Source organism: Eretmochelys imbricata, chromosome 27 (assembly GCF_965152235.1).
Source record: "Eretmochelys imbricata isolate rEreImb1 chromosome 27, rEreImb1.hap1, whole genome shotgun sequence".
Classification (NCBI taxonomy): Eukaryota; Metazoa; Chordata; order Testudines; family Cheloniidae; genus Eretmochelys; species Eretmochelys imbricata.
Genome location: NC_135598.1, coordinates 1,675,457 through 1,814,570, shown reverse-complemented (window position 1 = coordinate 1,814,570; position 139,114 = coordinate 1,675,457). Strand labels below are relative to the sequence as shown.

General features: G+C 58.1%; 2 protein-coding genes across 2 annotated transcripts; both read left to right on the top strand.

The window, feature by feature from the left end:
* The first annotated feature begins 22,580 nt into the window (after positions 1–22,580).
* On the top strand, positions 22,581–40,489 carry LOC144257825 (myosin light chain kinase, smooth muscle-like). The gene is made up of 11 exons (XM_077805995.1): positions 22,581–22,596; positions 25,112–25,208; positions 26,301–26,504; positions 27,207–27,424; positions 28,821–28,944; positions 29,023–29,175; positions 33,275–33,395; positions 33,709–33,774; positions 38,166–38,181; positions 39,576–39,716; positions 40,230–40,489. The coding sequence occupies exons 1-11, from the start codon at positions 22,581–22,583 to the stop codon at positions 40,487–40,489; spliced, it is 1,416 nt and encodes a 471-aa protein (XP_077662121.1).
* A 25,827-nt stretch (positions 40,490–66,316) lies between these two features.
* FMNL1 (formin like 1) lies at positions 66,317–135,402 on the top strand. Its single transcript, XM_077806455.1, has 26 exons — positions 66,317–66,530; positions 88,124–88,207; positions 92,943–93,056; positions 94,663–94,736; positions 99,119–99,202; positions 101,003–101,143; positions 104,389–104,497; positions 106,629–106,705; positions 107,188–107,281; positions 112,902–112,976; positions 114,257–114,367; positions 114,796–114,945; positions 115,492–115,593; positions 116,036–116,264; positions 116,797–117,099; positions 117,916–118,040; positions 118,506–118,708; positions 121,070–121,304; positions 122,140–122,208; positions 122,654–122,734; positions 128,372–128,501; positions 129,740–129,903; positions 130,504–130,605; positions 130,974–131,063; positions 131,467–131,590; positions 133,290–135,402. Exons 1-26 carry the CDS (start codon positions 66,378–66,380, stop codon positions 133,391–133,393), a joined length of 3,327 nt encoding a protein of 1,108 aa, XP_077662581.1. The 5' UTR covers positions 66,317–66,377; the 3' UTR covers positions 133,394–135,402.
* Positions 135,403–139,114: the final 3,712 nt, after the last annotated feature.

Sequence of the window (139,114 nt, the reverse complement as noted above, 5' to 3'; positions counted from 1 at the left end):
TTTCTCTTTGAGTGATTCGGAGAGAGTGGATCCTCGTCCCACCCTCCACAACACAGTACAGGGCCCTGGGTTTGGAAAGAAACAGTCACCTCTTCTCCCCAAGGCTATGCTCCCATGCTACAGCCACACAGGTCCAGCTCTGCAGCCTCTGTAGCACCCTCAGGCAGCTGCTTCCTACAGCAGTGACAGGGAGCTTCCCATGGATGTGGGTCGGGAATCTACCTCACCAAGTGACAGCACCAGGTCAACAGAAGAATTCTTCCATTGACCCAGCCACATCCATGCTGGGGGTTAGCTTGGCTTAACTACACCAGCTGCAGCTAGGTCAACCTAACTTTTGAGTATAGACCAGACCCAAGTCTGGCCCTTGGACCATTTCTTCTTTTCCCACCTCTGCCCCTGTGGTCCCCAGGGTCTTCATTCAGGTGAATCTCTTTGGAACAGGGTAACTGGGACCCCATCCTCCCAGTTCCACTTTTCCTTCAAGGGTCAGTGCACCCCAGTGCAGCCATCTGTGAGTGCCCAACCCTGGGAGAGGGTTTCTGAGAGCAGAGGGGACAGTGGCGAAACAGTGGCTGGAAGCTGAAATAAGGCACAATTCTGAAGTGAGGGTAGCCACTGGGGAGACTTACCTGTGATGTGGCAGATTCTCCATCCCTTGTTGTCTTCAGAGCTAGACTGGATCTTTTCTTAATACTTACGTTCCAGCCCATCCAGAAATTCTGGGCCTGACGCAGGAATCCCTATGCAGGGGGTCGGACTAGAGGACCATAATGATCTTTATTGCTCTTAAAATCTATGAATGTGATAATAATATAATGTAACGTTATAATAATAGTGGAGAGTAGTGTGTCACCACTGTCATTGAGGAGGCTGGAATCAGAACTGCTCGGCTGTGGTCCCAGGCTGTACTGCTGTCAGCTGAGGAAGAGTCCCTTTCAGATCTAGCAGTGGGGGCCTCAGGCCTGTGAAGCTGGAGGAGCTGTCTCCAGGACATTCTGAGTGGCAGTGGAGGCTGTGAGGTTCCCCGTCACCAGGGATTTATTACAATAACTAAGTATCCCCAGAGGGCTAGTGTGCTCCCATGGAAGATTTGGAGCTGCCTGTATTGCCCCCTGGAAGTACCTGGGGAACCAAGTTCTACAAGTAGCCGCCTGGGCTCTTTTGCTGTGATCATCCAACATCTCAGGACTTCCGGGCCTGAGAATGACCTGAAATGTCTGGAGGGCGCTGAGTCACACTGTCATAACCAAGTGATGGAGCCCTCATGCCATGGGGATGCCATGGGGATGCCATGGCTTTGTCCCCATGGGAAAGGTGTAAAAGGAGTGTGGACCACAAACTTCTCCATGCAAGAGTCCTATGGCTGGGAAAATTGCTTCCCCAGTTGTAACTTATAGGCAAAGTGGTCCAGTGGTTAGAGCAGTGGCTGGGAGTCAGGACTGCTGGGTTCTGGTCCCAAAACTCAGATGTGAGTATAGTCTAGGGATTCGAGCAGGGAACTGGAAGCCTGGACTCTTGGGTGAGCAGTGTGGGATTCATTGCTTCCTGCTGTGCAGTCAGGGTGCCTGGCTTCTGTTCCCAGCCCGCCTTGACTCATAGTGTAACTGTGGCAGGTCACGTCCCCTGTTTGTGCCTCAGTTTTCCCATCTGTTAAATGAGGGGGGTAATGGCACCTGTTTTACAGTGGGGCTGGGGAGTGTAAATAAGTGTGTAGAGCACTTTGAGATCCTCTGATGAAAGTCCTACAGAAATGCAGAGTTTTATTATCATGGGAGAGCAAGACTAAAACCCTGGAGCTGCCCTCTGTGCCCAGGGCAGAGCTAGCTTTGCATTTCCACGGGGCTCTCTGGAACCAGCGTATCCAAATGCCCTTTGAGATCAGTTTTAGCATCAGGACAACAGTGACATCTGGTGGCCAATTCAATCCATCACAAGTGTGCATCCCTATTCCTCCTCTGGATAGAGAGCAGGGCCGTGGTCAGCCACTGGACTTGAAATTGGCCCTGACCTCGGTAGCTGCAGGCTCCCCATCTCTCCCCCCGGGACTGCGTCAGACAGTAACAGCTTCAAGACCATTTGTCTTTCCCTGGAAAAGGACAGTGGAGAATGGGGCTGGGCTATTTTCAGGGAACTTACATTTAATACCCAGCATTTATACAGCACCTTGTCTCCTTTACATTCTGCTTCACCATCGCCGAAATGGAGCCACTGCTAGGTGAGGGGGTGCACCAAATGTTTAACAGCCACACAACAATGCTGCACAGGAGTGGCTTACCAAGCACTGAAATGCACCCCCTCTGGGGTGGAGCACAGCAGCTGTTTAAGAGCACACAGCCATGCCACAAAAGAGTGGCAGGTAGGAAGCTGAAGAGTTCTATGCACACCTGGACCTGCAAAGGGAATTTAGGGGGCAGAATGGAATGATGAGGGTGCCCTGTGAAAAGTGCCCTGGGATCTGTAATGAGTGGGACTGCTGCGGGAGCTCAGTGTCACAATGCTGGGGCACTGGTTCAATAAGAGTTCAAAGGAAAGACCCCCGCCTGCTACACAACACTTCCTGAGCCCCGAAGTGTTCCTTGGAAGTCGCCCATCCAAATGCGGGCCTACCCCGAGCTGACCCCCACACTGGCTGGCTCCAGGTCTTTGTCCTCCACTAGGACCTGGTCTAAGAGGATAGAAATCAGTCGGTACTCTCTGCAGCTCGAGCAGTAGAGCAGAGTGTCCTGTGTCTAGTGCAGGCAACCTGGGGGCAGTCGGTCCTTGCTGCTGGAGCACGTGGGGTCCACAATTAGAACAGCAAGGCAATAAAGCAGCAGAGACGAACTGCCTTACAACTGAATCCTTGATGAGTTTGCTTGAGATGGCAGCTCTGCTCTGCCTGGAGGCCTGTGGAGCAAAGTCCTTTCTGAGCTGATGGACAGTTAAATGTGTCTGCTGTTAAATGAATCCAGTTCTAGTAACACTTACGTTCCAGCAGCTGGGGCAGATTCCAGCTTTCAGCTGGCAGGTGATTCCTGGAGCCTGCCTCTGCAACATTGCACTGTCCTGACGCCAGCTTCTTCTGTGATTGTTCATTATTCTTGTTTCCACTGCATTACGGACACTCCTCTTGGTTTTACTTATTTATCTGTCTTTGTGTAACCCATTGGTGGGTCCCCAGGTCCCCTCTGTGCCCAACCCACAGAAGATGTGAATCTGTTGCAGTCTGAGCTGGGGAACATTAGCTCTGGAGGTCCCTGGTCCAATCCCCAGTACGGCTGCCAGGATAGCAGCTGTCACTGCAGTCCCTGCTTTGTGTGTCACACACTAGCAGCTTGGTGGGGCTGGCCCGAATTCCACACTGTGCTAACTAGACTGCAGCAGGTGGAGCATAACATGAATCTGATGTGTCCATTCCAGGCCGTGCGGAGCAGGCTGCAGGGAAAAAGCCAAAGAGCAGCCTTAGTTCTGTGGTGGGCTCTGCTCTTGCCAGGGATTTAATGCTGACGTTGGTTGAGTAGGCCATTATTGCAACAAGCAGCCTTTAAAGCAGCCCCCTTGGCCAGCCCAGTTCACAAGGGAGGGCTGCGTTGTCCTTGGGCCAGGTGCTGGAACAGGCCTTCTAAGCCGTGCATTCCCACCTCACCGCTTCTCCATGCAAGACTTTGCTACGGTGCGTCCTCCAGCCCTGACTCGCCCATGGCACACTGAGCTCATCCCCAGGCTGGGCAAACGCAAGGCCATACCACCATGGGCATAGCCCCACACGGGTTTCACCTCTGCCTACCAGGACTGAGATGACAGGGCTTCCACCACGCCCCCTGGGAGTCTCGCTGCTAGCGATGGTGCTCCCCGCTGCCCCGGGGTCAGGGATGGCAGAAGAACATGCCTTGGCACAAGCGAAGCCGCCTCATCGCCAAGATCTGCACCTGTCTGCTGTAGCTTTGAAAGAGCCTCCAGGAACAGAGCAGGGGCTGGGGGGTGCAGTGAGTGGGCAGAGGGGTGCAGGGCAAGGCCATGTCTGTGGCTGACTCTGCCAGAAGCTAGGCTGGGGGCCTGGGCAGTGCCCTGGCAGCTCCCCGCACACTCCCATAGATCAGCTAACACCGCTCTCCACGCTGGGCTAGCTCTGCTGACCGATGTACAGGGGGCCAGGCTCAGTCCAGACATCTGGTGCCTGGGGAAAGGGCACAAGAGTCCATGCCCCAGACCATCCTTCTCCAGCGTGTTCCCCAGGGCCTTGCCCAATCACTCTGAGTCATGGGGCTCTCACCCCCTTGGGGACTGGTAGAGCACAGTGCCAGGAGACGCTCCCCTGAGATTTCTGCCAATATCCCTGGGCCTTGTCTCATCCTGCTGCAGGGTGCAATGAGAGCCCCCAAGAGGGTGCAGTTTTGCAGTGTGATTCGCCCCTCTTTGTCCATTTTTGCCCCACAGCATTGCCATCCAGCAGGGAGCTGCACCAGCTCCTATCTCAAGGTGCAGTGTAGAGCACTTACCCATTGTCCAATCCGGCCCCACATTGCATCGATTTACTTCTGTGCAGCTGGGACAGTGCTGCATGGGCTGTGTGTGTGCACGGGGTGTGGCAGGGCTGATGCACCCTTCCCCATCCCAGCTATCACCCTGGAGAAGGGGGCAGAGGCTTCGCCCTTGTGGGGCATATGGTTGCCAGGGGAGCTGAGCACCTGGGCTGCGAGCCCTGTACACTGGATGGCCTGCACTCCGGAGCTGCATCGGGAGCCCTTGCCCCAAGTGGTAACCCAAAAATTGAGTGCTCTTCCCTGCCACCTGGCATGGCTGGGATGGGGACCAGCTCCTTGGGGGACAAAGCCTGTGTGGGGTGGCCCCTAGCCAGATACCGGCTCCCACCCAGTAGGTCTGGAGGAGTTTTTGGGATGCGAGGCAGTCACATGGGGAAGTTCACTTGAAGCTGGTCGCCTTGGGGTTGCAGCTGTCACCGCATCCTTTGCTGTAGCCTCTCCATACAGATGTGCCCGTTCCCTGCCCGTCTGCACCATCCACCCCTGGGGCGGGCTCTCACTCGTCCCCTCAGGAACTTGGAGAGGGAACCAGGAACTAGCTCAGGGGTGGGCAAACTTTTTGGCCCGAGGGCCACATCTGGGAATAGAAATTGTATGGCGGGCTGTGAATGCTCACAAATTGGGGTTGGGGTGCAGGAGGGGGTGAGGGCTCTGGTTGGGGGTGCAGGCTCCAGGGCAGGGATTTAAATGAGGAGTTCAGGGTGCAGGAGGGGGCTCCAGGCTGGGGTGGGGGTGTGGAGTGCGGGTGAGGACTCTGGCTGCAGGGTGCGGGCTCTGGAGTGGGGCTGGGGATGAGGAGTTTGAGGTGTAGGAGGGTGCTCTGGGCTGGGACCGAGAGATTCGGAGGGCTGGAGGGGGATCAGGGCTGGGGCAGGGGTGCAAGCTCCAGCTGGGGGTGCGGGCTCTCGGGTGGGGCTGGGGATGAGAGATTTGGGGTGCAGGACGGTGCTCTGGGCTGGGATCAAGGGGATTGGAGGGCGGTAGGGGGATCAGGGCTGGGGCAGGGGGTTGGGCTGTTGGGAGAGCTCCTGGAAGCAGTGACATGTCCCTCCTCCGGCTCCTAAGCAGAGGTATGGCCAGGCAGCTCTGCACACTGCCCTGTCCTCAGGCACCGCCCCTGCAGGTCCCTTTGGAGTGCCGGAGGGGGGGAGCCTGTAGGAGCTGGAGCGGGGCCATGCTCTGGCTTCCGGGAGCCGCATGGTGCGGTCCCCTGATCCTGCGCCCCAGCTGGAGCGCCGGAGCAGGGCAAGCCCTGGACCCCACTTCCCAGTGGGAGCTCGCTGGGTGGCTTAAAATGGCTCATGGGCCGGATTCAGCCCGTGGGCCATGGTTTGCCCACCCCTGAACTAGCTCCTCAGGCTCAAGCCAAACCATCCCAGGCTGTGACCAAGCTAATGAGCCTTTGGCTTGGTTGGGAGGCCAGGAAACTCCAGGGCACTCTGGGCAGTAGGTGGTGCTGCCATGCTCTGTGTCAGGACCGCACGGTGTGTGGGGCACCCTGAGCTCAGCAGCGGGATGAACGGCTGCCCCTTGGGTGCTGCAGCCAGTTTGCATTTCCTGCCAAAAGACATGGGGGTTGCAGACAAAATTGGTGCCAGGCAGGGGGACCCTTATGTGTGGTGTGAGTCCCTGTGATCTGTCTGTCTGTGGCATTCCTGAGTGCCATCACCTTGGGATCCCAGGGTCCAGTTCAGCAAGGCACTTCAGCCTCTCAAGGGACTTAGGCACATGCTAAGTGCTTTGCTGCTCCAGGGCCTCAGCGCTGCTCCGGGGCATAGAGCTACTGCCGTCAGCAGAGAGCAGAGCGCTGCCAGGCAGCAATCACAAGCACGGGGAGTTCACACTGGCATTCTTCTCTCACCAGTGTTACACCCCTGATGACTCTGGGGACTTACATCGGTGCAAAGGGAGAGGCAAATCAGGCTCTGTGTGTATGGGACCTGGGTCCTTATTACTTACAGCCGTCCCAAGCAAGGCTCAGGGCCCCGTTGTGCTAGGCGCTATTACACGCTAGACACGTGTAATAAACGAGCTAGTCCCTGCCCCAGCGAGCTTGCAGGTTTAGCATACGACACGAGATGAGAGCTAGAGAGAACACACAGAAAATGGCAGGAGTGAAACAATGAGATTTAATAAAACCCTTGTTCTGCCTTTAATCCAGAGCTAACCTGGGCGTGCCAGAGTCACCAAGGAGCTCGGTGCAGGGGAATGTGGGGTGCTGAGCACGTGGGAGTCTGGCCCCTGGTTTCCAGGTGACTACATATTTCTCTGTGGTCACACTTTGTCACATGGTTCCATTTAAAACAGTGTTGAAAGGGTAATACATGATCCAGAGCTGTCATAAGCCCATTGCAGAACACGAGTTGCATGGGGTAGAGGTGTAACCCGCTTGTTAATGTGTTACAGGGTCCCATTCAGACAGTGCTGAGCTGCAGGGGAAGAGGGGCTGATACAGCCTTAGCTATGTGCTTGAACTCGTGTTGTCCTAATTCAGGTCCCTGGTTTAATTCCTGGCTGCCCTGCCGCCGGGGAGGGGGGTGCTGCTCTCCCATGTGCATGTTGCTAGAAGGGGCATTAGAGCTGGTGATAAGCCCTGGTTCTAAACATCCCAGAGACCAGCTGGATTCTCTAACTGTTGATTAAAACATCCATGGATCATGTATTGACTCTTTAGAGATGGAACCGTAATAGAAAGTGTGACCTTATTTATCCTGTAAACACCCTGCCATCACACCAGCCGCTGGGGACGTCGCCAGAGACTTTATACATGCAAAGCCTGTTCTACAATAAACAACCTCAGTGGGACCCTGCCCCTCAGCTGGAAGGGCCCTGGGGTGCAGGGCAGCAGGAGAGCTTTGCTCACCCCCCAGAGAGGCCTCCTCACAGGTCCCCCGCTAGGAAGCTGGGGCACTGAGGCCTGTGGCCCGGGGGCGAGAGGCTGGGGAGGGATTCTCACTGCTCTGCAGGACCCAGGTGGCTGCTGGAGCTGGGCACAACATGAGGGGGTTTTCCATGGAAAAATGTCAACACTTTTTTTAAGAAAATCATTTTCACTGACATGTTCCACAGGAAATGTTGGTTAATTGGTGAAAAAAATCCCCAGTCCGACTATTTCACTGTGAGAGGCTGCTGCAGTGCCTCCTGGGAGCTGTAGTTCGGGTGCCTCGCGGCGGAGCTCCCTGGTCAGACTCCGTCTCCTGGGAGGAAGGCCGTGCTGTGGCACGAAATGTTCAGTGAAATTCACAGCAGAGGGGGGGAGGAAACAACGATCTCAGGGTTGGAGAGCGAGTCCACCCCTCGCCCCCTCACCCTGCAGCATTGCCTCCTGTCCCGTGGGGCTGGGTCCGGTTCCTGCCCGGGGCGGACGGGCTGCATCTGAGCAGTGCTGCGTGTGTTGCCTGCCATGCCATGATTTCACGGGCTTCAGGCAAATTCATGGTTTCTGTAACCGTCATGAGAAAACCGTAGCCTTTACCCATGATGCTGTGGGGTGGGGGGCCGAAAGCCAGTGGGGACCTGGCCCGTAAGGGAGAATGAGGCTCCCAAGCCACAGCTCCCCCTGGCTCACAAGCAAAATCAGCCCCATGCCGAAACCTTCTGGGGCTTTGACACTTGTTTTTTCAACCGAAAAATCTAAATCCCCAGGGAGCAGAGCCGCTCCGTGAAAGAATTTATTTAATTGAAACCCTCCGCCTCCGTCTTCCATGGAACAACAGTTCTGAGCTGCCTTCCTCGGCGCCCCCTCCCGCCCCAGTGCAGCCACTGGGGGGAGATGGAGCGGGGGGCATTGGCTCTGGTGGCTGGGGGGTAGGGTCTGCTGGGCGTGGGGATGCCAGAGAAGTATTAGGGTCCTGGGAGAGCCAACACACTTGTTGCCAGTGCGGCCCAGGGGTAGGGCATGGGGCTGGGAGCCAGGAGAGCTGGAGTCTCCTCCCGCTGTGTGACCATGACCCAGCTCTTCCCGAGACGGATGCTCCTCCCGCCTGTTGCCTGCTCACACTGCACTCCTCGGGTGGGGCCTGTCTCCGCAGCGCCAGCCCCATGGACCGCTCTGGTCACGACCCTCACCTGGCTCACGTGACCTGGATGTGCGGGTTTGGCCAGCCCTGCTCACTGCTGGGCACTGGCAAAGCCTCCCTCTCAGTGATGACAGCAGGGCACTGGATCAAAGCGAAAGCATTTGCCAAGAATGTTTTCATTAATCAAGAACGAAAGTCGGAGGTTCGAAGATGATCAGATACCGTCCGCCCTCCCTGCGCAGAGCGTGGGGTGGGAGTCCGGGTGGGTGGAGGGGGAGGAGAGGCAAGACGGGCCCCGGCCTTTCAGCCCCAACGCAGAGAGGGAGGCAGGGTAGCCCCTCTCCGTCCTGGGCATCCCGTGGACTGGGGGATTGGGGGGGCATGGGCAACCTCAGACGTCCTTCCCTCCTTGGCGGTCCCCCTTCCACCCTGCCCGGGGCCCCCTTGTGGGTGTCCACGGGCCGCCTCAGACACAGGGTGGGTTCTGGGAACTGCTGCTCAGAGCCCATGCTGGGGTGTCCAAAGATGCCATTGAAAACCCTTCCCCAGGGCTGACCCCCCTCTGTGGGCTTGGGCATCTCTGGCTCCCTTTGATCTGGCTGCAGCACCCCACCTTGCTCCCTTCGAGTGGCTTCTCTGTCCCACGCAAGGGGCAGGGGCAGGGCAGTGTCTTTGTTTGCTTGGAGGCGCATGGCAAAGCCTGGCCAATCTGCCCCAGACTCACTCGCTCTCTCCCAGGCAGAGCCATGGCAGCTGTGGTGCGGTTCTGCTGCCCAGGCCCCAGCGTGCCTGCCAGGGAGTTGGCCAGGCGCTGCCTGAGGTTGCTGGTTTGAAGCCCTTAGGGGACCAGCTCTAAAAATGGGGGGACTTGGGCTGAGAACGCCCAGGCGGTCCCAGGTAAAGACAGACCTGTCATCGCCTGTGTGCTGGGAGCCGCTGGTCCCCACTGGTTTTTCACGCCTGGCTTGACAAAGCCCTGGCTGGGATGATTTAGTTGGTGTTGGTCCTGCTTTGAGCAGGGGGTTGGACTAGATACCTCCTGAGGTCCCTGCCCACCCTGATATTCTATGGTTCTAATAAGAAAAGGAGTACTTGTGGCACCTTAGAGACTAACCAATTCATTTGAGCATAAGCTTTCGTGAGCTACAGCTCACTTCATCGGATGCATACTGTGGAAAGTGTAGAAGATCTTATTATATACACACAAAAAGCATGAAAAAATACCTCCTCCCACACCACTCTCCTGCTGGTAATAGCTTATCTAAAGTGACCACTCTCCTTACAATGTGTATGATAATCAAGGTGGGCCATTTCCAGCACAAATCCAGGGTTTAACAAGAACGTCGGGGGGGGGGCGGGTGGGGGAGGAAAAAACAAGGGGAAATAGGTTACCTTGCATAAAGAAAAGGAGTACTTGTGGCACCTTAGAGACTAACCAATTTATTTGAGCATGAGCTTTCGTGAGCTACAGCTCACTTCATCGGATGCATAGCTCACGAAAGCTTATGCTCAAATAAATTGGTTAGTCTCTAAGGTGCCACAAGTACTCCTTTTCTTTTTGCGAATACAGACTAACACGGCTGTTACTCTGAAACCTGTGGTTCTAATGAAGCTGCCCCCACCCGCCCGTGGACAGGCACTGTCCCAAGGGCCCAGAGTGAGCAGGAGAGCGGAGACAGGAATAGAACCCAGGCGCCCTGGCCCTTGGCCTAACCACTATGTGCGGCTCCCTCCTGCGCCGGAAGGTGCTGAGCTGGAATAACTACAATGCCCCTGCCCCAGACACCCATCACCACTGCCCTTTGGGCATTAGTGCACTTTAAACCCTAAGTGCTCCCTGTCACGGAGTGTGGGGGAGTCCAGGCCCTGCACCCCTCTTCCTGGGATTCACTGAGACTCTCAGCCAGCCAGTAAAACAGAAGGTTTATTGGACAACAGGAACACAGTCCAAAACAGAGCTTGTGTGTACACCCAGGACCCCTCAGTCAAGTCTTTCTGGGGGAGCAGGGAGCTTAGACCCCAGCCCTGGGGTTCCCTGTGTTCCTCCACCCAGCCCCAAACTGAATTAAACTCCCCCAGCAGGCTCCCTCCTGCAGCCTGTCTTCACATTCCTGGGCAGAGGTGTTACCTCCCCCTCCCCCTCCTGGCTCAGGTGACAGGCTCTCAGGTCTCCCACCCCCAGGGCACATTCCCAGGTCAACACTCCCCTCTCCCTGCTGTGTCACATTGTCACACTCCCAACCCCTGAACTGGTCCCTCAGCACTTGGAATGAGCTGCAGGCTGGTTTCCTCTTGCCACCCCTGCAGGGGAAAAGCTTCCCGCCCCGGGAGGCTGGGCCCACGTGGGAGGCTGGGCAGCAGCGGCTGCAGAAACAGGGGTCCAGAACTGCTCCCCGACTACAGAGCTGTGAGGGAAGCCTTGGCCATAAATACAGAGACACCCAGTGGTTAGCCCTCATAATAGGTCCAACTCCCTATTCCCCCCACTGCTGGCTTAACCTGCCAGGGCCTGCTCTGGCCACATTCCAGCTGCCGGTTCAACGCCCGCATTTCCTGCCCTGGAGAGCTCCCTGAACCCTGGGAGCTGGGATAAAGCTGAGGGGGTGGAGGAGGCTGGGGCGCACCCTGAGCTGCCAGGCTGAAATGGGCTCCTCCCTTCCCGCCCTGGGGGGTCCCTAGAGAGACCCTCCGTGCGGGCTGGGCAGCAGCAGGATGGAGCTAGGGAGGAGACAGAGTGGCCTGCACCAGACCTCTCTCCTCGGGGGGCTGGCAGGTGAATCCCTGAAGACCTGGTCCCTTTCACATTGATGCTGATGAGGGCAGCAGGCTGGACATGACAGATCCTAAGACCATCTGTGCACTAAGGGAATGGAGTGACCCCCAGGTTACACCACACCACTTTAACCTGGACAGCTCTCTGCCTCATCTCCCCTGCCCCCTTTCTCTCCAACCACTTGCCTTGTGCCATCCCTGGTTAGCAAGAGCTGCTGTGTCCTCCAGATGGGACTTCTGGAGCCCCCAGATGGCAGCTCCTGGGGATTTAGCTCACTGCATGGGGAGAGAATACATGAGTAATCCGCCCCCTGCAATGAGCCAGAGCGAGAAAGAACAGCTTCCAGAGGAGCCAGCTGTGATGGGGGACTCAGTGGGGTCAGGACACAGAGGGAGGCTGCCCATAGGAGTGACTGTGGTGCAGGGGGTCAGACTGGATGATTGCACTGGTCTGTTCTGGCCCGTCTATATGCAGGAGCTGCAGAGAAGCTGGCTCTCGAACCAGCTGTGGGGAGACTGGGGCTATGTGAGCAGAGGGCTGAGGGGATCCTGGCACAAAGAGGTGGAGGCAAGCGAGGTGGGTGATATGGGGGGTGGCAGCCAGCCTGGCGGGGCGCTCTCTGTGACACTCTTATGGGTATGCACAGCCAGTGGGAGCCAGCCACAGGACAAAGCAAAGCAGCAGCGTTCTGCACCCAGGGCCAGGCAGCTAGCACTGGAGGCAGCCGGGGCGGGGAGGCTGCAAGAGGAGCGAGCAAAGCGAGGGGCGGTGCCCCAAGGGGGGATCTCTGGGTGTCTTTGCTGCAATGGGCTCCCACTGCCCTGCCGCTCCCTAGCTGGGTCTGGCTGTGAGCGTCTGCCTGAGGGGCCAGCGCGAAGGGCACAATCTGCTGCTGTGTTAGGTGGGCTGAGCACTGGGCCCCTCCCCCCATGTCCCCAGGCTGCCTCAGCTCCTGCTGCAGACAGGGGCGCAAGGGGGGGCAGGGAGCCCAGGTCCCTTGGTGGCCCCCCTGACTGGATGATGGATGGATGGCCAGGCCAAATTCCAGTGAGTGGGGTCACAACCTGGTACATGGGGTCACATCACCACTCAAATTTGGGCAGCCAGGCAGGTAACCTGGGTCCCCTCCTTAGCAAAATTCTGGTTGCGTCCAGGAGGCTGCAATAAGCCCTAACACCCGCTCCGGGGCAGGGGGGAGGGGAAAGGATCTGCTTCTGCTGCACCCCTGCCCTGCCCCAACCAGCCCTACCCAGGGAGCCCCTGGGGGCTCAGCTCTGCATCCTCCGGGCTCTTACTCCAGCGCTCCACTGGCACCCCAGGGCACAGCAATATTCGCCTCTAATTTCTTATTTCACAGAGTTCTTACACAACCGTCCCAGGCTCGTTGGCGGCCATGGGGCTGTAAGTGGCCCCCACGCAGTACGCGTGGCTCTGTGAATCCATCAGGCAGAAGCCAACTACCCAGAGCAGGCGATGTGCCCGAGGGTGGGGAGGGAAGGGCAGCAGGAGCCTTGCCCGCCGCAGAGACCCACCAGGGCATTGGCGCTGGTGGCCTGAAGCCGTGGGAGGCTGGGCCCCAAGGGGACCCACCAGCTGGCGTGTTCTGGTGTCCCACTAGCGCCCTGCTGCTAGTTCCCAAGTTAAACGCTGCAGTGGAGACAAAGGCCAAAGCACCAGCCCCCAAATCCCCGTCCAGGTGTCAAAGCTCCCACCTGTCTCCTCCCCAACTGCCAGCAGCTTCCCCCCTCGGCTGTGTGTGTTCACTACGCGGTGCACAGGGAGCACAAGGCTCCGAGGGCAGCCTGCAGGGAACGGGGTGTGCAGTGGGGTTGACGGAAGGGGAGGCTGTGCCGAGCTTCAGTCATTCTCCTCTGGGATTCAGCAACACGCTCCATTTTGTCACTCACTGATCTGAAGCTGCTGCAGAGTCCTGGAGCACCATTGGGGAGGAGGGGGGCGGGGTGGGGAGTTCCACAGGAGTTAGGCCAGGCACGTGGGGCAAGGGGCCTGTGGGGAAGGAAGTAACCCGCTGAGCCCTGATTCTCTCCTGCCCCTCTGTGTAAACAGCACCGGGAGCGTCAGGAATCCGTGCTGCTGTGGGCTTTCAGTCTGCTCCAGCCAGCCCTGCTCCCGGCACGGTGCTTCCTGTCCACTGGAGGGTGGCTGGCCCTGTGGCTAAGGCCCCGCAGTGCCAGACACCCAGGTCGTCACTGCCCTGCCCAGGTGTGGTCCCCAAGGCCAGGGAAAACCGTCCCCGTTCTGGGTCAGGCGTGTTCTGCTCTAGTGGGAATGACGGTGCATGGGCAATGCAGAACCTGCCCCATTGTCTCTGATCCCCACCTGTAACACGGGGAGAACAACACCCCCTCTCTCCCACCCTGCAGCGGCCCTGTCTGATCAGACGGGGAGCTCCTTGGGGCAGGTCCTGTCTCTTGCTCTGTCTGGGCACACCCGGGGTCTCAGGTGAGCTCTCTCTGGTGTTCAGTGATCACTCGGGGGGATTCACAATCCCCCAGTCAGCTGCCCCAAACCCTGGAGGCACCTAGTTTTCTGCCATTAAAGTCTCCAAGTACTTTGGTTCCGGTGAGTGGTCACGCGCTCAGCCCCTACGTCCCGACACGGCCACGCAGCCCTGACTGACGCTCAGGCCCCCGGGGCCTTCCCTGCCCTGCTGCCTTGACTTTGTGACCTGAGCCAATAGGTGTGTTCAGAGTATGTCTAAACCCATCCCAAATAGCCAGAGGAGGCAATGCCCTTAACCCAGTGGTTAGGGCATTTGCCTCAGATACAGAAGACCTGGGTTCAATCCCCCCTCGGGCTGATGTGGAGACGGGCTTTGAACTTGTCTCCCATCTTGCAGGCATGTGCCCACACCACTGGACTTCTGGGTACCCTGGGGCAGGTCCCTGTTAGGGGGCTTATTCCTTCACCCACTTACTTCCCTGGTCCTTCTTGCATGAACAGAGAGCAACAATACCCGAAGTCCAAAGGTGCAAACAATTTGATGTTTATTGGGGTGAACTTCCAGCAAGCATGATTCCAGTTTCCTTCCTTAGTGTCCCCCTTCCCAGCTCTGACACCACAGAGCCTTACACCTGTGTCCCTGTTCCCATTCCTGCCCTTAGCCAAACATGATTCCAATTTCCCCAGCCCCATTCCCTGTTCCCATTTCCCCCTTTAGCAAAACATGATTCAATTTCCCCATTCCCTGTTCCCATTTCCCCCCCCACACACCCACCCACTCACTTACTTCCTGATTGACTGCAGACTATATAGTAAAACTTGAGTTCTGCTTAGCTATACCTTAACCAATCATTTTCCTGAAATTTAACTAACCAATCCTAACATATTGTAACATGATTATGTAACCAATTATATCCCAACACCTTAATTAGTTTACACCCAGCAAAATTAATTATACAGCAGACAGGAACAATCACAGAACCAGACAGAGATTATACAGACCAACAATAGCAAAGTGGGAACTATAATGACAAAACAACACAGAAGTGAGGATTTCACATCCCAGCTATTGATAAGTGAGTTCTTGCCAGACAGGATGCTCTCAAACTAAGTTTCCTTTTACATTTTCTAGGTACTTCCCTTTCTCTGGAGGCAATAGGCATTATCAGGACAGGAGTGTATCCTAACAGCCCAATAGCACCTTATTTCAATGTGATTAGGTTGGAATGTGAGGAGGTGACCGGTCGCTTCCCAGCTTATGGCTGCCTCTGTTGCTTAGCCAAAGGCCTGAGCCTAAGCACAGGGCCTCAGACTGTCACAGAAGAGAAGGCCCTTACACCGGCAGACAGTGATTTTGATTCTTTCTTTTAGACCTCTACAACTAGCCAAGTGATAAGAATAGATCTAAATTCTTAAAGTACAGGCCTTTACCGACAGGCCTGAATATCTATATCCTAACAGTCCCCCTAGACTTCTGGTACGCTGGGGCTGCCCCCTTGCCCAAGCTGTTCCTCCAGGTATCAATAATTAAATATTCCTGCGAGCAAAGGGATGGACCTTGGGTCTCCAGCCTCCTAGGTGAGGGCCTAACCACTAGGCTAGTGTCACTTCAGTTAGCTCTCTGGCCCAATGACTAATTATTCATACCCCGTGGGACAGCCCTAGCAGGGGAGAGCCCTGTCCCACAATCCCCCAGAGCCCACGGGGCAGGACGCTCGCTCGGGGGTGGGGGGAGACACAAGTGCCAATCCCTTCTCCACAGCAGGTAGAGGGGGGAATATTGACCTGGTTGCTTGGAAAGGGGCTGAGGTGCAGGTGCCCAAGGCAGGAGAAGGTTCATGGCTGGGAATCGCAAGTGGAGACTGGTGCCTCCCTTGGACCCAGGCTGAGGGGGAGGGGGCAGGGTCTAACCATTTCCCATGGGCCAGGCTTCTGCCACTCCCCTTCCAAGGTGCCCGTCTCTCCCCAGGCATTGCACAGGGGGCTGTGGGTCCCACTAGGTGCCCAAGTCCCACTTATGAATCCCACCCTCCCTGCTGCAGGAGCTGTAGTCTGTGAGCAGTCCCAGCTGAGCGCACAGAACAACATGCTCTTCTGCAGCCCCTGCCCAGGAACCTCAGCCCTTAAAGTCACAGTCCCCCGGCCACAGCCAGGCAGCCTCCGGGACCAGCCATGATACACACAGTAGTGATAATCTCAGGCACAATGTGCCCCCAGGAAAGTCACATTTGCTGGGCCTGTGGACAGCTGCTGTGATTTCAATCCGTCACTTAGGAGGTGGCTCCTTGGACCAGGCCAGGAGAGAGGAAAGGTTCGTATCCCATTATTCATGTCCCAGGCCAGCCTGCTGGCCAGGGGAATACGCACCTCTCCTGCAGCCCTGCCCAGCAGGGGAGGTCTGTGGGAATTAGAGGCACTGAGGCCCCAGCTCTGGCGGGTGCATAGCAGAGCTTTGTTGTGAAGAGGGGGAAGCTGAGGCTCAGGGATGGGGTGTGACTCTCCCAAGGTCACACAGTTAATCAGTGACACAGCCGGATAGCAGCACTCAGCTGCCCTGATTTCCAGGCCTGGGCTTTATCCGCTAGCCCCTGCTCCCTCCCCTGGGTGTGGCTGCTGGGATGCCAGCTGCACAAAGGGGAGGGAGGCTGCTTGGCCAGGTCGCTGGGGGCTAATTAAGCCATCGTTCGCGTGCGGCTTGGTAGTGGCACAGCAGGGACAGGCGCTGTTTTCCCTGCCTGGAGCCAGCAGCCTCCCCAGCACGCAGACTCAGCAGCAGGTCGGTGGCATTTGACAGCAGGGAGGGGCGAGAACGCGTTGGGCCCCCCATTCGGGGTCTCGTAGTGTGGGGGGGAGGCACAGAGAGCTCCTGGCACCCCCCAGGCTCACAGAGCAAGTCAGCGGCACAGCTGAGAGGAACCTCAGCCCTGCGCCTGCCCATTGCCTTAGCTGCTAGGCCCTGTTGTCTCCTTGCTGCCTTTCCGTTGGGGAGCAAGCCGTGTTCCCCAAGCGTGCCAGGGCTGGACGGGGCTGGGTGCCTTCTCTCTGCTCTGGGGCCCGGGCTCTGGGTGAGGCACCTGCTCCAGCGGCGAGAAGGAATCCCAGCCCAAGTTCTCAGCGGGCACCTCAGCCGGCAAGGAGCCTTATCAGGAGCTGCTCCCATTCCTGGGCGCTGCCCTTTGTTGTGGGTACAAAGAGCCCTGCTCTTCTTGCACCCCGCTGCCAGGGTGAGCATGGGCCTGAGGGGTGGCAGGCAGAGCTAATGCTGCCCGCAGGACCTGTGTGGACCAGGCACCCCGGGGCCTGCTGCTCTGGGCACGCCTGGGCGAGCTGTAATTGAGCGAGCAGAGGTAACAATAGCGGTGAAGGGGGGTGGCACAGACCCCCGCTTAGGTGAGCCAACAGAGTACGTACCCAGGCTACCTGGCAGGCTTGGACTGGGGTGGATAGCCTGTGCCCCCCATAGTCACCGTGCTCCTTACCGCACTATGTAGATTAAAGCCAGCGTCAGTGCGCCCACCCACACTCCAGTCGCACGACCGTACCCTCTGTTCCCTGCCCTCTCCCTGACCAGTGCAAAGTGTCCCCATGCTGCTCTGACTGGTTGCACAGGGCAGGGGTCAGAGGAGGTTTGGGCCCCTTGTCTTTGAATCCGCTAGTCCAAGACTCGCTCCTCACCCGGTTCTGACAGCCGCTGAGGAGAGCCAGCTGCTCCCTAATACAGAAGCCAAAGGAGAGCCCTTCCTTCTCAGCGCTCAGATGAACTGCTGGGCACCCAGTCTGCTTCTGGATCAGATGCCCCGGGTAACGAAGGGCCTGCTCACTCCCTTGACCGCCTGGGAGGTTTGTGCTCTATCCTGGAGTTCAGTCCTGCAAGCCAGTGGGAGGGCTGCCCAAAGAGGGTCAGGCCCCCGTTTGCTCCCTCTTGCACAGAGTGCTTCATCCACAGATCCCAAAGTGCTTTACAGGGGGGAAGTCAGTATCCTTGCCGCAGTGGTCCCCAAACTGTGGGGTGCACCTTCCTAGGGAGGTGGGGGGCACAGTAGGGTTGCCAGGTGTCTGGTTTTCGACCTGGTCGAAAAGGGACCCTGGTGGCTCCAGACAGCACAGCTTAGAAGTCCAGTTGGTGTGGTGCAGGCGGGCTCCCTGCCCTGCTCCACGTGGCTCCTGGGAAGCGGACAGCATGTCTCTCCAGCTCGGGGGCAGCCCCAAGGGCTCTGCATGCTGCCCCCGCCCTGCGTGCTGGCTCCACAGTGCCCATTGGCCAGGAACCGCAGCCAATGGGAGCTGCGGGGGCAGGGGCAGCGCACAGAGCCTCCGCCTAGGAGCCAGAGGGAGGTCAGCACTGCCCAGAGCCCGCACCTCCCACACTCCAGCCCCCTCCCACAGCCCTGAGCCCCCTCCCACACCCAAAGTCCCTCCTGGAGCCTGCACCTCCTGCCCTATTCCTGAGCCCCTCCAGCACCCCAAACCCCTCATCCCTGGCCCCACCCCGGAGCCCACACCCCCAGCCCAGAGTCCCTTCCCCCTCCTGCACCCCAACTCCCTTTTCCAGCCTGGAGCCCCCTTGCACACTCTGAACCTCTTGGCCCCACCCCCTATCCCGGAGTCCCTTCCTGCACCCCAAACCCATCATCCCCAGCCAGCTTTTGGAGAAGCTCCCCACTCTTCCTGAGTGCAGGGACCTTGCTGTAGCGGAGGGAGCTTGAGTGGGGCTAACAGACACCACCGTGGCTTGCTCCAGGTGATCGCCTGAGACTGCTGGCCCCCACGTGGGGGGAGGGCGGGGCAGGTGCAACTACATTGGGAGAACCCCACCCGTTGCTGCCTCCTGGGTGAGAGAGGAGACAGGTGAGCTGCGTTCTGATTTCCCCAGTACCAGCAGCTACTCTGCTCTGCTCTGGCATGTGTGGGGCAGGGCCCCATGGAGTGCGGGGGGATCAGAGCTGGGAGTCTGGAGCCAGGCACAGAGTTTGGAGCCAGATTGGACAGGTCCAGCAGTTGGTGGTGGTTGGATCCAGACAGAATGGCCACAGCGTGGGATCTGCACTGTGGAGTCCCTGCTGGGCGTGACCAGCCGCTCTCCTGCAAAGTGCCCTGCTCCCCCGTGCACCCCGAGCCAAGGCAGCCCGGCTCTCGTCCCCTCCGGTGGGGAGAAACAAAGAGGGTCATGAGCCCGCAGAGCTCCCTTCGATCAAGCAGCACAGAGGGTCACGGTCCTGGGCTTAGTCCCCATCGACGACCCAGCCGGGGTACTGCTGGGGGGGTTGGTGCTTAGGCCTCAGGGGCACAATTGAGGTATTTCCTTTAACAAGGACGACTGGGCTGCCATGGTAACCCCCATCGCTGGTATCTCACCTCGGCCTCTTCCTACCAAACTCTTGGCTCTAGTGGGACAGTGCAGTGTCCAGAGCACGGCACGTGGGGTCTTTACACCAGCTGCTCGCTGTGCATGTTCTTCAGTGTGTTATGGGCCGGAGTCTATCCCCCGGAGCAGCAGCAATGAAGGGCTGCCTCCGTGCTGAGGGGAGGGTGGACTGGGATGGAGTGGGGCCCTGATGGGAAATCTGCGAGGAGCCGCTCCCTGCCTTGCACCCTGGCCTGGGGGTGGATCTCGCAAGCTTCCGAGGCCCCGGGCACGTGACAGGAATGCACCCCACTCTCTGGCCCCGTGGGGGCGTGTGAACCAGTTCACTCACCGCTTGGCAGCCCCGCATTGGCCGATTTGGCATAACAGCTCTCGTGGCTCGTCTAGCGCCCCCTGCCGACGGGCTCCGGCACTGTGGCAGTATCTCTCCCAGTAACTTGGCTCTTGGGCTGGGCGTCACCCTCTTAAGTCCACCCACTCCTGGGTCACGGCTCTACAAACTAGAAGTTCCTAAATGCCTTGAACACAAAGAAAATCCTTCCATGTTCTCTGGGCCCCTCCCTCAGCCTGCAGCACCCCCACTGGGCCCAATAATCTCTGCACTGGACTTGTACCCCCACTTCCCTGGAGCCAGCAAGGGAACCCAGCCCCACCTTCTGCGCTGGGTTCTGGGCCAGAGCCCGGTCTGCTCCTTGGCCTGGGTTGTACTTTGTCCTGGGCCATTTCCAACCTTGAGGCTTCTTGGGCTGCCTCCCTACAGCCTAAGCTCCCACCTTCCCCTCGCGGTCTCTCTCTCTCTTCCCTGCTTAGTCGGGCTCTCTCCCAGCCTCCCTGCTTGGAGGGATTTCCACACTAACCCTGCTTGGGGCTTTTCCCAGCCAGACTTTGTCACCACTTAAGCCTGGCCCTCCCACTTTACTGCAGCCACCTTCTGCCCTTTATAGGGCAGTGCCTGATTCCCCCTGGGTGGGGCTCAGCCCCAGGCTCTCTGCCCTCAGGGCAAGCCAGGCTCTTACAGGGCTCTTGACTGTCCAGGAGGCCCCCCTGGGATGCGAGTCAGCAGCCAATGGATCTCAGCAGATGAACCAGCTCTCGAGCTGAGAGGAGCCCAGTTGCTGTCCGTGCCCGTTCTGCCAGGAAGGGGGCCCAGTGCCAGTTGAATCAGTGCCAGTGGCTGATGTGGATGCCCTGGCACTGAGCGCCTCCCCCCTCCCCCTTGTTCTTCTCCGTTTCTGACTGATCACCAGTGACTCCAGCTCCCCGCTGGACACCACGGAGACAGGCAGCACCGGGACATGCATGCAGCCAGCTCTGGCTGCCAAATGCTGTTTGGACAGGACGGGGAGCGAGCACCATCACATCGGCCTCGCTGTCGTGGGCAGGTGCCAGGCTTATGGCGGCTCTTCCTGAGCTCCACCTGTCCTGGGCTGGCCTGGAGAAGAGACCTTCTCATTGATTGTGAGGCTGCTGCATTGGTCTGGGGAGTGGATTAATGTTGGCCCCTAGAAAGGGGATGGCCCTTGCTGGCTTCTCTGTGGTGCAGGGAGGCCTGGAAGGAGTCTAGCTTTTGCTAGAGGTTTTGCTATTCTGCTGCTTCTTTTCTTTTCTTTTTAAATACCTGAGCAATATGGCGCTGGCAGAGGACTCTTTGGAGGCTCTGAGGTGGGCCTGGAAGTTCCCTTCGTCCTTAGTTGGAAGGGCCGGTGATTCTGAACAAGGAGTGTTTGTCATGCAGTGTCTCTGTTCAGTCCAGGGTTTTCAGTGTCTAGCAGTGAGTGTTGTGCAGGTTTCCTCTGAGGATGAGTGATCGCTTTGTGAAAAGTGCCCACCCACAGGTGACAGGGTGTTTTCGTTTTTTATTGTTTTCCTGTGTGAGTTCATTCCAGAGCGTCGTGCTTGTCTGGTTTCACCCACGCAGTTGTCATTGGGGCATTTAGTGCACTGGATGAGGTACGTCACATGTGTGATAGGCATGTGTAGGACCCGTGGATTATGAAAGGGGTGTGTGGGGAGGGGAGGGGGCTGATCATTGTAGCTGTGGAGATATGGCTGCAGGTTTGGCCTCCCTTGTTCTGGCCGGGTCTGGCGGTGCTTGAGTTGGTGTGTCCTGGTCTGTGGGGAGTTTGCTTCTGATGATGAGCTCAAAGAGGTTGGGGAGAAATAGGTGTTCTTAAAATTGCTTCTTATCTCAAAACAGGTGTCACATCTTTGGTATCTGAAATGTCATGGTCCTGCCAGTTCTCCAGTTGCCCATAGGATCTTCCGGGGCAGACAAGACCTGAATTTCTAATGGGCGAGGGGAAGAGAGAGTTTAAACGAATTTCCCAGCCGTCTTTGTACCTTGTAAAGGAGCAGAGACGGGCGCAGGGCCCTGCTGGCGCCATGCAGCGAGCGGAGCAAGTGCTAACCAAATGGCAGGCTGCTCGCACAGTCGGGGGCACTGTGCTCCTGCGGCTGGCTGTCCTGTTCTGCCCGGACAGGCAGGGAGTGGCTCCTCGCAGATTTCCCATAAGGGTCCCGCTCACACACCTTACCCTGGAAAGGGCCGAGGCTGGGTTTCAGGTGACACCCTGGTTACAGCAGGTAGCCCCACAGGGCACTCTGGGCAACTGGACCCAGCTGGCAGGGGCCCTGGAGCCTGAAGTGCCTGCCTAGGGGCCGAGGGAGGTGGTCAGGCTGTTCTCAGGGAGTTCTGCTCCCCAGAAAGCTGATTCTCTGCAGCCCGGCACTTGGTGCCATCACTCCCCTGTGCAGTGTGGGTGTGAGGCGCTGCCGGATCAGAGTGGGTCACTTTGCAGGGGATGGCTCAAGGTGCTGGGTGGCAGGGAGCCGGGCTGTGTGTGTCCCTCTCGCAGGGGTCCCCTCTCAGAAGGGACAGTGGTATGACAGCCAGCCCCCCTAGTGTATGTATTTCACGTCGTGGCTCCTTGCCACCTGCCAGGCTGCAGAGGGTGGACGAGAGAGCCCCACATACCTGGGACCCTGGCCTCCTGGGTGGGGATGAGTGGGAGGTACCAGAGCCTGGATCCCTCCATGTTCTGCTTGGGCCCAGTCTTCCTGTCCCGTTCCAGTAACATCCTCCTTCCTTCCCCTGTGGGTTTCAGGCAGTCCAAGCCACCAGCCGGGAAGCCCTCTGCATCCCCACTTATGCTCAAATAAATTGGTTAGTCTCTAAGGTGCCACAAGTACTCCTTTTCTTTTTACTGTCTGTCCAGTTGCTCAGCCTGCCCTGGGCCAGCCCGTGTTACGACAGGGAGCGCGGTCCAGACTACCTGGTGGAAGCCCAGTGGGTCAGGACGTAGGAGTGGCACACGCTGAGCAGGACTTGCCCCCTAGCAGGGGCAGAGCTGTCTGGAGTCCCGAGGGGAGAACCAGTGCCAGGTCTGAGCCGCGAGCACCTACGGGCTCAGCGCCCCCAGCCAGGAGTGGTTAGGATGTCCCAAGGAGAAGGTAAGGTGCTGAATGAGCGGGCTGACACCTTTCAGTCCCTCCCACCCTGTCCCTGCCACTGCCTGGGGCAGCCACCACGACTGCCATTGGGGAAATGAACTTACAAACCCTTCAAGCAGCTATGACGCCTTTGACAAGGGGAGGTCGTTAGCTATTTGCCCAATGGGCAGGCCAAGCCAGACCCAGATCGGGGGGGCTCTGCCCAGCCAGGGGCACCTGAGCCCAGCGTTTAGAGTTTATTTTGCAAAGTGTAACAGGAGTGGAACTAAATCAACTCTGGTTTGAACGTAACAAATCTGCGGGTGATGAGAATGGCAGAGCTGTCGCGATGGAGCACGCCATGGCCATGCTGAGCCAGTGGGAACCAAACATCTCGGGCCCTACTGAACTAACAGAGAATTGCCCCAAATTGTGGGGGGTGCGGGGCCTGTGACTACCAGTGAGCAGTGCTGGCTCCCTGCCCTCCCTCTCCCATGGCGCCGATAAGGTTTCTTGTCTCCCTGCCCCCAACTCCTCCTGTCCCTGGATCTCCCCTGTCTCCATGGTCACCCTCATCCTCTCACTCCACTCCAGCTCCGTCCCACCCTGTTTCTCACGTTGCCGCAGTGCCTAGGGACCCGGTTTGTGCTAGGAGCTGTACGGACCGCACAGACATGGTCCCAGCCTCCATGTGCTCGTGACCCAGGATTTAGACCCTGCCCAACACAAACCCAACCTAGTCTCTGTTGGGTTCATTTGGATGGAATAATTGGTCCCAGAGAGTCAAAAGTGTTAACATGACCACGTCCACTGCACAACACCAAATAGTTAAACATGGGTTGGGCTTTGGTTTGAGTACAGAGACCTTGGCCTGCTTAGTCCCATGGCAAACACACCAAACACTTCCTGCCCAGGTCTAGATGTGGTAGGTTGCGGGAAGGGGGAGAGAGAGAGGAACAAAACCTAAAGCATTTGAGGTTGAAATCGAATGGTTCTGCAAAACCAATTTAATCCAAACTCCACCAAGTTCCTCTGTCCCAGATCCAGAAGGATCTGAGCTCCTCCCCAGCTTTAAACCGTCCTTTGGAGGAGCCCCTTCAGTGTGCCGGTCACCCAAGGGGTCCCGCTCTTCCCTAAGGCCACACCTCCAAGGCTGAGCCTCTGCCCAGCAAGTGAGACAGCCTCCTGGTCACAGATGTTTACACTCTTCAGGGACCAAAGCCCCTCAGCAAGTATTTGCAGTGAGGCCTGGCAGCCTTTTCAGAACAGAGCAGGGTTTGTCAGTCAGCTGGACGCAGCATTGGGAAGTCCTGGGGTCAGCACAGAGCAGCAAAGGATAAGATGAGTCCGGGTGCTGCACGCAGCCAAGCTGCCTGGGAACCCCTCTGGGTCTCTCTCTGTCAGTCCCAGCTGAGACCTGCCACGTTTCTCCCAAGAGCCCACCTGTATTAGAATCATAGAATATCAGGGTTGGAAGGGACCTCAGGAGGTATCTAGTCCAACCCCCTGCTCAAAGCAGGACCAAACCCCAATTTTGCCCCAGATCCCAAATGGCCCCCTCAAGGATTGAACTTGCAGCCCTGGGTTTAGCAGGCCAATGCTCAAACCACTGAGCTATCTCTCCCCCCCCCAGGGATTCCAGCCACCCAACACCTTTCGGTCCATTGTCCAGCTCCTGCACGCCCTTGTTGAGTTCCCGTGCTCCACCTGCCGGAGATTCCCCGGGATAAGTGTCAGTTTCTCAGTTGTGGGGCTTCCATGATCTTTGTGGACCCTCCACTGATATGGGTCCATTTCAGCCAGGCCATTAACGACCCATTCATCCCACCCAGGCAGTCACCTGACACCCCGCCCCCATGTTTCCTGCTGTGCCCAAGGGCAGCTTTTTACCCTTTCACTGCCACTGGGTAGCAAAGTACAGAGGGAAACTGAGGCACACCTAGGAATCATAAAAATATAACAGAACATTTCCACTTCGTCACACCCTGCTCCAGAAAGAGGATATTGGACAGAGCCTCTTATGCTTCCAGACAGCCCTGGGAAGGAAAGGCCTAGTTCTGCTACTGAATTGCGAGTGGATCTCTGTGATTGGTGGTTACTTTGTCTTGTCAAAAGCAGGAAGGCAAAGGGGGAGAAGAGAAAAGTTGGGAGAAATACAGAAGTTTTCGGAGTCCAAAGCAGCAGGTCAGCCTGAGACAGATGCTCTGGGCTAGCATGGCAGCTGTTGCTCTGGTCCCTGGCTCCCTTCCCCAGTCTGAGACAATATCTGCAGGTCCCTTTTCCTGCATTAGTCCTGCTCAAGCAGGACAAAGCTGGATGGGCCGTCTCCTCCCATCCTGCTGGTGCTGCCAGGCGCAGCTGGTCTCGGGACCAGGAGAAAAGCTGAGAGAGAGCGAGGACAAGAGAGGATAGCGGAGGACAGAAAGAGACACACACAGGAGTCTTCTGTCTGCCCTTCCCTCGTATCAGGCTGGGATCCTTGCTAATGTGTCACTCAGCTGCTCGTCACCACTCAGCCCTGTCTCTCTCCCTGCAGGTGGGAGAACCAAGGAGGCTTTTGAATACCACACCATTACAATAAACACCATGGAGAAGGCTTCAGACCTCTATACCCAGCTCGAGAAACTTGGGGCGTAAGTCGATGGTGGAACAACCGGACTCTGCAGTGCTGGGACAGTCTTGTCCCCAGAGATGCCCTGTGGCTCTGGCTTGCGCAGCAGAAATGTCTCGGGGAGGGCAGGGAAGGGGGCCCTCCCTGTTCTGGTTCTGTGTGTGTTTATGGCAGAGTGTAATGGAGAGGCTGCAGGGCTGGGCAACAGGAGACCTGGGTTCTCTTCCCGGTCCTGTCCTTGACCTGCTGGGTGACCGCAGGCAAGTCGCTTCCCTTCTCTGCCTCGCTGTTTTCCCTTCCACCCCTTGGCCATTCACATTACAAACTCTCTGGGCAGAGGCAGTTCTCACTGTGTCTGTGGCATGCGGCACAACCAGACCTCTGAGTATTAATGCAGCTAATCTGTAAAGCCATGCAGGTGCTCAGAGGCCACGGTGATGGGCCGAGCTGGCTGGGGGACAGGAAGCTGTCGATGTAAATGACCAGGGTTTTCTGGCTGTATGAACGGATGGGATAGCTGAAGCTCCTGGCCTCGGGCCCCGTTTTCCTGTATCTCCTTGCTTTGTCGTGATTGGCCACAGGGCCGTCCTTAGGCATATGCAGCATACAACCGGGGCCACTGCTGGGCACAGGACTGGAGCTGGGCTGGAGGCAGAGCTGGGTGACACTTCCTCCCTGCCCCCCATTGGGGCTGGCCCGGGCCCCGCTGCACCCCCTGAATATTACTCCACTCGCCCCTGGGGGGGGGCGCATCCCACAGTTTGGGGACCACTGCCATAGCACCTAGGAGATCCAGTCCTGGCCCAGGCCCCTGGCGTGCCAGGCGCTGTACAGACACTGAACGAAAAGACAGTCCTTGCCCCAAAGAGCTGACAATCGACGTTCATTGTCGCTGTCTGCCAGCTTTACTAGCTATGGTCTGTTCTGTCCAGTTCTCTCTGGAGATCCCCAGCTGTCTAGTTCAAATCCGGGTGCTGCTGGGATACACCTAGGAGCTGGCCTGGAGCTCCCCATTCCCACTGCAAGCTGCTGCCCCAGCAGGCCAGGCACGGAAGTGCAAGCCGCCTTGCTGGGCGGGAAGCAGGAGACAGTCCCTCCTTCTCGTCTCTCCCAGTGGGAAGTTCGGGATGGTTTACAAGCTGCAGGAGAAGGCCACTGGGAAGATCCGGGCAGGGAAATACTTCCGGACGCGGACGCCCAAGGAGCGGGAGGCAGCCTGCGGGGAGGTGGAGCTGATGAACCTGCTGCATCACCCCAGGCTGGTGCAGTGCCTTGCGGCCTTCCAGAGCCGGGCGGAGCTGGTGATGGTGATGGAATAGTGAGTGGGGCGTGCTGGGCAGGTACAGGGCGGTGGGAGCGGGGGTCTCGCTCGCTGCCAGGGACACGGCGTGGGGGTGGGGGGCGAAGGGGACTGCTCTGTGCACAGGTGTTCAGGCTGCACCTCGAAGGGGATAGCAGACAGCCCACCTCCGCAGGCTCCGTCCCTGCTGCCCTGGGCTCCATGTGTTCTGGTGCGTGTGCCCGTGGGGGCTTGCAGACGGTCAATCGAAGTTGAATGGGAGGCTGAGCCCTGAAGTGGGCAGCGTCTGCTGAGCCCCCCACCCCGCTTTCTGGCATTAGGAGTTCAGGCGGCTGCAGCGTGGGTGGTGCGAATCTAGCCTCTACAGAACCCCTGCCCTGGCCTCTTCCCACTGGAGACTTTACCATCAAGAAGGGACTGCAAACTATGGGATTTCCAGATGGGCCAGTGCCCAGGGCTCCAGCCTCCATCCCCTACCGGGAAGAGAGGGTTCAGGGTGGGGGAGGGCTGTTTGCACAGGTTTCCAGATTTGACTTGGTTGGGTGTCTTTGCTCCCTGCTCCTTGTGTCCAAGCGGCTTCTCCGTGTACTTGTTAGTTGAGTTTAGTGCCTGAGCCAAGTCCCTGGGCAGTGGGGTCTGGGCCGGCACTGCCTTGGGCACAAGATAAAGCCGTCCCTCGGAGTGAATTCCTAGGACAGACTCCCCCTCTGCTCCCGGCAGCGTCGCGGGCGGGGAGCTCTTTGAGAGGATTGTGGATGACGACTTCGAGCACACGGAGCCCACCAGCATTCAGTACATGAGGCAGATCCTGGAGGGGATCCAGTACGTCCATCGCCAGAGCATCGTCCACCTGGACCTCAAACCCGAGAACATCGTCTGTGTCGGCACAAGCAGCCACTGGGTCAAAATCATCGACTTTGGCCTGGCACGGAGACTGGGTGAGCCAGAGGGGCCCGGCTGGGGAGCCCTGTCCTGGGATCTCCCTGTCCCGGAGTGAACGCCGCCTCCACAGGGGGAGAGGCCCCGATTCAGCAAAGTGCTGCTGCACGTGCTTAACCTGAAGTATGTTCCTGAGTCCGTCCCTCTTCAGCAGAGCTTGTGTTTCACACCTTGCTGAATCCGGGCCAGCAAGTGGGGACTTCCCCATGTGTCTGGAATAGGGGTGGGCAGAGGGGTCCCAGGAAATAACCAGCCTGACCCTTTGCCCAAAACTGCAACCAAACTTTCCACACTGGGGAGTCCCCTCAACACTCCTGGGGCCTGGCTCTTGGGGGCGCTGAGCAGCTGAAGTCAGTCGGAGCTGCCAGTGCCCGGCGTCCCGGCAGATTGCCCCCCCAGCTATGGCGAGGGCTCGCCCAATCCGCCGGTCTCTTCAGGGTGCATTGAGCCTCGGCTTGCTTCTGTGGCTGTGTCTTTGCAATGCACCTCCCTGGCTCTGGCTGGAAGCTGAAACCCCCAGAAAGGCTGGTGTTGGGGCGTTTGGAGCTACAGGGACTTTCCTGCAATATTTCCTGCCCGCTTTTGTAGAGCTAAGACACTGGGCAGGGCAGTGGGCTGGTGCTCAGGGGACCAGGGTCTATTCCCAACTCTACTGCTGGCATGTCACAGCCCCTCTGTGCTTTGTCTCCCTGTCTGTAACGTGAGGGTAGTGACGTGGCCCTTGCAGGGGAGTTGGGGGGCTTTGTTTCTGACTGACTGCAGAGCACTGGAGACCCACAGAAGCAAGGTGCTGTCAACCTGCCAAGTAGATTCCCCATCTTTATTGCAAATTCAGCTCCAGCTCCATTTCAGTTACATGCCACCTGGGATGCAAATATCTGGGTTCTGCCCATGCACCTTGGCACTGGAGAGCACAAAACCAGCTCCCCAGCTCCTGCTGGGCTGAGACAAGGGACAGTCCCTGCTAGTCTGCAGTCCCTTCTTCCCCAGCACACCAGCTCCCCGGGCACGGTCAGTCAATGCACCTGACTTTGGTGTCAGGCTGGCCCTTCAGAGCTGTATGAGCTGGAGTAGACCAGCTCTCTATCCCAGGTGACCCTGGGCGAGTCTCCCTGTGCCTCTGTTTCCCCTTCTGCCCTTTGTGGATTCAGGCTGTCACTCTTTGGGCAGGGCCTGTCTCCTACTGTGCAGCACCTTGCACAATGGGCTCTAGTATCAGTTCTGGGCTCTTGGTGCTGCTACCCTGCGTGTGGGGGTAATCGCTGCGGCAGCACATTGCAATGGGGGATCCCGGAGACATGGACACGGGAGGCTGTGCTGATCCCTTGCTGTGGCTGGGGGAAGCATGGTCTGCAGGGATGGGGATGCTGGACTGCTCTTATCTTGCCCCTTCAGATCCAAAGAGCCCCGTGAAGGTGATGCACGGCACCCCGGAGTTCATGGCCCCAGAAGTGATCGCCTTTGAGCCAGTGGGATTCACCACGGACATGTGGAGCATCGGTGTGATCTGCTACATCCTGTACGTTGCTGCCCGTTAACAGCCTTTGGGGCAGAGGTCCCGGCTGAGCGAGTAACAGCCTCTTCTCTTGCTCCCCAGGCTGAGTGGGGACTCCCCCTTCCAGGGGAACAGTGACATGGAGACGCTGCACAACATCACGGCTGCCCAGTGGGAGTTTGATGAGGAGACCTTCTCGGAGATCTCCCAGGAGGCCAAGGACTTCATCAGCGAGCTACTGCAGAAAGACAGCCGGTAGAGCAGCTGATGTTGCGGGGAGGGAGAAGCGGTACTACCCAGAGTGTTCGGGAAGGGGGGGGCAGAAAGAGCACTCCAAGGGGGTGGGGTGGAGCGGCACCAGGTGCAGAGCTGTGGCTGCGGACTGTGAGGTTGGCCCTTCCCAACACACATACCCCCTCCTCCAGCCCTGAGTAGGTGGTTGGGAGGGACACCTTCCATGGGGAGACAGGCCTCCCTGGGGGTGGGGATTGGAGCCCAGGTAGTGAGTCAGGGGGTTTGCCAATGCCTGGGAGAATGGGTGACGCTGGATAAAAACATAAGAACAGCTATACTGGGTCAGACCAATGGTCCATCTAGCCCAGTACCCTGTCTTCTGACAGTGGCCCCAGCGGGAATGAACAGAACAGGGAATCATCAAGTAATCCATCCCCTGTCGCCCATTCTCAGCTCCTGACAAGCAGAGGCTAGGGACACCATCCCTGCCCAGCCTGGCTAATAGCCACTGATGGACCTATCCTCCATGAATTTGTCTAGTTCTTTTTTGAATCCTGTTATAGTCTTGGCCTTCACAACATCTGCTGGCAAAGAATTCCACAGGTTGTGCGAATGTGTGCCTGATAACAGCATTGGCAACCTCGAGACATCAAAGACCATGAGTCAGATCCTTAAAAATCCTGAGACTGGCCCCACCAATCATGATTTAAAAAACATAATCAAGCCATGAGTTTTAGTCTGTCTTGACTTTAACTCCCCTCTACCCGTGCGTGTGTGCGGACTCAGATGGAGATGTGCTGTATTCTGGAGGGTTCAGATATGCTCAAGGAGAATTAGAATGGAGCTGATACAAAATGGTTAAGTCTTTGTTTTATTTGGGTTAGTCCTAAGTGACGAGACTTATTTCAATATCATTGTAATGCTGCTGTTAATGGCTACAAATGACAAGCTGGGTAACTGACTAGGAGGATATGAGGGAGAAAAGACCACCTACTAACTCTCTAAGGCAAGAGAGAAATCAAAGGGGAATGTGAACAAGTTTTCTCCTGTTAAAGTGAGCGGGATACATTGCAAATGAATGGTGAATCAATCGCTGAAGTCCGGAATGACTGTTTTGAAAGAGTGATGAATGAGGAGAACTGAAGGAACTAAGAACATGTGAGCCAAACCGGGGCGTGATAGACTGCAAGCAGGAGGAAGAGATTGTAGAGGCACTTGAGAAAATGAGGGTGGATGCGCTGAAGTCATGGGGAAGGGAAGGCAGAACATATTTTACAAGTCTGTTCAATTATATTCTTAAGAAAGACAAAATGCCAGATGAATGGCATAAAATCTTTGCGGTGCCCAGTTTTAAACATAGAGGAGATATTATACTGTGTGCAATTATTGCCCAATGAAGCTGATGTCATATGCTATGAAAATATGGGAGAAGAATATTGAAAAGCATCTCTGTGGAAGAGTTGAAATTTGGAAAGGTCAGTGTGGATTTACACTGGGAAGGAGTACACTGATGCTCTGTATGGTCTACGAATCCTTATGGAGAAGTTCAGAGAAAAGAGATGGTCTTTGTGGACTTGGGGAAGGTGTACAGTCATGTACCGAGAGAATTAGTTTGGTTGAGTTAGTGTCAGAGCAGTGTGCTGGAAGGATGTGTTTGTCTTGTCCAGGCTACATGCAATGGCATGACTACCACAGCCAAAACCAAATGGGACTACTGTAGAGAATTTCTAGAAAATGCTGGCCTGCACCAGGGCTCAGCGCTGAGCCCTGTTTTGTTTGCCATTGTCTTGGATGTGATAAGTGAGACTATATGAAGGGAGCCTTGGAATTTGCTATTTGCTGATGACTTAGTGATATGTGCAGAAGATTGGGAGGCCCTGCAAACCAACTTTGAATAGTGGGAACACAGTTTTGAGCAGGCTGGACTTAGAGTGAACTTGGTGAGACTTAGGCTTTGATAACTGAGAGACGCACACTCCCCAGAAAGGATGTTGCAAACACCCGAGAAACTACAAAGTGCTCTCTATCCGTATCACAGTCTCCTAGTATTTTTCAATCAAGGTTTATGTGAGTGGCCCAGAGCTCTCCATGCAAGAATATCTTTACAACCCCAACCACCTCTGAGTTTTCTGTATGTCAGTGCAGTGACTATATTTATAACCCCCCAAATATTAGTTTTTAAAATAATCAGTTCAGTCAGAATCAAAGTATTTCAAAAATAACTTTAAACCCTTCTTCTCTTTGTATACTTTTGGTAACACCTACATTCTGTGATGAGGCAAGGCCTGATGGCTATAGTAAAGTAGTGGGAGATAGATATATTAGCCACAGGCTAAACAAATCCCTGTTACCAGGTTAAGCAAATGGCAGCTGTTCCAGGTCAATTAAGACACTTGGGGCCAATTAAGATCTTTCCAAAAGGCAGGGAGGACAGCTAGGTTGATTGGGACACCCGAAGCCAATCAGGGGCTGGCTGAAACTAGTTAAAAGCCTCCCAGTTAGTCAGGTGGGTGCACGTGTCAGGAGCTGTAGCAGGAAGTCGTGCTGCTGGAGAGACTGAGCAAACACAAACCATATCAGGCACAAGGAAGGAGACCAGGGTGAAGTGGATCTTGAGGAAGTGGGGGCTGCTGTGGGGAAGTGGCCCAGGGAATTATACGCATCCTGTTTCTAAAAAATCAGATACTGATACTATTAGGGTCCTGGAGTAGGGGGCGGGCCCAGGCTCCCCCCTTTGCCCCTGATTAATCACTGAGACTGGGAGACAACAGAGACTGTGCAAGGGAGGATAGCTTCTCCTCATCTCCTTTGCTGGCTTATGATGAAAATGGCTCAGTAAGCTGTGACCCTGGCCTCTAGAGAGAAGGGCTATGTGGAGGGTCACAGTGAAATCCGCCAGGAAACGCAGGACCCACGGAGACAAGGACAGAGCTTTGTCACAATACCTATATGCATTATCTAGCAATTGCCATAAATTTTTTAGCTTTTAATAAAATCTCATAATTGTCCCAATAGCTAAATATAATTCACTTCAATTTTTAATTATTCTTTCCTCCCCCCATCCCCCAGCATCACCTCTGCTGCTCCTCCTGTTCTTCACCCCCTTTCCAGGACCTGGGGGGCAGCTCCAGGAGCTCCTCACCCTGCTCTATCACTGTGACAACGAAGCAGCAGGGAGGGGGGAGTGTTGACCTGGGAATGTGCCCTGGGGGTGGGAGTCCTGAGAGCCTGTCACCTGAGCCAGGAGGGGGAGGGGGAGGTAACACCTCTGCCTAGGAATGTGAAGACAGGCTGCAGAAGGGAGCCTGCTGGGGGGCGGGGGGGTGTTAGTTTGCAGTTTGGGGCTGGGTGGAGGAACGCAGGGAACCCCAGGGCTGGGGTCTAAGCTCCCTGCTCCCCCAGAAGGACTTGACTGAGGGGTCCTGGGTGTGCCCACAAGCTCTGTTTTGGACTGTGTTCCTGTTGTCCAATAAACCTTCTGTTTTACCGGCTGGCTGAGAGTCTCAGTGAATCCCAGGAACAGGGGGGCAGGGCCTGGACTCCCCCACTCTCCGTGACACCCACTATCCAGGCAGGTGCTGGGGGCAAGAGAGAGCAGCAGGGCACCATCCTGTCCCCATTGCTCCCAGTGGTGCGGGGGCTTACTGAGCTGCTGGGCTCTTTGCTCCCCTCCCCACCCTCCTTGTGGGGCAGCGAGTGGAGGGGACAAACTCTGCTGGCTTCTGGTACGGCTGAGCTTTGTGAGAGGCTAGAGTTTCTCCTGGCATCTCCAAATGGGCTCTGCAATGGCCATGTACCGTGGTCACTGCAGAACATCAAGAGTTGGCAACACTGGGATAAATGGAAATCCCAGAAGGCACATAGGGCCCCGTGCCCATGGAGCCTCTGTGGAGGGCAGCATGCCTGTGGGAGAAGGAGCCAAAGAGGCATTGCCACCCCCTTGCTCTTTGGCCCCCGCAGCTCACACCAAGACCAGAGCATCCTGCTTCCCAGGATTGTAGCCCAGGCAATGGGGCCTGTGAGGGCTGAGCTGCCACTGACTTGACCTCCTGCCAGGCCACAGAGCCTGGAGCCCAATGCGGAGATCACTGCCCATCTTCCTCAATGCTGTCGCCCCCAGTTGCCGGCTGCCCAGCGACCAGGCCCTCGCGCACCCCTGGCTGCGGAAGACTGAGCAGAGCGACAGGAAGGTTCTGTCCAAGGAGAGGATGAGGCGATTCCTGGCCCGCCAGAAGTGGCAGGTGCGCCTGGTGCCAGTTTTGATGCCGTCTCTGCTGGCGTTGGGGCTGCACTCTGCCTGCTGGACAGGGTGTGGCCCGCGCTCTGCGGGGGGCCGTGCAATGCCTGGTTGGGAAAGGGGCTTCAGGAGAGAGCTCCCCTCTGCCGTGGAGCCAGGGATGCCCATGCCGCTGTCCCCTGGGGGCAGAGAGGTCTCCTGCCCTTCGGCACTGGCCAGCCTGTGCTCGGGACCTGAGGGGGTAGGGGAGTGGTCGCTCGTTCCCAGCCAGCTGGGATTTTTCCTCTAGGAACCTTCACCGCTTCTTTCCTCTCTAGAAAACAGGCAACGCCGTGCTGGCCCTGCGGAGAATGTCCCGGCTGGCCCACAAGCTGGATGACCCGGTGACCACCCCCAGTGCCCAGGAGAAGGGAGGTAATGGCCCAGCCTGTCAGAATGTGTTAATCACCCCCCCACACACACACACACCCAACTGGAATAGGCTCCTTGTCTGCGCCCCGGGGCCCTTTGACTCAGTTAGCCCTGCCCTCCCTGTGACATCTACCAGCTCACCCAACCACGGCTCCCACCTCCACGCGACCAGCAGCCTCGCCTGCCCACCCACCATCTCCTCCAGCCCCCAGGCTGTCCCCCCGCACCCACCATGCCAGCCTCTGCCTCAGAGCCCACCCGCTGCGATCCCCCGATTTCCCCACCCAGCTGACTCCCGCTCCACTCCTGGCTTCGTTGTTCCCACATTCACCCTTGTGAAATGGCAGCTCGGTGCTGAGAGACAGAAGAGGCTTAGTTCCCCCATGGTTCTCTGGCCACAGGCAGGCCGACCAGTCTGGGTTTAATTTAATTGTGGGAAAGCTCTGGATGATGTGTCCTCTCAACGCCCGCTGTGTTAACAATCCCGTTGTGCCTGGGGAACATCACCATCCTGGTGGAGCCTCATCATGGAGAGAGGTCGTCTCTGGAGCAGTCCAAGCCCATCTACTGCAGGCTTGGAGGATCAGGCTGTTGACAATGAGTCCTGGAGTGATGGGCTTTGTTAAACATATGCCACTTAACTGGTGAGCTGGTGTCTGCAGAACCAGCTGGAGGTCTTGCATGGCTGCATTTCCTCCTGGTACATAGAGAACCACAGTAATCCAACCTCAGTGCATGGACATCCCTCAGTCTGTTGCTAGCTAGAGCTGGGAGAAGGCATTTTAGCAGCATTTGGGCTATCTGTCACTTGTTAGATATCTAGTTTGTTGAGCAGCATGGAAGAACTCTAGGACGGAGGTCCATCTTGGCAAGCTAAGGCAGATGCCCTCAAGGGAAGGAGATGTTGTGGGGCTGGCTAGTTGTTCAAAATGATTTTTCCTTGACCCATTGGCTTCACTGCCATCTTGCCTGAGTTTTCATGGATTCATAGGTTTTTTTGTTTTAAGACCAGAAGGGACCCCTGTGATCATCTAGTCAGCCCCCCTGCATGACACAGCATAGGACTTCCTTGAATTGATTCCCGCTTAGAGTCCACTAGTTGCCATTGCAGATCTTTCAGAAAAGGTATCGAATCTTAATTAAAAACTTGCAGTGATGGAGAATCCATCACAGCCCTCGGTACGGTTGTTTCAGGGGTTAATTACCTTCACTGTTAGCAATGCGTGCCTTATTTCTGCTGTGCGTGTGTCCAGCTTCATCTTCCAGCCATTGGATCTTGTTAGCACTTTGTCTGCTAGGTTGAAGAGCCCTCTCCGATTAGAAATCTCCTCCTCAGGTAGGTACCTGCATGCTCTCATCAAGTCACCCCTTAATCTTCTCTTTGATAAGGTAAATAAGAACTTAAGAACGGCCACACTGGGTCAGACCCGTGGTCCATCTAGCCTGGTATCTGGTCTCTGATAGTGATCAGTGCCAGATGCTTTAGAGGGAATGAACAGAATAGGGAAATTCACTGAGTGATCCATCCCCTGTCCTCGAGTCCCAGCATCTGGCAGTCAGAGGCCTAGGGACACCCGGAGCATGGGGTTGCATCCCTGACTGTCTTGGCTAATAGCCATTGATGGACCTGTCCTCCATGAACTTATCTTGTTCTTTTTTGAACCCAGTTATACTTTTAGCCTTCACAAAATCCCCTGCCAATGAGTTCCCCAGGTTGACTGACTGTCCGTTGTGTGAAGAAATATTTCCTTATGTTTGTTTTTAAACCTGCTGCCTGTTAACTTCATTGGTGACCCCTGGTTCTTGTGTTCTGTGAAGGGGTAAATAACACTTCCCCATTAATTTCTCCACAACAGTCATGATTTTATAGACCTCTATTATATTCCGCCCCGCTTAGTCGTCTCTTTTCCAAGCTGAAAAATCCTAGTCTTATTAATCTCTCCTCATATGGAAGCTATTTATGGCCCCTAATCATTTTGGTGGCCCTCTCTGTTTTTTACCAATTCTAATATCTCTTTTGAGATGGGAGGACCATGAATGTATATTGTGGCATTATGATATTTTCTGTCTTCTCAGCTGTCCCTTTCCTAATGGTTCTTAACATCCTGTTCGCTTGTTTGACTGCCGCTGCACATTGAGCAGATGTTTTCAGAGAGCTCTCCATAAAGACTCCAAGATCTCTTTGAGTGGTAACAGCTAATTTAGCCCCCATCATTTTATATGTAGAGTTGGGATTATGTTTTCCAATGTGCATTACTTTGCATTTATCAACATTAAATTTCATCTCCCATTTTCTTGCCCAGTCACCCAGTTTAGTGAGATCCTTTTGTAACGCTTCGCAATCTGCTTTGGACTTAACTTTTTTGAGCAGTCTAGGATCATCTGCAAATGTTGCCACCTCACCCCCTTTTCCAGATCATTTATGACTAGGTTGAACAGCACTGGTCCCAGTACAGATCCCTAAGGGACCTAAGATCCCTCTAAGCTGCGTGGCCATGCGGCCACACAACAGGCTATCAAGGGCCACACAGGTGCGCAGCCACAGGGCCTGGGCTGGAAACACACCTCTCCCCCAGCCCCGGGCTGCTGCAGCAAGAGAGAGCTGGGGGGCAGTCCTCTCTCCCCACTGCAGCCCCAGGGCAGCCTGCACCCCAAACCCCTCATCCCTGGCCCCAGCGTGGAGCCCTCACTCCCAGCCAGAGCCCTCTGCCCCAGCCCTGAGCCCCCTCTCACACTCCAAACCCCTTGGCCCCACCCCCGCCACCCATCACCTCCATATTGGTGCACATAACAAAATTCATTCCGCACAAGGATGTAAAAAATAAGAGGGAACACTGCAGGGGACCCCGCTATTTATCTGTCTCCACTGTGAAATCTATTCCTGCCCTTTGTTTTCTATCTTTTAACCATTACTGATCCATGAGAAGATCTTCCTTCTTATCCCATGACTGCTTAAGTCTTCAGTGAGAGACTTTGTCAAAGGCTTTCTGAAAGTCCAAGTATACTATATCCACTGGATCACCCTGGTCCACGTGCTTGTTGACCCCCTCAAAGAATTCTAAGAGACTGGTGAGGCATGATTGCCTCTTCCCCAACATATCGTGTTCATCACCTGTCTGATAATTCTGTTCTTTAGTATAGTTTCAGCCAATTTTCCTGGTACTGAAGTCAGGCTTACCATCCTGTAACTACCAGGATCACCTCTGGAGCCTTTGTTAAAAATTGGCATCACATTAGCTATCCTCTAGTCATCTGGTACAGAGGCTGAGTTAAGCAATAGGACACATACAACAGTTACTAGTGCTGCAGTTTCACATCTGAGTTCCTTCAGAACCCTTGGGTGACACCATCTGGGCCTGGTGACTTATTACTGTCTAATTTATCTGTTTGTTCCAAAATTTCCTCTGTTTACACCTCAGTCTGAGACAGTTCCTTAGATTTTTCACCTAAAAAGAATGGCTTGGGTGTGCGAATCTCCCTCATGTCCTAGATGGGGCTCCTCCAGTCTCTCACTGTAAGGCAGGTGTTCTAATCCTTTATTCATTTTCATGGTTCTTCTCTGAACCCGCTCCAATTTACCAACATCCTTCTGGAACTGGGGACACCAGAGCAGGACACACCTGTGGCATCACACCAGTGCCAAATACAAAGGTAATATAACCTTGTTCATGTTTCCCAGGATGGCATTTGCCCTTTTGGCCATAGCGTCGCACTGGGAGCCCATGTTCAGCTGATTATTCACTATGACCTCTGAGTCTTTTCAGAGTCCCTCCTTCCCAGGATACAGTCCCCTGTCCTGTAAGTGTGGCCTGTAGCTATATGAAATGCATGTTGTTGATCTCGCTCTCAGTGACCTGTCCTCTTCCTTATTTACCATTCCTCCAATCTTTGTGTGACTTGCAAACTTTATCGGTGAGGATTTTATCTTCTAGGACATTGATACAAATATTAAATAGTGTATGGCCAAGAACTAATCCCTGTGGGACCCCAGGAGAAATATACCCGCTTGGTGACTATGCCCTGTTCAATTGCATTTAGTACAACCGCTGCTGGAAGATGTTAGGGTTAGATGTTTGACTAATTGGTCAAATAGTCTCAAAAATGGTAAAATATTTTAAAGCGCTAATTATTAGAACAGTAACAAAATAAAGTAAGAATTTGTGGCCTCCAATCGGTGAGACTTAGGGCTGGTCTCCACTGCTGCTTAAGTCGATGTAACTTACGTCACTCAGGGGTGTGAAAACGACACCCCCCTGAGCAACGTAAGTTACATCGACTTAAAGCGGTGGCCACATGTTGGCGGGAGACGCTCTCCTGCCCACATAGCGTCCGCCTCTCCCGGAGGTGGAGCAGCCGACGGGAGAGCGCGTCTTCACTAGGTTCACGACAGTGGCACAGGTGCGCCAGGGTAGTGCGGTCATGCAGACTTGCCCTCAGATACTTGGACCTGATTACGAAAACCAAGATTTTTAACTCAGAAAAATGTGAAACAATGAAATGAAGCTTTAAAAAGGAAAATAATTACCAGCTGTAGTTACAAAAGAGGAATGAAATTAAACAGAAATAAAACACCCAGAGCAACTAGAATCATAGAATATCAGGGTTGGAAGGGACCTCAGGAGGTCATCTAGTCCAACCCCCTGCTATAACAGACTCTTCAAGCTACTTAATGGCTGTGCATCTGTTCTCTTTATGTTGGGGGAGGAGGGTTAGTGACTGTGACCCCTCTTCTCCCTCCCCCATTCCCTTGGGAGTTGAGTTCTACGTGTTTGTCTAGTCAGGGTAGACTGTAGACTCTTCGAGGCAGGGACCATGTCTTTTTCCATATTTAATGTGCTTTGTAAACCACCATGTACACTGATGGCCTGGTATACAAATAAAGATAGGCCTAGGGTGTCTGCTCTAGAAGATTCCAGCCAGTCAAGATGCTCAACTTTCAATTAGTTCGGCTTTTTCCCAAAAAGGGGCAATAGCATGTATTGAAGTGTGTGGTCAAGACATTTTAAGTAGACTTGCCAACAGAGAGCACCATGATGCAATGAAAAAAGATAGGCCATTACCTACATCAGGGCATTCTTGCTGTAATATTTGGCCATGGTCAAATAATAGGCAGTCAATTGACATTATTTGACTGATCAATTGACTGGCTTGTCGAGCTGATACGGTGTCCAGTTCTGGTGTCAACAATTCAAGAAGGATATTGATAAAACATGCCTTGTAGTGATAGACTTAAGGAGCTCAACCTGTTTTAACAAAGAGTTACGGGGTGACTTGATCGCAGCCTATAAGTACCTGCATGGGAACAAATATTTGGTAACGGGCTCTTCAGTCGAGCAGACAAAGCTATGACAAGAGCCAATGGCTGGAAGTTGAAACTGGCCAAATTCAGGCTGGAAATAAGATGTACATTATTAACAGTGAGGGTAATTAACCATTGGAACAACTTGCCCATGGTCGTGGCGGATTCTCCATCGCTGGAGATTTTTAAACAAGACTGGATGTTTTGTTGATTTGCTCTAGTTCAAACGGGGATTAATTCAGCTAGTGTGATCTCCTGTATAACACAGGCCACCATAAGATTGCGCTGATCACCATGATCCCTTCTGCCCATTAGACCTATCAGTTTGTCAGTCCGTGAACTCTTTGATCCGTTCATTTTGGATCGTTCTAGTTTTATAATCAATAGACTCAGATTTTTGCGGCCATCTGCTCTGCATATGAATCTTCGCCTATTAACATGTCGCTTCCCCCCACCACCGTCCCCCGTCCCCAGAGCTGGGCCACAGCCAGGAAGAGGATCAGATCTACACCTTCCTGCCACAGCAGATGGAGCAGGGGCCCAGCTTCTTGGAGCCGCTGAAGGACCAAGTAGCAACGGAAGGCAGCAGTACCTGCCTCCAGTGTCACGTTGAAGGTAACTTCCTATGAAAGCCTGCAAGGCTATTCCCACCCCCTCAATGACTGAAGTCCTTGGAATGACCTTGGAGCATGTCCCCTGGCAGGGTGCTCACCCTCAGGGACAGGCTCTGCAGGGCCTAAATCACTCTTGTGCAACAGGGGGAGCCTTGTGCACGAATGGGGGCTGCACAGCTGTGTGCTTTGAACTCTCACAAGCTAAGCAGCATTGCTGCTTGGATGAGACTTTCTTGGGATACCTTGGTACTCTAGGAAAGGGGGCATTGATGCACTAGGTGGTTATCTTGTACTGGACTAACACCTGGTATGGTGTTAGGCGCCATGCTGCTGAATGTGTGTGTCCCTGGTAGAGGACACAGCAGTACGGCACTGGGTGCAGGGTGGTTAGGGACCTGAGAGGCTGTGATGTGACACCCAACTTGGGAGACCCAGTAGGGTCAAATAAATGTCCCAAAATTCTGGGTAGCCTGGTGGACCTTTGACCCATCACTGTGGCCTTCTTCCCTGGCAGGTTTTCCCCACCCGGAGGTGACGTGGCTCTGGAACAATGCCCCTATCCAGGAATCTCCCCGGCTCCGCATAGAGGAGGAGGAGAATGGAAGCTGCTCCCTTGCCATTGCGAGGCTCTCGGTGGAGGACACGGGGCACTACGTGTGCAGGGCCCCCAGTGCCCTAGGGGAGACAGAATGCAGTGCCAGGCTGACTGTACAGAGAGGCAGCAACACGCAGACGCCAAATGCAGAGGAGGGCCCTGGAACTGACCAGCCGTGAGTGCAGCAGGCCATGGGCTCTCTGCCCGGCATTGGCGGCATGGCTTACAGGAGGTGCTCTGCTTCCAGTCTGGCTCTTTCCCTCATCCCTTGTTCCTTTTAACTGCATTGCTGGGCTCCGGGAGTGAACCTTGCTGCGCTCTGCTTCCCACTGGGCCAGGACATGGCAGGCAGCCACAGAGTGGACAAGAAGGGCCCAATCCTGCAGTCCCCAAACAGGCAAATCCCCAGTCAATCCATTTCAGTGTGCAGGGAGTCTGGCCTGTGAGGACGGCAGGATCGAGCCTGAAGTGCCTAGACCAGCCTCTCTGCTTCCACTTCCTCTCTACCAGGCTGGGAACTCCCAGCTGCAGCGTGGACACCCCCAGGGCTGAGCTGCCTCTGGAGGACACCCCGTCCCCGCCCTCAGCCCCACACGGTGCCCTGGGGAGCAGGAGCGGGGGAGGCAGCAGGTGGGGGGCTGGTGCTGCCTGCCTAAGGAGGGCTCTGTCTCCTTTGGCAGTCTGAGTCCCAGGGTGGGCTCCAGGCCCCTGCCGCCCACACCCGGAGCCCAGGACCCCCACAGCTCCAGCAGGCGGGGGTTGGGGGGGTGATGCTGGCTGGGCTCTGGGATGCTGCTGGTGCAACAGCTCACAGGCCTCTGCCAGGGCAACTCCCTGCTGTGAGCGTCTCAGGCAGGAGTGAGGGGCGACGGGAGAGAAGAATCACTCCGTCCCCCGCTCTCCCTGCAGCGCATTGCTCTTGGCCCCAGCAGGCGGGGGGGGCTGCGGGATCATTGTCCCCTCTCACAGCGCGCAGCTCTGGCTGGGGGTCTCAGCAGTAGGCATCCCCCTCCCTCAGCCTCCTGTGCTGAGAGGCAGATGGTGCCCTTAAGGAATGTTTGCCCCCCACTGCTCTCTTACTGCCATCTCTGGGGGGGAGGGGGCGTTTCTCCCTCTCGCTGTCTGTCCTACAAGGGTGTCCTTCCCTTTGAAGAGTAGAGCACCCCCTCCTGGCCCTTTCTCAGCCTCCTCACACCCTTTGGGGTGGGCCTCAGGGGATGCGTCTTCCCCCAGTTCTGTCTCGGAGTGGGGGGGAAGGGGCAAATATTCTCTCCCTGGCTGGATCTCTCAGGCTGAGCTGCTGATTAAAAGACAGTGTCCGTCCCCCCCCGTATCTCCCCCCATCACAGTGACGGGCCAGATCCTCGGCCAGCTCTGTGGAAATCAGGGCCCGTTGGTTCCATGCCCCTTTGCCTCATTTCCCCTTCAGCTCTGAGTCAGTCCCCTGCCCTCTGCCCCTCTCTGATGCTTGTCTCAGGAGGCAACAGCCTGGGTCAGTGCTCAGTGCAGAAAACGCGACCGCTACCCTGCTGCAGCTAAGGCGGGGACACGCTCCGTGTGTCACATGCTTGTAGGAGCTGGCAGTGCCGCTGGAATCAGCAATTATTGGCCCCATCAGATGACAAACCCTCGTCACCCTGGCCCACATCGTGTGATACGGCCAACACGTCAAGTCCAGCTTGTTCCAGCACCCCGCCTGTCACACCATTCATAGCGGGGGGAAGGGGAGTGCTCGCCCTCTGCCCAGGAAATCATAACCAGCCAGCAAGGCCTGCCCCAGCAATAAAGACAGAAACAGAGCAAGAACAATACGTCTGGGCCAGGGCTCCTTTCAAACAGCCCTTGCAACCAGCAGCCTGCCTGTGTCTGAAGCAGGGAGCTACAGGCTGTTCTATGGGATTCATGAACCACACACGCCCTGCCACTGACCCGCACTGCAGCCCCCCCCCCCTGGATTTCCAGTTCAGTTTAATGAAGAGAAGATTTGGGGGTAACTTGATCCCAGTCTATAAGTACCTGCGTGGGGAACAGATATTTAATAATGGGCTCTTTAGTCTAGGAGAAAAAGTGTAACACGATCCAGTGGCTAGAAGCTGAAGCTTGAGAAATTCAAACGGGAAATAAGATGTAAATATTTAACAGAGTCATAGACCACTGGAGCAGTTTCCCAAGCATTGTGGTGGATTTGCCATCCCTGACAATTTTTAAAATCCAGCCTGGATGTTTTTTCTAGCAGATCTGCTCCGGGGTTATTTCGAGGCAGGGCTCCAGCCTCTGTTATACAGGGGGTCAGACTGGATGGTCACAGTGGTTCCTTCTGGCCTTGGGATCTATTAACTTTACACCCCAAGGGCTCCATGGGCTGTTCACATGGCCCATTAGTTTTGGTTTTTCTCAGGAATGTCTCAGTGTTTATTACCATTAAAAAAAAAGGGTGAAAATTGATGCAAAAATTAGCGCCACAGTTTGCTGGCTACATTTCAGGGTTGACCTTGGGGGATGGGAGAACAGAAAAAACAGAGTAACAAATCGAAAAAAGTACAAGAGCTTCTGCCCCGGCTCCCTGCCCCAGCTAGAGAGGGGCAGCTGTGACCCAGGCTCCTTAGCAGATGCTCCCCTGGTCTTTGCAAACAACTCACTCATCTCCAATTTGCCACGCTCACTACAACACATACAGCTTGCAGGGTATTTATCCGTCTCAACGGAAGATGGGCGGGATCAGCAAGGCAAGCAGCTACCCCTTGGCTGTCAGAAAGCGCAGGGAAAAATGAGAAAGGCCAAAAGCCAAGAAGAGCTGGGCCTTGCAAAGGGAATTAAAGCCAACAGTAAAATGTTCTTTTGCCATGTAAATAAAAAGAACTCAAGGAAAGAAAACGTGGGGCTGCTAAACAGTGAGATTAAAGATAATCTAGGCCTGGCCCAACACCTCAACACATACTTTGCCTCTGTTTTTAATAAGGGTAATGAGGAGCTGAGGATTAGCAGCAGGGTTGGTAATGGAAACGAGGACATGGCAGTAGAAATTACCACATGGGAGGTGGAAGTCAAACTCAAACAGCTTAATGGGACTAAATTTGGGTGACCCAGATAATCTCCACCCAAAAATATTAACTAACAGACCTGGCACATGGAATTGCAAGCCCAATAGCAAGGAGGGATAGCTCAGTGGTTTGACCATTGGTTTACTAAACCCAGGGTTGTGAGCTCAATTCTTGAGGGGGCCATTTAGGGATCTGGGGCAAAAATTGGGGATTGGTTCTGCTTTGAGCAGGGGGTTGGACTAGATACCTCCTGAGGGCCCTTCCAACTCTGAGATTGTATGATTTTTAATGAATCTGTAAACTTGGGGGTTGTACCCTATGACTGGAGAATTGCTAATATAGTTCCTATTTTTAAGAAAGGGAAAGGAAAAAAGTGATCCAGGAGATTACAGGCTTGTTAGTTTGACCTGAATTGTATGCAAGGTCTTGGAACAAATTTTGAAAGAGAAAATTGTTAAGGCCATAGAGGTAAACGGTAATTGGGATAAAATAAAAGAGGGTTTTCAAAAGGTAGATCTTGATAGACCAACCGGCTCTCCTTCTTTGAGACAATAATCAATTTTTTAGACAAAGGAAACGCAGTAGAACTAATCTACCTTCATTTCAGGAAGGCGTTTGATACAGTTCCACATGGGAAATTAATTAAATTGGAGACGAAGGGGATTAATATGAGAACTGAAAGGTGGATAAGGAACTGATTAAAGGGGAGACTACAGTGGATCCTACTGAAAGGTGAACAGTCAGGCTGGAGGGAGGTTACTAGTGGAGTTACTCAGGAATCAGTCTTGGGACCAACCTTATTTAACATTTTTATTAATGACCTTGGCACAAAAAGTGGGAGTGCATTTTGTTTTGTATCATAACCATTTGTTTCCACCACACCTCCTTGTTTCTAGTTAACTCTCCATTCTTTCTTAAATAAATACACCACCTTTCGTTTTCTTAGACGTGCTGTGTGTGACGTAGGAGTGGCGGGGGGCGGGGGGGGAGTTTAAGGTAAAGCTGGTCAACTGGGGCCCACTGCTCCTTTGGGAGCTGAGCAGCTGGGATTTCTGAGAGTAGCCAGTGTCAGGGATATTACAGGGCAACGATTCAAAGGGACTGGTGTGCGTTTCTTCATGACAGGGCTGGCCTAGCCCAGAGGAGGGGGCTTGGATGGCTGATGGGCTGGTGGTGTTAGGGTGCTAACACCCAGGCAAAGCTCCCTCCCACTGGAGGAGCAAGCGGCTCAGTAACCTGGAGGGCCCAGCTCATTGAGCCACCGTCTCTCCTCCTGGAGTGGGCTCAGAAGTGGAAGAGATGGAGAAAGCGAGGGCGCCATCTCCTCATGCTGCCTCCTCTGGGCCGACTCCGGAAGGAGACCTGGCAGCTCAGTTTCCTGGGGGCTGCCACCTCTCCTTCCAGAGCGAGGAGCTGGGTCTTGGGGGAGGGTCCACCTGTGGTCTGCTCAGGTTCCTGAGCCACCATCTCCCCTTCCAGGGAGATCCCCCTGGCGTCCAGACCCAGCTCCCACCTCTGGAATGAGAGATGGCAGCTTGGTAACCAGATCTGCCTGGGTTCCTGAGCCACCAGCTCTCCTTCTGGAGCAGGGAGCCGGGTCTGGGGAGCTCCACACACCTTATTTGAGACCTTGACTATTGATGTACACATACATGCATGTCTTCCACTACCCGGCCTTACTTTAGCGGACCACTTCACAGTTACACAGAGCAGTGTTTTCCCCAGGAACTGAAATTAGGGGAGGTGTTGGAATATTCAGGGGGGGATGAGGGCCAATGACGGATGAGACTGCGAGGATGAAGGTGGGATGTATGGCACCATAGTAAAAACTGAAAAATGTTTCACAATCATTTTATTAGATTTAACTCATGTTTTAAAATCATCACAAAAATTAAAGTTGGCTACTCAAGCCTAGTACGAAGCACGACAACTACATCCTTCTTGGTTTCTTATAATTTTGCACAACTCTTTGGTGTCTTCTTGTGTGTCTGTCACTTCCAGTCCTTCATGATATGCTCATGATCAGACAGAAGGTGACTTCTTTCAGCACACAAAATCCTATTCAATGAGGTAGAAGAATGCTCAAATGTAGCTGTTGTGACTGGGAGTAGCAAGAGAGGTATACCTACTTCTTTCATCCCAGGAAACATAGCACAAAAATTATGTCGAACCACGAGCGATGATAAAGAAGCTGAAGTTAAATCTTCATTCGTTCATCATCTGATATTCCACTCTGTATTCAAAATTCTCTATTCTGTCCTGAGCCCATGACAGCCCCATTGCTGGGAGTGAGTGCCTCACTCCACTCAACTGTCAGTGTTTTATAAGACAGGCATCTGTACAAGCTACATGGAGGCTGAGTAGAATCCAGAATCGCTGTTGTAGATTTGTAAGAATCAAGTCTGTGTACTTTTTCAGCTGGCTTAACAACCACTTCTTACCCTCTTCACTTAAGGACCTTCATTAGTCAACTTCTAGACTGAAGTCTTTGCTTCTTCCAGTCCATTTTCAATGGATCTCTCTGATTGATTCAAATGCAGCTTCTATTGCTGGACAAAGATCTACCACTGTTGTAACAGATGCCTGGATGACATTGTTTAATGACCCAAGTGGTTTCAACAGTAGACTTACAAGAGAGAGAAGGGCGATAGTCTTCTCTGAACTTAGTAACAAACGTAATCCACCAGGCTCACTACTTAGATCCGTCCCATCTTGGTGGATACTTTCCAAAGCCAGTAATAACGGTTGCAGTAATTTTAAGACAACAGCCAAGAATCGCTCATGAGAAAGGTAGCAGGTTTTCCCAGGTTGGACTAATTTGAACTTCAATACCAGTGTATCTTCTATTTGTTTCCAAGTCGTTCAGTCCTTTTGGACTCTTGCTGAAAAAAAAAAAGAGTAAAAAAAGCCATTCAATGTGTGGCTTTTTAAATGTCTTTTGAAGATTCTGCAGCTTGTACTGGTGCTAGCTGGAGTAGATGGCTTCTGCAGTGTGTATAGGAGAGATTAGGGTTACACTGTTCTCTGAGCAAAGCTTGTACTCCACTATGTCTTCCAGAGAAGTTTATAGCTCCATCAAATGCACAAGCAGCCATCTGTTTGGGGTCCATTTGACAAGCATTTAACTCTTCTAAGATGTCACAGATGCAGCTGATGTGTCTTCTATAACCGGAACATCTAGAATGCATCTACTGGCCTACCACAGACATCAAGATAGCATACGCAATGACTTAATACTTGATGCCTGTTTGCATTGCATTGGTGCTTCATCAGCCACATATGCACATATTTTGAATATGGTGAGAGAGTTCTTCACTTTTCCAACTGTGGAGTCTTTCACTCTTGCAGCACATGCTTCTAGAGAGTCAGCTGAGTTTTTTCAGAAAGATAGCGAGCATTTGCCAGTCTTGTTCAAAACCAGTGTCCAACTTCCACTTAACATTGGCCTCCAGTTTGCAGTGTGTGGTATCTCTTGCTTAAATAGAAAGTATAATGCAACAGCCATGTTGGTTCACATAAACTGAGTTGTGTCTCCAGCTTTCTTAACAGCCTCATTATGTTCTTCTAAAATTGGCTTTGACAGTGACTAGCTTATAAGGCTTTCTGCATGTTGATGCAGTCCAGAGGCATGGTGTTTTGCAGCCTTTTCATATAGGTTGCCAGTATTGGCTTAGTTGATCAGCGTAGCTTGAATTGGCTTAGCTTGAATACTGCGTGCAGTTCTGGTCACCCCATCTCAAAAAAAGATATATTGGAATTGGAAATGGTACAGAGAAGGGCAACAAAAATTATTAGCGGTATGGAACAGATTCCATAGGAGGAGAGATTAAAAAGACTGGGACTTTTCAGCTGGGAAAAGAGACGAGTAAGGGGGGATATGATAGAGGCTTATAAAATCGTGACTGGTGTGGAGAAAATGAATAAGGAAGTGTTATTTACCCCTTCACTTAACACAAGAACCAGGGGTCACCCAATGAAATTAATAGGCAGCAAGTTTAAAACAAACAAAAGGAAGTATTTCTTCACACAACACACAGTCACCCATGGAACTTTTTGCCAGGGAAGTTGTGAAGGCCAAAATTATAACAGGGTTCAAAAAAAAGAACTAGATAACTTCACGGAGCATAGGTCCATCAATGGCTATTAGCCAGGATGGCCCAGGATGCAACACAATGCTCTGAGTGTCCCTAGCTTCTGTTTGCCAGAAGCTGGGAATGGGTGACAGGAGATGGATCAATTGATGATTCTCTGTTCTGTTCATTCCCTCTGAAGCATCTGGAATAGTCACTGTCGGAAGACAGGATACTGGGATAGACGGACCATTGATAAGACCCAATATGGCCGTTCTCACATAAAAATATTTATAATCATAAAAAAGTTTAGTACAAAAACTCCAAGATAATGACCTCTTGAGATAGCGATGATGTGAGACAACGACCTTGGCAAATAATACATTTTTAAAATCTTGGCCTACTAGGAAACATATATTTATATAAATTTCCCAGTCACAAATCTAGCATTCTGTAGCAAAGCCACTAAAACATGGTCCAATGCTCTGGCCGAGGTTTGTTATGCCACCGTTCACTCTACCACTCCATCCCCCATGGCCCTGCACTGTCACTTTCTCCTGCCACTGTGACCTCTGCGAGTTGGTCTCTCATGGTTCCACCAGCTCTCAGTGAGTTCAGCTCTCAGTTGGGCAAGCTCGCTGCTACTGCAGGCTGGGCTGTCTCTTCCACAGAAACACTGTCCTGCAGCAGGTCTGAGCACTTAGACCTGATTCTCAGTGATTTCAGCTCGAGTGGCCACTTAAACCAAAAGACTCTCTATGGAGCCTAATCCGCTCTCTCTCTAAACAGGAGAGAGGGGCAGGTCAACTAGTGCCTGTGACTCTTAAGCAGAGCCCACCCCACCAAGCAAACCACCTGTCCCCATCCTCTCTCTCTTCACTCGGATCTGGCATCCAAACCTCTTGCTTAGCAAGTGCAGTTCAGTTGCGGGTGACCAGGGCTTAATCTGTAAGGAAAGAGGTGCCGGGGCTCAGGCAAGTTTGTTACTTTCATAACTGACGTGACAAGCCCAGAGGTCCCAGGGCTCTGAACGGCCAAGCCTAGAGGTGACGGGGTTCAGCCCTGGCAAGCCCTGGCACAAATTAAGCATGGAGGGAGACCCCCTCATTCAGTCAGGCTAAGCCCAGGTCTGCTGCCCTTTACTCCTGCAATCAGGAGAACAACAGTTCATGACCCCCACATTGAATGCTACAGGGATTTGTAACCCAACACCAGCCAAAACTGATCACTTGGGCAGCAGAGCTCTGTCTGCTGATCCCTAGGCAGAGTAGGTGTGTTCATGTAAATACGGTCTGGTCCTGAAGCCTTTCCACCCTTCACTGGCTCATCACTGGCTGTCACGGGAGAGCTGATTCAGACCTTGCTTACACATCATAATTTGAAATTATTAGGTAGGCCAATATAGCCAAAACAAGTGTGCCGACATTGTCATAAATAACAGCTGTGTGAGGAAGCCAGTCTTTGTTCACACTTTTCAAACCCATTCTGCTTTCTCAGGTAGAAGTATTTTCTCATACACTGTATCCGCTTTCAAAGTGTGGATTAATGTTTCAATTTCAATTCAAATTTCCAACCAACAACTAAATTGGCAACACTGCATGTAACTGCAGGGGGGAATTCAGGGGAGGGGTTAATTTATTAATGTTAATGTTAATTAATGTTAATTTATTAACATACACACCGCCACCTAATGGAATGCATTGGATTTCCTCAGCAATCAGTATTTTCATGTATTTCAGGGGGACACAATTTGGGTGAAAATTGCCCCCCCCGCCCGCCCTGGAATAATAGCTTTTGTAAAACCTGGGAAATTTACAATTAAAAAAAAATCACCAAAACCTGAAGCCGAAGAGCCCTGCCTATTCCTTACTTCCAAACTTTCCACACACAAACACAGGCAGGAGAATTACGTGTCCAGGGCAATCCCCTCCCTTTGTCCGCAGGACAGAAGCTGTCCTCTCAAACAGAGCAGGCCTAGGCACTTTGAACACCAATTCAGCTGTGCCAAAGTGCAAGCTGTTCGGATCTGAGGTCCTGCTCTGGGGCCCATCCCGCCCGTCTGCCATGGTGAAGATGGGAAGGAGCAAAGGAAAATGATTCAAAGCCATTCTCTCAGCGAAGCAGGTCTACCCCCTCCACCCTCGGTGTCTTTATTAGAAGGGAAAAGGAGTCCTTGTGGCACCTTAGAGACTAACCAATTTATTTGAGCATGAGCTTTCGTGAGCTACAGCTCACTTCATCAGATGCATACCGTGGAAACTGCAGCAGACTTTATATATACACAGAGAATATGAAACAATACCTCCTCCCACCCCACTGGACAGTGGGGTGGGAGGAGGTATTGTTTCATATTCTCTGTGTATATATAAAGTCTGCTGCAGTTTCCACAGTATGCATCTGATGAAGTGAGCTGTAGCTCACGAAAGCTCATGCTCAAGTAACTTTAGATAAGCTATTACCAGCAGGACAGTGGGGTGGGAGGAGGTATTGTTTCATATTCTCTGTGTATATATAAAGTCTGCTGCAGTTTCCACAGTATGCATCTGATGAAGTGAGCTGTAGCTCACGAAAGCTCATGCTCAAGTAACTTTAGATAAGCTATTACCAGCAGGACAGTGGGGTGGGAGGAGGTATTGTTTCATATTCTCTGTGTATATATAAAGTCTGCTGCAGTTTCCACAGTATGCATCTGATGAAGTGAGCTGTAGCTCACGAAAGCTCATGCTCAAATAAATTGGTTAGTCTCTAAGGTGCCACAAGGACTCCTTTTCTTTTTGCGAATACAGACTAACACGGCTGTTACTCTGAAACCTTTTATTAGAAGGGAGAAGAGCAAGACAAGCACATTCGAGGAAGAGGAAGTTAGCAGACTTGTCCCAGGTCACTAACCCCTCTCATCCTCCCCTCCCTGCAAGCTGGGGAAGAAAATACTCAGCCACTCTTCAGCTCAACGGAAACTCCCCTTGCTTCCTTGGGACGCTTCTCGGTTTAGTGGACAATTTTGGCAATGATCAGATTTAGGATGAAGCCTCTGGCCAAACCAGGCAGCCTGCATGCCAGGAGCCAGAACAGGCAGCCACGGCCCCACCACTTTTTACCTGCCATGAAGGCAGTACAAGGGCAGGGGTGATGTAGGGTCACAGTTTGATTGCTGGTAGCCTCTTTCCCACCTTTTAAGAAGCTTTTGCTGCTCCTGCCAGTCTTGAACCATAGGCCACAGGGTGCTTAAGTACCAGTCAGCTCCAGCCTGCCACCCAGTGACCTGCTAACAGCCGCTGAGCAGAAGCTAAACCGTGAGGGAGCACTCCACTCCTGGAGCCTGACTGGCAGGATGCTGGGGGGCCCGACTGGTTCACAGCGTCTCTATAAACCCAGCACAGGACCAGGAAGACGTCCTTGCAGCTGGGATTGACCCTGCTCCTGCTCTGATCTCTGGGTAGCCTGACCTGGCTGCCTCCTGGTGTCTGACTTGTGGTTCCAATCTCCAGTTTGCTCCTGCCTCTGACGCCCTGGTATCCCAAGCCCCCCGCCTGCTTTGAGATCTGCTCCAATGTGACCCACACATACTCCCGCTGTCTTTGTACTGAACAGGGGCTACCTACAGCCCCCCCCCCTGCACACCACAGCTGCTACATTGGACACCTCCTGCTACCCCTTTGCCCTCCTGCACACAATGGCCACTAACATTGTACTGCCGCTTGCCCTCCGTTAACCCCTCAGACCTCCCGCTTCTCCCACCGCACTGCTGACAAGCCCCATGGCAAGAAAATCCCTGTGCCCCCCTGCTGACCTGCCCCACACAGCGCAGCTCTGGACAGGGGCAAGCTGGCTCTCCTGAGGCTCAGGCTCCCCTCTTTCCTATGATCACACGCACAGGGTCAGGGAGAGGGGCACCCCCCCACCTGGGCATGGCCCTGCCACATTGTCTCATTTCACAATCGCCGTTCTGCCAAACTGCTCCTCCACCGCTCAGCACAGCAACACCCAACCCCATGAGTGCCACGAGCGGAGGCTTCCCAAAAGCTATTGGCAGCTCCAGGGGGCAGAGCTGAGGGTTTGTAGGCGTTTACCTTCACTCGAGTTCCTGGTTTGGATGTTTGAGTTTTGCCGCACTTGATGGTCTGGGGAGGGCACACACCAGGCACCCTTAACACTGCGTTAATGAATGTGTACTTGGAGCTGGTGTGTTGTCACTCCGCCGGATGCCCCCCCTTCAGAGCCACGCACGCTGCTGTGCCCAAAGCAAGGAGGGCCCAGGCTTGTTCCCAGAGTTTCCCTGCCCACACTCTGCTAAGGGGCACGACTGCCTCTGGAAAGGCTCTGCCACCGCTGTTCACCTCTTGCAGGCAGCCCAGACCCGCTGAGCAGACCAGCCCCTTGTATTACAACCAGAGCCGGCTGGAGCTGTCTTCGGGGCTTGCTTAGATGTACCCGATTCCCAGGCCCAGCAGGGGGCAGCAAGACCTCACCACAGTGTCCGCTCGCCAGGGCTCTGGCCTGCACTGTCCCAGCGCCAGGGCACCCTGGCTCTGCCCGGCGTGTGCAGGGTGGGAAGGAAGGGGGCGTGGAAGGAGCTTGGGGGCAGAGGGCTGCAGCGTGGGAGGTGTGGCTTTTCTCTCCCACCGCAGGGCAAACAGTGCCAGGCGCTGAGCTCATTCACACGGCTGTCAGTACAGAGTCACTCAATGGAGAGACTGCAGATTAACACCCGGGTAAGCGAGATCAGAATCTAGGGGGACCAGCTGCCCCGATTTTATAGGGACAGTCCCGATATTTGGAGCTTTTTCTTATATAGAGGCCTATTACCCCCCACCCCGTCCCAATTTTTCACACTTGCTATCTGGTCACCCTATCAGAATCTGACCCTGCTTGTCCAAGCACTTTACACGGGCACGGCCAGGCTGGGTCTGAACAGGGGTCCTGAGTCCTCCCTCTGCGAGCTGCCAGCACCAGCTGCTTCAGAGGAAGGGGCAAGAACCCCACCTCCAGCAGTTATGGGAGCTTCCTGACCCTGCTCCCTAGTGGTCAGCTTGAGCCCTGGAGCAGGAGGGTTTCTGTCCCTTCCAAAGCTTTATATTGCAGGGTGGCCAAAGTTACTGACCCTCCCAGCTGCATACAACAGTCTTCAGAAGTTTGAGAGCCGGGCGCATTTGCTGGGGCTTGGGGCTTCAGCCCTGTGGGGCACGGCTGCCGGGGCTCAGGGCTTCAGCCCTTGTCCTGCTGAAGCCCTAAGCCCCAGCAGATGCCTCCCGCAGGGCTGAAGCCCCGAGCTCCCACCATCCCGGTACGGTAGGTGGAAAATGGGGACGGGGGGACTCCGCAAGCTGCACTTTACCTGTAAAAGAGCCACCTGTGACTTGCAAGCCGCAGTTTGGCCACCCCGGTTATATTGGCTTCACTAAGCCTCTGAGCGGCTGCAATGTGCCCCACTCGATGTAAACTAGGCCTGGCACTTGGCCTCCTGGTGCATTGCCCTCAGTCTGGCAAAGTGCGAGCCCAAAAGAAGTCCACCTCTGTACTCCTGACTCAGCAGAGCAAATCCTGCCTTTATCGTGGAGAAAGCAGCGTCCTCCTCCACTGAAAATAACACAGGGCACTTAGCGATTCCCTCACCCAAATCTGGGGCCTGCCTCACCATTGCCCTGCACTCTGTGCCACCCTCTGCAACAGTGCAAGCGCGTCCCAGGCTGAGCGGGTAGCATGAGACACCCACGTTGCACTGGTGAGAATGCTACCGGAACCAGGCTCGTGGTGTTTTGGTGCCAGAGAGAATGGGGCTCTCTCCGGACACCCCAAAGTCCTCACTAGAGCCCCTTGCAGGTCCTGAATTCTCCTTGGTCCCATGCACAAGAGTTTCCTGTATCACTGCATCAGCCAATAGCTGAATCCTAGATCTCCTACTCCAGGGGTGCCTCGGGGAATGGTGCCCTAGAAAGACTTGTGATTGGGGATGGAACGACAGCAATGTAGGGCAGAGAGGGGAGGGGAGTGCAACGAGGGCTTTACAAATTACCCTTGATTAATGATGGGCCTGAATCCTGAAAGGCAAGAGGACAGCTCCTGCGAACGCTGGGGTGGGGCCATACACCACGCCGAGCTAGAGTTTAAACACACCGGACTTGTGCCCTTTCCGGCTTTTTGATGATGGATAAAAAGAGGCTGAAAGGGGGTTGTTTGTTTGTTAAAGGGGGTTTTGAGTTACGATGATGATGATTAACGAGTATCTATCTCCTGGTGCCTGGCTCCAATTGTGGCCCCAGATGCCCTGGGGCCAAACGCTGCACAAACATAGAACCAAAAGATGGTCCCTTCCCTAAGGAGCTTACAGTCATGCTGATTCTCTTACTGTAGCAATAACAAGTCTTAGCTCCCCCGGGTGACAAACTGGCCCCCAGAAACGCTAGGCCAGAGGCCTAAGCCTTCTGCTTGAGTTCCGGGTTGAACCGGCTCCTGGGGCCTCAAGCTGGGCAGCCAAAAACCAAGACTCCCAAAATCAACGGCTGCTTTTGACTTGCCAGCCCTGGCCCCTAGGGGCTGATTGTCCAGAGTCCTTCCATGTTCATGACACTGGTACCCTGCTCTTGTGGTGCCTCAGCTCCTCCAGGGGGCGCCAGTGCTGCAGCCGCATCACTGACAGTAATTGCTTCAGCGTCCTCAGTAACAAGCTGGGAGTAAAATTGCAGAGTGCCAGGCTCAAAGGCCGCATGGGACCGGAACTGCAGCTGCCTGGAGGGCGCAGTGTGGGCTCGTGGGCAGTGCACAAGGCCGGGAGCGGGACTGCAGAGACCTGGGGTCTAGTCCTGGCCCTGGCCTGCTGTGTGACCGGGAGTCAGTCACCAGCCCTCCCTGTGTCTCAGCTTCCCCCTCCAAGTCACGGGGCTCGTGGCACGGACCACCGGCCGTCCTGGAGAGCGACTGGGGAAACAGGCGCCTCTTGCCGAGCCGGAGACCCTCAGGGCAGGCAGGAGGAGTCAGACCAGGGGTCTCAAACACGCAGCCGCGGGGTTATTTTCTGCGGCCGGCCAGCTCCCCGCGGCCCCCCAGCATTTACCTCGAGCGGCTCCGGCCAGCCCCGTGCGCACCGGGGGCAGGGCAGGGGGCTCGGGGCAGGGTGTGGCAGGGAGTTGGGGTGCAGGAGGGTTCGGGGGGCGAGCTCCGGCCTGGTGCGCACCGGGGGCAGGGCAGGCTCCCTGCCTGCCTGCCCTGCCCCCGCGCTGCTCCGGGAAGCGGCCGGGACCTGGGGGGGGAACCAGGGATCTGTGTGTTGCGCCGGCCGCTCCTCCAGGCACCGCCCCCGAAGCTCCCATTGGCCGCGGTTCCCCATTCCCAGCCAATGGGAGCTGCGGGGAGCAGTGCCTGGAGGCGTGGCCAGGGCAACACACAGATCCCTGCCCCCCCCCAGGTCCCGGCCGCTTCCCGGAGCGACGCGGGGGCAGGGCAGGCAGGCGGGGAGTCTGCCCTGCCCCCGGTGCGCACCAGGCCGGAGCTCGCCCCCCGAACCCTCCTGCACCCCAACTCCCTGCCACACCCTGCCCCGAGCCCCCTGCCGCACCCTGCACCCCAACCCCTGCCACACCCTGCCCCCCTGCCCTGAGCCCCCATTGCACCCCGCACCCCGACCTCCTGCCGCACCCCGCACCCCTCCTGCACCCCAACCCCCTGCCACACCCTGCCCTGAGCCCCCTATTGCACCCCGCACCCTGACCCCCTGCCCTGAGCCCCCTGCCACACCCCTCCTGCACCCCAACTCCCTGCAGCACCCCACTCCCCTCCTGCACCTCAACCCCCTGCCCTGAGCCCCCTGCCGCACCCTGCACCCCTCCTGCACCCCCTGGGGGCAAGGAGGGGGCAGAGTTGGGGTGGGGATTTCGGGGAAGGGCTGGGAGGAGGTGGGGTGGGGCGGGGCCTCATGGAAGGGGTGGAGTGGGTGCGGGGCCAGGGCAGGGGCAGGGGGTCAGTGATGTGTCCCTTGGGCCAATGTACTAGTCCTCATGTGGCCCTCGTGGTCATTTGAGTTTGAGACCCCTGAGTTGGGGTGCTGTGCCTGCCAGCCTGGAGGGGCTTTTCCATCAGCACCCCAGGACCCTGCAACCATTCAGCAGTGGAGGAAGGGATGTGTAGTTACAACCAGTGGCCCTCTAATTTTTCCCACCCGTGTGTGGAATGAATTTTGTTACGTCCACCAAGGTGGAGGTGATGTGTGATGCCCCACCTTCGTATCGGTGCACATAACAAAATTCATGTGGGGGGGATGGGAACAAGAGGTTCGGTGTGCGGGAGGGGGCTCAGGCCTGGGGCAGAGGGTTGGGGTGCAGGGTGGGTGGGCTCTGGGGTGGGGCGGGGGATGACGGGTTTGGGGTGCGGGAGGGGGCTCAGGCCTGAGGCAGAAGGTTGGGGTGCAGGGTGGGTGGGCTCTGGGGTGGGGCGGGGGATGACGGGTTTGGGGTGCGGGAGGGGGCTCAGGCCTGGGGCAGAGGGTTGGGGTGCAGGGTGGGTGGGCTCTGGGGTGGGGCGGGGGATGACGGGTTTGGGGTGCGGGAGGGGGCTCAGGCCTGGGGCAGAGGGTTGGGGTGCAGGGTGGGTGGGCTCTGGGGTGGGGCGGGGGATGACGGGTTTGGGGTGCGGGAGGGGGCTCAGGCCTGGGGCAGAGGGTTGGGGTGCAGGGTGGGTGGGCTCTGGGGTGGGGCCGGGGATGAGGGGTTCGGGGGGCAGGCTGCCCCAGGACTGCAGTGGGAAGAGAGGACTCCTCTCAGCCCTCTCTTGCGGCAGCAGCTTGGGGCCGGTGAGAGGCGCCTGTCCCCAGTGGCAGCTCCAGCAGGCCTGGGCCGGCCGAGGAAGGGGCTTCTCTCCCCAGAAGCTCTGGCGGGGCTGGGCTGGGGCAGGGGTGCAGCTTACAGGGAATGTAGGTTGCAAGCCCCTGTTTGTGCTCTTCTTCGGGGTCGTGACCCCTGCTCGAGGCCGGGTGGACGCACTTTTGCCGCCGGCCGCTATAATAACTTTCCGACGGGGGTCGTGGAACTGTTGCAAACATCCATTCGCCCTCCCTGGGGCACGGGGAGCAACCGTCAGCCTGCACTTACAAATGGAGATACGGCTGCGCACCCAGGTGAAATGACTTGCTCAGTCCCACAGCACAATGGTGGGGAAGCCAGGAATAGAACCCAGGAGTCCTGCCTCCCAGGCCCCTGCTCGACCCACTAGCAGACAGACGCTCCCCTCCCTCCCTGCAGCTGAGCTCTCCCTTTCCCTGCTCCCCTCCGGCAGAGGTTCTGGGTGCTCCCAGCCGCCAGGCTGCACAGCACTGCCTGGAAATGACGGTCAGGTGAAGGAGGCTAATAGCCTGTAAATGTCGGTGGGGGGATGAAATAAAATATTCCCTGCTCCTTCACTTGGGATCGCGGCCAGGTTCAGAACCCATCTCTGGCCGCACGGCAGGGTAGACGGGCCGCATGCGGGGCAGCTGCGTGAGATGGAAAGATGGATTGGTCCATGAGCCCAGAGAGGATGCAAGAAATGGCCTTGCTGGCTTCTCGCCCTCTGGGCTCGGCTGGAGAGAGCTTCCCTTAGCTCACACATCCCCTGGCCTCTGCTCGGCAGCCTGTGGCGTTCGAACCCGAAGCTGCCCTAGCTGGTGCCCCCCGGGAGACTGTACAGCCCAGCAGACCACGCCGCCTCTGGGGCCAAGCAGCTAGCCTGGATGGAGTGCTGTGCATTTAACACACCCCAGCCCAGCCCCGCTCCGTCAGCCAGAACAGACCTAGCTGGACCTTCAACTTCAAAGCACAGGCCTCTAGCACTGGAGTGAAAGGAATTGCTCCATTAGCTCGCTCCTGCGCTAGGGTGCTGGGCATGAGCCCGGGCTACAGGAGACCCTGCTGTGCTGGGTGACCTTGGGCAAGTCACTTCCCTTCCCACTCTTTGTCTTGTCTGTTTGGACTGTAAGCTTTTTGAGGCAGGGCCTGTCTCTCTGTATCGCACCGGGCACAATGGGAACCCGATCTCGACTGGTGCCTCCAACAACTACGTCTGTAATTATACGGCAGCTGGGAGCGACCCATAATAAGTCGAATAACATTTTCCATAAGAGATTCCTGCAGTCTTCGCCTGCGACACTCTCATGCCTCTGCTGTTTGCAGCAAACCTTTGAAATCAAGGAGGGAGAAAGCCCTGGGGTCTGCAAAGTGTCTTTTCTTTCTCCCCTGAAATTCTGCTCTGGGCTTGCAGAGATGCTGACTTTGGAAATCATCACCCCCCTTCCAGCACTTGCATTTTCAGCACAATGTTGGCAGCAGCCCAAATGACAAGTGAACATGAACATTCAAAGAGGCTGGACCCTCCTGCCCCAGCCGCACTACACTGGAGCAGCCAGCCTCTCCCGGGGGTGGGGAAGATAGCCAAGCAGGGGGGACCTTGCTGACTGGACCCAGCACACGGCTTCAGTGTCCCATTCCCCTCTGGGGGCACCACACGGGGCAGGAGCTCCCCCAAGGTGAGGGAGGGAAGGAGAGAGAAAAGAGATGCTAGGTTACCCCCAGAGCTAGCCAATGGCCCTAGCAACCCATCCCCAGGGTAACAGCTGTTTCCTGTTGGTAGCTTGAGCAGTGCTGAAGGTTCGGGTTCAAACCCTGCTGCTGTATGATGGGCGGGAGGGAGTTACATATATCCCCATTTGTTTTTACATTTGTCTTTTTTAAAAGAAAACCTACTGGATTAAATACAAAAATGTTTAATAAAAGAATGTTCTTTAAATGGCAAAGGCAAGCACTCAAATGTCAGGAAATGCCAGGACTGACTTAGGGTGCCCCTTACCCTAGCCCTTAGGTACCTCTCTGGCTCCCTCCCACATTCATCCTTTCTGCACCCCTGGGAGATGGTACTTCCCAAGCAGCACCACCTTACGGGTGGGGGACAGAGAGACAAGGACTTGCCCAAGTTTCCCCGGGCAGAGCAGGGACTGGAACGCCCATCTCCTAGCCCCAGGCTAGCACCAGAACCACTGGACCAGCCGCCCTGACGTTGACCCTGTGTTGCAGTCCTGTTTTGCACAGGATCCTCCCTCGTTCAGGGCACTGGAGTGACGGCGCTCAGGGGAGGAGTGAATGAGACTCTTTTTACAGTTCAGGGCAATGCACCCCGATTCCCCCTCATGGCAGCCACTGTAAAATCCCAGCTCCCCAGCCACCAGCTCTCTCGGGCAAAGACCCGTATCTCTCCCTCCCGACTGGGGTATTTCCAGACTGCCCAGCTCCCTGCCTACATGGCTGGGCTGCCCAAGATGGTTGGTTTTACTTTTCTCCTCAGAGGCAGTAAATGGTGGAGTTGCCCCAGTAAATGGTGGAGTTACCACCCAGCCCTTTCTAAGCAAGCCCATTTATTCTTAAGGTAAGAGCATTACAGAGAAAACAGATTAAAAACAATAAAAGAACCTGCACACATGCTAATAAGCTCACCAGGAGCACCCCACCCATAAGCTCTGGCAGGAGTCAGTCCTTTAGACCCCACCAAGGGGGTTTTCTGGGGTTACAAGTTCATAACAGCCCCAGCTCAGAACCAGCACCCATCAGTCTTGTGGGGCCTCATAGGCCAAAATCCTTCCAGCCTGTCCAAGGAAGGATTGGGGGCCCCTAAGACAGAAGGTCCTGTCCGTTTGCTGGGTCAGGAAGAAGGATGTTTATCCAAAAGTCCTTTCTTTGTCTGCTGGTCTCTGGCAGGGCCAGCGTGAGACTCACTGGAGTCCAGGGGTGGAAACTAGGGAGTGGGCCCCCAACCTGCTGAAGCCCGAGTTGCCTGGTGTCACCGTTCACGCCCTGAATGTGTGGAAATCTCTGCTTTAGTGTGATTTATTTCCTCTTTTAGAGATGAAATGACTGTCGCACTTGCATTACATTTATCCCAGTGACTCTGTAGATACGATGTAACTTAGCTTCACAGGGCCCCCTGTGGCATGGTGGCCCCGTCAGTTGCCCTGCTTGTGAGCCCCTAACGCCAGCCCTGGTCTCTGGAGAATCCAGTCTGACCCAGGAGACGGGAGAGTCGCTCCAGGGTACGGCACCTCTCCTGAGTGACTGTGCCTCCCCACCCCCGACTCAGTTCCTAGGGGGCTGTGGTCCCCCTCCCCCATGGAATGACCCACAATCCCCGGCCCACAACGATACAGACACGTCATTCAATAAGGTTTGTCCAGGCAAGTGCCACGCTGGTCCCAGCTCTTCGCGGGATCCCTGCCTCACGAGCCGGAGGAGTGGAAGGAGGGTGGAGACAAGGCAGGGCCTGCAGGCAGGGGCAGGACAGGGCGCCGGTGAAGGCAGGAGACGCCAGGCAGGCCACAGGGTCAGTGGCTGGACACTGCCTGCGCCTGCTTCATTTTCATCTACAGAGACACTGTCTGCGAGCCAGCGCCCCAGGAGCCTGGCTGCCCAAAGCGGACACGTCTCTGGGCCAGAAACCTGCCTCACTGAGCCGTCCCTCTCTTTCCCCCTTTTCCTGGAGCCATCCAGGGGCGACGGAAAGTTGGCCCGTGGGATGTGAAAGTGAAAAGGAGCGAGGATCCCAGGGCACCCTAGGCCGGGAGCTGACAATCCAGGGGCCTAGGCTGCAATTCACAGTGACCAAGGGAAGCACCTGGAAGTAGCCCCTTGCATTAGCTCCCCCTGCCCAGAGCCAGTCACCAGCCCAGCCCAGAGCAGAGCGCCAGGCCCAGGGGAGCCCTAATCCAGCACAAGCAACGGGGGGCTGCTGGGGGGGAGCAGGAGATTGGTCTCAGCTCAGGGCACAAGGGGCTGCGGGGGGGCGTGAGGTTGGTCTCAGCTCAGGGCACAAGGGGCTGCGGGGGGGCGTGAGGTTGGTCTCAGCTCAGGGCACAAGGGGCTGCGGGGGGGCATGAGGTTGGTCTCAGCTCAGGGCACGAGGGGCTGTCGGGGGGGGCGTGAGGTTGGTCTCAGCTCAGGGCACAAGGGGCTGCAGGGGGGCGTGAGGTTGGTCTCAGCTCAGGGCACAAGGGGCTGTGGGGGGGCGGGAGGTTGGTCTCAGCTCAGGGCACGAGGGGCTGTCGGGGGGGGGCGTGAGGTTGGTCTCAGCTCAGGGCACAAGGGGCTGTCGGGGGGGGGGCGTGATGTTGGTCTCAGCTCAGGGCACGAGGGGCTGCGGGGGGGGGTGAGGTTGGTCTCAGCTCAGGGCACAAGGGGCTGCGGGGGGGGTGAGGTTGGTCTCAGCTCAGGGCACAAGGGGCTGCGGGGGGGGGCGGGAGGTTGGTCTCAGCTCAGGGCACAAGGGGCTGCGGGGGGGCGTGAGGTTGGTCTCAGCTCAGGGCACAAGGGGCTGTCGGGGGGGGGTGAGGTTGGTCTCAGCTCAGGGCACGAGGGGCTGCGGGGGGGGGTGAGGTTGGTCTCAGCTCAGGGCACAAGGGGCTGCGGGGGGGGGTGAGGTTGGTCTCAGCTCAGGGCACGAGGGGCTGCGGGGGGGGCGGGAGGTTGGTCTCAGCTCAGGGCACAAGGGGCTGTCGGGGGGGGGCGTGATGTTGGTCTCAGCTCAGGGCACGAGGGGCTGCGGGGGGGGGTGAGGTTGGTCTCAGTTCAGGGCACAAGGGGCTGCGGGGGGGCGGGAGGTTGGTCTCAGCTCAGGGCACAAGGGGCTGCGGGGGGGCGTGATGTTGGTCTCAGCTCAGGGCACGAGGGGCTGCGGGGGGGGTGAGGTTGGTCTCAGCTCAGGGCACAAGGGGCTGCGGGGGGGCGGGAGGTTGGTCTCAGCTCAGGGCACGAGGGGCTGCGGGGGGGCGTGAGGTTGGTCTCAGCTCAGGGCATGAGGGGCTGCGGCGGGGGCGGGAGGTTGGTCTCAGCTCAGGGGACGAGGGGCTGCGGGGGGGGCGGGAGGTTGGTCTCAGCTCAGGGCACGAGGGGCTGTCGGGGGGGGCGTGAGGTTGGTCTCAGCTCAGGGCACGAGGGGCTGCGGGGGGGGGCGGAAGGTTGGTCTCAGCTCAGGGCACGAGGGGCTGCGGGGGGGGGCGGGAAGTTGGTCTCAGCTCAGGGCACGAGGGGCTGTCGGGGGGGGCGTGAGGTTGGTCTCAGCTCAGGGCACGAGGGGCTGCGGGGGGGGGCGTGAGGTTGGTCTCAGCTCAGGGCACAAGGGGCTGTCGGGGGGGGCGTGAGGTTGGTCTCAGCTCAGGGCACGAGGGGCTGTCGGGGGGGGCGGGAGGTTGGTCTCAGCTCAGGGCACGAGGGGCTGCGGGGGGGGGGCGAGGTTGGTCTCAGCTCAGGGCACGAGGGGCTGCGGGGGGGGGCGGGAGGTTGGTCTCAGCTCAGGGCACAAGGGGCTGTCAGGGGAGGGGGGCATGAGGTTGGTCTCAGCTCAGGGCACGAGGGGCTGCGGGGGGGCGTGAGGTTGGTCTCAGCTCAGGGCACGAGGGGCTGCGGGGGGGGGCGAGGTTGGTTTCAGCTCAGGGCACGAGGGGCTGCGGGGGGGCGGGAGGTTGGTCTCAGCTCAGGGCACGAGGGGCTGCGGGGGGGGGCGGGAGGTTGGTCTCAGCTCAGGGGACGAGGGGCTGCGTGGGGGGGGCGAGGTTGGTCTCAGCTCAGGGCACGAGGGGCTGCGGGGGGGGGCGGGAGGTTGGTCTCAGCTCAGGGGACGAGGGGCTGCGTGGGGGGGGGCGTGAGGTTGGTCTCAGCTCAGGGCACGAGGGGCTGCGGGGGGGGGCGGGAGGTTGGTCTCAGCTCAGGGGACGAGGGGCTGCGTGGGGGGGGGCGAGGTTGGTCTCAGCTCAGGGCACGAGGGGCTGCGGGGGGGGGCGGGAGGTTGGTCTCAGCTCAGGGCACGAGGGGCTGCGGGGGGGGGCGGGAGGTTGGTCTCAGCTCAGGGCACGAGGGGCTGCGGGGGGGGGCGGGAGGTTGGTCTCAGCTCAGGGCACGAGGGGCTGCGGGGGGGGGGCGGGAGGTTGGTCTCAGCTCAGGGCACGAGGGGCTGCGGGGGCGGGCGGGAGGTTGGTCTCAGCTCAGGGCAAAGGGGCTGCGGGGGGGGGCGGGAGGTTGGTCTCAGCTCAGGGCACGAGGGGCTGCGGGGGGGGCGGGAGGTTGGTCTCAGCTCAGGGCACGAGGGGCTGCGGGGGGGTGAGGTTGGTCTCAGCTCAGGGCACGAGGGGCTGCGGGGGGGGGCGGGAGGTTGGTCTCAGCTCAGGGCACGAGGGGCTGCGGGGGGGGGCGGGAGGTTGGTCTCAGCTCAGGGCACGAGGGGCTGCGGGGGGGGGCGGGAGGTTGGTCTGAGCTCAGGGCACGAGGGGCTGTCGGGGGGGGCGGGAGGTTGGTCTCAGCTCAGGGCACGAGGGGCTGCGGGGCGGGGCGGGAGGTTGGTCTCAGCTCAGGGCACGAGGGGCTGTCGGGGGGGGCGGGAGGTTGGTCTCAGCTCAGGGCACGAGGGGCTGCGGGGGGGCGGGAGGTAGGTCTCAGCTCAGGGCACGAGGGGCTGCGGGGGGGGGCGGGAGGTTGGTCTCAGCTCAGGGCAAAGGGGCTGCGGGGGGGGGGGCGGGAGGTTGGTCTCAGCTCAGGGCACGAGGGGCTGCGGGGGGGGCGGGAGGTTGGTCTCAGCTCAGGGCACGAGGGGCTGCGGGGGGGGGCGGGAGGTTGGTCTCAGCTCAGGGCAAAGGGGCTGCGGGGGGGGCGGGAGGTTGGTCTCAGCTCAGGGCACGAGGGGCTGCGGGGGGGCGTGAGGTTGGTCTCAGCTCAGGGCACGAGGGGCTGCGGGGGGGGGCGGGAGGTTGGTCTCAGCTCAGGGCACGAGGGGCTGCGGGGGGGGCGGGAGGTTGGTCTCAGCTCAGGGGACGAGGGGCTGCGGGGGGGGGCGGGAGGTTGGTCTCAGCTCAGGGCACGAGGGGCTGCGGGGGGGGGCGGGAGGTTGGTCTCAGCTCAGGGCACGAGGGGCTGCGGGGGGGGGCGCGGGAGGTTGGTCTCGGCTCAGGGCACGAGGGGCTGCGGGGGGGGGCGGGAGGTTGGTCTCGGCTCAGGGCACGAGGGGCTGCGGGGGGGGGCGGGAGGTTGGTCTCGGCTCAGGGCACGAGGGGCTGCGGGGGCGGGCGGGAGGTTGGTCTCAGCTCAGGGCAAAGGGGCTGCGGGGGGGGGCGGGAGGTTGGTCTCAGCTCAGGGCACGAGGGGCTGCGGGGGGGGCGGGAGGTTGGTCTCAGCTCAGGGCACGAGGGGCTGCGGGGGGGGTGAGGTTGGTCTCAGCTCAGGGCACGAGGGGCTGCGGGGGGGCGGGAGGTTGGTCTCAGCTCAGGGCACGAGGGGCTGCGGGGGGGGACGGGAGGTTGGTCTGAGCTCAGGGAACAAGGGGCTGCGGGGCGGGGCGGGAGGTTGGTCTCAGCTCAGGGCACGAGGGGCTGTCGGGGGGGGGGCGGGAGGTTGGTCTCAGCTCAGGGCACGAGGGGCTGCGGGGGGGCGGGAGGTAGGTCTCAGCTCAGGGCACGAGGGGCTGCGGGGGGGGGCGGGAGGTTGGTCTCAGCTCAGGGCAAAGGGGCTGCGGGGGGGGGGCGGGAGGTTGGTCTCAGCTCAGGGCACGAGGGGCTGCGGGGGGGGCGGGAGGTTGGTCTCAGCTCTGGGCACGAGGGGCTGCGGGGGGGGGCGGGAGGTTGGTCTCAGCTCAGGGCACGAGGGGCTGCGGGGGGGCGTGAGGTTTGTCTCAGCTCAGGGCACGAGGGGCTGCGGGGGGGGGCGGGAGGTTGGTCTCAGCTCAGGGCACGAGGGGCTGCGGGGGGGGCGGGAGGTTGGTCTCAGCTCAGGGGACGAGGGGCTGCGGGGGGGGGCGGGAGGTTGGTCTCAGCTCAGGGCACGAGGGGCTGCGGGGGGGGGGCGGGAGGTTGGTCTCAGCTCAGGGCACGAGGGGCTGCGGGGGGGGGCGCGGGAGGTTGGTCTCGGCTCAGGGCACGAGGGGCTGCGGGGGGGGGCGGGAGGTTGGTCTCGGCTCAGGGCACGAGGGGCTGCGGGGGGGGGCGGGAGGTTGGTCTCGGCTCAGGGCACGAGGGGCTGCGGGGGGGGGCGGGAGGTTGGTCTCGGCTCAGGGCACGAGGGGCTGCGGGGGGGGGCGGGAGGTTGGTCTCGGCTCAGGGCACGAGGGGCTGCGGGGGGGGGCGGGAGGTTGGTCTCGGCTCAGGGCACGAGGGGCTGCGGGGGGGCGGGAGGTTGGTCTCGGCTCAGGGCACGAGGGGCTGCGGGGGGGGGCGGGAGGTTGGTCTCGGCTCTGGGCACGAGGGGCTGCGGGGGGGGGCGGGAGGTTGGTCTCAGCTCAGGGCACGAGGGGCTGCGGGGGGGGGGCGGGAGGTTGGTCTCAGCTCAGGGCACGAGGGGCTGCGGGGGGGGGGCGGGAGGTTGGTCTCAGCTCAGGGCACGAGGGGCTGCGGGGGGGGGCGGGAGATTGGTCTCAGCTCAGGGCACGAGGGGCTGCGGGGGGGGGCGGGAGGTTGGTCTCAGCTCAGGGCACGAGGGGCTGCGGGGGGGGGCGGGAGGTAGGTCTCAGCTCAGGGGACGAGGGGCTGCGGGGGGGCGGGAGGTTGGTCTCAGCTCAGGGCACGAGGGGCTGCGGGGGGGCGGGAGGTTGGTCTCAGCTCAGGGCAAAGGGGCTGCGGGGGGGGCGGGAGGTTGGTCTCAGCTCAGGGCACGAGGGGCTGCGGGGGGGGGGCGGGAGGTTGGTCTCAGCTCAGGGCACGAGGGGCTGCGGGGGGGCGGGAGGTTGGTCTCAGCTCAGGGCACAAGGGGCTGCGGGGGGGCGGGAGGTTGGTCTCAGCTCAGGGGACGAGGGGCTGCGGGGGGGGGGCGGGAGGTTGGTCTCAGCTCAGGGCACGAGGGGCTGCGGGGGGGCGGGAGGTTGGTCTCAGCTCAGGGCACGAGGGGCTGCGGGGGGGGGGCGGGAGGTTGGTCTCAGCTCAGGGCACGAGGGGCTGCGGGGGGGGCGGGAGGTTGGTCTCGGCTCAGGGCACGAGGGGCTGCGGGGGGGGGCGGGAGGTTGGTCTCGGCTCAGGGCACGAGGGGCTGCGGGGGGGGGCGGGAGGTTGGTCTCGGCTCAGGGCACGAGGGGCTGCGGGGGGGGGCGGGAGGTTGGTCTCAGCTCAGGGCACGAGGGGCTGCGGGGGGGCGCTGAGCTTTGGACGGGGCCCGCCCAGCGCGGGGCAGAGCCGGGCCAGGCTCCCGGCTGACGAAGCAGCGGCCCGACCCGGTCCCTCCCGGCTCCGGCCCGCTCAGCGGCGGATCTGGGCCGGGGGCTTTGGGACCCTGCAGCCCCCTCGCTCCCGCGGCTCTGCGCTCTGCTCCGGGAGCCGCTTCCCGGCAGGTGCCTGGGCCCTGCCTCCCCGGGCCATGGCTCCTGCCTTGGGGGAGCGGGCGGAGCCGCCGGCCCCCGGCTCTGCCTAGCCCCCTTGGGCCGTGCGCGGCCCTTGGCCGTGGGGCCGGCCGGAGAGGGGCCATTGCGGGGCAGGGGCCGCAGCCCGGGGCCAGAGGCACCCGAAGTTACAAACGGAGAGAGCGAAACACGAGCCCGGCTGCAGCTTCGCTTCCTGCCCAGCGCGCACCGCGGAACCGCAGCCCCTGCAGCTGCTCCCTGACTTCCTCCCCCAGCCCCAGCCCGCGCCTGCTGCAATCGCCGCGCCGCGCCGAGCCGAGCCGAGCCGAGCCGCGCCGCGCCGCGGGCTGCCCGGGCCGAGGCGACCCCCTGGGAGCCGCTGAGACCCGCCCGCGTGGAGATGGAGCCCCGCAGGGGAGCAGCCGCGCCTGGCACCCGCTGCTGATCCGCGGGGGAGGCTGGGAGTGCGGGGAGCTCCTGGGACAGCCCCCCTTGGGTGCAGGCGGGGGCTCGGAGCTGGCCCCGCTGTCGCCCGACCCCTCGCGCGTTGGGAGGAAAGTTTCCTCCTTTTTGGCCCCTTCCTCTTTTCCAATCTGGATTTGGGAGCCTGGAAGCAGCTTTCTGGGCTGGGCAGGAGCAGCAGGATGGGCAACGCGGCCGGTAGCATGGACCAGGCTCCGGCGAAGGAGACTAAGACCCCGCCACCAGCGACAGCTCTGCCAGCCAAGCAGCCTGCAGCGCCGAAGCAGCCCATGCCCAGCGCTGGGGAGCTGGAGGAAAGATTCACCCATGTGCTGGTAAGTCACTGTGCCCCCAGGCCCGCCCGCCCACCTGCATTCCCTGCAGCCCCAGTGGGTCTCTGTGGGGAACAATGTGCAGTGACAGCCTCTATTATTTAATTGCCAGAGGATGTCTGAGGGTGCATCGCACCCAGGGGGACCTGTAACCTTCCCCCTCTGGCTGGCCTGTAAGACAACTTTCTGGACTTGCCCATTGGAGCAGGGAGGGCCTCAAAGCAGCAGGCCCCATGGTGTCCAAGTCACTGGGGTGGTGGGGTCACACACAGGACTGGCCAGCCCGGCCCCCATTTCAAGCCAAGCGGGATGGTCTGGTGTCCAGAGAGAAGGTCACCAAGACCTTCCACTCCTTCCTTGAAGCTAGTGGGTGAAGCTTCTTGGCCTCTCTCCCTCGGGGAGGAAATATCAGGCCTCCTGGAGAAATTTTGCTGTGGGCGGGTGTGTAAGAGCACTAGAAAACCCGGCTGACATCAGGCACCTCTGGGGGGAACCCCACTGCACGGCCACCCGGTCACACGCCTGCCCTGAGCTCCACAGGCACCATAACTTCTCCCTCCTGCGTTCTGGTTACACGACCTTACCTCGGCTGCCTGGCTAGCTGGGCCCGTGCCTTGCAAACGGAAGCAGATCTCTCTCTGCTTTCAAAAAAGAGAGAATGGATGGTTCACAATGTCAATTTAAAATGGACGGGCGTTGGCCAGGGGAACCCCCCAGGCAGGAGCAATGAAGTTCTGACACATCACTTCCCTCCCCCTTTGATGTGTAATTTGATTCAATGCCTTGATCTTTGGGATTGTTGGGAGACAGACCTGGGGGGAAGGGGTTAAATTCTAACCCAGAGATTTAGTGCTTGGCCCACTCCTGGCACGGCCTAGAATTTTAGATGTTTTGGAAACTGTCGTTTGTCAGATTGCATCATTGGTCCGACTAGTCCGTGATCCTGCCTTTGGCAGCAGCCAATGCCTGATATTCCAATGAAAGTGTGTGTGAGTGTAATGCACTCAGCCCCCTGTGCAGTGCTGCACACCAGAGGAGGTGAACCGTTCCTTCCTGACCTCTGCAGCCATCAGTTTGTGTCCTTAAGTTGCATGGCAGTGCGTCTTTGGTATTTGGAGTCCATCCTTGTTTTAAATCTAGTCTCAGACTTGACATTCTGCCCTCCTGCAGCAAGGAATTCCGCAAGTTGTTTATATGCTGCTTCAATTTGTTGCCCTCTAATTTAATTGAGTGGCTTCTCCCCCCCCCACCCCCCATCCAGTTATGGGACAAGCACAAACAGAAGGGAACAGTCCAGCTTTCACAGTCACTAGAGCTTTTTGAAATCTTCAACACCTCGGTCAAACCCTCTTTAATGCTACTGGTTTCCATGCTAAACAATATTTGATTTTGAAATTCCTTGTTTTAGAGACACCTCCCCCCCCTTTCATCCTTGTCACCAGCTTTGCTCTCCTTCTTCTAGGCCTTTTTCAGCCTCTTCTCCACCTCAGGACGAGGTGATGAAAACTGGGCACAGAGCTGCACATTGGGTTCTACTCCTGGTTTAAGTTAAGAGGCCGTAATTAAACCATATTGTGAATTGCATTTTTCCCCTTTTATCCCATTTGGGGAGCTTGCTGCTCCTGATTCCTTCACTCTTGGGGCGAGTCCTAACTCATGTCTCAGGGGCTCTCCCAAGTTCAGCGTCCATCTGTTTGCCACTGCATGCTGCACTTGATCAAGTTGTAACAAGGCTTGGGGCACCGTTTTCAGAAAGTGCATAAGGGAGACTAAGCTCCTGAGTGCCTGAGTCCCTTTCGGAAATGGGATTTCAGCTCCTCGCACTCTTGGTCTTGCCTGTACAGTTGCTGGGACCAAGCCGTGTTAGACACACATTGAAGTGGTGGGGCTTCTACTGTGTAATCCCTGCACAGCACCTACCGCAAGACACTCTGGTGACAGGTGCTTTACACGTTCCCTAAACTGGTCCTTTCCCCTCCTGTCATTCTGCCAAGTCCTTCAGTACCTTCACGTCCCCTTGGCGTTTCTCACAATCTCCTCCATCATGGGTTGTTGTTTTTTTTTAAAGGATGCGTGGTCTTGTGGTGAGATCACAGGTAACGAGGTAAACTGGGCTCTATTCCTGCCTCTGCCACTGGCTTGCTGCGTGGCCTTGGGCAAGTCCTTTTCCCTTCTTGAGCCTCAGTTTCCCTATCTGTAGCATGGGGATAAGCTTCCTCCCAGCAGGGCTGTGCGACTTCATTCAGTGATTTTTGTACAATGCTTTGAGCTCCAGGCGAAGACTAGCGAAACTAGCCCAAATGACTTCATATCATCCTTGGTGCCCTCCATATACACAGTGAATTGGATGGTCCAGTCCTGAGCTCCTGGGCGCTTCCCTTGCATGACCCTTTATTTCCTGTCAGTTAATCAGAGCCTACACACAACAGGAGCTTTGCTCTGTGAGTATTTCCCTTAATAGTCTCTTCACAGTGTCATGGATTTTGAGACCAGATGGTACCATGATGATCATCTAGTCTGACCCCCTGTGCAGGCCAGCCAGGGAATCTTGCCCCAGGAGCCTAGAACTCCTGCTTGAGCTACAGCCTAGGAAGGCCCCTGGCGGGGGTCTTGTTTTGATCTGACTTTTAACAAAGCCATGTCTGTGCACCTCCCAAAGGCTGGGGGAAGGGGTTAGCCATGCAGTTCAGTGGGACCAGTAGAACGTGGGCAGCTTGAGTTTACTGCCCTCTGTAAGCCTGGAAAGAGCCACTTCCTTGCTGCCCCTGGCAAGAGAAGGAGGCTCGGCTCTCAGTTCCTGCAGCTTTTGCTGTAAAAATACAAAGTTTCTGGCTGTTACAGACACACAGCAAAGATTGCACATGAGACTCTGGTACCACCCAGGCAGTGCCCCATGGGATGTTCCTAGCCTTGAGCCCAGCACAATTGACAAGACTCTGGTCAGTTTTCACTACTGCTGTTCAGCACCTGGCAGTCCTTAAACTGACAAGGATCATGTTGGTTTCACTCTGCTGCTGGCTGGGAAAGCTCAGGTCAAGGCTGATGCATTCTTTTCAAGACTTTGCCGTCTTTTACACCAATTGCAGGAGTGGGTGGCTTAGTAATCAGTACCAGGCCTGGAATTCCTGCCTTGCCTGGAACACCGGCTCTACCATCAGCAACGTCCACCGACCCTTTCGTCCTTGTATGTGCCATAGATACATGGGTTCTATGCAGTTGCGGGTTGGGGGGAAGAGGGGGGGGTTGGGCCTGGGTTCTTTGTTCAAAATTTGCCTTCCATTGCAGGGGTGGTTGAATTTCTGTGGTTCTATGTTTATAGGTTACATGCCGCTTAGGGCAGGGGCTATATGAGGGTAAGATGACGATTATATCTACAGTGTGCTCCCAGGATGTGTTGCTCCCAGCGCTGAAGGCTGAGCATGGTCTGCTGGTTACAGCAGGGGACTGGGAGTCAGGATTTCTGGGTTCTGTTACTCCCTGGCTGGGTGGCCATGGGCCTCTGTTTCTCCATTGGGAAGATGGGGACATTGTGAAGCTGATAGAATGCATGCAAAGCCGTTTATGATCCTGGGCTGAAAGGTGATGAGAAGAGCAAAGTAGCATTATTAGAACAGCGTGTCTTAGTCCCATCCGGACCTCCAGGACCCTATGCCTAGCTCTGCAAGAGGGAGTTCACAGCAGGGTGCCTGCTTGCAGTAACTTGGGAACTCTGACTCTTGTGAAACATTGCTGATGTCCCAATCTCTCTTCCTTCTTCCCGTGGACTCCCCCATGCCAGAGCCTGCTCTGAGCATGGGGGGTGGTTTTTGCTAGGCATGCAGGAATTGGACCCTGGCATTTATCTAGGTCCCAATCCTTCTAAATCTGCTTGTGAACTTTCACAGCCCTCTCTAAACGCTTCTCTGTAATGGCAAGTTGGTGGGTAAAACATTACCCTCAGCAGGGGCCTGCATGCTGGTTAGTTCAAAGTTTATTCACAAGAGTGGTTGGTTGCTGGTATCTGCATTGCGTTGTGGGTGCAATTCATGTGCACACCATCCCATGCTCTCTGGCAGCTCCTGGCAGCTGTAGCTGCACCAGCAAAGTGGAAATGTTGGGGCTTGGCTGGGCTGGGCTTGGCAGGCAGCTGGGATGGCACTGCAGCCCCATGCAAGTTCCCTTGGACTAGAACCAGCTAGGTCTTTCTACAGAGAGAGATTTGCAGTGTGGGTCAAGCATGTGGCCTAATGCATTAGCCTTTCACCCCCAGAGACCTGGACTGCAACAGGACTGAGGTTACCAGCGGGTGGGTTTCTGAATCCTTCTCATGCCATCGGACATCACTTAGGACAAAGCTCTGCCATCCCTGTCTATCCTGGAGATCTCTCTGTGTTGTAAAGTCCCCTGCTGGGGACTGCCCCTTGGTAGTCACCCTGTAAGCTGTGCCAGCAGGAGTTGTCGTTTCTCAGAGGGCTACCCAAGCTGGACAGGTCAAATGGTAGGGACCAGCCAAAAGGCAGAACTCTGGCCCTCCAGGACAGGGGATGAGCAACGGCCTATCCCCACAGAACAGTCACGTCACAGAAACACAGCAAGGGATGAGGACACAGTCACACAGTGCAGCAGGAATGGAAACCTGGGCTCAGGAGAAGCCAGGCCTGGCAGTTACAGGGGTCCTGCAGGAGATGGCCAAGGGGCAGGCTGAACTGTGGTAAGGGGCTGAGGACTGGGCTAGCAGAGGATGAGCCTGTAAGTCAGGAATGAGGTACTCTGGCAGAGCTGGGGGTGGGATAGCAGGGGGCTGGGGGTTGGAATTGCGGGGCACTGGCAGAGCTGGGGGACGGGGGACAGCCCAGGGCTGGAATTGCAGGGGGATTGCAGGTCAGGATTCCTGGCTGTAGTCAATGCTTTTTATCCTTGATTATTAAAGCCTTTTCTCCATGGCGAGTTACACTGGAATTGCTCTAGCAGAATAGCTGTTCCTCTAGAACTTCCCCATGGGAACAGAATAAAGTCAGTCTAATCTGAAATAAAATCGCTTTTCCTTTGGAGAAGAGCATCCACCCAGAGGTACTCTGCTGCAGCATTACCCGTCAGCTTCTCCGCCTGGACGTGCCCTCGGTCCAGGCTTGGGAGGGATTCCCACTGGTGCAGCTTTTCCAGGGGCAGTTTGTGAGAATTCCCCGGTGCCCACAAGCCTGCAAGCCCAGGTGCTTCTCCGCTGGCACCGAGAGTGGGGGGAGAGGTCCGGAATGGAAGATGGAGCTGGGAATTGAGGCCAAAGATGCGGGGAGGGGAATGTGAGCAGGGGCTGAAGGCAGGCCCGGCCAAAAATAGCAGAATGAATTTTCAGCTGGGCTGGCGAGGCCTCATGACCCCTCCCTCGCAACAGCTCTGTTCAGAATTTGGCTGTGGGGCTTATGCGCAGGCCGGGAGGGGGCTCAGAAGATGGGAACTGGTGGGGGTATTGCCAGCTGGGGATAACAACAGTGGGAGCTGCGGTTCCAGGGCAGGGCAGGTGAAACTCCCCCGATGCAGGTTCTACAAACTCCCTTTCTTCACCCAGGCAGGGTTTTTTTCTTTCTCCTCCTCAGATCTAAAAGCGACCAGCAGAATCCAGGTGGGGTCATGAGGTAGGGAAGCAATTTGGGCTTGTCTAAAGCCCCAGGGAATTCCAACCCTGTTACCAGGGAAAGCAACAACCAGCTCTGTGAGCTCACTGGGCTGTCTACACCAGGCCTGCGCAGTGTTCGTGAACAGTGGGTTTGCTTCAGTGAATCAGAGTACATCCATTTGGCCAGTCTCTCTGGCTCCTGCTGCACTCTTGTAGCCTGCCGCGTTGGAGCAGCCGTGGCCCCCACTGGATCTTATCATTGGTCCATCTCGCCTGGCCTCCTACGCTCACCACACCAGTCCAACCAGTGGACCAGCTGGGCTCCAGTTCTCAGTTTCCAAGGGCTCAGCACCCACAACTGGGACCAGATTCTCCACCGAGCTCTGAGCCCACTGTGCTCTGCTCTTCTGAAAAACTGGCTCTTGCTCTGGTGCTTAAAATGGGAGCTGAGCACTTTGGAAAATCTGGCCCGGAGGAGCTCTCTTGAAGACTCTGGCCACAATCTAATTTAAAAAATAGCACTGCACAAAATTGGTGCCACACATGTTGAATGGATTAAAAGCTGGCCAACTGATAGATCTGAAAAAGGACTTGTTAATGGGGAATTGTCATCCAGCAGGGGTGTTTCCAGTAAGCTCCCACAGGGATCTGTGCTTGGCCCATTGCTAGTCACTATCTGTATTAAGGATCTGGAACAAACTATAAGCATTGCTGGTAAAGTCTGCAGATGAGACACGCTGAGCAAGTGGTAAACAACGATGGGAACAGGTCATTCCTACAGAGTGATCTGGATAACTGGGTAGGATGGCCTCACATGCACAATGTGTGTCTTCATGCAGGTAGTTGGAAGGTCAGACCCCTCGGAACAAAGAACGTAGATCACACTCACAAGACAGGGCAAAAAGTCCTTCTCCAAGGGTGGCTTATTCTTTCAGGGATCAGCATAAACTGTGTCTCCACTAGGAACACAGCAAGCCCTTCCAGGTGCAGACCAGGCCTAAGGGAGCGAATGCAATCTGTGCATGTGGAAGGAGGGAGGTGAAGGTGCATTGGTATGGCATTGGTGAGACTGTTCCTGGCTGCTGTGTCCAGGGCTGGTGTCCACCCTTCAAAAGGGATGTTGACAAATTGCTGAGAAGAGACCTGCAGCCCAGCTTTAGGGAGAGAAACTGAAGAAGCTCAGTGTATTTAGTTAAGGTTGAGAGGTGACATAATTATGGTCTGCAAGTCCCTATGTGGGGAGATTTCTGATAGCAGAGGGCACTTTAATCTAGCAGACAAAAGCATAACGAGATCCAGCGGTGTGGAGCTGAAACTAGAGAAACTCAGATTAGAAACAAGGCACAATTTATAACCATTAGAACAACTGACGTAGGGTTCTGTGGCCTGGAGCCTTTACATCATTGGGTGTGTCTTTCTCACGGCCCCGCTCTGGCTCAACCAGAAGGTCTGGGCTGGGTGAGGTTCTCTGGCCTGTGTTATACAGGAGGCCAGACCCAATGAGCGCAACGATCCCTTCTGGCATCACACGCAATGATTCTCTTCTCCAGCCCAGGCAGTGACCCATTCCTGCCATTCTTTTATAAGGCTCCTCTGCAGCTGAGCAGCTTGACCCATGCTGGGGCTGAGCGCTGCAGACTCCCCCTCCTACCAAGCCCAGAAGTTACTGAACAGGTTAGACCCATCTGCCCCTCTGTACAATCCTGCACTGGAGTGGGTTGGGGTGGAAGGAGCTCCTGCTGCTTGGCAGCCCTTCCCTGGTCATACTCCCCAGCACCTGGACTGGCAGTGAACCTTGTCCCCAGCCACCGTCCCTGCCTCCTCCGCACGACTGCCCGCCCCGTCTGGCCGTGCGGCCCCGCCCTGGCCCGTGGGCTCTCTGCCGGCTGCCTGGGCGGGCGCTGCACCTGGGCCTGTGAGGTAGCGGAGGGAGCGCGGACCTGGAGCCGCGGGGGGTGGGAGGGGGTGTGAGAGGCTGGGACCGAGGGTGGCTGAGCAACCACAGTGACTCCCTGTGCGGAGAGAAGCTGCTGCTTGCTCTTAAAATAGAGGTGGGAGCAGCAGGTGCCTGCTCTGTCACAGCAACAAGCTAAGCAGCCTCCAGCGTCTTAGCAGCTCCTTGCGTCAGCCGTGGAGCGCGAGCGGCGGGTTCGCTCCCGGCATCAGGGTCCCGGGAGGGCCGAGCAGACCCCATAGCCGGTGCTGCAGGTGGGAGGGGGGAATGCTCCAAGCCTGGGGACCTGCTCGCTTCCGGCCCCCGGAGCCTCACCTCGTAAGGGATGGAGACCTGACCCAGGGAGCAGAGTCAGTGGCCTTGGCTTTTGGAAGCCTGCGCTGGTCAGCCCGGGCCAGGGCAGGGGCTGCCTGGCTCTGCGTGACGTTCCCACGAAGTGGGGGCAGCTCTGGACCTACCTGATCTGAACAACTCACTGAGCTGGAGCCACGTGGTGTTGCAGTGAGGAGCCGGCCCTGAGGCCAGGTTAGGCACCACCAGAGACCCTGGGCAGGAGGCAAGCCGGGCCCTGCTGCCAGGTGAGGCTCCTGTCAACCCTGAGCCTGGGGCAAGGCGACTGGCCCTGCTCCTCAGATGGGGTCAGTGGGTTTGGGGCCAGAGGCTGCTCAGCTAAGCCCTGGCTTTCCTTGCGGGCCCAGCCCTGTGGGGTGATGCTGCCCCCCGACCCAGCTGAGCGCCGTGAAGGCATGGGGGCCTTGGGAGTGGCTCGGCCAGTTGCTGCAGGGGGGTAGATGCACTTTATTCTTTCTTGGGGGAAAATGTGCTGAACAAATTCCAAGCTTGGGCAGGGAATTGGAGTCTGTTTCTGCCTCCCCCATTCCCCTGGGCAGGTGGGGGTATCCTGCCCCAGCAGGGCTGAGGGGGGCGTTTCTATTCCAGTAACACTAGAGGCCCCCAGTGAGATCAGGGCCCATTGTGCTGACACTGAAGACACAGACACAGGCGACCTGTGGCCCCTCAGGCCCCTCAGGCCCAGCGATGTGCCCAAGGTCACCCAGCAGCTCAGTGTCCAACTCTGGAATAGAACCCAGGCCTCCTGATGCCCAATCCAGGGCCTTACCCACTAGGCCATGGTGCCACCATAGCTTGCATGGGAGGGAAGATCTGACTCTTGCACCTGCCATGTATTCTGAGTGGTCTGGTAAAGGTCTGGGTGGGCTCCAGGGGTCTGTCTCCCCACCATTGCTGTCGCCTACTGCAGAGGCAGCCGCCATGCTGGGGAGTGCAGCAATCGCTCCCCGGTGGCTTGTCTCCGTGGGACCGTTGCAAGTGGATCTGTTGGGGCCTGGGTGCAGGATGCCCGAGAGCAGGGGCCCAGCAGGGTGGGGTGAACAGGACAGGTTCCTGTCTGATCCTGGAGCAGGTCGAGAGACAACTGGAGCAGTGGCAAACCTGGCAGTGGCAAACCTTCAGCCTACTTCAGGGAGGAGTGTGAACCATTGCTCCGGCTGTACTCCGCTGACCTGGGGCCAGGACGCCTGGGTTCTGTTCCTTTCTACCATCCTCTGTGTGACCGTGGGCCCGTCACTGCTCCTCTCTGGGCCTAGGTCTCCTCTCTGTGCCATGGGGACAATCTCCCTCCATCCGGGTGAGTGTGAGAGCTGACCATGGGCAGGGATTTGAGAGCTTCTGATGGTGATGCTAGTAGTGAGGGGCAACGCGAGGCTCCTGCCTTTCAGACACAAGCTGGGCTGGTGATTATTCCCGCACCAGATCTGGGTGCGGTTTGTGCATCTCTTGCTCAGTGTGAGACGCGTCTTTCCTGCTTGTGCTCGGACTGGCTCCAGCTGAGCCGCTCCTTCCCCCGAACCTCGGGAGATGGACTCTGCGAGGCTGCCCTGTCCTTCACTTCCCAGGGCAGAGCCCCCTCCCACCGCACGTGTCTGCCCCTGCACTGATCGTCAGGGTCACCTCAGGACCAGCCCCTGAGTTTTTGTGGGTCTGCCCCACATGCTGGGTGGAGTGATGCCATTCTAAAAGCTTGAGATGGAGAAGGCCTATTGGCTCATGGAGCCACCCCCCCTGCCCCCCTAGCAGGAGTGGTCCCTCTTGTAATGTGCTAGTTTTAAACGTCCCGAGCAATGGAGGCTCCACCAGACAGAACCCTCCGCCTCAGCTCTCTTCCCCCGCGTGGCGATTCCTGGGGCTTCCCCTGCAAGAGCTCTCTCCCAGGCCCCAGCTCCCTCTGCCTCCCAGCGTGAGGCTCCGATCCCCGGATATCCTGGGTGACGTTCCCTGGACGCACCTGCCACTCCCACTTGGCAACAGTGACCCTGGCTCCTGATGCAGGGCCCAGCCCAGGAGACCTCTGGGTCTATACAGCGCCACGCATCTCATGGCTCAGCCTAAACTGTCCCTTTTAACTTCATCCCCCATCACGTCTACCTGCACCATCCCAGGCCCCCAGTTCATCCCCCTGCCTCCACGGTGGAATTTGCAGTCACTCCGCTCTGAGCACCGTGTGCTGTTCAGAGCTGTACCACGGCATAGCCTCCCAATGCTCCCGCGAAGCTGGGGATCAGCCACCCTGCCCCACGCTGGGATGTTAAACAGCTGCCATGCTCAGCCCTCAGCAGTGGCTGCATTTCAGTGCTAGGGGATGTGCTCCGTTTGCAGGGAAAGGCGTTGTATAAATGGAAGTGCTTTGACAACTGTTCTCCCCAGAGGCAGCATTGACTTCTGGGCTCCAGAAATAAGCCGTGGTGCCCTGGGTGGGGCATCGGGTCAGGGAGGGTTAATATGGCACAGATGGCAGAAGCCAGCAGTGATTAGCCTAGGTGGATGAATAACCCCCAGTGATTAGCCAGTTAGGCCTGTCTCCTTGCTGGTCCCTGCCGTGCTGGGGCGCAGAGTCTCCAGAGTGGATCTGGTTCGTCTGGTTGTGGGACAATGTATTGAAGCCGTCAGTTCGTCAGCCGGGCCCAACCCTCAGCTCCCACTTCCCCAGCCCCGGGGGAAGGGAACGAAGGCGGCCATCCACACAGGACACGCCTAGTGCTCAGCCAAGTCTGCTCCAGGTGCCCTGGATCCAGCTCTGCTTCTTTCCCCTCTCGGCAGCTAGAACCATAATCCCCGCCTGGGGCCAAGCAGGCCCAGGCCAGGGGCACCTGCATTTCAAGGCCATAACCCTTCATTGCCCATGGCCTTATGCCCCCGGTTCCTGTGGCCCAGCACCTGTGGGGCTGATCCGAGCACTTGAGTCTCTGCCCCTGGGGCCAGGACTCCAATCCAGTCACCCCTGAAATAAGTGGGGGTCTCTCATCAGTGCCCAGTGCAGAGATGGCTGCATGCCAACAGCACGGTGCCACTGGCCCCAGCTTCCCGGGAAGGTCGCTCTGGGCTCTGAGAAGCTCAGGACCGCAATAGCGGGTGGAAGCCAGCGTAGTGCTGGCCAGCATTAGCCGTGTCTCAGGGCCACGGGCCCTGGGCCGGCTAGGAGGGTTTATGGAACCCAGTCACCAGCCTCCGTCAGCTGAACCCTTCAGCTCTGATAGTTGGCCAGCTGCTTTCCCTCCTCGCTGGGCAGCCCCCACGTGGGTAGCAAGTGCCTCATCCCAGCCCTGGTGGGAGTCGGGGCGAGTCCTTTTTTCCCCTCTGATACTCCGCCTGGCACCATGGCAGCAGCATGGTCCCTGCCAGGTGCCTCCTTGGCACTGTATCAGGAGGGTTGGCGGCTTGTGGGGGCCAGAGACTCGTCTTCATCCCTCCTGCTCTGCAAGGGGCCCGGAGCCCAGGTGGTTGCGTCTGCTGAATAATCCGCTCCCTTCCTTGGGGAAGAGCCGAACCTTGGGCCATCAAGAATGCAGGCAGCGGCTGCGCTGCCCGGTGTCCGGCGTGGCCATGGCAGCAGCAGGCAGAGCCCAACAGCACGTGGAGGGTGGGCGCAGAGCCAGCGGCATCGTGCAGTACGGCACCTTGGGGGAAGGAGGCCCCTGGAGCTCGTTTGGCCACGCAGTCCCGATGCACAGGGCCCGTACGGCTGGATACTGACCAGCCCCAGGGGCACAGGCAGTCAGGAGGGTGGAGGAGCTCATGGGCATGTTACCAGGCCCAGTTTGTAAACAAGCGAGGGGAGCGTCGGGGCTGGGGGGGCCACAGGAGCAGGTACCGAACCTGTGGGGCTTGTTGAACCTGCCCGGGGGGCGGGGGGGAGGCGGAGGCCCCTCTGCATAGCTTGGGGGCATGATCGCGGCTGGCGCCCAACAGGGCCCTCGGAGTCCAGTGTCTCCAAAGGGCAGCACGGGGGGCTGGGGTGGGGACCCATGAGCATCCCCAGAGTGGGGGGTTCTGGGGACTCCCCCATGAGGAGTCTCCCCTGGGGCTGCTCCTGTACTGGCCCCTCCATCAGCATGAGCTGGACTCTGGCCGCAGTCCTCTCCATGCCCCACTACTCCTGCCCACGACCAGCTCCTGGCACCCTAGGGTGCTCCTGCATTCTACCCCCTGCCCTCGCCCCAGAGCAGGCCGAGGCCCCTGCCCTGGGAGTTCCCCCTCTCCCCAAGGTGCCAGGAGCACGTGTTTCTCGACGGGAAACCGAACCCACAGGGAGGGCCCGGCATTTTCTCGCTCTGCTTCTCGTGCCACAACTCGCTGAAGCCACCCGTGATGGCAGCCAGGGGAGCAGCAGGGCGGCTGCTTCCTGCCCCTCGCTGCCTGGCCGGCCTCAGGGGCACTGGGAAGCGGGAGGGAGGGGGACCCCCCACGAGCCGCAGCCACCGCCCAGCTGCTCCCAGACAGGCCCTGGGTGCTGCTGCCAGGCCAGGCTGTGCTGGCGGGAGGTGGTGACAGGAAACAGCGCGGCTGCCTCTGGGGAAGGGCCGGTGTTGAGCTGTAGCTGTGGCTGCCCTCCTGCTTGCCTGCTGTGTGTCCGCCCATGGGTGGCTTCCGTGTGATGGGGCCTCTGCGTGTGCGCCAAGCATGTGCCCGTTCCTGGGTGCCCCTGGGCATGTGCCCATCTCTGGGTGCTCCTGGGGTGTGCCCCAGGCATGTGCCTGTCTCTGGGTGCCCCTGTGGTGTGCCCCGGGCATGTGCCCATCTCTGGGTGCCCCTGGGGTGTGCCCCGGGCATGTGCCCATCTCTGGGTGCTCCTGGGGTGTGCCCCGGGCATGTGCCTGTCTCTGGGTGCCTCTGTGGGTGTGCCCCGGGCATGTGCCTGTCTCTGGGTGCCTCTGTGGTGTGCCCCGGGCATGTATCTCTCTCTGGGTGCCTCTGTGGGTGTGCCCCGGGCATGTACCTGTCTCTGGGTGCCTCTGTGGGTGTGCCCCGGGCATGTGCCTGTCTCTGGGTGCCCCTGGGGTGTGCCCCGGGCATGTGCCTGTCTCTGGGTGCCCCTGGGGTGTGCCCCGGGCATGTGCCTGTCTCTGGGTGCCTCTGTGGGTGTGCCCCGGGCATGTGCCCATCTCTGGGTGCCCCTGGGGTATGCCCCGGGCATGTGCCTGTCTCTGGGTGCCCCTGGGGTGTGCCCCGGGCATGTGCCTGTCTCTGGGTGCCCCTGGGGTGTGCCCCGAGCATGTGCCTGTCTCTGGGTGCCCCTGGGGTGTGCCCCGGGCATGTGCCTGTCTCTGGGTGCCCCTGGGGTGTGCCCCGGGCATGTATCTCTCTCTGGGTGCCTCTGTGGTGTGCCCCGGGCATGTATCTCTCTCTGGGTGCCTCTGTGGGTGTGCCCCGGGCATGTACCTGTCTCTGGGTGCCTCTGTGGGTGTGTGCCCCGGGCATGTGCCTGTCTCTGGGTGCCTCTGTGGGTGTGTGCCCCGGGCATGTACCTCTCTCTGGGTGCCTCTGTGGGTGTGTGCCCCGGGCATGTGCCTGTCTCTGGGTGCCTCTGTGGGTGTGCCCCGGGCATGTATCTCTCTCTGGGTGCCTCTGTGGGTGTGTGCCCCGGGCATGTGCCTGTCTCTGGGTGCCCCTGGGGTGTGCCCCAGGCATGTGCCTGTCTCTGGGTGCCTCTGTGGGTGTGTGCCCCGGGCATGTGCCTGTCTCTGGGTGCCCCTGGGGTGTGCCCCAGGCATGTGCCTGTCTCTGGGTGCCTCTGTGGGTGTGTGCCCCAAGCGTGTGCCTGTCTCTGGGTCCCCCTGGGCATGTACCTGCCTCTGGGTGCCCTTGGGGTGTGCCCCGGGCATGTGGGCAGACCCTGGCTCATGTTGTACTTCGTTTCGCTCTCTCTCGTCTGTTCTCATCACTGAGCGGTCAGGTGGGATTAGCACACTTGCCAGCTGTCTTGGCTGGGCCAAGGCAGCCCCTGGCTGCATCCCCACCCACCACCCCCCGCCAGGGGCTGCTGCTTTGTCTCCCCATCATCCCTCGATCTGCCTGGGTGACAACCCTGGAGCCTCACCCCCCATCCTGCCACCAGCGTGGGAGAGCGAGTGCCGTCTACTGTCTGGGGCACCGCCTTGGGACTCAGAGACTTGGGTTCGGCTCCCAGCACCATCCTGACTTGCTGGGTGACAGTGGCTGACTCCCTTCCCCCTCTGCACCTCAGTTTCCCCTCTCAGCTCTTGTCTGTTCAGGCTGTGAGCTCCTTGGGGCAGGGCCTGTCTCTCTGGGTGCCTTTGCACAGCAGCCCCTGGGCCTGTCTCGATGCCCCTGGGCTCGTGCTGCCACCCTGAAAATTGCCGTATGGATGGTACAGCTCGGGCTCCGAAGCCTGTGGGGTGGGGCGTGGGGCTTCAGAGCCTGAGCTCCAGCCCAGGTCACGGCTTCAAGGCGCTGTCTGCACAGCTGTTCTGAGCCCATCAGCCAGAGCCTGTCTCAGCCTGGGCTCGGAGGCCCGCTGTTGCGGGCTCTTGCTGGCTGCGTAGCTGTACCCATGTGTCTGTTCCATGCCTGGCATCATGGGGCCCTGATCTTGATGGAGCTCTGGGTGCTGCTGGCATACAAATGCCAGCATGTCCAAGGCTGCCCTTCTGGCTCCCTCCCTACCCTGCCTTCCCTCTGGAACAGTTTCTCTGGGCTGGGTCAATGACTTTTGCTCTTGGCCAGGCAGGACCCCCTCTGGGCTAAAGGCGCTGGCGTAACCCAATTGGAGAGGGTCCTCTGGTCCAGCTCAGACCAGAGTCTGAGCCCAAGTCTTCAGCCACCCCCAGCGGTGCCCTGTTTCCTGAGGTTTCAAAACGTGTCTGAACCACTCTCTGTAGGACACACAGGGCCCTGCAGTGGGCATCAGGACTCCTGGGTTCCCAGTTCTGCCACTCACTGCGTGATCTGGGGCAAGTCATGGCCTCTCTCTGGGCCTTGGTTTCCCCATCTGTAAAATGGGCTAATGATGCTCGTGACCAGAGATCAGTGGATGAGAATGCTAGAGCAGTGCAGAGTATTCTGATCCTTTACAGGAAAGCTTATTTATATGGGGCCATGGGTGTCTGGGACAGGGCAGAGAGAAGTAAGGTGGCAGCCCCCTGCCTGGCACAGTGAGGTGCGTGTGTTGGGGTGGGGCTGCCGGGGAAGCCTGAGCTGAGATCGGAGCCCAATTGCCTCGTTATCTGCAGCCCACACAGCAGCTGAGGGAACGCAGCCGGGAAGGAGCCAGATGGCTTAGGTCGGTGTCCCCAGGAATCCCAGCCCAGCACGGGCTGGTGCCTCTCTGGCACTGCTGTGGAATAGGGCCAGCTTCCCGCGCAAACCTTGCCCTGTGTCCCCCAAGTGGAGCAGTGTTGCCAGCCCAACGAGCATCGATTCCTGTGCCAGACGGGAGCAGGGGAGCCGCCACTACCTTCATGTCTCAGGCTGCCGACTGAAGTGCAAGGGACCCGCTGTCGTTGCCAAATATAGGCCAGGTTTCCCTGGGGAGGCAGCTGCCTGCTCCACAGCCCTGCTCTGCGGGACCTCAGGTGACTGCATGCCAATCGGATCAGCACAGAGCTCCTCGGGCACTGGAGCCTGGATTTGGGGCAGAGGTCCTGGGGGTGGGATCTGGTGCTTTGGTGGCACAGCCCACTGGAGGCCCCCTGCCACCCCCCCACCCCCACCCCATGGCCCTGCCTGTCTGAGGAGTGGCAGCAGGGGTCAGAGTTAAGATCATTGGGGAAGTCTGAGCTTTTTGGAGATGTTGTTTTAGGCTCTCTGCAGACTCAGGCAGTCACATTCCGGTCACATTTTTCAAGCTTTTTCTTTACATCTGCAAAGGCTGGAAATGTAATGTTTTCAAATGACAGCTGAGATCCTGGGGGCCTAGCCACGGGCCCATAAGCCCGATGATTTATTCCAGTCCTGGCTGCAAACTGTATTGAGCACACATATGGGAAAGAGACATGGTAGGAGCTGCTGGCTCTCACTCCTCTGCTCAGGCCATTACATCAGCCTCTCCCTGCTGGGTCACCAATGTCCCTCTAAACAGGAAAAGTGGTGCACAATGGCCCATTTGTGGAATCGGTATAGCTGGGGATTGCACTGGTTAACTGGCAACAAGAAGAAGTACTTTTTCACACAATGTACAACTAACCTGTGGAACTCATTGCCAGGGGATGTTGTATAAGCCGAAAGTATAACTGGGTTTAAAAAAGAATTAGACAAGTTCATGGAGGATAGGTCCATCGATGGCTATTAGCCAGGATGGGCAGGGATGCAACCCCGTGCTTGGGGTGACTCTAAACCTCCAACTGCCAGAAGCTGGGAGTAGAAGACGGGGTGGATCACTCCAGAATTTCCCTGTTCTGTACAGTCCCCCTTGAAGCTCTGGCACTGGTCACTGTCAGGGACAGGATACTGAGCTAGATGGACGATTGGTCTGACCTCATGTGGCAAGTCTTACGCTCTTATATTTGTATTGCAGTGGTCCCCAGAGCACCCAGTTGAGATGGGGCCCTACTGTGTTCACTGGTAACAGTAGGGACCATGCGGCACAAAGACTCAAGGGGCACCTGGGAGTCTGGACCCCTAGGCTGGGGTAAGCCACCAAGGCTTGGGTCCCGGCGCTATCGACTGTCCAGACAGCATGTACAAAGGTGTTAACTGGCAGTCAATTCACTGGAGTTTAAAAACTCCTATGTAGGCAATTGCCTCTGTTGCAGCTCCTTGTTTGTAGTAATAATACTGACCTACATTTATAGAGCTCCTTTTATCCCAACGCACTGTGCCATGTGGAGGGAGGAATTGCTTCACCCAGCACTGAAATGCAGCCACCTCTGGAGTGGAATGGGCAGCTGCTTAATAGCGCAAAACAATGCAACACGTTAGTTTAGGACAGGAAGTGAAGAAGGATTCCTTATGCAACTGAAATTGCTGGAAACAGCTAGGGAGGCAGGAAGTAATCAACCAGACTGGCACTTGGCCCGGACACCAGGGTTAACTTGTAGGGTGCTGTGGGATTTTGAATGATCACAAGTGGTCGAAGCCTTGGTGCAATGTCTCATCCAGAAGACGCCCCCCCCAGCAGTGCCAGCCCCACCTGGGGAATACCCTTCCGAGTGCTGACCGGGGCGATGCCCACACAGCTGTTGAGATCTGATGAGGGGGCTGGCAGGCATGGAGCATTCAGTCGGTTTACTGCCCTCTGCTTGAGGAAGCTTTGCCTCATTCTCAGCTCCCCCAGCCCGGTTATTGCTCCACATGCCTGGGCAGGGACACCCAGAGCATGGTGCTGTGCCCAAGTGCTGCCCTCTGTTCCCAGGGCAGGATGTAATGGTGTGCTGGCATGGGCGGGGTGCACAGCTGGGTGCCCTGAGCCCACCTGAGAGCGCGCAGATGTGCTGACGGCTCCCTGCAGGATGGCAGCTCCAGACCAGGGAGGAATCCAAGCAGGGTCTGATCTGGAGGCTCGCGGGGGGGCTTAGGCAGCATGTGCTCCTCCGCTCTTGAGGCGATGGGCTGGTGACTTTCAGGTCTAGGCGATGCCAGTGCAGCATCTCGCTTGCTGAGGGCTTCACGTCCAGCAGCAGCCCAGGCAGCCGAGTCTGGGCCAGAGGCCAGTGGGGAGCTGGCAGCTCAGCTGGGAGCTGTGGGAGCCCAGATGGCTGCTTTCCCTAGGGCGAGCCAAGTGGGTGGGCAGGCTCCAGTTTATTAACAGTTGCGCTTTGGAGGCTACATGAAGCACGGCGAGCAAGCTGCCCACAGCGATTGTGATGAACAAAGCCCCGGAGTATTTCTAGCACATCCCTACGAGGGAAGGCAGCTCTACGTTCTGTGGGCTAGTGCTCGGGCTGGGAGCATGCCGACCTGCGAGCCCAGCTGGGCTCCTGGATCCTTAATGGAGCCCCCAGATGTATTGGAAATGGGAGAGGAGGCCAAGTGGGACTCCCTGAACGGTTGGGAGTTAGGGATCCTAGCCCCAGCAGAGTGGGGGAGGAGGGGCTGGTCGCTAAGCCAGGGCAGGAACCTGCCCTAAAAGGCATTAGGACAGTTAGGAAGGTGGCTCTCTTGGGACAGGAACCAAGTGCCCAGGTTCAGAGCTGCCCCGTGTCCATGGGGCCCTCATGTTGGTTTCAAGTCCCGTTGACCTGCCTTCCCTGGACTGGTGAAACGGCAGGGGTCTGCCCAACTGCGTTAGCCACCCCTGGATGGTGGCACCCAGCAGCTCTCCTTGGTCAATGACATGACCCAAAGAGGGGCTATGATTGGCGGGTGGCATTGCTCTCTCTCTGCTGGAGCGAAAGCCCCACCCCTTGCCAGCCCCTCCCATGCCAGGCTCCACAGCCAGGACTGTGATGCGTAAATCTCTCCCATCAGGGTATCTCCGCTTTACAGATGGGCAGGGGAAGTGACTGGTTGGAGACAGGAGTTCTGGCTCCCAGCCCTGTGCTTTAGCCCCAAGATCATCCTGCCAGGGCTGGTCCATGCTGGGAAATGCCACGTTGTCCGTGAGCGACTGGGCCGTTAAACGCTGCGGGTAGGTGGGGGCGGTTGTGTGTGACGCTCAGGGAGCTGAAGGCAGCCCTGCCTGCCCGGAGTGCCCTGTGCTGTTACTTAGGGGACCGCCTGACATGCCGCACTCGCCCTTGTGTCCACTGCTTCCTGGGTACCAGGTGGCACCGTGCAGCATAACCCGCATCCCCTCTGGCTGGTGGGTGCCGTGGGGATGGGACCCATTCCTTAGGAGAGCGCCCAGTGCAGGTGCAACGTGGGCTGTCAGCCGGCTGCTCTCAACAGCAGCACAATCCTGTTTGGTCACCTAGGCAGTGAGCGCCGGGGCTGTTGATTGTCTCAGCGAGGCTATTTCTATTTCTAGCCTCGCAGCCTGCTCTGCTCAGCTCGGCTCTGCGTGGCTGCGTGAGGGAGGGAGGAGAGCCCCCGCCAGATGCTCACCCTCGTGTTTTCAAAGCAAAGGGACTGAATGAGCCAGCACGGATGGGATGAGTGTGGAGGGGAGTGAGCTGGATCCAGTGGGACCTGGCTAAACCCAGCTGTGCCTGGAGCAAGGCTCTCCCCAAACCCTGGGATGCCTTTCTGCCGCAGGTTTCCCCACTGCTGGAGAATCCCTGAGCCCTCTCCTGAGGTGGCTCCGTGTCCTCGGCAGAATCTCATCTCCTCTGAGTCGCACACACTGTCTCTGGCAGCCTCATTCATCCCGAATGCACCACAAAGGGCACTGAAGTGCAGTTAGCGGGTGGTGAGATTTCCGCTCCATGAGTGGCTTGGCAGGTCTCCTCCTGGATGCACTCCTCTCAAGTGAGCTGAGTCTCTTTCGCTTTGTTCTTGAGCAGTTTTGGTTTTAATCCCAAATCCCTCTGGGAGTGTGTTTCCTCTCATTTCTCATTAGCTGGGCTCCTAGGATGTTCTGTCCATGTTGCCCAGGCTTTGCAGCCTGGTAGCCTGATGACTTAAACTGTATTGTGTGAAATGCCATGAGCATTGGCTGCCCTCCACTTTGAGCACTGTGAGAAATCGACAGGCACTTCACAGCTGTCACTGTCACCACTCAGAGTCATGGCAGCGGTGGGGCTAGAACTCAGATCCTCCTGCTTGCAAAGCACAAGCCCTGAGCCCTTGGGCTAAAGGAGAATCCCTGTTGGCAGTGTAGGGTCTATGACCCTCAGTGGAGCAGTTCTCAGTCCATCCGGTAGAGGGCGCTGGTTTACATAAAAACCCGCCAGCTCATCGCATGATGGAGGTGCATCCCCGGAGCACCATGTGCCATTGTTCCTGCCTTCCTTGGGCAATGGCGCTTTTCCTGACAGCTGCCCCTCCCTGGGGCCTTAGCTCCTGTCTCCTTGCTGTTTGTGGGGAAAAGTGATGATTTGCTTTAGAACCAGGAAAATAACCCACACCCTGCATTAAATGTCTGTGGGGAACTGTGGGCTTCATCTCTCGAGCAGGATCTGTGGCCCCCGTCCCCTTTTAGTGCCCCTTGGGGCTCCTTTCATGGCTGCAACCCCATTGCCGCCCTGAGTCCTGGCAGGCTGCCCGGGGAGCTCCAGAAGCCCCAGGGCAGGCGGGTCTGTGTGCTCGGGCTCCATCTTGGATGCCAGGGTGGAGCATGGACTGCTGGGAGTTGTAGCTCAATGGGCCCCGTGCTGGAAGGGAGCAGGACTTTGGCCTGGTGGCTTCCTCGCTGGGTTCCCGGCACCAACACTCAGGGAGCGAGCTGCGCGTAATGTAACTTGGTCAGGCCCGAGCCCTCCCCCAGCACAGCCGAGCATAAGGAGAAGTGAAGTCCCGCGTGCTACCTGTTTGGAAAGGGGAAGTGAGGTCATGTCCTGTTCCCTCACACGCGAGGCGGGGGCAGCCTCTGGAGAAGCCAACCGTTTGTGCCCAATTACCACACGAGGGGCCCAATCCTGGGACATGCCGAGCTGCCCAGGGCCCTCGCTGGCTCCCCGTCTCTCCAGATTGGGCCCTAACCGACTGCCACGGGATGGGGAAGCAGGAAGGAGCTGGGTTGAGCAACATCAGTGCTGGGAACACTGCAGCACACAACATCCTGCCGCTGAGCTAATGCCTCTAAACAGACACCGATTTCATGGGCTGAGACCCATCACGCGGCTGCACACGGCTCTCACATAGTCTCTCGGAGGGAGAGCGTTAACCGCCCTTAATGCAGCCTTTCAGATGGCAAGGGGCAATGTTCACTGGCTGCAGCTGGGGCCTGGGAGCCAGGACTCCTGGGTTCTACAACCCACTCAGTCACTCACTGTGCGGACTTGGGCAAATCACATCCCCCATCAGTGCCTCAGTTTCCCCGTTCTATAAAATGGGAGATAACGTTACTGACCCATCAGGCAGGGCCAAGCTGTGAGGCTTGAGTAGCTGATTGTAAAGCGTCCAGAGACCCACGGTTAAAACATGCTGTCAGAGGGAGTCTGAGCTTGTTGAGACGGGTGATGGGGAGCTTAAATCATTGCACTGAAACTCGACTTGGCTTTATTGATCCTTGTGTCCTACACAGGCCGCACCCCAGCACTGAGCGAGCGCCTGGGGTTCTGGCCTGGTTCTCCCCCCTTTCCCCTCGGCGCCGTGCGCAGTGCAAATCCCGAGAGGGCATGGGCCGACTCCTGAGTTGGTGGTGAGGAGCACTGGAGGGGGAAGTCCTCAGGGCACTATAGGCTGAAGCTACTCGTTCTGCAGCCAGACACTAGAGTGGATGTCGGAGATCTCCACCTGTCCAGGACAGACTGACTGTGTCTGTGCCGGGGTCCAGCTGGCAGTGGCCATGCTGGGCTGGGAGTCTGTCTCTCTGAGACCTGACCAGGCCAGGCAGCTCTGGTTGGTGATGGAGCAACCCAACCACTTCCTGACTTGGAGCTGGAGCTCAGGGGCTCCGTCCTTGGAGGTGGAAGGGTGGGGTGGTGGGGATGCAATGCTGGTAAGAGGGTGGAGACCTGAGCTCAGCCCCTTGGGTACAGGGAACTGGAGGAAGATGGGGTGACATCACCCAGATACCTGGGATGCAAGGGACCCTGCCTCGTCCAGGTTGGGCCTAGACACGCAGATGGATAGGACTCAGCCCTCCCCACACAGGGGCTCTCCTCCTTCATCTGCTTCCCTCATGGTCCTGGCAGCTGGGATGTACCTCGCCCAGCGCCCACTCCTGTCTCATCCTGTCTGTCTCCCCTGCAGGATTCCATGAACCTGCCGCCCGACAAGATGAAGCTGCTCAGCCAGTACGACAGCGAGAAGAAGTGGGAGCTGATCTGTGACCAGGTGAGACTGAGGTGCCTAATCCAGGGAAGTCTCCAGGAGCTGCGGGCACCCATGCGCCACCCCCCATGGCCACCCTAGCACCTGCTGCCAGAGATTCAGCTCCATCCGTTACCCACTGCTACACAACACTCACGGCAGGAAACTCACACCCAGACACTTCCTGTGTTGCTCAGGTTGGTACCTGATCACGGGCGTTCAGTCTGCCGCTTCGCAGCATGACTCACGATAGTGGGGCCGGAGCGGGAGAAGTCACGCTCATTGCTTCAGCCCACAGATGTTCCAGATGTCAGGGGAGGTGCTAGGCCGGCAGCCTCTGCTCCCAGCTGGGACGGTCTGAGGGCTGGCTCCCCTGCCAGCAGTTCGCAGTCATTGGAGGTGCCTGCAGAGGAATCTGATGGGTTGAATCCTCTGAAGCCAAGGAGGAATCCCAGCGGTTCCTCGATGAGTCATTTCTCTCCCCGTCTGTCATCTCTGCACCCAGCCAGTCAGTTCCTTATCAGCAGAAAGATTCATTCCGCTGCAGGGATGGGCTCTCTGCCAGAGGCCGTTAGCTGGGCCTCCACCCAGGCTCAAGTAGCCTTTTCCTGGTGATCTGCAAAGAAAGCTGGGGGTCGATCCCCTCGCTGTGCGTTGGTGCTGAGAGGCCTTCGGGAGGGAGCAGGGACTGGGCATGTGTGTGCACTAGCTCTTATCCGGTTCAGAGGGGCTGGGGGGAGCAAGGCCCAGGGCTTCCGAGGCCTGCCGGATGGGGCCCTTAAGGCCTGCCAAGCGCTTTGAGGATGCAAACGCCGTGTAAGTGCTGAGTATTATTAGAAACCGGTGAAAGATCAAATGCCTCAGAAAACCCTGTAATTGATGCATCTCACTGGAGCGGCTGCTTCTCTGGGGGAGGGGCTGGTAGTTTTTGCTAGTGACTGGATATTTTAACCAGTCAGCCTCTGCACTTGCTTCTTAGCTCAGGGGCTCTGGTGACTCCAGATTTTGCTTTGGGGGGGGGGTCTGTGTTGAGCGAAACCCTCAGGTTTGGGGATGGGGGCGGGATGCTGAGCTTGCGAGCGGCGAGGCCCCAGGCTCACTCAGGTTGGCAGTGACCACTGGGCATTGCTGCCCCAGGGCTGCCTTGTTTCTCCTGATGGGCAGTTAATTTGGCTCCTGCTCCTGGGGGCCATGGAAGGCATGACAAAGCCCTAATCATGGCTGAAGACAGGCCAGCGGAGAGGCTGTAGGCTGGGTGGGCCATGGAGACTGACCTCCCTGTCCACCTGCAGGTTCGGGGCTCAGTGCCCTGCTAATCGTGCTGTCCCTGCGCTCTAGATAAATGGAGGCCATGGGCTGTTCACCTCAGGGCTCACCCAGCACAGTCATCCCTGGCCCTAGCCCAGAGCTCTGCTCAGGGGTCCCAGGGCTGTGCAAAGGCAATGGGTGTCATCACCCCTTTCGCCTGCCTGTGGTCCGGGGGCCTGAGTCTGACCAGAGCTTGCTGGGCCATGTGCTCCCTGAGGAGATGGTGCAGGGCAGGAGTCATCACGTGCTGACTGGGGATACTGCACAGAGGAGGCTCTTCTTGGCTTGTTCCATGGCCAGAGCCTCAGGGCCCTGATTCTGTCTCTATCTCCCGCCCATCAGTGAAGCCCTGCAAGGGTGCCAGGAGTCCAGCATCTCAGAGGGGGCTCGTGCATTCCTACATCCCAAGGCCGGAAGGGACCATCCAGTCTGATCCCCTGGATAGCAGAGGCCAGACACCTGCCCCACAGTGATCCCCAGGGCAGGTCTTTTAGAAAAACGTCCCATCTTGATTTAACAATTGTCAGGGTTAGAGAATCCACCTTGCGAAGTTGTTCCAATGATTAGTTACCCTCGCGGTTAAAAATTTACACCTTTCCAGTCTAAATTTGTCTGGCTTCAACTTCCAGCCATTGGATCGTGTTACATCTTCCTCTGCTGGATTGAAGAGCCCATTATTAAACCTCCGTGTGCCAGCCTCTGTCCCCAGGACTGTTCTGCTCTGCTGCAGTCACTTCCCTTCCCTTTGCCTCAGTTACCCCATCGATCTACCAGGAAGGAGAAGTCCTGAGGCACTTGGATGAAAGGGGATCTCGATGCCTAACCCAGGCCAGCAAAGTGTGGCTCAAGCTTTTAAATCCAGTAGTCCCAGTTCAAGCCCCATAGAAGGATCATCATTAGAGAACTATATGTTTCTGTTATGAAGGGTGCGTCCACACTCAGACTGCTACAGTGGTATAGCTGCAGGGGAGACAGTGATGGGAGGGGCTCTGCTGTCAGGCCTGGTCTACACAGAATCATAGAAGACTGGGGTTGGAAGGAGTCATCAGAAGGTCATCTAGTCCAACCCCCTGCTCAAAGCAGGACCAACCCCAACTAAATCATCCTAGCTGGGGCTTTGTCAAGCCGGGCCTTAAAAAGCTCTTAGGAAGGAGATTCCACCACCTCCCTAGGTAATCCTAGACCTCCCTCACTGCAACTTGAGACCATTACTCCTCACTCTGTCATCTGCCACCCCTGAGAACAGCCGAGCTCCATCCTCTTTGGAACCCCCCTTCAGAGAGTTGAAGGCTGCTATCAAATCCCCCCTCACTCTTCTCTTTTGCAGACTAAACAATCTCAGTTCCCTCAGCCTCTCCTCATAAGTCATGTGCCCCAGGCCCCTGGTCATTTTCATTGCCCTCCGCTGGACTCTCTCCAATTTGTCCACATCCCTTCTGTAGTGGGGGGACCAAAACTGGACACAGTACTCCAGATGTGGCCTCACCAGTGCCGAATAATCACTTCCCTCCATCTGCTGGCGATGCTCCTACTAATGCAGCCCAATATGCCATTAGCCTTCTTGGCAACAAGGGCACACTGCTGACTCATATCCAGCTTCTTGTCCAGTGTAATCCTCAGGTCCTTTTCTGCAGAACTGCTGCCTAGCCACGTGGTTAGGTTGACGTAAGTTGCCTTGCATCAACCTAGCCATGGAAGTGTCTTCGTTTAACTGTGGGTCCTGCTGACGTAAGTGCCTCTCTACGCTGGTTTAGTAATGCCACTTCCCCGAGCGGTGGAGAGTCATGGCCACTGTACTTAGGTGGACAGTGTCAGTGCAGACTCTGTTGCTTATATGGAAAGGTGCTGACTTTCAGGAGCCGTCCCACGATGCCCCACAGTGACGGTACCCGCGCGACTGGTGAGGTTGTGCACCGCCAACACAAGGAGCCAAGCGTGCACGCACAAGCAATTTAATAACTGCAGTGGCTGGATGCCGATGTAAGTTAGGTCGATGTAATTTTGTGGTGTCGACTTGGCCTGACTGTAGCTAATCCACCTCCGCGAGCAGCGGTAGCTAGGTCAGTGGAAGAACTCCTCTGTGGACCTAGTGCTGTCTGCTCCGGGGGGTAGGTCGGCACAGTGATATCTCTCAGCAGTGTGGGTTTGTCACGCCCCCAGAGATGGAGCTAGGCCCATGTACGTTTTCCGTGTAGACCAGACCTAGGACAAGTAGCTCTTAAAATGAGTTATCATCTGTGTGCCCTGTATCTGCAGTGACACTAGATAGCAATTGATTGATGGGCACACTGCTCACCGGCTGGTGTCAGGCAACAATCCCTCTTGCACAATAGTATACTGTGGGGCAGGAAGCAGGCCCAGCGCTGTGCCCTGCCGGGGGAGGGAAGGCAGGTCCAGCGCTTTGCCCCGGGGGAGTGGGGGGAAGGAAGGCAAGCCCAGCGCTGTGCCCTGCAGGGGGGGAGGCAGGCCTCGTGCTGTGCCCTGCAGGGGGGGAGGCAGGCCCAGCGCTGTGCCCTGGGGACGAGGAAGGCCCAGTGCTGGGCCATGTGAGGGAGGGAGGCAGGCCTGGTGCTATATCATAGGATGAGGAAGCATGGTCTGTGGTTATGCACAGGACTGGACATCAGGAGATCTGGGTTCTAATCCCACCTCTGCCACAAACTTATCCTTGGGCAAGTCCTTTAATTTCTCTACTTTGTAAAATAGGGATAATATTCACCTAATTCGTGGTCAGGGCTTGTGCAGCTTTATGGACGAGTGCATGTAAAGAGCTTTGAGAGCCTGGGTTGGAGGGGATAGGAAGGTGCGGCGTACTATAACAGATGTGGCCTGCGAGGTTTACAGAGCATCCAGCTCCGGGCACTGCTCATCCTTGGCTGGGCAGGACTGGCAGTTGGAGGTGGTGAGACTGGAGACCTGACTAGAGGGCGCGGTGGTGTGGTCTGGGGCAGGGGACTGCAGGGTTATCACAGGCAGCGTCTGTGTTCTGTCTTCACTGGCGTAGCTTCCGAGCTGGGGAGGGTCCCTGTGAGTCCCCCGCCCCCATGCAGCCACAGCACTACGTGATGACAGGTGTCTGAGAGTGGCTTGTTGGCCTATGGCAGCTTGGTGCCCTAAAGAAGAGGACTGGCTGTGAGTTCTGAGCCAGGCGGGCTCACTTGCTCCCACTCAGCATGGAAATCCTGCCGGATCCTGGCAAACGTCCTGTCTGTGTAAAGCCACTAATTCCCCGTCTGGCTAGTTCCCGGGGGCAGACGACCTGGGCAGCAGGTCGCTTCCAAAGAGCGAGTCTCTCTCCCTGGCCCTGTTCAGCCGTTTCTCACGCACATCTCAGACCCCTACAGTCTCCTCAGCGTCCTGCTCGCTTGCATCAGTGCTCGGGGCTGTGTGTTCTCCTCCATCGTCTGAGGAAGCTGGGCCTGAATGTCTCCCTTCTCCCCCATCCTCGCAGGAGCGGTTCCAGGTCAAGAACCCCCCCTCTGCGTACATCCAGAAACTGAAGAGCTACTTGGACACGGGCGGAGTCAGCAGAAAGGTGACCTCCGATTGGCTGATTGCCATGGCGGTATTATCCTCCCCTTTTATTCTCCCCTCTCCTTTGCCGCCCCTTAGCTTTTGTACCGCAGTCGAGAGCCGAGGTCCCCGAAATGGGGTAGTGCACCCCCAGGGGCACAGGAGCTGTCAGAAGTGGTGCACTGTAGCAGGGTGGTCTGTCCTCTGTAAGGGGGAGGAGAGCCTGGACCAGACAACCCCTTTCCATGCCATGAGCCCTTCAAGGACACAGGTATTGCAGGGTGCAGCAGACTACCTGGGGGTCGGGTCAGGTGGCTACCTCCTGCTGGCTGGCTGGCTGGCTCCCGGGAGGAGAGGGAGAGCAGAATTACAGGGCAGCAGCAGCCCAGGAGAGAGGGTCCCGGGGCTGGGACCCAGAGGAGAGACTGGGGGCTGGGGAGCCTGCCCGAGTCAGAGCATAGCCCCCAAGGCTCGGTGGGGGCCCCAGAACCAAAGGGAACAAGTGGGGGAGCAAAGGAGGCTCCCTGGAGCGGGGCTGGCAGCTGGATACTGGCGGGCTGGGGAAGCTGGCTTGAGTCACAGCACAGCCCTTAGGAGAGGGGCTGTGGAATCGCTTGGCTGCGAGGAAGGCATTTAGTCCAGGGACCGGGGCAGAGAGAGACCCACGGGAAAGATGCTCCAGAGGGGTCGGGGCTGGGAGAGCTGCCTGGCTCAGAGGAAATGGGAAGGGAGCCCTGGAACGAGGTGAATTGGAGCTGGAGCTGCCTGCTGCCAGTTGAGGCCCCCTCACTTCCAGCCAAGGTTCCCTCAGCTCCCTATGCTTCCCTTCTGAGCACTCTCTGGCCTTTTACACGCCCACTCCCTCACACGCTACCAGCACCCCTCCCCACAGTCTAACCTCATTAGAGCCGGTGGGAAACAGGATTCCCAGCTCACAAAACTTTTCCTGATTTCAAGAACTTCCCCATTCTGCATCAGGATGAAACTGCGACTTTTTGTAGTTTTTTTGTGTGGAAAAACCTCAGAGAGACACCCCCCCCCCCTTGCCATCCCCCATCATTCCAGAATAGCCGGTAGCCTGGGGTCAGGGTACTCCCCTGGGATGTGACAGCCCCAGGTCCCAGGGCTTGTTCTGAGTCAGGCTGTTCTGGACTGAGGCTGCGTCGCTCTCTCATTTTGACTCGAAATTCCATCCTGGGCCCGAGGAACCTTCCTTACAAAAGTTTCGTTGAAGCTGGGATGTTCCTGCGAAACAGATTGGCATTTTCTGATGAAAAACCATTTAGTCAAAAAATTTCCAACCCCCTCTAAACCTAACGTCCTGTAGCCCTCCCCACCAGGCACCCCCAGCCAAAAGGCCTTCTCTTCTAGATTCCCCCAGGCAGATCTCCACCAGCCAAATTTGAAACTTATTTCACTTTGACTGTAAATACTTAAGTCTGTTAAGGCCTAAAATAACTGTGCACAAAAAGGGGATGCTGGCATGAGGGAAGGCAAGCATCTGTTCTCAGAGGGTGGTACATGGACCAGTAATGTTTGGGAATTGCTGCTCTAGAGGTTATTTGGAGTTAACACAGGTGGTAAAAGAGAAATGAGGCTGCGACCTGGCCAGTGATGTGGCAGATCTGTCTAACTCCCCTTTGCTTTTTGAAACGCAGTTTAAGAGGCGAGTGCAGGAGTCCACACAGGTGCTCCGAGAGCTGGAGATCTCGCTGAGGACCAACTATATCCGGTGAGAATCTGATGCCCAGGGTTAGTGCAGATGACTGTCTCCCCCTAGTGGCCGCTCCCAGCCTGCATGTGGCTCAACTCGCGATAGGGCTTGTGCTTTGGGGGCTGCAGGTCTGTGTTTTAGCAGACAAGGGGTGTTGCACTCTGGCCTGCTAATCGCTGCAGGCCTGCAAGGAGGCAAGAAGCAGGAGCTGCTACCAATGCTAGCCGGAGGTCTGCTTTGGCTGCAGCAGCAGAGCGGCTGGTTTTTGAGTACAAAGGTCCCTGGTTCACGACCCGGCAAGGGTGGGTTCCTGCCATGCTCCATCTGCTGCTGCTCCTCAGCTTGGCTTTCAGATGTCATAACTGGTCGTGCCGTGTCTGGGGGGGTGAGCCCTGTGGGGAACTAGGGATGGCCCCCACTGAGTTTGCCTCAGTGCTACCATCCCACTGCGAAAATCTCATGACTGTGGTGGTGAGGCTTTTGTGGGCCCCTGGCTGTCTCCCAGCCCCATCCGGATCATGGAAGATCCAGAACAGGTGCAAGTCTGGGTGGAGATGGGAACTTCACTCCCCTGAGGGTTAGAAAGCTTTGCCTAATTTCAAACCTAACCTTGTTGATGGGCAGTTTATATCCCTTTGTTCTTGTGTCCACACTGGCACGTCTGTGGCCCCAGGCTTCGTGCAGAAGCCTCTCTGAAGTTACCTGGAGTGCAGCGTGTGATGGGCTCTCGGGATCAGACTCAGGCTGGGTGGGAATGGGCAGTGAGGCCTGGCCGGCCCAGTATCTGCGCTGCCAGGGTGACCTGGAGTATGTCTACTGCTAAATCTACCCCTGTGCTGTGGGGCAAACCCACTGGGTAGTGCTCTGGCAAATGGGACCCAGCACTGATCTGGAACTGTTGTCTGAGCATGGGGCAAAAGCAGATGGGCAGTGCCCCTCCCTGATCGTGGGGCTGGGGCTGTCCGGTGCCATCTGGGGCCTGGCCCAAAGCCAGTCACGTCTCAAAGCAATGGAGGCAGTTGGAGGCGTCTGTGGGTGGGTCCTGTGGTAGATGGGCTGGGGGTGACGGCAGCCGAACAGGAGACAAGCGGCGGGGTTGCATGGAGAGCAGGAAGGCAGGTCTGGGGGTTCAGGCATTGGGTTCTGAGACTCAGGCGACCTGGGGGCAATTTCCAGCCTTGCCACAGACTCCCTGCTGGCCTTGGGCGAGTCCCCGCATGTCTCCGAGCTGCCATCCCCCACCTGCGAGATGGGGTGGCAGTGATGGCATGCCTGACCTATGGCTCAGTCTGGGGAGAGCTCTGAGATTTTGGGGGCCAGGCGGAGGGACTTGAGCTCTCAGGAAAAGAGTAAAAGGCTCCCCCTGGAGCAGGGAACCTGTGAATAGCCATACAGTGGGGTAATCAAGAAGAGGGACTGCTGGCTGCCCTTGGGGGATGCAGCCACACAGCAGGGCCCTGATGGAAAGTGAACCTCTCTGCTCCTGTGAAGCCTGCCCATGCATCCAGCCAGGCCGGACCAGGCTGACTCGACACCACCCATACCCTCAGAGGGCTGCGTCCTAACTCTGCTGTCCGCCCTGAGTGTGGGCGGCCTAGACTAGTGGGGAGAGAGCTGGGATGGGGGGGGACACAGCCTTGCCCTTCCCCACAGCTCTAGGAAGGGAGCAGATTACTTAATCCCAGGGCTGTGACCCGTGTGTGAGAGGGGCAGAGCCAGCATGCTTCCAGCCCACTCTGCCCCTCCCACTGGCTGCCCCTGTGCTCCCCATTGTCACGGAGTCCCCGGGCGATACTCGGGAACTGCTCCCTACGAAGCCAGGCAGGACTCTGGGGAAGTCTCCTTTCTGTGAGCAGCCTGTCTGCAGGACACACAGCTCACCCGGCTTCCACCTTCCTGGGTCTGACCTTGGAGCATTCAGCATCCTCTGCCCCTCCCTGCGCTTCCCCCAGCGAGTCTGCCCAGGCGAGCTCCTGGGGAAGCCAGAGGGTCCTGCACCCCAACTTTGCAATCAGACGTGATTCCCTGGATTCAAATTCAAACCCTTGGCTGTTACAGGAGCAGGGCCTGGATCCTGTTCCAAAGAGACACAGTCACCCCACAACAGGTTCTCACAGCTGATATCCTGGAGAACCCCAACGACCAGCCATCCCCACCCCTCCTGGGTCTGCACAGGGATCTGGGCCGTAGGCAGGGCGAGGGGCTTCACCCCTAGGACACTCATCCAGCTCACACATCCCCTCCGCATCTGGTGAGGCTGCACCACCCGGGGCCTGACACCAGTTCTCTCTGTCCCAGGATCTCGCCACCCCAGGAATGTCTCCCCATTGACCATCACCTTCCGCTCCCACTGGGGGTCCGAGGGGCCTGAGCCCAGGAAACTCCACACAGACATATAGGTTGGGGTCAGGAGTGGGAGCCTGTCCACCTCCCCACCCATCTGGCTGACGGAGTCTGTGGCCTTGGGACCCAGCAAGGGAGCTAGACACCGGGGCTTTTCCGCAGGGTCCCCCTGGTTCAAATCGCCACCCTGCTCAAAGGCAGTGAGGTGGCATCCACATCCCCCCATCTTTAACCAGGGGCAGCAATTTAGTCTTGAGGTTCCCTGCGGAACTGGCCCCCCGGGGTCTATCCCCACTCACCCCTGGGAGGTCCCCTAACCCTCTCCGCTCCACCACTGCCAGTTCATGCTTCTGCAGCTCTTTCTCGAGCTCTCGCTGTCTCTCACAGTCCTCTGGCTCTCTCGGACTCAGCTCCAATCCCGTCCATCTCCGATCCCCCGATGGGGAACCTGATCGCGAAGACCCCCGTCTGGTCGGGGACAGGAGTCTTGGGGATGCCTGGCTGCCACTCCAGGTGCTCCCAGATCCTGCTATAGCCCCATTTGGGGTCAGGAATCTGTTCCTTAGAGCGGTCATCCTCCTCCATCTGCACAATTAACTATGCTTTGGTGAACTTTCCAATGCGCAACCCTCTCTTTCTGCACAGGGCTACAATGTCCTTCTTGAGGAGACGGTGACAGGCCATCACTCCGCTCTTCCCAAGTTGTTGTGGACTCACAGGCCTGTGTGCTCTCAGCTCCCCACGGTTTCCAGGGAGAACCCCTAGTGTGCCAGCCCTTCTCGAGATCACCACCTCTTTGCCAGGGTCGAGCTGCAGACTCCTCCGCCCCTTGGACTGCTCGCTGCAATCCCCAGGGGAACCCTGTTACTGCAAAAGTCCTTCTCTCTCCCAGGGCCAAGCCGCAGGCTTCTCCACCGCTGAGACGGCCCACCACAGTCCCCAGGGGACCCCATTACTGCACAGTCCTTCTCGCTGGTCACACACTCCCAGGGGTTAACCGCCCCCCGAAACCGCTCCTCTCCGAGCCTTCAGCACGCCTGGTCCTCGTCAATCCCCCTTCATTTTACTGGTCCCCCGTCGCTTACTGCAGGAAGCGCCATCCATGGGGTGCAGTACATCCCACTTCTGCCACCAGTTGTCACGGAGTCCCCGGGCGATGCTCGGGAACTGCTCCCTACGAAGCCAGGCAGGACTCTGGGGAGTCTTCAGGACACACAGCTCACACAACTTCCACCTTCCTGGGTCTGACCTCGGAGCATTCAGCATCCTCTGCCCCTCCGTGTGCTTCCCACAGCGAGTCCGCCCAGGCGGGCTCCTGGGGAAGCCAGAGGGTTCTGCACCCCAACTTTGCAATCAGACGTGACTTTCAGCCAGCCAGTAAAACAGAAGGTTTATTAGACGACAGGAACATGGTCTAAACCAGAGCTTGTCAGTGCAGAGAACAGGACCCCTCAGCTGGGTCCATTTTGTGGGGCAGTGAACCAGAACCACATCTGCCCTTCATGCCATGTCCCCAGCCAGCCCCAAACTGCCACTCCCTCCAGCCCCTCCTCCTCTGGGCTTTGTCCCTTTCCGGGCCAGGAGGTCACCTGATTCCTTTGTTCTCCAACCCTTTAGCTCTCACCTTGCAGGGGGGAAGGGCCCAGGCCATCAGTTGCCAGGAAACAGGGTGTCGGCCATTCTCTGTGTCCAGACCCCTGCACACACCTGCCCTCTAGGGCTCTGCAACGATCATACACCCATATCCCACTACCTAGATACTTAAGAACTGCCTAGGGGAAACTGAGGCACCCCCACAATATTCAGAGGAAACATTAAGAACAGTCCTGCTTCGTCACACCCGTCACAGCTGGGTTCAGTCTGAGCAGGGGTAGCCACAGGGCTGGGTCGCTCCGGCCTGAGGGGAGGGCTGTGGGGAGAGAGCACCAGCCTGCAGCTGGGGAGAGATGCTCTAGAAAGGAAGTAAAAGGAAGAAAAGAGAAACGGGCTTGAGGATTGCAGTGCAGCTGGGCTGTCCCTGCCTGATCTCCCTGGCTAACGCACCTCCTCTCCCCCAGCTGGGTGCAGGAGTTCCTGAACGAGGAGAACAAGGGGCTGGACGTGCTGCTGGAATACCTCGCCTTCGCCCAGTGTGCCGTCACGTAAGTTGCTGCTGAGCCCTTTGCTCCTGCTGGGGAGGGGAGGGCGATGGGCCGGGTGCCATTTCCTCCCCGAGTGTCAGCCCTGCTTCAGACCCGCGCCGAGCTGTAAGCACGAGTCGTGCCTGTGACTTCAGGCCTAAAGCGGGAGACCTGCCTGAGCACCATGCTTCATCGGAGCCCTGCTCCTGCGTCTACAGGGTCTGGCTCTGGACTTCGGCCACAGATTGACTTCTCTAGACTGCCCTCTGCATCCCTCGCTAGCAGCCCATGAGCCGGGGGGAGGCGGCCCCTTCGCTTTCTTTGTGGCTTGTTGGGAAGGAGTCTCTGAAAGCAGCCTCCCGGGAGGGCAGGGCCAAGAGCCACAGGCTGGGGCAACCCACGTCTCTGCCATAGGAGCCTTCCACGAGTGCACCAGTCTGTGCCCTCTGGCACCAGGGCCCGGGTGTCATGCAAGGAGTGCCAGCCCCTAGTGCAATAGAGCCTGTCCTGGACTGGTCGTGGGAGGGGAGGGGCCACACAAGCCTGCCCCCTACGACATGAGGGCTGGGGCCCCAGCTCTCCATGGGAGGCCAGCGGGTTGTGGGAGCGGGGCTCCCTCGGCCCCGTGTGACCAGGAGCAGGTTTCTGAGAGCAGAGGGGTCTGGGATTGAGCGGCCTGGCAGAATGAGACCCAAGGGCTGGGAGCTGAAGCCGGACAAACTCCGACTAGTGGAACAGGGTAAATTCTCCATCCCTGGGAGTGTTTAGATCAAGACTGGCCATCTCCTGACAGCTCTGCTCAAGCCTGGCATTTCGCCATGGGTGGCATGAGAGGCCATTGGGGGTGGCCAGTCACCTGAGAGTCACCATCTCAAGAAAAGTCTCGTCCCCCTCCCCTCACGCGCCCCGAGCCTTCAGGGCCAAGTGCGTCGTGCCAGCCTCTGGGAACATGCAGAGCTCCCAGACCCGCAGGGTTAGGGGCCATCTAGTCTAACCCCCAGCCGAGAGGCAGGGTTGGCTGAGCATGGGGCCACCGGGACGGTTCTCTTGCCCATGCTGAGGGGGCTGCACGGATTTTGGCTCCAGAGACAGGGTCGCCAGCTGGCAAAGGCTGAGAAACTTGCTCTAGCTCAGACGTTCTGGGCCGGGTGGCACCCCTGTGGGCGGGTCTGGGGCCTGTGCTGTGCAGGAGGACAAGCTTAGATGACCCTATCTGGCCTTAAAATCTCTGAAACCCCCGGCCCCTTAACAAATGTCGCCCCATATGTAGGAGCGGTTCCCCTCCCCCATCCCCTTGTCCGTCCCTGTCCTGGGTGCTGAAATTTCTGCAGCTTGCAGAGATCTCCCTAAAAGCCCGTCCGTCTCCACGCCCTCAACCTGCTGCCTTGGGCCGCCCCTGCGCGTAACCGCCGGCCGTGGCACTGCTGGTCCCCGGGGGCGTTTGTGGGGCCATGCAGGGCTCTGGTGGCAACAGTTCCTGCCCTGGGCGAGTGCGGCTACGTGTGGCTCTGGCTGGCTGAGTGGCAGCGTTGGGCTGAGGGGGCTGGAGGCTGGCGGGGGGAGCGAGCTGGCGTGGGCCAGTCTCTGCAGTCCCAGAGGAGCGAGGGCTGGGCTGGGCTGGGCAGTCTCATGCCGCCCCTGGGCTCGAGTGTGGGGCCTCTGCCGAGGAGCCGTGAGGTATCTGTGCCGGGGGACCTCCTCTCACCGGGCTCTGTCGCTGGGTCTGCCCTTCCCCGCCACTGGCCGGGATCCTGCGGCCTCATATGAGGCCTCACTACATTCTGCTGACTCACACGTCTGTCTTCACGTGTGTGGCTCCAGGTACAATATGGAGAGCGCAGATAACGGGAGCCCGGGCTCTGACAAGGGCAAGTCCCCAGACAGATCCATGGAGGACCTCAGCAAGAGCAGCTCCTCGTCCCCCACACAGGGCTCCTCCAAAACGAGGCACCTGACTATCAGGTAACACACGCAGCCAGCATGGGACACCCCCGCCCTCCTCAGAGATGCTGGAGGAGAGGCCATTGCAAGTGGGCAGCCATCCGGTCGGGGTTCTTCTGGCCAAGCAAACAGGCTGAAGAGAGTCCTCTCCCGTCCCAACGTTAGCACAGCTCGTGGGCCTGATTCTGCCCTGGGCCGGGAGGGAGGTGCCCAGCTCCCAGTGGGGAAGAATTACATCCACACACACACCAGAACATCAGCTCCCCTTGTGGGAGCGCCCGGGGCACCACTGCACTTGGCCTCTTACGAATCTCGACACACACAGCTTTGTCTCAGTTGCTCTGGTGCTGACACGCTGCCCATCTGGAGTCAGTATAGCCTGGAGTTGCTGGTCTGAGGAACCCGCCCCTCTCCCCACCACGTTTCCTTTTTTGCATACCATATATTTAACTCATGGCACTCCATGCTGCAGGATGTTACTGAGGCTAATGGCTTGGTGAGTGTCAGGGAAGGGTTAGAGCCCTGAATAATGGAGCCGGTTGAAATTTTTCACAATTAAAATAAAAATAAATTTAGGAAGACCCACCACCACCAAGAAATAAGTGTCCAGCACTGCTCCTTGAGTTCTGAGTGTATTGGCTGTGGCTGAGTGACGCTTGCGCAGCGGGGTCAGGGCTGTAGCCGCTAGAGGACCACCAGAAACTGCACTGACCTGATGTTGGCCAGAAGGCCAAGTGTGGGTAAATGATAATCTGGGAGGTCTCTAACAACTGCCCCCTAAACTGATAAACATGGAGCTGGGTGACCCAGAGAACATCTGTACCTGAATTACACCCCACTCCCACGGCCCCAGGAAGCACGGACTGTCTAATGCAGGGGACCCAGCGCCAGGAATCCAGGTTCTGTCCCTGAGAAATTATCGTAACTACTTATCTGTTACCACTGGCCTCTTCTCATGTATTTCTCCTCAGCACCCCCAGGTGGTAGGGAAGTGCCATTGTCCCCATTTCACCCAGCTCAGGCACAGAGAGACTAAACGATTTGCCCAGGGTCACACAGTAGGTCTGTAGCAGAGCAGGGAATTGAACCTAGTGCCCTGACCACTAAAACATCCCAACTCTGCTCCTGACTCACCATGTGACCTGGGACAAGTCCTGTCCCCTCCTGTGCCTCGGTTTCCCCATCAGGATGCTAGCACAGGATAGGTTGTGAGGCATAAAAGGACAATAGGGTAAAATCTTGTGGATCTGAAAACAAGGTGAAATGTTAAAAGTGGATGTTGTGGAGCTGGACCCACCCACACCCAGGCTGAATCTGGCTGGTTCTGATCCATATTGATGGGAGACGGTTCTAGTTCAAAGCCCGCTCACCTCATGCGGCTCTGTGCATGCCCGTTCCCCTCCTACATTCTAACCACAGGCTTCTTTTGCACGCTTCCCTCGGGCCGTGTCTCACGGTAGGTAACCAGGGCTCGCTCTTGGGGATGGTGGAGATTTGGCTCTGCCGTCTGCCCCAGGGTTCCTGGTGCTTGGGGTCAGGCTCTGGCTCACTTCCCAGTTCTGTTTCTCGTCGTGTGTGAGGTCGTCCTACGGTGCCGCTTCACGCTCCCTTTGTGTGCAGTCAGACCTACTGACTCAGGGATACAGGTGTTTACTCCTGTTATCCCCGTGGGGCCAGCCCAGTCAGGGGGTGGGGGTGGGAGCTGGAGTCTGACCCCACTGGTCCTGTGAGACCAGCCTAGCCACAGGGGGAGTAAGCTGGAGTCTGATCCCATTGGCCCTGTGGGGCCAGCCCAGCCACGGGTGGCAGGGAGCGGCCGGAGTCTGACCCCATTAGCGCTGCGGGACCTGTTTAGCCGGGGGAGGAGCCTTTTGGGCATGCGTAGAATCGCTCCTTTGGGTAGTTCTAGGGCTGCGCAGGTGGTGTCTGCTTTGGCCTGCAGAGCCTTGGCTGCTCATGGTGATGTGCAAGGAGGAAAGAGCCTGGCGTGTCGTCCCCCCCACTCCCCGGGGTGTGTTTGCAAGGCTGGCAGCTAGGAAATCACCTAACCACAGCACGCTGGGCATGGAGCCAGAGAGATGATAGCCATGGCACCCCAGGCACTGTGCCAGCTGATTTTCAGAGCAGAAATACCCCTTAAGAATCAATAGGGACTTACTGAGTTCCCAGCTCACCCGGCTGCTACCTGCAGTGACTGCTCAGGAACCCAGCCCAGAATTACTGGCTTAAAGCCCACACATGTGCCCCTGGAGACTGCGCCCTTGCAGGCTGTGGGGGTGTCAATGTGTGCCATCCGCTCTGAGGGGTTGGGACGCGAGGGAGCAGCTGCCAGTGCAGTGACATGGACAGGGCAGGGACCCTCTTTAGGGACTGGATATTTAGAAATGTGAGCATGGAAAGGCAAAGGAAGTTCACTGCATGCAAAGATCAGAGGTGTGATGAGCAGGGCCTGGTGGTAAAGCCAAGGAAGATCCAGGCCCTGGGCCCTCTAGCCACCTGTAAGAAGAGCGTGGTGCTTAGTGCACAACCTGGCCTTGCTCCGTTGCTGGACGCTGAGGCCTCCTGGCCATCTGCCTGTGCCCCAGAGAGGTCGCCAAGCCCCCGCCATTCCACTCCGCCACGTGCCTCCAAGGAGGGCACCTCCCCATCAAGGACTGTTTCTCCCTCCTGTCCTGCAGGCCGTAATCCTCCTTCAGGTGCTGCCACTTGAACCAGCAGATCCACACATTCTTTCAACAAGTCCACCCAAGCGTCCCCTCCAGCGCCCCTTGGAGCGATCAGGAGAGTAAACCCAGGCCACCTATGAACTCCTATGCGCCCCGGTGAGCCTCCCACAGCCATCTGAGATCACCAGTGCACTAGGGTGCAGACTGGGCCGGGCCGGTGCCCTTTGCTCTCCCCGGCCAGCCACAATGCCAGGTCGTTCCAGGCCATAAGCCCCCGTAGTGTTGGTGAAAGGCACCGGACTGACAGCCCTGGGACAAGGGTCCTCTCCTGATTTCCCGCAGCAGGTTCAGCAGCTGCCCCGCTCGACCCACCGCAGGGCCTCAGTCCTGTCCTGGCGCGAGGCAGAGCCCAGCCCACTCAGTCGCTGGCCTCTCTGCCAGGACGGCCTGTTGGGGGGTGTCTGGGCTGCAGACTGTGGACGGGTCAGAGGGGACCCCGTTCCCAGTCTGAGCCAGCCAGGCCCCCGGCCGGTGCTTTCTGTGGCTGTGCTGCCCGCCGAGCCCTTCCCTGGCGTCACCCGCTCTCTCCCTTTGGCCCAGACTCAACCCGGCGCCCAGCAGGAAGGCTCTGCGGAACTCGCGCATCATCGGCCAGAAGGACGACGTCCACGTCTGCATCATGTGTCTGCGCGCCATCATGAACTACCAGGTGGGGCAAGGCCGCGGCCCGAGCGCAGCCCTGCGGGGGGCCAGGTGCTGGTCCCCGGCCAGCACGCTCGCCAGCAAGGCAGTTCCCGGTGGGGTGGGAGACTCCTGGGCAGAGAGAGGGGCTTGGGTCCTGCTCTGTGCAGCTGTGCAGGGACCACGGTAACCCTCGGGCTGGAGCTCCCTGTCCAGGCACTGCAGAGCAGAGCCCCCCCACTCTGGGGCAGGGAGCCCCTCGCCCTTCCCAGCAGCCAGGCGGGGAGAGACGTGTCTGGCGTTGTGATCTCCCTGCTGAGTTTCGGCCCCACTTAGCTGTGAGCCACCCCAGGGAGCCTCGCTGTCCTCAGCTGTTACCAAGCGCTGCCCCTCCGGGACAGTCTCAGGGAAATCACCCCGCCCGGCGTTGGCCCGGACTCCACCAGCCGCCCGTGAAAATGGAGGGACCCCAGAGGCACAGTGCCAGCAGCCCCCACCATTTAATCTGCGGGGTCCCAGCAGGAGACAGTCCCCGAAGCCCAGATGGTGCTGGGGACCTCTCGCCTGCCCCTCGGGCAGTGAACTGTTTGCTTCATCTCCAGCCCAGGCACACGGGGTGGGGGGGAGTGCGGGTTCCACCCGGCACCCCGGGGGCGTTCCTGGGTGGGCTGTGCTGACCAGAGGGTCAGTCCCACCGCGTGGGGGCCTGAAACCTGAATGTGACTGAGTTGCCACCTTCCTGCTCTCCCCTGCATCCCTTTCTCCAGCATCCCCCCTTCCTCCTCTTCTTCCCCCTTCCTTCCTTTCCCCCTTTCTCCCCTCCCCTCCAGTTGGGTTCTCCCTCTTGCCCCCAGCTGCCATCCTTGCAGCCCCTCCTGATGTGCTGCCTGGAAGCCTGGACTCCCTGCGGCTCTGAGCCTGGGGCCTGGTCCACGAGAGAGACCCCTAAGTGCTGCGGTCTCTCCTCGGCAGGGGAGGGGGCTCTGAGTGCCATCATGCCCATGGCATCAGCTGCTCCTCAGTGTGGTCCTTGTAACTGGCCTGGCTCAGCTTGGTGTGTCGGGTCCTGTGGGGGCCGGCAGAGGGGGCAGAGCAGCTGGCAGGGGCTTGCCAGCACCTTGGGCGCGATGGGCCTGCAATCCGTGCCCCTCTGGTCCTGCCCAGGTGGTCTCTGCCTTAAAGACACACAAGCGTTTCAGAGTGCGTGTGGGGGAAGGGTGAGGCGTGGGATCCGCCCCAAGTTTGCAGATGACACTAAACTGGGAGGAGAGATAGATACGCTGGCGGGTAGGGATAGGATACAGAGGGACCTAAAAAAATTAGAGGATTGGGCCAAAAGAAATCTGATGAGGTTCAACAAGGACAAGTGCAGAGTCCTGCACTTAGGACGGAAGAATCCCATGCACCGCTACAGACTAGGGACTGAATGGCTCGGCAGCAGTTCTGCAGAAAAGGACCTAGGGGTTACAGTGGACGAGAAGCTGGATATGAGTCAGCAGTGTGCCCTTGTTGCCAAGAAGGCTAATGGCAGATTGGGCTGCATTAGTGGGAGCATTGCCAGCATATCGAGAGAAGTGATTATTCCCCTCTATTCAGCACTGGTGAGGCCACATCTGGAGTATTGCGTCCAGTTTTGGACCCCCCACTACAGAAAGAATGTGGACAAATTGGAGAGTCCAGCGGAGGGGAACAAAAATGGTCAGGGGGCTGAGGCACACAACTTACGAGGAGAGGCTGAGGGAACTGAGGATGTTTAGTCTGCGGAAGAGAAAAACGAGGGGGGATTTGATAGCTGCTTTCAACTACCTGAAAGGGGGTTCCAAAGAGGATGGCTCTAGACTGTTCTCAGTGGTAGCAGATGACAGGACAAGGAGTAATGGTCTCAAGTTGCAGTGGGGGAGGTTTAGGTTGGATAGTAGGAAACACTATTTCACTAGGAGGGTGGTGATGCACTGGAATGCGTTACCTAGGGAGGTGGTGGAATCTCCTTCCTTTGAGGTTTTTAAGGTCCGGCTTGACAAAGCCCTGGATGGGATGATTTAGTTGAGGATAGGTCCTGCTTTGAGCAGGGGGTTGGACTAGATGACCTCCTGAGGTCCCTTCCAACCCTGATATTCTATGATTCTATGAAACCTGCTAACACCTGCCTCTCCCCCTAGTCTGGATTCAGCCTGGTGATGAACCATCCAGCCTGTGTCAACGAGATCACCTTGAGTCTGAACAACAAAAACCCCAGGTATGCTCCCCGCCCCTCTTCCTCATGCTGTGGGTCCCTGCTGCGCCAGGTGCTGTACAAACACAGAACAAAAAGCCAGGCCCTGCCCCAGAGAGTTGACAGACTAAGTAAGAAACAAGAGACGGCAGCTGCAGACAGAGATGGGGGAACACAAGGAAGCAGCGAGGTAGGGCTGGTCAGCGGTGGCCTGGCTGTGGCATGGTGGCAAAGGAGGGATTTAAGGAGGGTCAGGAGGCAGCTTTGCTGATGTTTTGGGGAGCTCCCCCAAGCGTGCAGGGCAGCACGGGACACGTCATTTGAGAGGTTAACATATGGGCAATGGAGGCTGGCAGGTGGCTGACGGACCTGGGAGTGAACTAGAGACCATAGGGAGGGGGCACAGGCTGTGCGGGGGCTTGTGAGTGAAGACAAGCACCTTGTGGCTGGTGCCATAGAGAAGGGGCAGCCCCCAGAGGGAGTCAGACCCTGTGTTCTCCCTGTAGGACCAAAGCCCTCGTCCTGGAGCTGCTGGCCGCCGTGTGCCTGGTCCGAGGAGGGCACGACATCATCCTTGCTGCCTTTGACAACTTCAAAGAGGTGGGTCCCCCAGCGACTGGGTCAGAGCCAGTGGGGCCCAGGAGCTGGCTGGCCCTGAGGATCTCAGAGCCCCTGCTGGAGAGGATGGGGGCAATAGGGGTGGGGCCTGGCCTAGGGGTGGGAGCCAGGAACTCCTGCCTCCTAGTCCCAGTTCTGACAGCAACTCTCAGTGTAGCTCTGATAAATCCCTGCCCTTCCCCAGGCCTCAGTTTCCCCATCTGGTACCCAGCTGCCTGCTGGGGGCTGAGCTGGGCCAGGTCTGAGGAGAGGAGACGCGCCAGGTACTAAGGAACGTGGCTGCGCGTGGCAGCCACAGGAATTTACGCTCCGTGACTGAGCAGCCTGGTTCTGGTCCCTCGGTGCCGCCTTGCTGTGTCTGTGCGTGTCAGGAGCTGGGGGAGCCCTGCTCGGTCACCTCCCGCCCCGCCTCTTGCGCAGGGCTGCACCCCACGGCCCTCCTCTAGGGCTCTGGCCAGTCAGATAGGAAACCTGGTCGCTGCTGTGGGGGGGCCGAGCTACGTCTCCCCTCCAGTCCGAGGACCACGTTGTGCCCTCGGTGTAAGGACGTGGGTGCTGCGCGTGGCCGGCCCACCCTGTGCCAGAACTGAGCAGAGCATGGGGTTGGGCCCAGGTGGGGTCTCTCTGGGGGACGGGTCTCTGGCTGGGGGGAGCATCATGGAGCACGTCTCTCTCTGAGGAGCCCCTGCCTCACACCTTGTGGGCCGGGTCCATGAGGGGCTCTCCTTGGCACTGACGCAGTGCTGGAGCGGCGGGACCCTCTCCCCTCTGCAATCCCCCATTCCTTCACAGCCCCGCTCCCTGGAGCCTGTCCTCCGTCCCCGGAATACACAGACATTTCCCCGAGCCCAGCGGCCATCTGCACGCCAGCCAGCCCCTCACCAGCTCGGTGTGTTTTGGCTCACGCTTCCCTCCATCCCCTCCCCTCCGCAGCATGCCCTGGCTGGCAGGGCTGGCGTGTCTCTGCAGACAGAGCAGGGGGCCAGGACCCCATGCTCTAGCCAGGATGGGCAGAGGCAGGGCATGTCTCTGCTGCCAGTGCTGGGGCAAGAACCAACCCTCCTGCCATTGCTGCCTCCTGGGAGCCCCCAGCACTGGCTCCGGCTTGTCTGCAGGTGGGGGTGTTCAGAATGGGGTCAGAACGTGACCTCTGCCCTCCGTGGCTCCCTGCCCAGGGCTGACAGCTGGCATGCGGGTGTGTCGCAGGCTGTCGGATGGACGCCGTACCGAAGGTTTCCCGTCTCTTCCTCTCTGCGCCAGCCCTTAGTGGTAGCAAGGAACAATCCGGCGCCCTTCCCTAGCCCCTTCTGCCAACGATCTCAAGGTGTTTTCCAGACGCTGATGTATTGACCCTTGTAAATCCTATGGAGGGAGGTCACAGTTACCCACCATGGTACACATGGGGAAAACTGAGGCACAGAGTGGGGAAAGGACTCACCCAAGGCTCCACGGTGAGTTAGTGGCAGAGGCAGGAATGGACCTCAGGTCTCCTAATCCTCGACCCTGGCTCTGACCATAGGGCGTTGCCTGGAAAGCTGGTGATACAGCACGGTATCTCCGCCCATGACCAGTCTTGCCCTGCCCCCATACAGCCAGGAAGGGGAAGTCTTTTAGAAGTTCCTAGGAGAGCTAGGAGTACAGTCCCATTGGCTATCAATGGGAGTCATGCTCCTAACTCCCTTAAACATTTCTGAAAATCTCCCCCAAATGACCTTGGAGCCAGCCTACAATCCTTCCGTCCCACTCACATTTAGCCGCCCCCCCACCTGCCGTCCCTGGGGAACAGCCTGCCCGTTCTGGGCTCCTGAAACCATCCCTCTTGCTGTTGGGGTTTGTAAAATCCCCTCACCTCTGACCCCTTGGTGTCGCGGCTCTGAAGGAAGGGTCTGACGTCCCTTTGCAACTGCCCCACGGCCCGTGCCCCCGGAGCGGGGAATGCCCAGCTCCTCTGCCAGGCACTCAGAGCGGGTTCTGCGCTGCCAGCCGTGAAGTTCTCGCAGGCGTGGCTGGTGCCCGGGTGCTGCCAGCGTCTCCCGTTGGGCTCCCTCAGGGAGGTTCTGGTGCAGCACAGGATGGGACGGGGGCACTTCACGCAGTGGCGGAGATTTGCCTCTCGGGGGAAGGCCAAGCACTGGGGAAAGCTCCCTCATCTCCCCGCCCAGAGAGCTCTGGGCACTGAGGGAAGGGCTCCTGAGTGTGGTGCTGCTAATGGTGGCAAGCGATGGGCAGAGGCTGTGCCAGAGTCCTGGGTACCCTGCATGAAGTCTGCCAGTGTCCCCATGTCCTGCCTGGCAGCCCCACGCTGCCCCAGTCTAGCCCTGCCCCCAGCCTAGCCCTGCCACCCAGCATAGCGCTGTCAGTGTCCCTCTGTCCTGCCCAGCAGCCCCCGGGGCCGTGTGTCACGGGGTCCCCGGGCGATACTTGGGAACTGCTCCCTGCGAAGCCAGGCAGGACTCTGGGGAAGTCTCCTCTCTGTGAGCAGCCTGTCTGCAGGACACACAGCTCACACGGCTTCCACCTTCCTGGGTCTGACCTCAGAGCATTTAGCCTCCTCTGCCCCTCCCTGCGCTTCCCACAGCCAGTCCGCCCAGGCGGGCTCCCGGGGAAGCCAGAGGGTCCTGCACCCCAACTTCGCAGTCAGACGTGACTCTCAGCCAGCCAGTAAAACAGAAGGTTTATTAGACGACAGGAACATGGTCTAAACCAGAGCTTGTAGGTGCAGAGAACAGGACCCCTCAGTCGGGTCCATTTTGAGGGACAGGTTTCAGAGTAACAGCCGTGTTAGTCTGTATTCGCAAAAAGAAAAGGAGGACTTGTGGCACCTTAGAGACTAACCAATTTATTTGAGCATGAGCTTTCGTGAGCTACAGCTCACTTCGTCGGATGCATAGTTTCCACAGTATGCATCCAACGAAGTGAGCTGTAGCTCACGAAAGCTCATGCTCAAATAAATTGGTTAGTCTCTAAGGTGCCACAAGTCCTCCTTTTCTTTTTGAGGGACAGTGAGCCAGACAACCACGTCCGCCCTTCACTCCATGTCTCCAACCAGCCCCAAACTGAAACTCTCTCCAGCCCCTCCTCCTCTGGGCTTTATCCCTTTCCGGGCCAGGAGGTCACCTGATTCCTTTGTTCTCCAACCCTTTAGCTCTCACCTTGCAGGGGGGAAGGGCCCAGGCCATCAGTGGCCAGGAAACAGGGTGTCGGCCATTCTCTGTGTCCAGACTCCTGCACACACCTGCCCTCTAGGGCTCTGCAATGATCATACACCCTTACCCCACCCCCTAGATACTTAAGAACTGCATAGAGGAAACTGAGGCACCCCCACAATATTCAGAGGAAACATTAAGAATAGTCCCACTTCGTCACACCGTGTCCTGCTGTTGCCCTTTGCTGCTCCCCCTTCTCCCCTGGTGGAACAGAACCAATGTGCCGAGGGCCCCTGCGTGGTGGCTGTTCCACGCTGGCAGCGTGCGAAGTGCTGGCCCCATTCGGTCAGCGATACGATGCTCGGGCAGGGCTGCTGGTGCCTGGCAATGCGCTGCCCCAGCTGTCGCTCTGTTACTGCTGTAACCCTACAAGGGGGCTCTAACAAAGGGGCCGATTGGGTGACATGGGCTGCAGGCTGGATTGAATTCCCGGGTGCAGCAGCAGGGAGCTGGGCTGAGGCTAGCGGGAGGCGAGTGGGAGACGGGAACCCAGGCTGACAGCTGAACGATGAATGGAGGGCAGAGGACCTGGTCCCTTGTGCTGGAGACGGGCCAGCGAGCCGGATCATGGCCTGCAGTCATGGGGGCCGGACACGGGGGGCTCTGTTGGCTCCGTGACTCGGGTTACAGTTCACTAGCATGTCTGTTTCAGCAGCCACCCGTGCTGTCTCTCTCCTATCCCTGCATCCCAGCCATGGCTGTGCTTGGAGGCAGGACGCCTGGGTTCTATTCCTGGCTCTGCTGCTAGCATGCTGGGTGACTATGGGCCAGACCATTCCAGCTCCATGCCTCTGTTTCCCCATCTGTATAATGGGAATAATGAAACTAACCCACCTCAAAGGGGGCGTGAGGCTCCAGTGCCTAGAGTTGTTTTCAGAGCCTCGGCTGGAAGGTGCTATCCGAGGGGAATCGGTATTAATTAATGTATTGAGTGAGTTCTCCAAGCCCCTGCTGGCACTGCAGGATGGGCCATGGAGGGCTCACAGCCCCATGGCAGAGCCCCCACCCTGCAAGGAACAGTAGAGAAATGAGAGCCAGGGAGCAGCTGGAGGAATTTAATTGTCCACAACCCCCCAATTCCCTCCCCTCGTTGGTTGGCTCTGGCCCAGGTCCTGTGGCCCGGGCACTGCCCCTGCACTGCACAGGGGTAGGATGGCGCAGGCATCGCTAACTGGAGAAGTCCTGCCCAGAACAAGGCCGTCTCTCTGAGGGCCAGACCTTGCCCATGTCCTCATGCCCTGGCGTTGGCCAAAGGACCTAGCGCTGGAGCTGGACCCAAATGCCCTGACCATCACAGGGCCCTGTTCTGAGCTGCAGCGTCCCTCCTGGTAGGGAAGGAGCCTGGGCAGGGCCATGGTGAACCAAGGAGGCTGCTGGACTCAGACGCACCCTCCGGTTCTCTCTGGCTCTAGCTCCCAGCCCACCTCTCCTCGTATCCCTATCCTGGGTCTTCCCAGGGCCTGGCCCAGCCTCTACCAGGCTCACAGAAAGGGCTGCCCACTGCACTGCATTGGCCTGACCCTTCCCAGGAGTCGCTGCACTGGACTGAACATTTATGCCTCCGTGGTTTCCATCCCTCTGCAGCTGGGATTCCAGCAATCGCCATGTGGCCGCCTGCTGGTGTGCCCTGGCCATGTCCACGTACAAGAGTCCCTCTCCTGCTCTGGGTCGCTGTCATTATGAGTCCCATGGGGCAGCAAGGCATTGGCTTTATTGAGCCATCTGGTCAGCTGATGGATGCCAGTTAGTGGCAGATCGATGCCAGTTTTTGGAGTTTCATCCTGGGCCGAGTTGTTATCGAGGATTTGTACTGCAGCAGCACCTGGCAGCCTGGTCACAGACCAGGGCCCCATGTGCGGGGCGCTGCATGGTCTCTTACCTTGGGGGGCTTTGACCTACTAGAGTAATGTGGCAGGGAGGAGGAGCTGGAGATCCCCTGGGAAATCTACCCCCCTTTTTCCCTCAGCTGCCTTTGGCTTCATTTCTAAGAGTGCACAAAAATCTCAGTCCCACAAGCCTTGGAACAGAAGACGGGCTGCAGGGGTTTTACGCCGAGGGCTCAGAGCTGGAACAGGCTGTGGTGAGGGGTGGGGTTACGCTGGAGCGAGCTCAGCGAAGCGGGGTGTCTGCTCTGGCACACTCATTCATGCACATGCACCCCCTCACCTACCCTCGCAGACCCGTGCACTGCCCAGGCTCACACATGTTCTGGGCACTGCAACGCTTTTGGACTGTGGCTGGCTGCAGGGCAGACACCGTACTGCTCTCTAGGGCAGCAGGATGGCACCGTCTGGGCCCGGCTCCCTCGCTGGGTGGCTTCTCTGCTTGGCAGGGAGCAGCAGCAGCCCGTGGCACAGAACCCGCCTGCGCTGAGCGGTCTCTGCTCCTGCCCACAGGTCTGCGGAGAGAAGAATCGCTTTGAGAAGCTGATGGAGTATTTCCGAAATGAGGACAGTAACATTGACTTCATGGTGAGCATTGGGGGAGGAGAGTGACGGGGGGGAGGGCAGCCCCGTCGCCTGCCCCGTCCCCCAGACCATCCATAACATGCTGCTGCTGCCTGAGTGTTCAGGGCTTGTGTGATGTGAAGACTTGGCTGGTTTTTCCATCTGCTTAGTGCAGGAAAGAGCTGTTTGCAGCACCCCTTCCTTCCGCCTGTCACCATAGGTGGGCATGCCCCACTGCCCCTGGGATGGATCCAGGGCTCCGCACACGGCCTTCAGCCCTCTGTTAAACCGTACATGCGCGGCGCTGAGGAAAGAACCTGTAACCTCACTCCCAGGCCTCTGCCACCTGAACTACCGGTGAATCCCATTTGGGGTCAGTAGTAATAGGGCTTTTAGCGTGCATAGGCATCAGACCACTAGAGGGCAGTAGTTGATATATTGCAAGTCTGGAGGGTCTCTCGGAGAGAGCAGGGGGCAGTTCCAAATGCCATTAGCCCCTCTGACTGGGTCTTCGAGGCTTGATTTTCCCTGTGTCCAGCAGCTGTGTTGGTTCTGGGCTTGCCTCCTCTCCTCCCACTAAGCGTGGCTGTGTTAAGGGTCCAGCTGGGTGACACTTCTTTGGCAAATAGTAAATCCACCATAAAATTTTTCGGGCACTGAATTTGGGCCGAACACGGTGAATAGTTTCAGCCACAAAAAACCCTGAAAGCAAAAAAGATTATTTAGCCAATGTCTAAACAAACTGGGTTGACGCTTTTGTTTCAAGTCGGCGTTCCGAACGTTGCATTCAGTGCAAATGACATTGTTGTGGTGGTGGATTTTGTTTCATTGAGAGGAAAAAACGAAAAAAATCCCACTTCGGTTTGAAAGAAAATGAGTTATTTATTTATTTATTTATTTAGGGTTTAGCCACCAAACAAAAACGATCAATGATTTCTTCTGCTCTGATTAAGGGAGACAGTGTTCTGGAGTGGGTGGCAGGACGCTGGGGTTCTCTTCTCTGCTGCTGACTTGCTTGACCTTGGGCCTCCTCTCTGCTAATTCCTTAAAGCACTCCGCGGCCACGCTAGGGCACTAGCTCTGGGAGACGCCATCTCACGCGTGCTGGAACTGTTCATGCTGGCTCATGTGCCTAGCACGAGACCCTCGAGCGGCAAGGTCACAAGATTGGGAGGCCAGGCAGCTGCTTCTGGTGCTGGTCACTGATGGCTATAGTGTCCCTGCTTGTGTCTCACTACCCCCCGCCCGCCGCTTGCCCTGGTGGAAGGAGAGGCTCTGGTGCTAACCCTGGGGCTCCCCGGCAGGTGGCCTGCATGCAGTTTATCAACATCGTGGTGCACTCGGTGGAGAACATGAACTTCCGCGTCTTCCTGCAGTACGAGTTCACTCACCTGGGGCTGGATGAGTATCTGGAGGTGAGGCTGCTCTGACCCCCTGAGTTCTGAGGGAGGAGAGAGGAGGCTGGTCTGTATGCCCCCATCACTGGAGGTGTTAGCCACTGTCCTCTCAACGAGGGACATCCTCTGTCTACAGCCATCTCCTTTAATGGGCCTCGTCCGCACGCACCACGTGTGACATACCAGCCTGGGCTATTGGCCACGCAGCCTGGAAATGCTGGGAAAGAGAAGGGCTGGGCTAGGACTGGGCTCCTCCGGCTCCCTCTTCCCCAGAGCCACATTCGAGACCAGTTGTGTTGGCTGGAGGAGCAGGGTGTTTCTGGAGGCTGCGCGGAGACCCCAGAAGAGGAGGTGTGTGTGGATGTGCATTCAGCTGAGAACGTTAGACTCAGGACGCCTGGGCCTGGGCCTGGCTTTGAATGGGGACCCTTGCTGTCTTGTGACAGAGGCTGCGTTACACGGAGAGCGACAAGCTGCAGGTGCAGATCCAGGCGTACCTGGATAACATCTTCGACGTGGGTGCCCTGCTGGAGGACACAGAGACCAAGAATGCCGTGCTGGAGCACATGGAGGACCTCCAGGAGCAAGTGGGGCATGTAAGGGCCCTGGGGCACCAGCCAGGGCAGGCAGGGAGCGAGGAGCCGTTCCTGCGAAGGGCGGCTGCAGGAGCCCATCTGCGTATGGGCAGGAAAACGCTGCCATGTGCTCAGCGTCTCTGTGACCTGAGAGCGGGGAGGGATTCCAGGGCTGCTCCTCCAGGCCCCTCGCACCGCCCAGCTCCGGGACAGGAGGGCTGGTTGCTTTGGTCCCCGCTGTTCCTGTTTTCGGCCAATGGGAGTTGCTAGGGAACAAGGCCTCCATGCCGCCTGTGGCTCTATCGGACCAGGAGCCTTGACCCTGGCAGCGAGTGCCCTGGCACCGCCGCCTAGCCCAGGGGTTTCCCACGTCCTGGGCTTGCGGTCCCAGGAGTTCTCCCAGCCCCTGGCAGCTGGAGGGGGGACGCTGGGCAGGGGGCTCCCAGCGTGGTCTCCTGGCATCGGGGCTGTCTCACCTGCAGCTCCCCTCCTCCCTCGGGATGCTGGGAGCCTGTGCCCAGGCCCACCCCTCGTGGGGGACTGGCTGAGCGCTGGCTCCTCTTGCAGCTCACAGAGAAGCTCCAGGATGTGGAGAACGAGTCAATGGCCAAGATCGCGGAGCTGGAGAAACAGCTGAGCCAGACGCGCCGTGAAGCAGAGACGCTGCGGGTGAGACCAGCGGGGAGGGGAGGGCGGGGCACCTCGGCTGGGGCAGGGTGAGGCCAAGGGGGGAGGTGCAGGGGGGCAGTGAGAGAGGTGTCGGGCGGGGTGGGGGCAGGGAGACGGGGAGCGGGGGGGGCGTTCCCGCACTGAGATCTCGCAATGGTGGGGGGGTGATGCTGCTGTCAGCCTTCCCGCATGGCTCCTCTCCCAGCACGGCGAGGCTGGGACGGGGGCCCTCCTGCTGTAGGTACCCAGCTGCCAGTGGCGGAGATGGGGCGGGGGGGCATGGTGGTGCCTCTCTCTGTTCGTGGATGATCCCCCCACCCCCGCTGGATCTCTCGGGCGGGCTGGTCCCTGCTGGCTGCTGCGCGAGGCAGAGGGGATCGGGTCCCTCCGCCTGTGAGGGGGGATGGCACTGATGCCCGCGGTGCTGTGTGTGTCCGCTCAGGAGCGGCTCAACGACTCCAGCGGCCAAGCCCGGCCCCCCCCGCAGCAGCGGCCGGCGGACGCCCGTCCCTCGGCCTTGGAGCAGAAGCTGGAGGAGCTGGAGGAGAAGGGGCTAGTCCGGATCCTGCGTGGGCCAGAGGGAGCCGTTGCCATCGAGATCGTCCCTGTTGTCATGGAAACCACAGCAGTCCCCACGGTTCCTATAGAAGCTGCCCCCTCTACCAGCACAGGTACCGTCAGTGGGCAGCGTAGCTGGGGGGCTGCAGGGGTTAAGAGGACCCCTGCATTGGGAGTGAGGCTCTGGGTTACCGTGGCCCACCCCTGGGCTCCTCCCCTCCGGCCTGTCCCGGCTGGGGCTGCAAGCCCCGGAGCCCCCAGGGTGGCTCTTCGCCGGCAGGGAGCTGGATCTCCACATGCTGGTGCTGGCCCCGCTGCCCACAGGCTGCCTGTGTTCGCCCCATGGTGCACACGGGCCGCTGCCTGGGATCGGGGCCCCCAGGCCAGGGGCTGCACGGATCTGTTCAGATACGCTCTCTGGCTACACCTCCCAGCTGAGAATCTGAAAGCATTTTGCAGGGGAGGGTCAGCATCGTACACCAATGGTACAAATGGGGAAACTGAGGCACAGAGAGGGGGCTGTGACTTGCCAGAGGTCACCCAGCAGGACAGTGGCTGGGGACAGACGCCTCGGCGTCTTGCTGAGCCTAGTCTCTCCCTTGCTGGCAGGGTGGATGGGTGACATTTCTCTTACTTATTTTGCAGATTTCCCATCTCCTTCCATTTGCTCCCCACTGCCGCCCCCTGCTGCTGCCCAGACGATTCCTCCGCCTCCATCTCCCCCACCACTGCCCCACACCGACGACGCAGGCTCTGTCAACCTGCCTTCTCAGCAGCAAGCCCCACCTTCTGCACCCCCTCCGCCTGCCCCGCCCCTTCCTGGGGTCGAAATCCCACCACCTCCTCCCCTCTCAGTGGAGGGTGGCCCGGCACCTCCCCCCCCGCCCCCCCCACCCCTGGGAATGCCAGCTGGAGAGGTCAGTGGCCCGAGCACAGCAGCCAGTTCAGGTGAGTCCAGTTTCCGGGATATGATGGTGTCCATGGAGTGTGCAGGGTGAGAGCCAGAGCACAGCGCTGGGCAGAGGGGCCGGGGATGCCCTAGGAAGACGGGTCCCCTGGTTATCCACCGATTAGGCATAGCATCATTCACACCATAAATAGGGTGACCAGATGTCCCCATTTTATAGGGACAGTCCCAATGTTTGGGGCTTTTTTTATATGGGCTCCTATTACCCCCCTCCCCCATCCCGATTTTTCGCACTTGCTATCTGGTCACCCTAATCACAAAAGGGATGGTCAGTCCCCCTGGTCCAGACAGCCCTCACCCTGCTGAGTCAGCCAGGGGAATGGGTTTGGGTGTGTTGTGGAGACTGATCACACACATCACTTCACACACATCCCCAAACAGCCTTCAGCTGAAAATGACCTGGGGCCGATCTGTCCCCCTGACCTAGCAGTGAAACCCCCCTGCCAGCCTGTATCAGACCATCGATCCATCTAACTCAGTATCGCACCTGTGGCCATTCCAGCTGGGGTCCTGGCCGCTTAGCCTGGTCCCTGGCCTTCTGCCAAATGGATCAGAACATCGGTCCATCTGCCGCCTTGCCTCCAGCGGCAAAGCCGTGCGCCAGGGAAAGGAGATTGCCCACAATGCCCCTGGCCAGCTGGGCCGTGCTCTGTTGGAGGCGTGGAAACCCTTGTGCAAGCTTTGTGAGGGTGCTGGAGGAGCTGTGAGGTCCTGGCTGTCCTGGCGCCGCAGGTTGGTTCTGTGGGCGCTCATGCCAAGCTTTCCAGCCCACTCCTCTCCCTCCCTCTCCCTGCTAGCCGTCAAGATCAAGAAGCCAATTCAAACCAAGTTCAGAATGCCCATCTTCAACTGGGTGGCTCTGAAACCCACCCAGATCAACGGGACCGTCTTCAACGAGCTCAACGACGAGAAGGTCCTGCAGGTGAGGCTGTCTTGTCCCGGGCGGATAGGCTGGGGGGCGGAGCAGGCTCTGAGCTGTGCTGACCGAGGCATTTCTGCGTGGAGGCTGCCCAAGGGGCCTGTAGGCCGGATTGGCAGCCTGGTGTCGCGAGACTCCGCGTGGGCTCCTGAGCCCGGGAGCACCCAGCCCTGGCACAGCCCAGCCCAGGGAGGTGAGATGGGGCAGCAGCGTGCGGGAAGCAGAGGGAAGAGCCTCCTGCCTGCCAGCCTGCTGGGAAAGTGGCTGGAGGAGGCTCTTCAGCACCCTGGAGAGGGGCTCTAGTGCTGGGACAGTTTCATGGACGTCACCAGTATGAAGCCGGCCCAGCCCTAGAGGAACGGGCTCCCCCTCTCTCCCCTGCACACCCCCCACATTGTGCTGGTGCTCCCCCTCCCTCTCTGCATCTCTGTCCTGCTGCATTCTGCCTCTCCGCTCCCCTCCCCACAGGAACTGGACATGAATGACTTTGAGGAGCAGTTCAAGACGAAGGCTCAGGGCCCCAGCTTAGACATCAGCACCCTGAAGGTGAAGGCTGTTCAAAAGGCCCCTAGCAAGGTGACGCTGATCGAGTCCAACCGAGCCAAGAACCTGGCCATCACGCTCCGCAAGGGCGGCCTCAGCATCGACAGCATCTGCAAGGCCATCGAGACGTGAGTGCCCTGCCCCACCTGCGCAAAGCACAGGCCCGAGCCCAGGCTGGCTGCAGCCGGAGGCAGGAGACAGGGGAGCGAGCAAGGAGCACAGGGCTTGGACACAGCCTGGCTGGAGGGTCTAGAGCAGGGCTGGGCAAACTTTTTGGCTTGAGGGCCACATTGGGTTTCCAAAATCGTATGGAGGGCTGGTTAGGGGAGGCTGTGTTTCCCCAAACAGCCAGGGGTGGCCCGGCCCCCGCCTCCTATCCGACCCCCCTGCTTCTCTTCCCCTGACAGCTCCCCCGGGACTCCTGCCTCATCCAACCCCCTTGTTCCCTGTCTCCTGATGGCCCCCTGGGACTCCTGCCCCATCCAACCCCCTTGTTCCCTGTTAGCCCCCCCGGGACTCCTGCCCCATCCACCACCCCCTGCTCCCTGTCCCTTGACCACCCCTGGGGCCCCCCCCCCGACTGCCTTCTGCCACCCCAACCAACCCCCCTTCTCATTCCTGACTGCCCCCCCGGGACCCCTGCCCCCATCCAACCCTCCTGTTCCCCACCCTCTGACTGCCCTGACCCCTATCCACACCCCCACCCGCTGACCACCACCCCGAACTCCCCTGCCCTCTATCCAACCCCCACAGCTCCCTGCACCCTTACACGCAGCACAGAGCACTGGTCAGGCTGCGGCTCTGCAACTGTGCTGCTCAGCAGCCCAGAGCATTGTGCCCACGGCGCGGCGAGCTGAGGCTGCAGGGGAGGGGGGACAGCAGGGGAGGGGCCAGGGGCTAGCCTCCCAGGCCAGGAGCTCAGGGGCCAGGCAGGAGGGTCCTGCGGGCTGGATGTGGCCCGTGGTTCTGTAGTTTGCCCGCTTCTGGTCTAGATCCAGGGCCTGTGAGAGGAGACGCCCAGGTGATGGCCAGAGGTGGGGTGTGGAACCTCGGGGGAGGGGAGAGGCTTGGAGGGGCCCAAAGCTCAGCTGAGCTGAAGTTGCTGGCCAGACATCCAGGAGCTGATGTCGGGAGGCTGAGCTGAGGTGTAGGGCTGTGGGGAGGGGAGTCTGGGCGTCTCTGGCTAAGGCTGGCATCGGAAGCCTGGCTTGGAGGTGAGGGCCTAGTGAGAAGCAGGGGCCGGGGTGAGGAGCAGGGGATGCCCACAGAGAGGACGGGGGGTTCAGCGAACGGGGCGCTGCAGGGACAGCTGGAGAGGGATGGGAGAATGTGGACGGGATGAGAGCGGAGGGAGGATGGAATCGGAAGCAGGGAGCTGTCGCGAGAGGTTGAGGAGGAAGAGGATGGAGTGGAGCCCTGGCGTTTGGCTGGGAAGAAGCCGTTAGACTTTGGTGAGAGCTGATTTGACGGTGTACAAGGAGCGAGAGATGCCTGGAGCGGGTCTAAGGGCTTGTCGACAGGGGAAACTTCCTATGTAATTGTAGCACTCGTAACTGTGCTGGTGAATTCCCTGCGATAGGATTGGAGAACTGCAAACAGCCTTTGCAGACACTGCGTTCAAGGAGCCTGGAGAGGAGGAGAGGCAGGGGAGTCAAGGATGGGTGGTTTCGTATGGAAGAGACTAAGGCATCCTTGTATTGGGAGGGAAAGGTCCCTGAGGGGAGGGGAGGAGACGGGATGGCGTCACTGGGATGGCAAAGGAAGAGCAGAAGAGAGTCTGTGACAGGAAGAAGGGGAGGGAGGATGGAAGGGGGAGGTCACACTGGATCTTGTCTGTTATCTCTTTGTGAAAGCCAGTAACATTTCTGTGAAGAGGGGGTGGGAGAGCTGAGGCTGGCAACACGTGTCTGCGGTGGGTACGGGATTCAGTGTGGCTGGAAAAGTAAAGCCACGTAGCTCGGGAAATGGTAGAACTGGAGAAGAGAATGAACTTGTAATGGAAGTCAGCATGGTCTGAACTTCCAGAGATGCTCCGCTGCACGAGAGCAGGAAGTGGATTTTGAGGGTGAACCAGGGTTGAAGATTGACAAGGCAGACCATGTGATGGGAGAGGAGCAGAGACATCAAGGGTGAGGGGGGCGGGGGGACACTGAAGCATGGAGAGAATCAGGCACTCTGGTCAATGGAAAAAAAAGGGAAGAGCTGGCAGGGAGGAGAGGGCTGAGAGCAGACTGGGCTGAGTCACAGAAGGGCCAAGTGACAGGGCGTGGGCGAGGATCAGAGGGGAGCTCAGCCCCAGAGAGCTCAGAGCGAGCCTGGCGTGGGGAGGACCACCTGGCGGGAGTGGCTGTTCAGGGGAGTGGCAGAGTGGATCCAGAGCTGCAGGCCGAATGGGGCGGGGAGATGAGCGGCTAAGGCTCTGTTCCCTGCGAGGGACACTGTAGCTGGGTGTGCGATGCTGCACTGGCCTCTTTGCCTCCCTCCCCCAGGTACGACTTGCAGAGCCTGAGCCTGGATTTCCTGGAGCTGCTGCAGCGCTTCCTGCCCACCGAGTATGAGCTGACGCTGATCCGCAAGTACGAGAAGGAGCAGCGGCCGCTCGAGGAGCTGTCGGACGAGGACATCTTCATGATCAAATTCAGCCAAATCCCTCGCCTCGCCGACCGCATGAACATCATGACCTTCCTGGGCAACTTCAGCGACACGGCCCAGCTCCTGATGCCGGTATGGGCCAGAGCGGGCGGCCGCCTGGCCTGCACCCGCAGTGACCCGGGCGGGGGCTCTGCCGGGGGCCGGGGGGTAGTGACATCAGAATGCTCCCTCCTGGGCCTCCTCCGGGACTCGATGAGATCGGCGAGCAGGGGCTTGCGGACGCTGAGAAGCATCGCAGGCCTCCAAAGAAAGGCCCGGTGCGGGGAGGGGTGGGCTGGGGGATCACGGGCATTTATTCTTCAGCAATCTGGCTTCTAATCTGCCCAGTCAGGTCAGGAGACCCAGGGAACAGCCTTGGTGCATCTCAAGCTAGTTCATTAGCTGTCAGAGCTGCCACGTGCACTGGGGGACATCTGCATGGGCAGCTCGCCTCTGGGGCTGGGATAGCAAGGAGGGCAGCCCGCCAGGACGGTGGTGCCTCAGCTGAGCCGTGGTGGGAGAGCCCAGGGCCGGGGCAGCCGAGCCGGGGCAGCCCAGGGCTGGGGTGGCAGGGGCTGCAGGTCAGGACCAAGGGCCAGGGCCTTTGGATGAGCGGGTCCAGAACCCATCCCTGAGTGTCGTTGGCTGTCTGGAAGCGCTGGGACCGGTGTCATGGTGCGTTCCGGGTGGGTGGGGTTCCTTCTTTTGGGCAGGGCTCGGCTGGGGTGGGAGCCCAGCTCTGGGTACTGTGGGGGCTCCCCGGTGGGGATGCCTGGGGAGACTCTTGCATGGGGTGGGGCCAGCAGGGGGGCCTCGTGCTGACAGGGGAGGGGTGATTTGTGCTGAGCAGAAGGCAGTCTCTGCAGGCACTTTGGACTCGGGCTTTGCCTTGCTGGCCCATCTCACCCGCCTCTCCCTCTGTCTGCAGCAACTCAATGCCATCATCGCAGCCTCCATGTCCCTCAAGTCCTCCACCAAGCTCCGCAACATCCTGGAGGTGAGGGATCTGGGGCCCGACCGGGTGCCGGGCAAGGCCAGAGCAGCCCCAGCGGGGCTGAGGGGGTCCCTGTGCCCTGGGCTGGGCCTGCCGGGCTGTGCGGAGGGGCTGGGCTAGGCCGGGCTGGGTCGGAGGGGCTGGGCTAGGCTGCAGGGGAGGGTCCGGGCGGGGCTGGGTGCAGTGTCTTATTTGGGAGAAGACTCCCCCAAGCAGCCCTGCAGCCAGCTGGCTGGTGTCCTGAGCTGCCAGGCTGGGTATCTGTGATTGCCAGTCTCAGTGCCTTTCTGCCCCGTGCCCAGGCCACTTCCCCGCTCCAGGGGGATGCCCCACCTGGCTGGCTGACAGGGATCGGCACCCTGTGCCCTGGCTGCCCATGGGAGCCGCAGCCTGGCAGGGCTGCCTGGCACTGCCCGCTTGGTGATCGTTAGCAGCCATCTCTCTGCAGATCGTCCTGGCCTTCGGGAACTATATGAACAGCAGCAAGCGCGGAGCGGCCTACGGCTTCCGGCTGCAGAGCCTCGACGCGGTAGGTTGTTGGGGAGGAGGGCCCCCCTCAGCCCACAGATTTCTGGGGACAGGAGCCCCAATAGTCCCCAGGCAGCACCTGCTTTGACTGGACAAGGGGGAGGAGGGTCAAGCAGCAGGTTTCACTCTGTGGGTCTCATGCTGGGGGAGTGGGGAGCTGGCACCTGGGGGCTCCTGACTCTGTCAGCCAGGTCTGCCCCCCAGTGAGGAAATCCAGCACTAGATCAGAGGGTCTGCAAAGTCTGCTTTCACTGCCAGGGCATAAACAGTGTCCCCTCACTGTCTCCTCTGATCATGCCAGGGAGGGGTGATGATGGCTGGGTGTGGCCACCGGGGGCACTAGCAGGAGGGGGACAGTGACAGCTGGGAACTGAAGGGAGCAGGAGGTTTGCAGGGGGTGGGCAGTGGCAGCTGGGTGTGGGCCCTGGGAGGTTGGCAGGGGGGCGGGCGGTGGCGACTTGGTGTGGGTGTTGGGGGGTGGCAGGGGGTGTGTGGTATTGGCTGGATGTGGGATCTGGGGGGTTGGCAGGGTGGACAGTGGTGGCTGCATGTGGATGCAGGTGGAGGTTGGCAGGGGGGCAGGCGATGGCGGCTGGGTGTGGGCTCTGGGGGGTTGGCAGGGGGCGGGCGGTGGCGACTGGGTGTGGGTGTTGGGGGTTGGCAGGGGGCAGGCGGTGGCTGGGTGTGGGCTCTGGGGGGTTGGCAGGGGGCGGGCGGGTGGCGACTGGGTGTGGGTGTTGGGGGGTGGCAGGGGGTGTGTGGTATTGAATGGATGTGGGATCTGGGGGGTTGGCAGGGTGGACAGTGGTGGCTGCATGTGGATGCAGGTGGAGGTTGGCAGGGGGGCAGGCGGGTGGCGGCTGGGTGTGGGCTCTGGGGGGTTGGCAGGGGGCGGGCGGTGGCGACTGGGTGTGGGTGTTGGGGGTTGGCAGGGGGCAGGCGGTGGCTGGGTGTGGGCTCTGGGGGGTTGGCAGGGGGCGGGCGGTGGCGACTGGGTGTGGGTGTTGGGGGTTGGCAGGGGGCAGGCGGTGGCTGGGTGTGGGCTCTGGGGGGTTGGCAGGGGGTGGGTGGTGGCGGCTGGGTGTGGATGAGGGTGGGAGTTGGCAGGGGGTGGGCCCTGTGGGGGTGGCACGGGACGGAGCAGTGGCAGGGCAGGAAACAGTTACTCCCTGTAACTGTGGTTCTTCCAGATGCGATCAGCCATATATTTCACTTTGGCACGTGAACGCCCAGTGCACCAGAGCTGGGAATTTTCCCTAGCAGCACCCATAGGGGCAGCGCTTGCACCTCGTGGCCAACCCCATCCCTGGCTGTATGGGGCGGGGCGCCCCGATCCCTTTCTGTTCCTTCGCACCGAACACCCCTGAGATACGGCTCCAGTGCAGAGGGGCCAGAGTGGGGGTCGTAGAAGAGACGTTTGCATCCCAGCTGGACGAACCACAGATACAGGGAGTGACTGTTTCTTCTTCTCCGAGATGCAGCCATGTATTCCACGTGGTGATTCACAAGCAGGACCTGGGAGGCGAGCTCAGCATCTGCCTGCACAGGGATTACAGGGCCACCTTACCAAGGCCTGCATCTGCTCTGGGTGCCACGGTAATGGCCTAATGGGCTGTAAACCACAGAGGGAAGCTATTGACGTAGCTTGCGCTTTTGTCTAATGAGCTCGCACCCCTCGAGGGGTGTAGGGGGACAATGACCTCGAGGGGGTGTAGCCGAAGCCAGAGGTGCTGGAACTGGGGGGGCTGCCACGCCCCTGGGCTTGAGGTGGTTTCCATCACATGCAGGGTTTGCAGTTTGGATCAGTGGCTCTCAGCGCCCCCCACTTTGCACATTGTCCCAGCGCCCCTAGCCAAAGCTGTTTCTTACACCGCTTTGACGCAGGAAGTTATCCACTGTATGGAGCCTGCCTGTCCCTTCGCACGGTCTGCCTATGACACAGAGAGAAGGCAAAGCATGGAAAGGTTTTAGCCCTGTCCAGGTAGAAGGCAAGACGTTGTCTGACATCTAATGTGTGGAGACGCTGCTCCTCCACGAAAGAATGTGGCTTAGGAAAGAACACAGTAAATACACCGCCTAGTTCAGATGAAATTGAGAGACCACCTTAGACGCAAATTTTGGGGCGGCCTCAACATCACTCTAGAGAATTACAAGTAAGGAGGCTCTGCTTTCAAAGCCTGCAGCTCCCAGACTCCACGCAGATGTCATCACAACCAGGAACGCAGGTTTTTGACACAAGAGAGAAAAGGGGGAAGTTGCCAGAGCCTCAAACGGGGGTTGTATCAGCGCTGCCAAGACCAAGTGACGGTCCCACAAGGGAACCGGTTCCAGCACCAGTGAGAGGAAGGATTTCTTTTAAGAGTCTTGCTACCACGATACTGGAAAACACCAATCTTCCATGAACTGGCAGATGAAACACTGAGATTGCCACCGGATGCACCTTCAATGAGCTAACTGTAAGGCCCGAACAAGGGATGGCCTGTGGGATGGTCAGGAGCGCAGGAGAAGCATACAGGAGAGCCGCTTGCCAGCTGAGGTGGAAGGGAGAAGAACGGATGGTTGTCCCATGTGGCAAGCAGGGCGATCATTGGGGTGCCCCAAGCTGTGACAGTGACGCGCAGGACACTGGACTCTCAGGACCACTCGTGACTCAGCGAAAAGTTCCTGCTGAGCTGGTCACGAGACGGTTCTGGACTCTGGGCAAGCAGAACCCAGCGTAGAACTGCCACAGCGTGGCACCCCTTTCCCTGTTCACATAACACATCGCGGCGCTCTTGTCAGCGATCATGCGAGCCACTGAGCCCCGATGCGCTCTAGAGAAGCGTGACAGGCATTGTAGATGGCACACTGATATACAGTGACGCTTCCTGCTCCGACCACGGACCCTAAACACCAGATGTGGTCCCCAGTCCATCAGGAAGGTGATGGTGACCACAGTCCAGATTGGTAAGGGCCGGATGAAGGGAATACCCTGACGTTCCCCTGGACCATCCCCCGGGATCAGCGAGGGAGGCAGACCAACCTGTCCAGGGGCGGGAAGGGTTGGACGGTCAATGGTCCTGAGCCATATTTGAAGAGGGCGAACATGCAGCCCGGCAAATGGACTCACCTGTGGGCATGCGGGCATGTGACCCAAGAGTCTTCGGCACCTCCGAACTGTTGTGGAAGGTTGAAGTGCAGAGCGAGACAAAGGCAGAGAATCATCTGAAAACCATCAGTTGACAAAAACACCCTTAAATCATAGAGTCTATTAGGACCGCAGTGAACTCCATTTTCTGAGTGGGGCCCAATGTTGACTTCCGGGTGTTGGGGTGAGACCCAGACGGTCAAGTCAGCACAGTGTAATGTGCACATGAGAGAGAACTTCTCTGGGCCTGCCCCTTAGTAACCGGTATTCCAGGGGCGGGAAGACACAGATTCCCTTCTTCCTGAGACCAGGAGTTTGGTAAAAACCCGGGGAGGGGCAGAACACAGACCGAAAGGAAAGACTGTACACTGCAAATGGCCATTTGCCACGACAAATCGGAGAAATCTTCTGTGGCTCGGGAGAATCATCACATGGAAATGAGTGTCCTGAAGGTCCGGAGCACTGGGAACCAGAAAGTGCCAGGAATAGAAACCTTGGCCCCAGTGCTCTGGAGGAACCTTCTCCACCACTCCCAAAGCTAGTAGAGAGAGGACCTGCTCAGGAAGCAGCGGTCACTCATCCAGCGGGACAGGGAGCCAGGGTGGAGAGGAGTAGGGGAGAGGCACTGGAGAGCATAGCCCGATCTGACTGTGCTTAGGACCCAGCTGTGGGTGGTAATCAAGCCTGTCCCTGAACGGAGGGGACAGGGAATGAAAGTCAAGACTGGACCCCTGTGCTGGGCGAAGGAGGCTGGGGGAGGGCATCTTGCCTGGCTGACCCCAGAACCCGATGCTGCTGCCTCTGGGACCTGTGCCCCTGTCTGGGGTAGTCCTGCTGTTTCAGGGGGGAAAGATTGCCCAAAGGGGCGTTGTGGGTAGTGACCCGTAGTGGCGCCTTTGCACCGCCGGTGCGCACCCCCAAGGAACCCCTAGAATCCTTGCAGGAGTGCAGAGCTCGGGCCGTTGTGACCGAAGTCGGCGAGGCTGGGGAGTGCCGCCGTGGTAACGTTGCCGGCATGATGTCCAGTGGTGCCGAGGAGGTCCTTGTGCCAAGCCCAGCGCCAGCCTCACTTGCACAGTCTGCGGCAAAGGCACATCGGGGTGCGGTGCTGACAGACCCAGAGGTTCAGCAGGCCATCCGGACAGCAGCTCCCATAGCCCCAGCGAAACCCTGGACTAAGGAAGAGCTCAGGAGGGAAAGGCAGGGGAGATCCGCTGCCGCCTGATCCACTGCTGGCATGGAAACCGTCACCCACAGCGGTACCGGATTCAATAGACGCGCCGGGGCCAGAACCGAAGTCGATGGTATGGGGTCTCGCTCGCCCCTGTGTGGTACCGGGCAGTGACTGGAAGCACCTGCTCCATCCTGTATGCCAGCAGTAGCCGTGCTCTTCTTGGAGGAGGAAGACGAGTGTCCACGAGACCTGGAGTGGTCTCGATTTGTCTTACAAGTCCGGAGAGGCCCCGGTCCCAAAGTATGGGCTGGTACCACTCGCTGAGGCCGAGGGTGCCCTCTGACCCTAGGCCTCGGTGCTGAAACAGGCCTCGTGGCCCGCTGGACACGGTGCTGCTTTAGGCAGAGGTCTCCAGCCACCCGAGTGTGTTTTGTGAACGCGTTACAAATCGAATGCTGCTCTCGGACGGGGGCCTCGCCTAAGCGGAGCAAGCACCCTGTGAGGGCGTTGATGGGGGTCTTCCCCCCCACCCCAACGGACGGTGTTTGAACCCTGGCGAGGGCATCGCCGGGGAACACTTAACCCAGCCAACCGACTGACGCTGGCATGAAAGGCACTAGCTAGCGATGGGCTCCCGGACCAGCCACGTCAGAGGAGGAGGAGTTGTGAGGTTCAGAGCCACCCAGAGCTCTGACTCCAGCCACGGGGGGACGAAAGAACCGAAGGAGGGTCGGGGTGGCAAGGAAGGGAGGGGCTGTGGCCGCGCGGCGTGAGCACCACCTCCTCTGGGTGCTGCCAGGAAAACGCTCTGGCTGGTGCGCGTGCCTATGTGGAATATAGAGCTGCATCTACCCTGAGAAGAAGTGGCTGGGGACTGGGAGGGGAGGGAGATGGCAGGGGGAGGAGGGTGCTGGGGGGGAATGGCAGGGGGAGGACAGTGGTGGCTGGATAGGGGTGCTGGGGGGATGGCGGTGGCTAGGTATGGGTGTTGGGAGGTGGCGGGGGCAGACAGTGGCAGCTGGTTAGGTGTGCTGGGGGGAATGGCAGGGGGAGGGCAGTGGTGGCTGGGTATGGGCACTGGGGGGGAATAGCAGGGGGGACGATGGTGACCGCTGGGTATGGGTGCTGGTGGGGCGGTGGCTGGGTATGGGGCAGGGGGCAGAGGCTGGGTATGGGCACATGGGGGCAGCAGGGGGCGGAAGTTGGCGGCTGGGTATGGGGCAGGGGGCGGAGGCTGGTGGCTGGGTATGGGGCAGGGGGCGGAGGCTGGCGGCTGGGTGCAGGTTCTGGGGGTGGACACCTGGGCATGGCCCCAACCTGACTCTGCCGTCCCCCAGCTGCTGGAGATGAAGTCGACGGACCGGAAGCAGACTCTGCTGCATTACATTGTGCGGGTGATCATGGAGAAGTACCCGGAGCTGACGGGCTTCCACACCGAGCTGCACTTCCTGGACAAGGCGGGCTCAGGTAGCAAATGTCACGGAGTGTGGGGGAGTTCAGGCCCTGCACCCCTCTTCCTGGGATTCATAGAATCATAGAATATCAGGGTTGGAAGGGATCTCAGGAGGTCATCTAGTCCAACCCCCTGCTCAAAGCAGGACCAATCTCCAATTAAATCATCCCAGCCAGGGCTCCTAGTGAAAAAGTTTTTCCTAATATCCAACCTAAACCTCCCCCACTGCAACTTGAGACCATTACTCCTTGTCCTGTCCTCTTCTACCACTGTGAATAGTCTAGAACCATCCTCTCTGGAACCACCTCTCAGGTAGTTGAAAGCAGCTATCAAATCCCCCCTCATTCTTCTCTTCTGCAGGCTAAACAATCCCAGTTCCCTCAGCCTCTCCTCATAAGTCATGTGTTCCAGACCCCTAATCATTTTTGTTGCCCTCCGCTGGACTCTCTCCAATTTATCCACATCCTTCTTGTAGTGTGGGGCCCAAAACTGGACACAGTACTCCAGATGAGGCCTCACCAGTGTCGAATAGAGGGGGACGATCACGTCCCTCGATCTGCTCACTATGCCCCTACTTATACATCCCAAAATGCCATTGGCCTTCTTGGCAACAAGGGCACACTGCTGACTCATATCCAGCTTCTCGTCCACTGTTACCCCTAGGTCCTTTTCCACAGAATTGCTGCCGAGCCATTCGGTCCCTAGTCTGTAGCTGTGCACTGAGACTCTCAGCCAGCCAGTAAAACAGAAGGTTTATTGGACAATAGGAACACAGTCCAAAACAGAGCTTGTGGGCACACCCAGGACCCCTCAGTCCAGTCCTTCTGGGGGAGCAGGGAGCTTAGACCCCAGCCCTGGGGTTCCCTGTGTTCCTCCACCCAGCCCCAAACTGAAAACTAACCCCCCCCCAGCAGGTTCCCCTCTGCAGCCTGTCTTCACATTCCTGGGCAGAGGTGTTACCTCCCCCCCCCCCACTCAGGTGACAGGCTCTCAGGTCTCCCACCCCCAGGGCACATTCCCAGGTCAACACTCCCCCCTCCCTGCTGCGTCACGTCATCACAGCGAGCATGGCTGGAGCTCAGGGTGCCCGCAGGCAGGGCCAGGCCCGAGCCCTGGGGCGTGGAGCTGGAGGGCGCAGTCCCGGCAGGGCTGTGTGAAGCCTGTCAGAGGAGCCGGGCCAGGAGCACAGGACGGCCCGGCTCTGCAGCCCTGCCACTCCCCACTGACGCTGCGTTCTCCTCTGCCTGCCCAGTGTCCCTGGACAGCGTGTTGCAGGACATGAGGGCCCTGCAGCGGGGCATGGAGCTGACCCGCAAGGAGTTCATGCGGCAGGACGACAGCCAGGTGCTCAAGGACTTCCTCAAGGCCAACACTGAGGTGATGGAGAAGCTGCAGACTGACAGCAAAACTGCCCAGGTAGGTGGGTCGCCCCAGACTGGGGGGGCTGAGCCGAGACAGCCTAGGGGGGCGGGTCACCCCAGACCAGGGTGGGGCTGATGCTCTGGAGTGGGGGCTGTGCCAAGACTGCCCAGGTAGGTGGGTCACCCCAGACTGGGGGGGCTGAGCCGAGACTGCCTAAGGGGGTGGGTCACCCCAGGCCAGGGGTGGGGCTGATGCTCTGGCGAGGAGGCTGGACTGAGACGGCCTAGGGGGGTGCGCAGCGGGCTGATGCTCTGGTGCGGGGGCTGAGCTGGGGGTGCTCTTGGCCTGGAAGGGGACCTGGTTGGAAGGCCGGTGCCTGCTGGTGGTGCAGGGGGAGGGCCCAGGTGGGGTTGCTGGGGGGCTCTGCCTCTGGAGCAGGCTTCCAATGGCAGCGCTGTTGGGAAGGGGAGCCGTGCGGGGAGCGAACGTGCTGCCGGCCCTGCGTAATGCCATCCACCGCAGCGGGGCGCCCCCAGGCAGAGCAAGGCTCCTCGGCCCCAGCCAGCTGACGCCAGCCTAGGAGCGGGGTCTCCAGGACCCCGGCAGGGAATCTACCTGGGGGTGGCTGCGTTAACGGGTCCCCCCTGCCGGCAGGAGGCCTATGAGTCAGCTGTGGAGTACTTCGGGGAGAACCCCAAGACCAGCCCCCCCACCATGTTCTTCCCTATATTCGTGCGCTTCGTCAAGGCCTATAAGGTAAAGGGGCCCCAGGAGCTGGGGGGAGAGGCCACGCTGCCCTGCGGCCTGTGGGGTGACGCTCTGGTCGTGCCATGGCAAGAGAATGGCAGCAGCCCTCAGAATCTGCCTTGGCTGGGACTGGCCTACGCCAGCAAGGACCCTGTGGGGCCCCCTGGCCCCGGGCGTATTGGCTGGGCAGACTGGATCTGGGATCCATGAGGGATGGGCACAGAGCTCCGTGGCACTTAGGGCCAATTCCAGCCAGGCTTTGCAAGCTCATCTGCTGCGATCCCTCGCAGCCAGGGGGCGGGGTGGGTCTGCTTCCCGGGCGGTGGATGTAGAGCCCCAGCCTGTGTAACCAGAGCCCGCACCGTTCTCCTCCCAAGAAAGTGGAGCAGGACATCGAGCTGTGGAGGAAAGAGGAAGCAGCTGCCAAAGAAGTGGAGTCCAATTCCCCCAGGAAGCCGGAGCCAAAGGTACGAGCCAAGCTGTAGCCCCCAGAGCTGGGCCCCGCTTCATCCCACAGCCGTGACACCAAGCGCCTGTCCCATGTGCTCATTCAGGAGCCTTTCCCAAGAGGTGGCGTGTCGGAGCCAGATTCTTGCCAGCTCCGACATTCTGCCTCCCTCAAACCTCCCCTGGCCGTTGGAGTCTTCTTCACTTCCCCATAACCCAGAGTGTAGCATTGCTGTTTGCTGGTACACAGCTGCCATGCTCTACCCCAGAGGCGGCTGCAGTTCTGTGGAGGGTGAAGTGTTTCTTGTATCTGGTTTATAAAGCACTTTGGGGTCTCCTCCTACCGAAGAAGGAGACACTGTGTGTGAGGGGCCAGATGGCTGAGGGCACTAACTTCTCTCCTTTCCACGGTTGCTACCACAGTCTCCTGTCCACAAGGCCAAGCGCCAGCAGATGGACATGATTGCTGAGCTGAAGAAGAAGCAGATGGTGAAGGAGCCCCTCATTTATGAGGGAGGAGATGGTGCCATTGAGGACATCATTTCGGGTAAGGGGGCACAGACCCAGAGACCAGCATGAACTTCCTGAACGCTCAGGCTGACGCCCATGGGAACTAACGCACCATATGTTAGCCAGGGGGCCAAAGCCAGGGCAGCTGGTGCAGAGCGGGGTCCTGGCCAGGTGGCACCAGAAAGAGCCCATTGCTCTGTGATGAGTTTTCTTTGGGCTCTGCGTGTCACATGACCACTAACCCTTGCTCCCTTTCCCATGGCTTGCCATGTGGTACACATCATTGCTGCCAATCACAGGGCTATGCTCTGGCCTTGCTTCCCAAGGCACCATCGCCTGCCATCCCCTGGCCTGGCTGGCAGCTCTCCCGTCCCCTGGGGCTCAGGGAGGGGTGGGCCAGTGGGCTGCGTAGCCCAGAGGAGTGTGTTCAATAGGTGGAGCAGGGAGCTCCCGGGGTCTGTTCTCAGCTCTGGCACTGTCGTGCTTGGGGCGAGCTGCATCTCTCCGGGGTTTGGTGTCCCCAGCCGTGCAGTGGGTTGGTGCTGTGAGCTGGTAGGGCATTAGTGTGTGCAAAGAGCTGCCAGGGCCGGGACAGAGCATCTCTGCCTGGCAGCTGCAGCTCAGCCTGGGGGCTCCCTGCTGCCTTTCCGTAATGCCCCTGGATCTCTAGCCCTCCAAATCTCCCTGGGCTGTGCCAACAGTCGAGCCATCCCCTGGCCTCGGGCTGAACTGACCTCCCCAGCAGCTGAGAGGGGGCAGGCTCAAGGCATCCACCCCGCAGGGGCTCGACATTCCTCTAGAGCGTCGTTGCAGCTCCAAGCAGCACTCCTGGCCGCTGTGCAGGGCTGAGCTCTCCCCGTGCACCTCGGTCTGTCTCTCATACATCCTTGGCCTCACCTCCTTCTGCGGCTCTCTCCTGCTCTCTCTCTCCCCCCCTTCTGCTGCCTCTCGGCGGATCGCTCTGCTCAGCTCTGAAGACGGTTCCTTTCACAGCCCGGACAGGCAAGCGCTCGTCCCGGCTCTTTTGCGAGGCCAGCTTCAATGAGGAGAGTCCCCTGTAGCTCTAGGTAACCCCTGCCTGGGGAGCCGGGTTCTGGAGGGGAGCCCAGGCCTGGGCTACCGACTGCGCTGGAGGAGCTGGGCTGGGGGAGCAGATTCCTGTGCATGCACCTGCCGGGAATCCCACCTCTTCCCTCTGAGCTGGGTGCGCGTCCGGCGGGAGGGTGCTTTTCGGCTGCCTCCGTCCCCTGCGCAGCGCGGCAGCCAGGGAGGCGGTAGGCCGGGGGCTCACGTACGTCTGCTTTGGGCCGTGATCTTGTTTGCGCTCACGCTCAGGAGGGTTGGGCCCGGTCCATGTGGGGGTGGCAGAGGCCTAGACAAACGGCAGGTGGCTCAGCAATTGGTGCAGGAGGCGGCGGGCCTCCCTTGGTGCCAGCACAGAACGGGGAGGCCCGGCGAGGCGCTGGCCCGCTCCTGCTGGCCTGTCTGGCGAGCGTTGCAACATGAAGCCGTGTCCCTGGCTCCTGGCGTTCCACTTCCCTTCAGCGCCGGTTGGATGGGAAAGGCCCCTCCCACCCCACCCCGCAGCCAGCACAGGGTGGCACGTGGCATCTGCGGGGGGTGAAGGGCACCAGTGAGGGGAGTTGCTCTCATCGCCTCAGGGCAGGTGCAAAGGGCTGCTTGGTTTCCCCCTTGCTGGTCAGGCTCCAACCAGGCTCCGTTTTCTCTGGGCACAGGTCTGCGGAACCAGCCGTACAGACGCGGCGACACCGGCCGGTGCAGCGGCAAGAAACGACCCATGGGCCAGACCCTCCAGGTGACCCCTGACATCTCGCTGTGACCGCCCCGCCTACAGTGATGCCCTGACTGGAGGAGGCCAGCCTGCAGCACCACCCCGCCCCGCCCCGCCCGGGGAGAGGAGGTGGATGTGACCCACAGGGACTGGGCCACCATGGACCAAGGCCTGAACCAAGGACTCTCACCGATGGGAGAATCCCTGCTCGCAGCTTCAAGCCGCTTAACTGCTCCGAGTGCCAGCTGGTGCCATGCACACCCTTCCCCCCAAACCAGCCCTGCACATCTGGCACAGGGCTCTCCCCCGCTGGCCATGTCCCTGCTGCCTGGGCAGCAAAGCCAGTGGCCAAGTCATTGGCTCGGGGGGGAGGGGGAATGTTATGTGTGTGGCAGCTGCTTGAGCTCCACATGAGAGACCAGAGGGGGGTTAGGGCCCCAGTAGCGATTCCCATCCCTCTTCTCCCTCACGCAACACCACATGCTGGGCTGGACCACAGCCACTGACGGGGGCCCCCCAGTGCACCAAGAGTGAGGTCTGCCCGCAGTCTGTTCTAGCCCTGCCTTCCTGCCTGCCAATGTCTGGCAGATGCTGTCTGGCTTGGGATTGCAGTCCATGGGCTGCATCTTGTACTGTGATTGCCCCTCCCCTGCCCTGACTGGCCTTCTCGTGCTGCTTTAGGGCTGACCCTGACCCCAGCCTCCCGCTCGGCCTTGGCACTGCCTTGCCCTGTTCTCTGTTGTAGTGAGAACAGAGCGCCCAGGCTCTCGCCTCCCTGGCCCCGGCCTGGCTGCAAGGGGGACCTACAGAGCAGTGCTAGGCTGAGAGGGGCTGTTGCACCAACCCTCTTGGCTGGCAGGTGGGAATAGGGTGACCAGCCATCCTGAGCTGAGGGGCTTTGTCTTACATCGGCACCTATACTCCCTCCTGGCCCCTGGAAAAAGTGTCCCGAGTAGTCACACCCTTCTCTGGTCACCTAACGTGGGAACGGTATTTTAGGGTGGCTTTTAAATGTCTTCCTTGACTTTCTTGTTATGCTGCACTGCGTGGGGGAGGGAGGGGATGCCGCTGTTCCTCCCTGGGCTCAGGATGGGAGCAGCCCCTCTCTCATCCCCAGGGAGGCTCCAAACAATGACAATCAACAGGGGTAAAGCAGCACTATTCCTCATGTCACCACAAGGTGTCACCCTTTCCCCATGCCATCTGCACCCCCCCCCGCCCCCGGGCTGGGCTGGGGCCACAGCTCAGACCTAGTGCCCCCTAAGCCCTGGGCAGGGCTGGAGCCTCTAATTGTACAGCTAAGCCTTTCACAGGCAGATGAGTGACAATCAGAACAACTGGCTCTGGGCTGCAAGGCTGGCCGGGATGTCTGTCGAAGCCCTAAGCACACACCAGGCTGCACGGGTGCCCCCATTGCCAGGGGGCTGCAGTAATGCAGCTGTGCCCTCCTGGCTGCAGAGCAGGGATGTGGCTCTGGCCAGCTGCAGCAACCACAGGCGCAGCGTGTGTCAACGCTCCCAGCTGCATGGCTGTGGGCTGCAGCTGCCCATCCCCTCCCCTTTAGCCCCCGGACTCATGCCTCAGCCCCAGGCGCTGGTGGAATGATGCAGCCCCCCTGCTTGCCGGAGTAGAGGAGCCCACTGAGATCGAGCCCTGAGTTCCACGGTGCTCGCCCCCCTTCTCTCGGCCTGACTCAGGGCGTGCAGCTGCCATGGATCCTCTTGCTAGGCCAGGCTTTTCGAGCAGGACTAGCCATGTTTGCAAGCCAGAGCTGTGATTGCTTCCTGCTGTAATTAAGAGGCAAAATGCCAGCTGCTTGGTCTCACTCCCAGACGCTCATCACAATGCAGGCGGGGTGGGGGGTGGGGAAATGAATGTGTAACTTATACGATGCCTTTAAGAAACAGGAACTGCTCCTTTGTATACATTATTTTTATATCCTGGCTGTGAGGCCTGGTTTAATCTGGTAATAAACCCACTACGGCTACAGTTCCCGGCTGCTCCCGTGAGGCCTCCTCAGCCAGCATGTGAAACGTCGCTGCCTTCCCTTGGTGCAGGCAGGGCTGGGGTCGTGAGGTTGGTCCCCTGGGGTGGGGGTGGGGGGGCAGAGAGAGGCAATAGCATCTAGTCAGTGGACCAACTGGTTGGGGGGTGGGGGGGGGAGATGCAGTTGAGCTTACAGCCAAGAGCTCTGTGTACACTCACACATCTCGTCACCCCCCGCAGCTGGTCCAGCAGAGATGATCCTGCCTCACCCACCTTGTCTCTCCAGGGAGTGAAACAGCAGCAGGGAGAAGATACACTCCAGAGCATGGAGAAGATACACTCCAGAGCATGGAGATTAAGGCAAAGGTCTGGGGTAGCTCAGGGAGAGCATCACTCACTCAGAGCTGAGAGCATTCCTTGGCCTCTGCTGAGCATTACCTGGGGGACACGAGTCCTGCAGTTACCACTGGGAGCTGAGGCCTTCATGCTGGAGGGGAGCTGCTGGCATGTTGGGAGCAGTTCATCCTCCTCAGCTGCTCTAGGGGCTTAGAGGGTGCTGGGCACCACATCTCCACGGAGCATTCTTGCCCCAAACAACCAAAAGCAAGGAGGGGAGACATGACATGCCTCAGGTCACCAGCCGAGCCAGCATTCAATGCCAGGGCTCCTGCCAGTCCAGTGCGCTGCTGGCCCAATCTATTTGTAAGTGTCCCAAACAATAGGGCCCTCACCCCGAGGGCAGCTCCTCTCCTAATCCTTAGTGCATTGGTTCTCTTCTCTTCAATTCAGCCACGTTATAGGCCAGTGCCAATTTCACATCTTCGGTGTGATTATAACCTTCCACTGCTGTGCAGTTATGCTCCTACCCCTGCTGTTCTATATTACAAACACTGCAGCCATGCAGATGCCAACAGCAGAACCCAGAGTACCAGATACGCACCATTGGGTTTGCTCCCATCAAAGTTCTGTATGTCCTGAAACTGGTCACTTAGCTCATGCAGCTTGACACTTGGAATTCTGCAAATGCTGGGTGTGACGGGTTGGATCACAGAAACCCCCTGGGAGCTGCCACCTGAGGACTCCAGCACCCTGCCTGGTTTGAGCCAGAGCTGCTAGCCTGCTGCAAACCCAGACCCAGGTCTGAACCACGTCCCCTAACAGCTGCAGGTTTAACTGAAAGCAGCTTACAGAAGTGTTCCTGCCTTTAACACTCAGATGCCCAACTCCCAATGAGGTCCAAACCCTAAATAAATCTGTTTTACCCAGTTTATACAGGGTAAACTCATAAATTGTTCACCCTCTATAAAACTGATAAGAGAGATATGCACAGCTGTTTGCCCCCCCCCCCAAGTATTAATACATACTCTGGGTTAATTAGTAAGTAAAAAGTGATTTTATCAAATACAGAAAGTAGGATTTAAGTGAATTACCAAGCAAAATAAAATAAAACCCGCAAGTCTATGTCTAATAAAACTGAATACAGACAAAAACGTCACCAGTTCCAGTAAGTTTCCTTTTACAGACTAATATCCTTCTAGTCCAGGTCCAGCAATCACTCGCACCCCCTGTGGTTATTGTCCTTTGTTCCAGTTTCTTTCTTGGGGGTGAAGAGGCTCTCTCTTTAGCCAGCTGAAGACAAAATGGAGGGGTCTCCCACGGGCTTAAATAGACTCTCTCTTGTGGGTGGAGACCCCCTCCTCTCTCCTATGCAAAATCCAGCTCCTAGATGGAGTTCTGGAGTCACCTGAGCAAGTCACATCTCCATGCATGACTCAGTTTTTAGGTGTCAGAGTAGCAGCCGTGTTAGTCTGTATCCACAAAAAGAACAGGAGTACTTGTGGCACCTTAGAGACTAACAAATTTATTTGAGCATAAGTTTTCGTGAGCTACAAAGCTTATGCTCAAATAAATTTGTTAGTCTCTAAGTTGTGTGACAGGGTCAGGCCAGATGGCTATAGGAGAGTAATAGAATGCAGATATATTAGCCCCAGGCTAAGTAGGTCCCTTTTCCCTGGGTAAGGTAACAGGGAAGGTTCCAGAACAATCAGGAACCTTCTGGAGACAATTAAGACAGGCTGATTAGAACACCTGCAGCCAATCAAGAAGCTGCTAGAATCAATTAAGGCAGGCTAATCAGCGCACCTGGGCTTTAAAAAGGAGCTCACTTCAGTTTGTGGTGTGAGGAGCTGGGAGCAAGAGGCACTAGGAGCTGAGAGTGAGAACGTGGAGTGTTGGAGGACTGAGGAGTACAAGCATTATCAGACACCAGGAGGAAGGTCCTGTGGTGAGGATAAGGAAGGGGTTGGGAGGAGGCCATGGGGAAGTCGCCCAGGGAATTGTAGCTGTCACACAGCTGTTCCAGGAGGCACTCTAGACAGCTGCATTCCACAGGGCCCTGGGCTGGAACCCAGAGTAGAGGGCGGGCCCGGGTTCCCCCCAAATCCTCCCAACTCCTGGTCAGACACAGGAGGAGTCGACCTGGACTGGGGGTTCAGAAAAACGGCCAAACTGAGGGCTGCCGCGAAGCTCCAAGGCGAGCAAATCCGCCAGTAAGCGCAAGACTCACCAAGGTAGAGCAGGAACTTTGTCACAACTGGTGTCGGAAGTGGGATCTGGCGTCCACAGCGCGGCGAAAGAAGGAGGGTGTTTGGAAGGGGAAAAAAAAAAAAAAAGGAAGAGGATCTATTTTTATTTTTTCTCACCATGATGGAGGAGGGAGTGCGGAAACTGATACAAGCCACGGCTGCCCAGCAGGAGGCTACCCGTGTCCAGCAGCCGCCCAACAGGAGGCAGAGCGGCTGCAGCAAGAGACTAATCGCCTGCTGACGGACCAGGCTGCTCAAACCGGGCTATGTTGCGGGAACTGGTAAACCAGGGAAAGGCCCTGACAGAGCTGAACCGTGGCCATGAGGGGACGCAGATCATGCGGACCAGCAATTGGCCACAGACAATGACACAGGAGGATGATGTAGATGCATACCTCCTGGCCTTTGAGAGGACAGCCCCGCGGGAGGCTTGGCCCCAAGAACAGTGGTCTGGCATCCTTGCTCCATTCCTGTGTGGAGAGGCCCAGAAGGCCTACTATGATTTGCCTGAAGAGGCTGTGGCAGACTACCCCCAGCTGAAAGCAGAGATCCTGGCCAGATCTGGGGTAATGACCGCAGTGAGGGCCCAGCGATATCATGAGTGGAGGTACCAGGAAAACAAAACCCCGCATCCCAATTATATGACCTCGTCCATCTCGCATGAAAGTGGTTATGAACTGAGTCCCGGAGTCCGGAAGAGATACTAGACGTTCTGGTCATCGACCGGTACATGAGAGGACTACCGCCAGGCCTTCGCGCCTGGGTAAGCCAGAACGAACCCTCCCCCTACGACGAGGTTGTTGCACTGGTAGAAGGGTGAAGGACGGCGAGGGAGCTGACCTGACCCGTTAAGGAAGAAGCACCCCGGGTTAAACTAGCAGCAACAAGCCCTAGCGCTCGGGTGCCTGGGCCACCAGGAGAGCCCAGGGGGAAAAAGAGAGGGGCTGAAGGCCACCAGAAGCCACAAAGAGTCGGAGCACTGAGGGGGAAGAGGCTCGTGATGTTAGACTACCCAAACCAAGAGACCGGGGAACGCCTAGGGCTCCATACAGACGTTACGCCTGCCGGGAGTGGGGACACATAGCTGCACAGTGTCCCAATGCCGAGGAGCCTATGCAGTGTAACCTGGGGGACTGGGCAGACCCATGCTCCCTAATCCACCTTGTGGGGGTCTCACTAACCCCACATATGTACACTA

Bases quoted from the DNA above. Each gene is read 5' to 3' on its own strand.
- LOC144257825 (XM_077805995.1), top strand. The intron at 27,425-28,820 runs GTGAGCCAGAGG...TTGCCCCTTCAG, and splicing joins TGGCCTGGCACGGAGACTGG to ATCCAAAGAGCCCCGTGAAG. The intron at 28,945-29,022 runs GTACGTTGCTGC...CTTGCTCCCCAG, and splicing joins GGTGTGATCTGCTACATCCT to GCTGAGTGGGGACTCCCCCT.
- FMNL1 (XM_077806455.1), top strand. From the start codon at position 66,378: ATGGGCAACGCGGCCGGTAGCATGGACCAGGCTCCGGCGAAGGAGACT. The intron at 93,057-94,662 runs GTATTATCCTCC...TTTGAAACGCAG, and splicing joins ATTGGCTGATTGCCATGGCG to TTTAAGAGGCGAGTGCAGGA. The intron at 112,977-114,256 runs GTGAGCATTGGG...GCTCCCCGGCAG, and splicing joins ACAGTAACATTGACTTCATG to GTGGCCTGCATGCAGTTTAT.